Raw genomic sequence first — 121,727 nt, 5'->3', positions numbered from 1 at the left:
TCTGCCATCCAACTGGAAAATTCCCTAATCTTGATTGGACCATACACCAAGTATTATTTCTAGGGACCTCTGGGGCTTCTTAGTTGGTTTTATGGACCTTGATTTCCTCACCTTGGGGAAGCCTTAATGCTTTCTTGTTAGAAACATTAGGGGTTAAATCTTTCGTTTGGTTTCTGAATAAGAATAATTGTTTTCCTAGTTGGCCTTGCTTTGTTTTGTCTGGAAAAAAATGTCTTGAACATTATTTATATGTTCAGAGATTAAGCTTCAAGATATATTCTAACTGAACTGAATGTTCCTATTTTTCAAGTCATGAAATTTTTAGATTTCAAATTTTTCTCCTGCTTTTCCTACTGCAAGAATTTTTGAGTCCTACATGGTTTCAATGCTAAAAATGTCCCAGGTACACTCCAAAATGTCTAAACTATATGACAGAAACTGATAATTTGCATTTTTGTTCTGGTGTCCTAGAGCAGCTCTTGCCTATTTAAAAATTTCCATGGTTTCCAGTTGCAACTCCTTTTAGTAGAATTACTCAGTGAGTTCGTGTTTCTTTTGGTCATATTTCTATTTGTATTTACCTGGACATTGGTGACTTATTTCCTGCAAATTAGTTGCCCTATCCTTGTACTATTCCAAGAAGACTTATAACTTGGATCTCAGCCAAACTTTTGAGTATGTTTTTTTCCATCTTTATGGGAGAGGGTTTTTCCTTTCTTATGTCTTTGAATCCAAATCATCCAACAAATAGTTTTGAGTATGTCTTCTCATCATGACACTCTCATGGGAAATCAGTGTCCCATAGAACCTACCCTCTTCCCTTTCAGGTCAGATCATAGCAGGTGCTCTTAGGTGAACCAGTGGTGAGTTCCAAACAGTTATGGATTCCGAGTCATTGGGGCCATTGTGGGGCTTGAGTGTGATTATTTTTAGAGTGGGAATGCCTTTCAAAATGTATTTGGAATTAACATGGGTCTATGTTTTCCATGAACACATTCTTCAAATGTCCTAAAGCAGGCTAAACAATATCTTTTTCAGTACTACGAATGCTTTAATTTTTGACTAACTGGCGAAGTTCAGTGGTGTAGGTGCCTTATCATGAATGCACTTATGTTTCCTCAGACAGTTACTGGAAAATATCTGGCCCAATGTGGCAGCCTCATAAACTCTCTTCATGGCACAGGGGAGGGATTTAAGAATCAGGATGTCTTTAAAATGACAGTATGGTAGCTTCTACATTGTCTACTCAGCAGATTTCATTGTTTATGTTCAAAATAAAAGGAAGAGTATGCCGCAATCTGGCTAGGCACAATAACAGGAGCCACTTGTCAAAAGAAACAAACTTTATTTTTAGAACACACCACCAAACCACACGGCTCCTCAGGAAAACCTTCAGAGCCCAACTGCCACCACCGACTTCCCACAAGCCTCTCAACCTCCCCGACTCCTCCTGCTCTTGAGGCGATTGGCTGGGTCGCGTGGGCGGAGCCAAAAAAGTCCCCCAATGAGCAGCTCCATGGTCTGAAAGGGCGGGGAAACAGCCCAATGAGCATCACCACAGAGGAGCCAATCAGTTGGCAGCTAGAAGTTGCTGGGGCCACTGTGAGCCAATCATCAGCTGGCAGCTGGAAGTTTGCTGGGGCCCCTTCTGGTTGTGGCTCTCAACAAGAGTACACTTTCAATATGAGACCATTGTAATGGGCCAGCCTTGCTCCATGGTGACTGTGAGTAGCCAAAAGGTGGTGATCAAACATGACACACTTAGAAGAGACAGAGAGGACTAGGTGGAGCACATTATCAGTCATTGAAGAAATGTGACAGGAGACACTATATTAAAATTGTAAGTTTTTAAAATAAATGTTTGACTTATTTATATGAAGCTAGTCACCTTCCCATCTCCTGGATTGATCCTCTTCACCGTCTTTGATTAGGAATCACCCTGAACAAAAGCAATAAACTCATTATCAGTGAAAAAACAAAATGCAGTGTATCATGTAGACAATTAATTAAGATTCTAAGAGAAATTTATCTCCTACTGAAACTCTAAACCTATGCATTTATTCAACAAATATTTGGGATGGGCGCAGTCCATGTGTGCTGGGCAGTGGCCTAACCAATTGGCACATTGTGATGAATCAGTCTTGGCTTCTGCCCCTCAAAGTTAAATACTATACCTTTTATATATCACCAAAAAGAGAAACAGGTTAGCAAGGTTACAGTCATTCTGGATCAGCACTTAGGGACCTTGTACATAAATTATACAGGCAACATTTGTAAATCAAATGGAATCCACTACTTCAACAATTATATCAATTATTCCCAAGAGACTCAGTTTTATTCAGATGTAATGTGTGTAGGAACTTTTAAAATTTTAGTTTCAAATGGCAATATATTTAAAATTATTTTCTTCATCTGCTATGTATAAACCTTGAGGAACCATCAATGTCCTCAGCACTGTTTTCTTAATCAGTTCTGTTTAAATCTCATAGAAAATAAATTAGTTAATAACATTCTGTGGAGGGAGGGTCAACGAGGAGAGAAACAGGAAGAAAAGGGAAGAATAAGTGCCTACAGAGTCCTGAGATGGAGAAAGGGTGACAAACTCTAGATATAGATTGGAGTGATGGGGATATACAACTGGGATTAGACTAAGTAAACTGGAGTTATGGAAATGTACAGACTGAGTTCTGTGGGATTATACTAAGTAAACTAAAGTTATGGAAAAGTACAGTCTGAGTTCTGTAAAATTAAGGACCTTAGCATTTGTGCAGACAGTCTATAGTATTAGAAGGTAAATTGGTTTGGGGACAAATGATCTGTAAATAAGGTTAGCCTTATACAGATTAAAGGTGCAAACTTTTAAACTGTTTCCAAAGTTCAGAGACTTCAGTTATTCAGCGCTTATACATAATTTCTTAGAAAAGCAATGTAGAAAGTCTTCAGTTTCTAAGTAAAGGTTGAGGGAAACCACATGTAGGCATGCGGTCCTTTACAGATATTTTCACTTAATTTCCACAATCCATCACTAAAGTTTACACAGAGAATAGAAATGTTTTACTCAGGATCAGTTAAGTAGCTAAACAAAGGTCAAGCTGCCATTTTCTCAATGCATCTTAGATAAATCTTTCCAAAATATGAACCAAGGCTACCTACAGGAGACTTACCAGGGATAAGCAGAGCACTCAATTAGAGAATTCAATTGGAAACCTCCAACTGGATATTCAAATGCAGATTCCTGAATTCCACCTACTAAATCCCTCTGAGGGCAGAGCACCAGGAATCACCAGTTTAACAAGATCCCCAAGTGATTTTTAGGAAAGGTAAAGTTTGAGAACCATGAAAGGTGAAGCTACCAGATGTAATAAATTTTCATAAAGTCCTGATGGGCTAATATCAGCTGTTTTAAAAAGAAGATGATTATTATGACTGGAATATGAGGTGTCCCCCAATAGGTTCCTTCTGAGAAAATGTAAGAATGTTCAGAGGTAAATGATTAGATTTTGAGGGCTGTAACCTAGTCAGTGGATTAATCCATTTGATGGATGAATAATTTGAATGGATTACTGGGTGGTAACTGTAGGCAGGTGAGGTGTGGCTGGAGGAAGTAGGTTACTGGAGGTGTGCCCTTGGGGATTATATATCTTGTTCCTGGCACCCTAACCTCGCTCTCTTTCCCTGCTGCCTTGAGCTGAGCAGTTTCCCCTGCCATGCCCTTCCACCAGCAAGTTCTGCCTAAGCTTCAGGCCCAGAACCATGGGATCTGCCCACCCCGGAATTAAACCTCTGAACTGTGAACCCAAGGTAAACGTTCCCTCCTGTAAATTGTTCTTGTCAGGTATTTTGGTCACAGTGAAGCAGACAAACACAATGATGATGATGAATTGCAGGAATCTCTCTATTGCATATAATCTAAGGCCATCCAATAAACTGTATCATTAATTTGTTCCTTGCTAACATCAGCAACTTTCTGTTTGTAGAAGACTTTTTTCTTAGGCCCACTCTTCTAAGCTATTGATTTCGACTGCTTTTCTTCCATTTCAGAACCTCAAATGGTTAATCTGGGCTTGGTGTCATTGTTATTCCTTTAAGAATTCCACTAGTGAGTTCAGGGGAGCGCCAAGGCTTGCTGTGATCCTTTGTTAAAACAGAATCATTTGTTAAGTCAGGAGTTTTGGGTTCACAGCTGCCAAGATATTTGTTGTAGTCTTCAGGCAAGTCTGTGACATCTTCCCTAGAATCTTCTGGGTAAAATGCTTATTCACATCCAAAGCCACTTTGCATGTGGCCATTAACCACAAATAAATCAGGAAATATAACAAATTAGATAAAGCAGGAAGCTCTAATGTGCTCAGTTTATTGCCGTGTGTGTGTGTGTGTGTGTGTGTGTATTTAGATCTCTGCTTTCCCTAGCATCCCTCTTTAACTTTCCCCCTGTCCAGACGCCAATTATCAATTTTCTCTCTGTTTCTTTCTGTCTAGGGATTAAATATTACTGGCAAGATTGGCTTGAGCTGAGTCAGCCATGGTGAATCTAGATTCCCAGTCAATCTCCAAAAAACATAACAGACCAGGGGCATAGGCCAGAATCTAATAGTTAATGATTTGGTATTTTCCAGAGTCTGAAATTTTAAGTACTTTTCCAAATGCTGCCTGAGGGCTTCTATAGCAAATGTGCATGCCTGCCCTTCCAGACAGCCATAGTCAGCATCTTTAGGGGAAATGGGCCATTCTTGATTTCTGACCAGGCACCAGCCCTGAGGGTGGTCTCTGGATCCCTAGCTCTTCATTAATTCTACCTTTCCTTCCCTCCAAAGGCTGTCTGCTGATCTTACTGATAAAGACACTGACAATAACTATTTTTTCAGGAAGTAAAAGCATAATGGAAATTACGGTAATTATAATTTTTTTCCATAAATGATTGTAGTAAAAATGAACCTTTAAAAATACCTTGATTTAACACATTATGATACATTGGAAAAAGAGAATTAAGACCTTTTATAATGCTATGTATTACAATAATGGGATTCCAAAAAGCAAAGGCAATAGATTATCCCCATGAAAGAATATCCTTTGACCCCAGGGGCATATTAGCAATCACAGGTGCTTTTGACTCTACAGGCCTTTACTGATAAAGAAAAAAAAAAAGTTACTACCTCTGGGTTTGAGAAGGAGTGGACATCTCAATAGAACCATCATTTATATTTAGAATGTATGTTTACAGTACACACAAACCAAGAGATAGAGGTCATCTAAGGATGTGCCCAAGATAGAATCCATTCTGTTGCCAAGTTCTTGTGGCGTAGTTTCAATCTCTGGGGACAAAAAGCAAAAAGTCATTCAGTGTCATTTGGTATTGACTTAAGTTATGTGAGCTATTTCATATCTTTCTTGTCCTTTTTTTATACATTGAATACCCTAGGATAACGATATTTATTAATTAATAATTTATTATCTCATTTATAAATCTCATTTAATCACTCCTTAGGTTCTTTACTTGGTTATTTATTTCATGCTTATAGTAAACTTGTGTGGTACTTCACTTCATAAATTTTAAAAGTTGAGGTACAGAGATGTCCAGGTGATATTTATGGTATTCTGTTCATCCTTTATGGCAAAATAAATTATCTCAAAATGTAGTGGCTTACAACAATAATCACTTTCTTATTACCTCCACTGGTTCTGGGGGTTGACTGGGCTCAGGGAGGCAATTCTCACTTAGGGTCTTCCATGGACTTGAAGTTAGATGGTGGCTGTGGCTGGGACCTTAGATGGGCTGCTCATTCAGAACCCTACTTATGGTCTATGTGGCCTGAACTTCCCCACAGGATTGATGCTAGTCTCTAAAAGCCAGCATCCCAATGGGACAGGTAAAAGCTGTGTTGCCTTCCTTATTTCTTAAACTTTGAAGTATTATAGGCTAACCAGGAGTTACAAATATAGCAATGGAATTCAATGTACTCTTCACTTGGCTCCTCCCAATGATGAGATCTTCTGTTTTTATAAAATAATATCATAACTAGGAAATTAACATTTGCAAAATGACAGAACCTATTCTGTTTTGCCAGTTTGGGGTTTGTTTTTTGTCTTTTTTTTTTTCTTTTCTCTTCTTTTTTGTGTGCTGGTGGTGGTACTGGAGATTTCCCCAGTACCAAAAAGAGAGAGAGAGAGAGAGAGAGAATGGTGCCAGGCATGGTGGCATATGCCTATAATCCCAGTGGCTGGGGAGGCTGAGACAGGAGGATTGTCAATTCAAAACCAGCCTCAGCAAAAGCAAGGCACTAAGCAACTCAGCGAGACCCTGTCTCTAAATAAAAAATAGGGTTGGGGATGTGGCTCAGTGGCTGAGTGCCCCTGAGTTTAATCAATCCCCAGTACAAACAAAAAAAGAATGTCCTGCTAGTTGCTAGTATCCTAACTCTATCTCATTTTAATTCAATTTGATAATTATTATTACACATTCCATATCTATTTGAAACATACATTTGGTACTGGGACTAGTTTTAAAGGAAGATACTAACAAACCAAAAAAGATAACAGGTTTGGGTAATTTCTTTCTTTCTTATTATTTTTCCTTTTTTCTTCCTTTCTTTTTCTTTTCTTTTTTTTGTGATGGCTATTCAACAAGAACCCTCTGAATGCAGGGCACTCACTCTAGAGCTATACTCTAGCCCAGGCAAATTTTTGACAAAACAGAATAGATAAGGCTCACCTTTGGCCATGAAAGCGTGCTAGAATATTTGAAGAACTATATAGAAAAGGGAAAAAGCATTTCCACAAGGATTTACAGGCCTGCTTTCGGCATGAAATGTCAGAGCACAGGACGAAGACACAGAGGGCAAATGTACTGCCAATGGGGGAAAGAGTACCACTTGCCCACCAGTGGGACAGGCTGGATGATAATCTGTTATGCCAGATTTTACAGGCACTTAGTTGGAGTCCTGATGCTGACCCTTCATAGTCATATCCACCCCTGCCTGTCCCCATACCTGTACACTGGCAATCACTAATCTGCCCTCCATTCCTATGGTTTTGTCATTTCAAGAGTGTTGAATAAATGGAAGCATACAGTACATGACCTTTTGAGATAGGCTTTTTTTCACTAAGCCTTTGGAATCCGCCCAACTACACAAGTGTCAATAGTTCCTTTTACTGATAAATAATATCCCACATATCACCTTTTAAGTCCTAGCTTTGCAAGTCACACAATTTCACTTTCATAAAACAGACCTGTGAATTTTCAAGAGAAGGGAACACAAGCCCCTCCCCACCTTGATGACAGTAGTGTCAATGTCAGTTTGTAAGAAAAGCTGAAGGAGAACTGTTGTGATGATGATCTACCACATTATGATCTACCACAGACAGAGTCCTTATTTTTACAGTGTCAACTTGTGCAATCTTCCTATCCCAGTGGGAATAAAATCACTGAGAACTTCATTAAGAAATAAGGTATATAAACATGCTAAATGTACAGCACTAATTTTTTTTTTTTTTTTTTTTTGGTGGGAGATGATACGGAGGATTGAACTCAGGGGCATTCAATCACTGAGCCACATCCCCAGCCCTATTTGGCATTTTATTTAGAGACAGGGTCTCTCTGAGTTACTTAGAGCCTCACTTTTGCTAAGGCTGGCTTTGAACTCACAATCCTCCTGCCTCAGCCTCCCAAGCTACTGGGATTACAGATGTGCACCACCACACCAAGCAAGTACTAATTTTTTAAGTAAAGAATTTGAGGACATAAAGGCTTGGCAAGATCAAAATCCTACATGTTTATTGAGGGCAAATGATAGGAAGAAACAAGTGAGTAGCCTGGAAGTCAAAAAGACAGATACAATTCATTTTCTATTCTACAGAACTTCTGATTCCAAACTTCCTGCTTACTGGATGTACTCTGTGAATGTCGACCACCGAGGAAGTGCTCCTTACTCACTAAAATTGGAACCACACTTTTATCCTAGACAACCCAAATAGTCCTATCTTCTGCCAGATAGGTTTTCTAGAAAAATTCTGGAAGCACAACATTTCTACTAAACACAAATAGGTCACTCCTGCCAACCCCAAGGTCATCACTAGCCAATGGCACATTTGTGTGAATTAGAAAAAGACAATCTTTCTCTGGGCAGATAGAACCAGATATCATGGCCTGGCCTTGGTTATGCTCTCTAGTACTCAACCCACACAATGATTTTTGACAGCTCTGCCACTTACCACTTTCCCCCATTGATTCCATAAACATTTCAGTGCCTACCATAAGCCAAGAACTTTTCCAGGTGCTAGAAACATTCATACCCCCCCCCACCCCAGGAACTTCAAAGACTTTATGAGAAGCCATGAAGTAAGCAGAGGACACGACATAATGCCATAAATCCATGACAAAGCACGGGAGGCAAAACCTAGACTAGGGGCAGGGAAATGGCTTTTAGGAAAGGCGTCCCAAAGAATACATTTCCTGAGCTGCATTTTAAGTCCTGGAAAACGGGACTTAGCCCAGGGAATAGAGGGAGCAATGCCAACCAGTGATCCTGGGCATGGGCAGCAGTCACATAATGGAGGGCTCAGAGCCACAGCTAGCTCTGCAAAGATTTCTGTGTAATGTAGAGAAAATGTTTCCTTTTTCCCACCCCCAAAGAAAAGGAAGCTGTATTCATTTTCCAGGGCTGCTATAACAAATTACTATAAACTTGGTGGATCAAAATAAAGGAAAAATTCTGTAAGCCACCAGTCTGAAATTGAGATGTCAGCAGAACTCGTTCCTTCCGGAAGGGCTAAGGGAGAATCAACTTGCTGTTTCTCTTCTGGCTTCTGGCTTTCCAGGGCTTCGCCTCCTTCTTTACATGAAGAAATATTCAGTGTTTTTCTCTTCCCTGTCTGTACTTCTTCTTTTTTTATAAATAGACTTGTCATTGGATTAGGACCACCCTCATGAATCTAGAATGATCTCACTTAGAGGCCCTTTTCATAATTTCATCTGTAAAGATCCTTTGACTAAATAAGCCCCATTCACAGGTATCAGAAGATATAATTTGCACTTGAGTTTGGGGAGATTACAATACAACCCACTATAATCCCCTCAGCAGATGAAGCCGTTCCCTTAAACTGGGCCCAGAGCAGGGCACAATTTATACAAGCAGCACAGCAGGGAACTGAGTCTTTTTCGACAGCAAATCTAAACCATTAAGGAAGTATGTGTTCATTAAGGAAGTATATGATTGATCATATATTGATCATACTGGAAACTTTGCTCTAACAGCAGTATAGAGAACAAATTGTTTTACAAGGTGACAAAAGATTCTCTGCTTGACCAACTTTTAGTCAGCTTTCTAAATCTTCTACTAGACCCATATGTGCCCATCCTTGTAAAATGTGGCTTTAGCAAGAACCCTGATAAGTCAATTTAGCAAGAATCCCCCAACCTCAATATGTCTTCCTCCTCAATTTACCATCAGATTCCTCATCCTCCATCTTCCCCTAGGGATTGTCTGATCACACTGGCCTGCCTTCAACAAGAATCCTCTTAAGTCAGTTTAGCCACAATCCCCTTACCTCTGAGGTTTCCTTTTAAAAATTCTCCACCCACTAACCCCAGTCTTTTCTTTGGCTATAAATTCCCAGTTGCCCATGCTATATTTGGGGCTGAGCCCAATCTTCTCCAATCATTGCTAGACCTGATTGCAGTGCTCCCTGTATCTGTTGAAGTGGTCCAGGATAAAGTCTTCCTGACCATGCTTTAACAAGTATTGTTGAATTTTTTAAATTTATTTAATAAAGAGTAGGTGCAAGAGGATAAGAGATGACTGAGCCATATTAGGGTCAGTAAGTCCAATGAGGAGACTGTTGCAAAAACAGAAGGAAAGGAGGTCCAAAACTATATTAATGGCAGTGGGGGATGAAAGGAAAGAGAAAGCAAAGCTCCCGAGATTTGGAACTAGATGAGGGAGTTGAGATAGAGTTAGGAATTAAAGAAGATCCCCAAATCTCTAGGTTGAAGCAACTGAGTAAGCTGTGGTGCCACACAATGAACACACACACACACACACACACACACACACGTAATTTTAGAGGGTGATGATGATTTCAGCTTGGGCTTTGTTTAAAATGAAATGCCTGAGGAAATATCAAAGTGGAGCTTATTCTGAACCCCATGAAATGGGAGGTCCAGTGTGGAAAATAACCAAATTCCTAGGATATCATGTTACTATCCCAGGACAGACAAAAATGAAAAATTGGCAGTCTTATGCTATGCAGGAGTGAGTTTTCTGTAATCTGACACTTCTAAACCTGCACTTTCACTTGTTTCTCTAGTGTTTATTTATCTTCCATAAGCATTCTGACAGTGTTTTCTCAGAACTGAGAAATGTTAAAAGCCACAAAGAAATCTCCACATTGTCTACACAGAAGAAAAGTTTTTATGCACAAGTAACTCACCAAAACGGTGTCTTTGCAACCATATAGACAAAAGAGGGTTTGCTAGCATTTCCTTAAAACCCAGCATGTTTGATCATATCAAATGAAAACTGAAAGTAGATCCTGAAAGTTTAGGCAAGCCTAACTTCAGCTATTACCCATGATGTACAGATAAAGAACCAGGGAGACAGGCCACTTGCCTATCTGAAGGTCTCAAGGGAAACAGTGGAAACAAGGGAAATAATTGGAAACAGTGGAATCTTTTCCACTTAGGGACACTGTTGAGGGCCACAATCAAGTCAAAATGGCGCCTGGCACTTTGCCAGGAAGAGTGGTTTGTGAAGTAACGCCAGTGAGTCATTAAGATGATGAGGATTCCTTAATGACTGACTGCTGTATCTAGATGATGTTAATTAAGTTAAGCTGTGTGTAATTAGTTAAGTATATATACCTCTACTGTCCCGTAATAAAGCGGCTCCCGTTGTATCAACCTTCACAAGTTGCTTGTCACCCCACCCCCCCAGTTATTTTGCCCAGCCAGATTGCGGCAGGACACTTCTGTGCTGAATAAAGAAGTGGTTGAGCTCCCTCTGCCCACCATAGGGTGCTAAAAGGTGGGCCTAGAATAAGAATCTGTGACTGTTATTTCAGGGCTCGTGCTCCTCACTGAGCTGCATCAGTCTGTCTGAAAAAGACAAAGTACTCTTAAACTAACTGACAACTCCCTGGCCCCCTGCCCCCACCCTTTCACCAAGTTAGAACTTGGTCAAGAATGAGACTAAGCCCTGTTCAAAGATGGTTATAAAAAGACAAATTTAGGGAAGTAATGACTATCGCATTCCACCATCTTTCCTACCCCATGGCCCCTCCCTTCACTTTTCCTCTTCACCCTATCTAGGTCATCATTACCTAAATACATGTAAGAAGACAAGAACAATGTGACTCTTCTTTGTGTACAACCAGAGATATGAAAAATTGTGCTCTATATGTGTAATATGAATTGTAATACATTCTGTTATCATATATAACAAATCAAAATAAAAAAAAAGAAAAGAAAAAAGTCAAATTTAGTCAGGTGCAGTGGCACACACCTATAATCCCGCTTCCCAGCTGTTCAGAAGGCTGTGCAGGAGAATCCTAAATTCAAGACCAGACTGGGAAACTAAGTAAGACCCTCCCTGTCTCAAAACAGAAAATAAAAAGGGGATTGGGAATATAGCTCACTTTACAGCACCTTAGGTTCAATCTGTAGTGCTGCAAATAGAAACAAAAACAAAAACAAAACAATCAAGTAATAATAAGTTAGAGACTCTTTCATCAGAAACTTAAAGAATGAGAAATGATGAGAAAAAAAAAACAACTTTCACTAACTTCCTTGAATTTTCCCTCAGATTAATCTGCATAGTAGTACTATGTTATACTGGTTAAAATACTGTGTTCTTTTATTCTAGATTCTGTGATGAAGAGATTTACAGTGGAGTATTTATCATTTCTTTCTGAATGAAGTTCTTTATAGGATCCCACTCTCAAAAGGGGCCCCGTAAACGCATTGTTCAGAATGCAGTATAAATTCTAAGAGAAACTGTGGAGCCTGAATAGGCTGGGGTTGCATTTATTTTATACAAAAAGATGGATTTTAGCAGCTATCAGCACTCAAAAATTAGAGCCTGTGTTCAGAAAATGACTTAGTTCATTGACTCTAACAAACTCCATACTGAAGGATATTCATTTAATAAAATCTTTCATTTCACAGCCAAGCATAGCCATTCCTAGAAATTGTGCTTTTAAAAAACAAAATCCTAGATGTTTAAGACACAGCAATCTAGTAATGCATGGGTTCCACAATCTTTAACTGAAATCTTAGTCAGATTTCCGATGGGTGAAAGGAAAAAAATGAATCTTTTCTACATATTACAAACCCTTTCAGAAGAATCTGGAGCAGGAACATTTCCCTGTATTCAAATACATGGATATTTTCACAGTCAAAAATGAATCTTCTCACTGAATGGGACACATAAGGACTATAGCCTTGTGTCAGTGTAGATCAGGTTTTAAAGAAAAAGAAAGAATTTCTACCTTTAGAACTTTTCAGATTTTAAAACTGCTGAAGAAGAATTGTAGGCCTGATGGTACTATTTCATCTGTTCTTGGAGAAGATAATGGTCACTTAGAACTTATCCAAATATTGTAGACACAACTTCCTCCACTTCCGCTATCCCGCCTTCCTAACCCCTGGTAATGAACTAGGCAGTCTGGTCCCTGATCACCCTTGGAGAGCATCCTAAAGCCACACAAGCTGCAGTTCAATTGGAAGCAGTACCTAAGAGTCCAGACTTCCGATCCTGAATGTATTAGTCTCGTATAGATTAAAATTACTCAATCATTTTAGTGCCATTCATTTTACAATAACAAATTAGGAAATTTTTTTAGCTCAGAGTCGAAAGGAAAAAAAAATTTTTTTTAACGAATAGAAAGATATGGTAGTAGAGTACGCAAATGTGGAGCCACTTATTAAAACTGTGTCAAGTGGTCACAAATTTAAAAGTGTAATGCATTTTCAGTCAGAATGCAAATGGGATTGGTGGAGGGGGATTAGAAAAAAGTTAAAATCTGTTTCGGAAAAGAAAACCGTGCAAGAATGGTCAAGAAAATTTGGTGGAAGAAGAAGAACTAGCAGTTGCTAAATGTTCAGCAAACAATGAGGTACTGGTGTAAAACAGAAATTCATTCATTGAGAAGTTAGCATGTGTCAGGCTTTGTTCTAGGTCTCATAGAAATAGCATAGAACAAGAGCAATAGGGTCCCCTTGTTCATGGGCATATATTCCAGCAAAAGACCCAGATACTGATGACAAAAATCAGTTGGTCACAAAGATGCAGGGAAAGCCTGTGGTGGCTGTTTCAGATCAGGTGCTCAGGAGAGCCCCAAGGGGGCTCAGCAAAAAGCCAAGGGGCCACAGCAGTATATTCCAGGAGATGGCATTTGATCAGATAGAATGTCCTGCATGTTTTTTTTTAAATTTTTTGTTTTAATTAGTTATACATGACAGTAGAATGCACTTATATACTTTGACATATCATGCATAGAAGGGATATAATTTCTCATTTTTTCTGATTATACATATTGTAGAATCACATTGGTCATATAGTCACATACGCACATAAAGTAATAATGTCTGTTTCATTCTACTATCTTTCTTATCCCCACATCCCCTGCCTTCCCCTTCTTTCACTTCCCTCTACCTAATCTAAGGTAACGCTATCCTTTTTTTTTTTTTGCATTACAATTCTTACTACACATATATACCACAATTTTTGTATCTCTGTTTGTATATAAAGTATGTTGACACCCAATTCATGTCTTCATACATGTTCTTTGAATAATGATGTCCATCACATCCCTCCTTCCTTGCTAATCCCCTACCCCCTCCCTTTCCCTCCCACCCTTCTTCCCTATCTAGAATTCATCTATTCCTCCCATGCTCTTCCTCCCAATCCCACTATAGTCAACCTCCTTATATCAGAGAAAACATTCAGTATTTGTTTTTGGGGGGTTGGCTGACTTCACTTAACATTATCTTCTCTAAGGCCATCAGTTTTCCTGAAAATGCCATGGTTTTGTTCTTTTTTAACGCTGAGTAAAATTCCATTGTGTATATATATATGCCACATTTTTTAATCCATTCATCCACTGAAGGACATCTAAGTTGGCTCCACAGTTTAGCTATTGTGAATTGTGCTGCTATAAACATTGATGTGGCTGTGTCCCTGTAGTATGCTATTTTTAAGTCCTTTGGGTATAGTCCAAGAAGAGGAATAATAGGGTCTAATGGTGGTTCCATACCCAGTTTTCCAAGGAATCTCCATACTGCTTTCCAAATTAGCTGCGTGTTTTAATCAGAAAAATAATTCAAAAATGAAATAAAGTAGGTTTATGTAGAAAATTAAGCAATGTGATTGTTATGGTTTGAGTGTGATCTTAGGGACCCCCAAGGGTCCGTCATGATTCGAGTCTTGGTCCCAGGATGGCATTGTTGAAAGGAGGTAGAAACTTGGGGTGGGGTGGGTGGCTAGTGGGAGGTACTTAGATCTTTGGGGCATGTCCTCAGAGGACACTGTGGAACTCAGGTACCTCTCTCTCTCTCTCTGACTTACACACACACACACACACACACACACACCATGCTGTGCTGCTGTGCTGGGCACAGTCCTCACCAGGAAGGGGCTAAACCATTGGCTCCTCCCCACCCAATCTTGGACTTTAAACCTCCAAAACTATGAGCTAACTAAACCTCCTTTTCTTTATAATTTTTCTGTGTGGGGTGTTTGTTTGGTTACAGTGTTGCAAAACTGATTAATACGGTAATTAAAACAACAAAAAAATCTGAAGGAGTACGTTGTAGTAAGTTATTCAAATAATCACCTAGAGAAATTATGAATAACAGCATTATTTTTAATGCTGCCATTGTTGCACACATATTTAGGTAAATCATATAATTTCCTTTGGGGTCTGTTGATGGGACTGCATGGCATTTTCTTATTTATTTATCTATTTATTTTGGAGATCTTTTTTGTTTGTGCATAATGATCATACATAATAGTAGAATTGGTCGTTACGTATTTGTACCTGCACACAACGTAACAATATAATTTGGTCAGTTTCATTCCCCTGTACCTTCTCTCTCCCTCCCTGCCTCCCTCCTCGTGGTCTCCTAGTTTCATGAGGTTCCTCCACCCCACCGACACACACCTTCCTTTTTTCTCTTCAGCTTCCACGTATGAGAGAAAATATATAACCTTTGACTTTTCTGAGTTTGGCTTATTTTACTTATCATAATGAAGCATTTAATTTCAAACAACTTTTCTGGGACCTTCTCCTATCTGGGGACAGCCTTTCTCCAGCCCAGGATTTCTTTCCTCTGGCCACATTCTTTGGATTCGTCATCCTGATCACTGCGTTTGCTGTGGCTCTCCAGGAACCCCATCTGTCTTGGAGCAGTACTAAAAGCCAAAAAGGCACCTGGCAGAAGCAAAATAGGAAGATGGTGTTGGGTTTAACACCCACCCACGAAAGAGCAAAGCCAGGAAGGCTCATTGTATGTGACACTGTCCAATGGAAAATACAAGGGCAATTAGAAGGACAGGGAAAAAGAAACCTTCGGTGGCCTGGCTATTTCCTCTAGAGATGCAAGCTTCTTTAGCTATTGTTTGGCATGGCATTTTCAAAGTGATGACTGAAATCATTTGAAATTCAGTCCCATCTTTATTTCCTGAACTAGTACTTCCAAAGTATAGAGGTTTACCAGTGATGAGGTTATTACTATGCCAAGATTGTTAATTTGAGGAAAACAATTGTCTCAGGAGGGCAGTGGTCAAAGTTACATCATATGCCAATTATAACTTCTAAATTTCATTTTTCCAGATGTTGAGATTCTCCTCTATTCAAATGATAAGAGTGTTTTTTGATGAAAATTTACTCACACCATTAAAGAAAAAAGGAACCAAACTCTCCTTTTATTTAGAAGATTATTCCATCATTTACACATATTGTTTTCTTTTTTATTTGTTCTATAATATTAACTAGGTTGAGTATACAGGTATGGAAGGCATTTGGATGGTTGTTCTATGCTTCCAAACAAAGGGTTTAAAAGAGCAAAAAGTTTTCTTTGATATATCTTTTCTTTGTAATTTCTATGTTCTAATAAATATGCATTAATTCCATCACTAGAAAATAAATCTAGAAAACCCCAAATATCTTGCTATTATCAATCAATTACACAAGATTGTCAAATCATTTTTCATTTCATTTCCAGACTTCTTTATAAGCATCCCATATGCCAAAATTCATTCACCAGTTATGAATTCACCACTTGTATCATAACTCAGGAAGTATTGCGTCTACTGATTGATTTTCAGGCAGCAAAGATGTACAGACTCAAAAAACTAAAGAGGTAAACTTATTAGAGTTATTCACCTTCTCAAGACTTTTAGAACTCTTTAAGCACATCCAAAGGATGTCACTGCAGATTTTAATACCATTGACATTGCTGGCTATGTTATCACCAGCTCTGGCAGGAATACTGAAAGGAGGACAAAATGTCTTTGTGGAGCATAGCTGCATTCTTGGCACCTAGGACTTTTACTGCTGTTTTTGATATCAGCAAAAGTGACTCAGAGGATGGCACACAGGTTGCCAATATTGGCATCGTGGGATTGAAAATTTCACCATTGAAGAGGCCTCTGTGTGGTTTGCAAAAACTTTTAGTCTTCTAAGAGTCCCTGTTAGAGGATAGAATGACATTGCCTTCTGTGACAAGCTCTCACTTAGCTGGGTATCTAGAAGGAAGTAGAGAGAGACGTTACAGCTATTCTGAGCCCTTGGAGAGAGAGAGAGAGAGAGAGAGGACAGGCATGAGAAAAAGACAATGTTAAAGAACAACTTCCTGTTTCACAAGTTTTCTAAAGATTGGCCCTAAGTACTGGCTGGACACCAACTCCCTTAGTCCACTGTGCCACAGTTACAGCAACACCCTTCATTACCGCGAAGACACAGTAAGTAGATACACAGTTCCTGGGACCTCATAGGCCTTGGCTGCTCCAAGGCTAAGAGCAGCCAGAAGACAAGCTGGCCAGGTAATCACAAAGGTGTCTCTTTAATCCTGAGGTTAATGCCAAACAGAAATGGCTTCACGACTTTGACAACTGTATTATATTTTTGGACTTATATATGGGTTCATCATTTCTTATACATCCAGAGCTGCAATTTAAAGATGTCCCAGTCTTGGTGTGTCAGGACACTCAACTTGGTGTCCACGAATGTCCTCAAACTTCGTAAAGGCACCATTTCCACACGTTTCTCTGTCTTTTAGCACCTTTATCTTATGTTATAAATGCCTCAAGAGCAGGACATTATCTTTGAATCCTGCAGAGAACCAGACTGAGCTTCTCAGGTGGTCACAGGAACTGGTAGATTTGCAATCCTGAGAACAGCTCTGGATCAAATCATGATTGGGCACAACTGCTCTCCTCCACTTATCTTCTCCGCAGGATAGCTTTGGTATCTTCTAAGCTAAAAATCTGACAACTTGATCCTGACTGACATCTCTTTTGTATTACCTAAAACAGAGATTGGCAATCTTTAACTTGGGCGTTTAAATGAAAATAACAGTGGATTCAATGAGCCTTCACTAGGCCGGTTGATTTAGGGAACAGGTTTCTGAGAACAGTAACATTCTCTCTAAACACTGTTATCAAAATCTAGGGTATAGGGTTTGGGGTGAGGTCGGGGTGGGGTGCTTGCCTAATATGAATGAGGCCCTGGGTTGGATTGCCAGCATCACACACACTCAAAAAACACCCAGGGTGTAGGTGAAGATATCACCAGCTATGGGTGATGCTCACTGAGGGGAAGAGATGTAAAGGAAGCACTGAGAGAAAGAAAAGAACAATGGAGATTAAGGAGGGCGATTTCTAGTCTTTCTCCTGCCTCAAGTCTACTCTTGATTCTAATACGCTAGGGAGTCTTGGTTTGCCAGATTTAACAAACTAAAATACAGGGCATCCAGTAAAATTTGAATTTCTGAGAAATGATCAATATTTTTTTTAGTGCAATTACATACCCCTGGAATATGTGGGTTTACATGTTAAGTGTTTACATTTAACCCTTTAAAACCTGAATTTTTGTTCATGTGAAATTCAAATTTCACTGGCACAAAGTAGTCCATGGTGAGAACAGCAAAGATTTTGAAACAAGACAAACAGGTTTTATGTGTCAAAATACACTCTACTGTCTTGTAGATCTACAAAGAACGAATAAAATTTTTATTTAAAAAGACAAACAGGTTTGAAACCTTACTTACTAGTCACAAGGGTCTGGGTATGCAATACAGACTTTTTGAGTCTCACTCTCCACATCTTAAAATGAAGAAATGGTATTCCTACATAGGTTGTCATGGGGATTAGAAGTAATATATACATAAGGCATCTAACAAGAGCTCACCAAGATGATGTCCTCTAGTTAATTCTCTTAAATTGTTGGTATGTTTGCTGCTTCACCCTTGGCTTCTAAATCTAAAATATATCTAAAATTCCAAATATGTTTTTTAGCCTCCTCCTCCATCCCTGTTACCACTTGTCTTAGTCGTTTTAAGCTGTCATAACAAAATACCATGAACTGTGCAGCTAACAGACAACAGAAATTTTTTTCTTACACTTCTAGACTTGGAAGTCCAAAATCAAGGTGTCAGCAAGATGGCACCTGCTATCTGTATCCTCACATTATTGGAGGGGGGAAACACTTTCTGGGGCCTCTTTTAGAAAAAAGAGGCCTAATCATCTTCCAAAGGTTCCACCTCCTAACACCATCACATTGGTGACTAGGTTTTTACGAATGAATTTGGAGAGACAAACATTCAGATCAAGGTACGATTCAACTGTACATAATATAGAGATCAAATGTTCATTTTCATGGCTTGCTCCCACTTAAGATAGTTTATTATTATAAATTATCTAAACATGTCCTAAAGACTATGGCATTTTAATTCCCCAGTTCAAGAAAGCCATGGAGAAGAGTCCTGCAAAGTTGAGAGCTGTGGTTATACTAGTGACAAGAGAGGATAGTATAATCAGAGCCATTTAGCAGCAACAGAATATGAACTATAGATTTATTCTTTAAAAACTGAACAATAATGAAGCTATTCACTGGAGATAAGTTAAAAGTTTAAACAAGTCTCTTTCCCTATGTCATTTCCTTTGTTAAAGCCAAAGAGAATGATTTTGAGGTTTTTATAAAATGGTTTAAGTTTCTCCTTATTCTTTAATGAAGAGAAGAAAGGTTTTCCCAGTACCGTACAGGTCAAATAGTTTTAGCTGAACTACCAGCTGTAGCCACACTATAATCACACACAAACTCCTGATGAGGCTAGAAAATATGCCTTGAAAGTGTTATTAATAGCAAGTCTCAGTGGCACACACCTGTAATCCCAGCTGCTTGGGAAGCTGAGGCAGGAAGATTGCAAGATCAAGGCCAGTCTGGTCAACTTAGTAAGTCTCAAAATAAAATTTAAAAGGCTGGGATTGCAGATCTGGGGTAGATGGCTTGCATAGCATGCACAAAGCTCTGGGTTCAATCCACAGTACTGCAACAAACCAATAATTATTATTAATAATACAGAATTATGAAAGACACCCCATAGTGTAAAAGAAAATGTTTACCTCAGGAACCACAATGCACAAGGAGTGCATATCATTCTCCTTCTGGGTCAGAATCTGCAACTCAGGAATCAAAGGTCTGTTTTCAATTGCAGAAGGGTCCAGTGTATGTACTCTAAAAATAAATTAGGCTGAAACCATTCCTTGGCTGCTCATGCACATCCTGGTGAGGCCCCAGTTGCACAGGGAGAATGACTTCATAGCCTCTAACAACTGCACTGTTGGGAAAGAGATATCAATACAGCCTCTCTCACAGCTTGTACAAATATTTAAATGCATTCTTCCCTTGATTCAGCAATTCTGCTACAAGAAATCAACCTTAAGAACATCTTGGACTTCTGCACAAAGCAAATATGCATTTATGCAAAATTGTCACTGTAGAATTGTTTATTGTAGCAAACGACTATAAACAACCTTAATATCTCTTGATAAAGAAACAGTTAAAATATATTATGGTATGCTCATACTAAGAAATATTCACCAAAGTTAAAAAGAATGAGGTAGATTTATGTTACAATAAAGAGAACTTGATAAGACATATTTTTAAGGACAGGAGAACTGCACAGAACATTACTATAATCCTATTACATTAAAATAGTTGGGATGTAGTTCAGTGGTAGAGCACTTGCTTAGCATGCAGGAGGCCCTAGTTTTGACCCCCAGCACTGAAAAAAAAAAAAAAAAAAAACAACTTCCTGAGCTTTTTATATATACATGTATGTATATAAAAGTTTAGTGTCATGTTCTGAGTGATAAATATTTAATGCTAATACTACTTCTAACTAGAGCAGGATGTTTGCTGGGGAATAGAGAGACTATAATATTACTCAATACACCAAAATGTTGAGTTTTTTAAAAGCATGTATTTGGGCATTATTTGTATCGTTTTCATTAATTACTTTTAAAAATAAATGTAAAAAGGAAAAAATATAACTACTTTGAATATTCTCCTTACATCTTGTTTGCTTATCTACAAAGCCCTCCTTTATAAAACAGGAATTTCAAATTGTTGTATCTATACACAGTGGACTATTACACAGTATTAAAAGAAAATAAAATCATGCCATTTGCAGGCAAATGGATGGAGTTGGAGAATATTATCTGAAGTGAAGTAAGCCAATCAATCCCCAAACACCAAAGGCCAAATGTTTTCTCTGATATGTGGATGCTGATCCATACATAATGAGGATGGGGGGGGGGGAGAATGGGAGGAATGGAGGAGCTTTAGATAGGGCAAAGGGGAGGGAGGAAAAGAGAGGGACATGGAGATAAGAAAGATGGTGGAGGGCTGGGGATGTGGCTCAAGTGGTAGCGCGCTTACCTGGCATGCGTGCGGCCCGGGTTTGATCTTCAGCACCACATACAAAGATGTTGTGTCCGCTGAAAATGAAAAAATAAATATAAAAAAAAAAAAGAAAGATGGTGGAATGAGATAGACATCATTACCCTAAGTACCCTAAGGCACGAATGGTGTGAAAAAACCTTGTGATCAACCAGAGATAAGACAAATTGTGCTCTATATGTGTACTATGAATTAAAATGCATTCTACTGTCATGTATAACAAATTAGAGTAAATAAATAAAATTTTTTAAAAAAACAGGGATTTCAGAAAGAAACTTCAAATTGTGTCTGATGCCAATTCAGATGTGTAGCTTTTCCTAAGCATATTTGCTCAGGATTCTAGAATCTAGCTCCTTCAGGAATGGAGGAGAATCACAGAAAGAATTTACCCTGTGGGACAAGTAAAACCGCTTAAGCTTGCTTGGTTCAAGGACACTGCAGAGTCAACAAAGGAGAGGGGAGTGATTGGTGAGAACAGTGCAGTCAAGGCGTGAGAGAGAAAGAAGGCTGTTTGAAATACAAGCCAACAAACAAAACCTAAATCCTTAGAATCAGTGATTCACCAAGGGCAGCAACCACAGAGCATTATAAGCTGTACAGAGGAATGAATCTGGGTGTGTGAGAGAGGGTCCTCCACACCTAAGAGGGGTGACTGCACAAGACTGGGTCATGAGATGGGATTGATGTTAAGAAGTGGTCCCAAGAAACGGAGAGTGGCCCAAGTCCCAAGCCACACGGATTGATGGTGGTGGGGGTGGAATTCTTGGCAGTGATGGGTGCAGGGATTGGGAGCATGAGGGCAGCTGGGAGAGCAAAACTATCAAGATGGCTGGGAGGACCACATGGAACTTTCTGAGCTTCTGGGGAGGGCTTTATGGAAAACAAAGCCTTACTCAACTCTGTATTAAGAACTGGAGTGTAATACCAAAACTTAGAGTCTGCAGCAAAAGCAGTTCTAAGAGGGACATTTATAGTGATAAAACCTGCATTAAGGAAAAAGAATGATCTCAAATAAGCAACCTAATTTTATATCTCAAGAAACTACAGAGAGAAGAATAAACCCAAAGTTAACAGAAGGAAGGAAATAAGAGAAGAAATAGGAGAAATAAAGACTAAAAAAATAACAGAAAAGATCAAGGAAACTAAGAGCTGGTTTTTTGAAAAGACAAATAAAACTGACAAACTTTTAGCTAAACCAGCTAAGGAAAAAAGAAAGACTCAAATAAATAAACTTGTAGATGAAAGAAGACTTTACAACAAGCACCACAGGAATGTGAAGGATCTTAAAAGGCTACTCTGAATAGTTATATGCCAACAAATTAAATTACCTGGCAGAAATGGATAAATTCCTACAAATATACAACCTACCAAGACTGTATCATGAAGAAATAGAATATATTAACAGACCAAAAATGAATAAGGAGATTGAATCAGTAATCAAAAATCTCTCAACAAAGAAATCCCAGGATCTGATGCTTCATTTTTTAATTCTATCAAATATTTAAAGAGAAATTAATGCCAATTGTTATGGTTTTGGATATGAGGTATCCCCCAAAAGCTCACATGTAAGACAATGCAAGACAGGTCAGAGGAGAAATTACTGGGTTGTGATTGTCTTAACCCAATTGGTGAATTAATCTCCTGATAGGGATTAACTGAGTGGTAACTGAAGTGGTAGGATATGGCTAGAGGAGTTGAGAATTAGGGGTGTGGTTTTGGCATATATATTTGTATCCAGCAAGTGGAGACCTGTCTCTCTCTGCTTTCTGGTCATCAGGTGAGCTGCTTCCCTCTGCCACACTCTTGAGCCAAGCAATGTTCTGCCTCACCTTGAGCCCACAAGGAATGGAGCCAGCCTTCTATGGACTAAGAGCTCTGAAACCATGAGCCCTTAAGTAAACTTTCCTCCTCCACAATTGTTTTGGTTGGGTTCTTTAGTCATAGCTGTGAAGAAAGCTTATTAAAACATCAATTCTTTTCAAACATTTCCTAAAAATTGAGAAGGAATGAACACTTCCAAACTTCTTCTGTGAGAACAGTATCACCCTGATACCAAAACCAGACAGGGACTCTATAAGCAAGAAAATTATGGGTCAATATTCTTCATGAACATATTGTCAAAAATCCTCAACAAAATACTAGTAGACTGAATTTGACAGCACACTAAGGGAGATCATGCACCACACCATGATCCAGGAATATTAACCCCTGGGATGCAAGATGATCCAATACATGAAAATCAACCCATATAGTACACCACATTAACAGAACAAAGGATAAAAGTGTAATTCCTAATAAAATCACAATAATACATAAATACATAAATACACATAAATACAAAAATAATACTAAAATTTATATGTTATCACAAAAGACCTCCAAAATAGCCAAGCAATCTTGAGCAAAAAGAAGAAAGCTGGAATTCGCATTATCTGATTTCAAATAGGCTACAAAGCTATATTAATTTTTTAAAAAACAGTATGGTGGTAGGAAAATAAGGACAGACATGTAGTCCAATAGAACTATAAATAAAGACTAAAGAAAAAAAATAGAAAAGATCAAGGAAACTAACAGCTGGTTTTTTGAAAAGACAAATAAAACATCTAAGGAAAAAATAAAGACTCAAATAAATAAACTTGTAGATGAAAGAAGAGTTTACAACAAGCACCACGGAAATGTGAAGGATCTTAAAAGGCTACTCTGAATAGTTATATGACAACAAATACAGAACACAGAAACTCATCTACTTATTTATAGCAAAGGGGATCTTTGATATAGGCACCAAGAATACCCAGTGAAGAAAGAACCTTATCTTCAAGAAATGGTTTTGAAAACTGGATAGCTACATAAAACTAGATTTCAATCACAAAACAATAAAATTGGATGGAAACTTAACTCACACCATATTAAAAAATGTGAAACAAATCAAAATGTATTAAAGATCTGAATATAAGACCAAAATGTAAAACTTCTAGAAGAAAGCATAGGAAAAATGTTCTCAATCTTAGTCTGGGTGATGATTTTTTAGATATGATTCCAAAAGCACAGTAAATGAATGCAAAAATAGACAAATAGGATTGCATAAATACAAAAATAATACTAAAATTTATATGTTATCACAAAAGACCTCCAAAATAGCCAAGCAATCTTGAGCAAAAAGAAGAACAGCTTTTGCACAGCAAACAGTACAATCAACAGAGTGAAGAGAAAACCCAGGGAGAAAGTATTTTCAAATCAGATATCAAATAAAGTCTATATCCAAACTATATAAGGAACTCAACTCAATAGCAAGAAAACACAGAACACATTGAGAAATGGCAAAGGACTTTTCTCAAAAGAAGACCTACAAATGACCAACAGGTATATGAAAAAATGTTCAGTATCATTAATATCAAGGAAATTTTGGAATAGCAATTATCAAAAAGACAAAATATAAGTGTTGGAGAGAAAGAAGAGTAAAAGGAATCCTTGCACACTATTGGTGGGAATGTTAATTGACAGAATAATTATGGGAAACTGTGGAGTTTCCTGAAATAATTAAAAACAGAACTATCATGTGCAATTCCACTACTCGGCAATCCAAAAAATTAAAATCAGTATGTTGAAGAGATATCTATACTCCATGTTCACTGCAACATTGTTCACAGTAGCCAAGGGATGGGAAAACCTGAGTGACCGTCCATGGATGAATGGATAAAGAAAATGTGAACACACACACATATGACATATACTTATATATAATATAGATGTATATAATTTATTCAACCTTTAAAAGAAGGAAACTCTATCATTTGTAACAACATAGATGAACACAGAAGACATTATGCTAAGGAAAATAAGCCAGGCACAGAAAGACAATTACTTCATGATCTCACTTATATGTGGAATCTTGTAGAGTTGAACTCACATATGTAGAGAGTAGAAGGGTGGTTACCAGGGGCTGGGGGAAGTAGGAAAGCCTTGCTTAAAGGGCACAGAGTTTCAGTTACACAGGATGAATACATTCTGGAGAGTCAATGTACCACACAGTGACTATAGTTAATAATATGGTATTGGGCAACTGAACTTTGCTAAGAGATCTTAAATATTCTTATACACACAAAGGTATCTTTATAAGGTGATGGATATGTTAATCAGCTTGATTGTGGTCATCTCACAGTGCATATGTGTATCAGAATATATTGTATATCCCTTATATACATAAATTTTTTATTTGTTAATCATACCTCAATAGAAATGGGGGAAAATAAAACAATAAATAAAATAAAATGAAATTCCACTAGGAAAAAAAAATCTGAAACTAGGAGTTGTGTGGAGAAAAATGCTGTATGTTTTAATAATTTTAACAGTACATAAATTTTATGCTTATGTTTGTACGAGAGTATATGGAAAATATGCCAAGAATAAGTAATAGGTCAAAAGTTTTAACACCAACATAAACAATGAACTTTCTTTTTCTTTTCTTTCTCCTTCTCCTTCTCCTTCTCCTTCTTCTTCTTCTTTTTTGATAGTAGGGATTGAACCCAGGGGTGCTTAACCACTGAGCAACACCCCCAGCCTTTTGATTTTAAATTTTGAGACAGGGTCTTACTAAGTAGTTTAGGGCCTTTTCTAAAATGATGAGGTTGGTTTTGGCTTTGAACTTGCAATCCTTCTGCCTCAGCTTCCCGAGCTGCTGGGATTACAGGCTAAACAATGAACTTTCTCTATCACCCCTGTGACCTTTCTACATTAGACGAATCCAGAGGTCTCTAGAGAGTTCATACAAAGAAAACACCATTCATGATGGAAGTAACTTTATTCAAATAATTTAATAATTTGATCAAATAATTTAACAATTTTATAATACAAATGAAAAGAATCAGAATATTAATATTGCTTATTATTATTGAAACACTGCTGTAAACTCTGCCCTTAGCTTGATATGCCCATGGAAACCCAAGTTACATTTAAAAACCAAGCCCATCATAGAAGTCTTAGTGGATTTCTGAAATCTTCAAACCATTTAGCTAATACTTAAACTAGATCCTGAGCAGGAAGGGGAGAGGGAAGGGACCAACGACTGGGGAATGTAACCAAAATAAAGAAGAAAATTCAAATTCTTTTCTTTCTTAACTCCATAATTTCATTAAAAGTTTCATGGAGCTGGAGAAGGAGGTGTACCCTCTGCTTTCAGAGTTCAATATACAACTATTAATCAAATTGGTGATTTTCAACTGAAGGTAAAAGGTAAGAAAAAGTAGCAGCAGGGGGAGAGAGCTGAAGTGTGTTGTTTTACAAAGCATGTTCCATGTTATAGTGTAACTTTGCTTGGGGAATATTGTAAAAACCTTGTTTTCAGAATATGAATATTTCAGGAAGATGGGGTGGTTGAATTTACTGGAATGGGGGATGATCTAAAAATTGTGAGAACACGAAGCTCAATCTTGCTTATTTTATTGCTCAGATCTTTGGATAACCTTTGTTAATTATTGTCAAGTGCTCAAAACAGTATGCTAAAGTTGATTATAGATATTTTCTTTCAGCTGGGTCAAGCTGTTCTGTATCTGGGAAATATTCAACATTTATGAAATGACATTGGAACCATTTCCTGGTTTTAGGACTAATGAAAACTTCTCTTTTTATTTTTATCTTGTTAGCTCATCTTTGTTAATATTTGGAAGAGGTTTATTAGGTCAAATTTATTCCACATTTTTCCTAAAAATTTCAAGCTATGTGTTTAAAGAGGGGACAATGAGGGATTGGTAGACCAGTTGTAGAACTTTTATCCAGTGAAATCCGAGGGGCCACTAGTCACAAGCCCGTAGAAATGCATTTATGCATAGGGAAAGACACTCATGCTGTGTGTTTGACTGAAACAAAGGTACGAGAAGTTGCAGAATAGCATGATAATTAAATTAAAATAATATAAATCATATCCAACATTTAATGAATACTTTCTATGGGCCAGGTCCTATTTTAGGTTGTACAGGTGAATGAAACCATTTAGTTCTTTTAACAGCTTTGTGAAGTCGATATCATTAAGATTTTCTTTTCTCAGTGAGAAAATGAGGCACAGAAAGATGCAGCTCATAAACCTAATTTAAAAAAAAAAAATCCACTTTTTCCTCTCTGCCCAAATTTCAAACCATATTAGACAACATAGAAACCAGGCAGAGAAAATATCAGTTTGATCACTGATAAAACTGATATTAAAGGAATGGCTTGGATTTCCAGCCACAAGGACATGCTAATACTTCATTCTTCCTGAGGCCTACTCACCACTCAGTCACAGCATTGCTGTGTACCACAGTCCTCCCCAGTGGGGCCTGTACCTGTCATGGAGGAGCCACAGAAGGTACTAAATTTGCCAGTCAGGTAGTCTAGTGGGGGATGGGTTCTCCCAATATTCACACATAGGTATAGAAAGATGTCCATGAGAATAGGTAAGTGGATGCCTTGGATGCATACATTAAATAGATGCATTAAATTAGAGAAATCATAATTATGTTGTGCTATAATCCAAGAATAGTAATATATCTCAAGAAGATGGTTTTGAGTGGTAATCAGTTTTCGAAAGGAAAAAAAATGAGCTTAAATCAAACTGTGACTCAAACCAGATGCTTAAATAGTTCTCTGACAATTGTCATTAAGAATGGATCAGAGGACTGGGGTTGTGGCTCAGCAGTGGAGTGCTTGCTTGGCATGCATGAGGCACTGGCTTCTATCTTCAGCACCACATAAAAATAAATAAAGGTATTGTGCCCAACTATAACTAAAAAATAAATATTACAAAAAAAAAAAAAAAGAATGGATCAGTTAGGTACCTTCTGTCCCAGGTGAAGTGGACATAGGGGAATTCACTGCAGAGATTCCACAGGTCATTTATCAACCACTCTTTCTCCATTTCCTCTCATATGTCCCCCTTTTTGCAGACCTTGTAACAGCTGATAACACAAATTTTCATAACTCACAATCCAACACATTTTCGGGGGTGGGGAGGGGGGTGGCGGCAAGAACAATGGAAATTTCTTCTCTCCAACTACAATATAGAAAGTTCTCTTTCCGAGGTGGCACCAAATAAATTTTTTTAAATGAGCCATTTTATTGTTGCAGTAAAAAAAAAGTCCAGTAGAAAGTAGATTTCATGCTTCTAGATGTGACTGTAGAGATGGGGTCTATAGAACAACAGGATAATAGCTGTGGAAATATGTCACAGTAGATTGGGTAGAGTGAGGTGATGGGAGGGTAGGGGAGGGGGGGATAGGAAGGGCAGCAGAATACAATAGACACTAGTATTGCTGTATGTATATACATGGCCGTATAACCAATGTGATCCTGCAACCTGTACACATGGAAAAATGAGAATTTATACCCCATTTGAATCAAATGTATGATATGTCAAGATCATTGTATTGTCATGAGCAACTAATAAAAAAAATAGCTGTGTTTCTGAATGTTGCTCATCCCAAGCACATTACAGTGGACCCATTACTACCTCCCTTCTTTTGTGAAACTGTTCATCAGATTACAAAAGAACATATGCCATAAGCATAGACCTTTATAAACTCTAGTAACTCTTAGCTGCTGCCTGAGAGCAAGACTCTGGCAGCTCCTCTTTGTGTCCCCTTCCATTTACTACCCTGGCCACAAAGATTGGTAACCAGAACCTTGACTTCTACCAGCCTATGTCACTTTTACTTTTTTGGACCTTATATATATGAATCAGGTCCTACGTGTTCTATGTGCTGTGACTCACTCCATCCACTGTGTTAATGGGATTCATCCTGACTTAAGTATAGCTTACATAGTAGCTTTTGGGGGTATATTTGCTTTTGAAAATTTAGGAGTACAGAATGAAACGTTTCACAGGATTAACACAGACATTTCACTTCTCTTCACTTTAGAGTCACAATGCATGGCTTATCATGGTATCAGATATCCAGGACAAATGGCAAAGCTAGCTAAAATTTATTCTAAGAAGGGAGATGCATGCTTGAATAATCTGGGGCATCTGCTTCATGTTAAGCGTGTTTGTAAAAACAAAGCCTCTTGGGCCCTCAGGAGGACTGGCTTCTGGTTTTGGCTTATCAGTGGCCTTAAGGACATTTTGTTTTTATCTCCTGAGCCAGAGGAAAGTTTAACAAATAAATCCAAATTCCTTCTGATTCTTGTAGCCTATGATTCCACAATTCTAACTCAAGATACTGTGACTACTTGTCTGCCTGCAAAGCCCAAATCCTCCTCTGTCGGTGGGTTCCCCCAACAGCCAAAGCAGACAGTACAAAGAAAAGCCACAGTTTTAAGTTGTAATGATAAGATCAGTGTAGTTTTCCACGTTGTATTGACAAGATAGATAGTCGTGTTTATACCTAATAGGCAATATTTGAAGCACACAATTTCTATAACATACACTTTCGATCTTAAGTGTTTTAATAGTGTGTGTATTCAAAAAGTTAGGCCTATCTTTAATTGGAGATGGGACTGAAGGAACAGGGTGGGGTCCATTTGGCCCCACCCCACTCAGCCCACTTTGATATCACTTCTCATTCTATCTACACTTAAAGTTGAAAACAAACAAAAAATCTTCACTGGTATACTTTACATGTATATCTTATTTATAGATCATCATAGATTTGTATGTTTTTCTATTTTATTTTGAAACAGTTGCTCGGGGCCTCACTAAGTTGCTGAGGCTGGCTTTGAACTTGTGATCCTCCTGCCTCAGCCTCCTGAGCTGCTGGGATTACAGTTATGTACCACCCTACCCAGCTAGAAGTTCAAGTATTTTCAGTATTTAATTTCAACATTTAAAATAATTACAATTTTTATAAATAAATTTTGACTTTTTTTCTTTCATTTTTCTTATTATATCACGAGTCTGTAAAGGTGGAAATTCTCAGCTTCAGTCTGAGAGATGTCGACAGCATCTATTCAGTGTCCTCATAAAGGATACAGAAACCAATAAGGTGGGCTGGGGTGTAGCTCATGGTAGAGCAGTTGCTGAGCATGTGTGAGGCCTTGGGTTTGATCACCAGCCCTGCAGGAAAGAAAGAAATAAAAATCCATAAGACAAGGATTCTGCCTGTAGAAAGCACATGTTTATTTGTTTATTTCCAAGCCATGCTCTGGCTTGGTAGTGGCTTGGACTTATCTAGACTCTTATTTCCCAACAAACTTAAGAGAGACAAGTCATCCTGAAATGTTTTACTCTTGCAAATATCTTCCATAAAACAACAGCAACAAAATGACTTACAAAATAATTTACTAATCTTATTGGATGGAATGAAAGACTGAGCTTTAAAAGTTACTCTTGCTTTCTTGTCTCAGAACAAGTTTTACTATAAAAATAAAAGGAGAATTCCACTTTCAAGAACTTAGTATAAGTGTTGGGGTTGGGGACGCCCTAACTCGGTTATTTCAGACAGCCTGCTTCCCAGCACTTAGCAGAAAGATAGAGTCTTCTAAGTGCACATACCGCAAGTTTTACCTCAGAATGCTTCAGGAAGTCACAGATTTTACCTTTGTCCTCAAGATGCATGCTTTGTTCTGAGAACTCTTTCATTAGAGAAAACATGTTTCACACATGGATGCTTATTGGATTGGCTGGATCAAGACAGTTAAGAGAAGATTCTGTTGCAAACACTATGCTCATTGCCTAAGTTGATCCTCACCCTTCACATACCTGTTATTACAAACAACCTGCAGATGATTATCATAGAAATGTTTAGTGTGTTGCTTAATGCCACACAACCAGCAAATGGTAAGGCTTCAATGCAAAACAAGATCATTTATTTTGCAGTGCTAGGAACTGAACCAGGGCCTTGTTCATGCTAGGCAAGTGCTCTACCACTGAGCTGTACCCCCAGCCCAAAGGAAGCTTTTTTCCTGGTTCAGAAACCTTCCCAAGGAGTTCCTAATGATCAAACTGTAACAACGTGAGTTAAAATTTTTTAATTTAAAAATAACAATAGTATAAGATTGTAACCCATAGAAAGATCAAAATTCATGAATCCATACTGATATAAATAATCAATTAATAAACAAATAAGGGAAACAGAACAAGACAGTTCTTCCTTACAGTAGAATTCCAATTGAAAAATATAAAGGAAAAGAGGGAAATAGAGATTCACCGTTAGTTAAATACTATAGTAATGATTGCTGCTCTGGATCTGCTGATGAATATTAAAGGTACAGAGGGCAAAAGTCTGAGAAAGAACAAGATTTGCATTCTTTGAGAGTATCACTCCCAATCGATTTATTAACCACAATATTACTATGTTCTCTGAAAAATGACTTTACAGTAGAAGACAATCCCAAGAGGCACCACCTTCACCAGGTCCCGTTAACGTCACCAACAAAAGACCTAGGAACACCATGAACCCCACTGTCCGGTGCACAACATCTCAGTTATATTCTTGGCAAAATCATGGGTTTGATCCGACAAATCAAAATTGAGGCACAGTCTGCAAAATATCTGCTCTTCAAAATAGCCAGCTTGCCAAAACAAAATTGGGGGAGGAGGGCAGAGGCTTTTACAGATTAGAGTTTAAGGAGAAAAAATTAAATGCAATGTGGAATCCTGAACAGGATTCTGAAGAGAAAAATGTTATTGGTGGAAAATCCATTGAAATTGAGACACAGTCCGTAGTTGAATTGATAGTGTTGTCCCAGTGTTAATTTCCTGATTTTGATAGTTTTATTGTAGCCAGTTAAGAGGTTAAGTTGGGCTGAGGGGTAAATGGGAACTCTCTGTTGCATTTTTTCTATAACTCTAAAATCACTTCATAATAATTTTTTTTTCAAAAAATATTGATGAACTTGAATCAAAGTGTGGAATATGATATGTCAAGAAATTTGTAATGTTTTGAACAACCAACAATAAAAAATTAAAAAAAAAATATTGATGAATATATGGGGCACCAGATATGCTGCCTCTCAAGTGTTCCCTGAGTGTGACCAGATGGTCTTGAAGAGCCCGATGTTAGAGGAAAGTGTGCTGATTGTGTGCTGACTGTGGTAGTCAGTTGCTGTACCCTACTCTACCACAGGCTCTCAAGGTGAGGGGTGAAAGGAGTTGCTTCTAATCGGTGTTAAGGATAGTGGGTGGAATCTGACAGATGCTTCTTGCTGTGGCACGTATTTCCTGGGCACACTGATGAGTGCATAAGAATTAAGTAGGTGGATCAGTCCACATTCATATTTCGCAGGCTCTTATAGTGTAAGTCTCATAGCAGCTTTAGAATTCTTCAAACTCCTTTCATGTAGTTTTGGGCGTTGCTAGCAGATGTCACATTAAATTCAATCTCTAGGTTACTGAGCACAGGTCACCAGTTTTCTTTCCAGTATCAGCTTCTTGGCAGGGTGCTGTTGGGGAGTAATTACTGATTTTCCAACCAGCGCACCTTGTGTAGGAGGACCTTCCTGTTTTTCTCTACATGACTGCAGTGGGCTTCAGTATTCCCCAAAGAACATTCTGTTCCCCAGCAATTGATAGGGCCAGCCGCAAGCCCAAAGCAATCCACACAGTATCATCTGAAGAACTTTCAGAACTGGAATAGAGCCAAGGAGTGAGAAAGAGGGAGCAGCCTGTCTGTGTGTCTAGGTGGAGCATGCAAACCTGGGAGCTGTCAAGCAAACATTTTCTGGCTTGGAGGCTGGGAAAATGGAGAACTCCAACACAGAGACCAAGAGCAGGAGGGGAGTAGACTCCCGGAGATGAGCAAAGAGGAATGAGGACTTCTGGATCCACCAAATACTACACACCCAGCTTCAGTTCTCATGCCCAGCCAGCTGTGTTCCTGCCCTGGAAGTCCATGAGATTTCTTAGTCTCCTTTCAATAAACTCTCTGTGTAAGTTAGCTCAGGCGAGGTTTCTGTTACCTGCAGCCATGTGTCCGAAAATGATGTCTCTTGTTGCTCTCTGAGCCTAAAATGGTGGATCTGTCCCAAGGGAAGAGCACAGCTGGTGCCCACCAAAGAGAACCCCTCCGTAGCTCTCATGGGCACCTCTCCCAGTCTATACCCCACCTTCTGGTGATGCTGACGCCAAGCTGCTGATGTTTAAAGTTAAGGGTGCCTTCTTCTTATACTGCCATAGCTGGTGACGTTGCCTCTCATTGTGGCAAAAGCTGTGGTGCCATTTTTGCTGCCAATTTGTCCTTCAGGAGTACTGAGAGGAGAAAAGATAAGGAAAGTTAATCATTTAATAGCTTCAGGCTCAACCAACAACAGCAACCACAGCAAAACAATGCCACATACCTGGGTGTGTGTTTAAACCTTGACTTGAAAAACCACAGGCATCTGAGCCACAGGTACCGGGGCAGCAGGCTTACAGCTCCGACCAACCCCAAAGCAACAAGTCCTTCCCCATAAAGACTGTCCTCCTATCCCCACGCTTTGCTGGCTAGTGTACCTGCCCCTCTTAGCCAATGCAGGCTCAGTGCAAAAACTTCTGCCTTCCTTCCCCAAATTTTCATTATAAAAATGTTCTTGACTAACAGGTCTGGTGGACATCTTCCAACTCTTACTTAGTTTTGCTGCTGGAATTTGTGGGCACTTTTCCAGAACGTGGCCCTTTCCTCACTAGCATCTATAAGGTCTCTCAAGAGTTTTGATGTTACAATCACAGGGAAAATATACTTTGTTTTTATTCACTATTTTGTTTTATTCATGCCCTTCTACTGAGGACCCTGGCGTGAATTTCAAGGTTGGATTGGAGGAAGGTGTTACTTATGATAGCTTTGGCTAAAATTGCTGTCAATCTCCAACTAAAGTTGGCTTTAAAAATAGTTCTTTTTAAAACAAAAGAAGTTTAAACATAAAAACACATACCTGGAAATTCTTTTGAAATGGAAAAGAACCAAAGCAATGCCATTTTGTTCTGACCTGACTCCATTTTATGCTTGTTTAACATGTTTTCTTTTCAGCTTCCCGACAGCTGTATCTATGTTGAAGTACAATAGGACTTTGATCTGATTATGGCCCTGAAGTACAACAAAAAATGTGTAATTAAAACAGGTCTCTCATGTAATCAAAATATGTTTCAACAAGGTCTTTTCTAACCTACAGTTGCCTCAACTGTCCTCTGGTTTTGCCTTTATAAACTCTGTACTTCCAAAATTCAGGTTCTGGGATTTGAGGTGCTAGCCTGCTCCCAACTACTTGCCTGGCATGCTCATTACAGGACCTTTTTCCTCTTTCAGTTTGGCTCAATATATGTGGGTGGTCTGTAATAGCACTCTGTAACACTTTGACTCTGCCCTCATCCACACAGTAGCTTCATCCTCAGACTGGCACTAAGTTGGCTCTCAATTGCTGGGTGTCCTATCTAGTATAATAATGATGGGAGAAAGAGTGGTCCATCTCTTTCTTATGTCTTTATAAATAAGTGAAGAAAACTTGCTCCCAAGATAAAGATTAGAGCAACTGCAATAATGAAGCATCACCTAGGATATCCCTGATTGTCACATGCATCCCTGGTTATCAACCTTATTTGTATACCAGAGCCCATGGAGAAATTTCTTAAAGAATAGGATAGTTCAGCCTTACCTGCCACCTGCATCCAGCACAGACGGCTAACTCAGGTCACTCGGGGAAAATTCCCAAGGTATTAATAATAAAACACAGACACACAATTTACCTGTTGGCAGCAGGTCCACCCTGGCCCCTGGAGCCCTACCTCCACTAGTTTGTTCTGCATGCCAGTGTGGCCAGCTCACAAGGCCATGGCGAACTTGCGGTTTTTCTGTTCCTGCTTGTCCGTCTGAGACATATGTATCCCACGGGAATGCCTTGACCTTTTCTGGTCTGATGGACTTATTGTTAAGGGAGGTTTCGGTACCTGACAATAATAGATGTTGAAACTAAATTTCTCCCCCCTCCCTCCTGCTTTTGGGTAGTTTTCCACTTCTGCTGCTTGGGGTATAAAAAAAGGTGTGTTAGCAATAAAGATTATTGACTCCTGGATGAAGAACCTTGGTGTCCTGTGTGTCTTTTAACCTCGCCGTCCCTCGCCGGACTCGGCTCCCTTGGCCGGACGCAGCAATTGGAGGTCCCACCGAGATCCGGAAAGCAGGGGTAAGCGGACGGGGCTCACCTTCTAAGAAAGAAGGGGGAGGATTGGTTTAAAGATATTTTAAAGAGACAGGGTACGTACCATGGGTAACTCAACATCGAAGGTTCGTCTGGCCAACGAACTAAAAGAGCTGTTAAATACACAAGGAACAGGAATAAAAACTAAGACTGCAACCGAATTCATTGAAATTATTGCCCAGGCTTGTCCTTGGTTTCTGACAGGAGGATTTCTTAATAATAGTGACTGGGACCTGGTGAGGCATGACCTTCAGAAATTATTGAGGGACCGGGGCTCGGACAGTGTCCCAGTTGCCACCTTTTCCTTATGGAGGTTGGTAAAGGATGCTTTATTAACAGATAAAGTAAAGATCAAGGATCAGCTTGCTGAATGTGAACAGGCCCTTAATCAGGTACAGGAAGAGCAAATGGCAGAATCCTTAAAGGATGAGGGTCCTCTTGAGGACTCGGGCTCAGGGGGTAAGAAACGCCTCCAGATTTCTAAGCCCAAAAAGGATCCTGAGGACCTCAGTTCTCTCTCTGAGGAAGAGGAGGGATTAGAAAGGGAGATAGAGGAATTAGAACATCGCCTTAAAAGGGCAAATGTGAGGGTGCCTAGGGCCCCCTCAATTGCCGCACCTCCTCCCTATAATCCTGATTGGAATGAGGACGCCCCTACTAGACGGGCGGGGGTCCACTGGGGTTCTAGAGTGGCTCAGGTTTTTCCAATGATTGAAAACGCCGATGCTGATGGACAGCCGGCCAGAGCCCATGTCCCCCTAGCCTTCAAGGACATAAAACAGCTTAAGGAGGCGGTCATTAATTATGGACCTCATGCCCCTTTCACATTGACCCTCTTCGAGTCTTTCTCAGCCAGTCAACTAATACCCAATGATTGGCAACAACTTTGCAGGGCTGTGTTATCTGGAGGGGATTTCTTATTGTGGAAAAGTGAATATCATAAAAGGTGCCGCGAGCTGGCTCAGATTAACCTGAATGCGGGCCATCAACGGCGAAATGCTGAAATGTTGACAGGAACTGGGCAGTATGCCACCATAGGCCAACAAATTAATTACGACCCAGGTGTTTATGCTCAAATAGCCTCAGCTGCAGTCCATGCCTGGAAAGCCCTGCCCGTTTCTAAGACTGAAGCAAAAATTTCCAAGATCTCTCAAGGACCCTCTGAACCTTATTCGGACTTTATAACCCGCCTAATGCAGGCTGCAGGAAAAATATTCCCTAATCTAGAACAGGCTATGCCACTTATTAGACAACTGGCATATGAAAACGCTAACACTTACTGCCAAAATGCTATTAAGTCCTCCCGGGCCAAAAGTATAGATGACATGATTCGAGCATGCAAAGATATAGATGGGCCTCATATTACTGGTCAGGTTTTGGCTGCTGCCCTTAAGACTGAAATGCAAAAAGCTGATAACAGGGGAACCAGCTCTAAGGGGTGTTTTAAGTGTGGGAAAGAGGGACATATAAGGAGAAACTGCCCGGAAAGGAGCGAGGGTGCTGGCAGAGGGATGCCTAGAATTTGTCCTAGATGTCATAAAGGAAATCATTGGAACAGTGAGTGCAGGTCAAAATTTGACATCCAGGGTAACCCAATACCGTCGGGAAACGGGAGCAGGGGCCTGCCCCGGGCCCCGGAAGCCAAAGTGTACGGGGCAGTGCAGGGACAGAACAGTGCCCCAGGGAGTGGGCGTCTCCGCCGCCTCCCACTGACCAACCCCTTTCTATCTGGGAACTCCCCAGGGGAACACCAGGAAGCGGAGGACTGGACCTCAGTTCCACCTCCCGAGCGGTATTAACTCCCCAAATGGGACCTCAGACGCTGCCTACTGGGGTTTTTGGACCCCTGCCAGAGAGGACGGTGGGACTAGTGTTGGGACGAGGTAGCGCAACTCAGTGGGGCTTAAAGATTCTTACGGGGGTTGTTGATGCTGATTATCAGGGAAAAATAAAAATAGTAGTAAAAGCTACCCAAGGAATTGTTATTCTTCCCCCCGGGGAGCGTATAGCTCAATTGCTGCTGCTACCCTTAGCTTCCATTCCTGGGCACGCCCTCCGTGGGTCCCAGGGCGACGACAGCTTTGGCTTCACTGGAACTCCCCAGGCCTTTTGGGTAGCTCATTTGGATTCGCGTCCCAACCTGACCATTGAGATACAGGACAAGGCTTTCAAGGGAATACTAGATACGGGGGCGGATGTCTCTGTCATTTCTGAAAAACAATGGCCACCTGCGTGGCCCCTCCAGAGTCCCTCGGCCATATTACAGGGGATAGGACAGACCCGACCAAAAAGAAGTGCCTCCTTTTTAAAATGGAGAGATGGTGAAGGACATAGTGGCCATTTCCAGCCTTATGTGGTGACTGGACTCCCCACGAACCTTTGGGGGAGGGACTTGCTTCATCAAATGGGGGCTATTCTCACTACCCAGACTTTAAAAAAAAATAATAACTTTGTTAATGATTCAATGCTAGACATGGGATGGATCCCTAGAAGGGGACTAGGAAAGAGACATGAGGGCAAAATATCACCTGTGGATCCAACAGAACAGGTTACCCGGCGGGGAAGAGACCGGAGAGGACTGGGAAATTTATCCTAGGGGCCACTGAAGTGCGGCCACCTCCATTGTCCATTACTTGGTTATCAGATGACCCTGTGTGGGTAGAACAGTGGCCCCTAACTAAGGACAAATTACAGGCCGCTTCCCTATTAGTTCAAGACCAGCTTGAGTTAGGACACGTGGTGCCCTCTACCTCCCCTTGGAATACCCCTATTTTTGTTATACAAAAGGGGTCTGAGAAGTGGAGGCTTCTTCAGGACCTACGGGCTATCAATAAAACTATGCAACCCATGGGACCCTTACAACCAGGGCTACCCTTTCCTACTGCGATCCCAAAGGATTGGCATCTTATTGTCATAGATTTAAAAGATTGTTTCTTCTCTATCCCCTTAGACCCACGAGACCGAAAGCGTTTCACTTTCTCCTTGCCTTCAACAAACTTTAGGGAACCTTACCAACGGTATGAATGGACCGTCCTACCTCAAGGCATGACTAATAGTCCTACAATGTGCCAATATTTTGTAGCTGAGGTTTTGCGACCCTTTCAACAGCAGTTCCCACAGCTCTACCTCATTCATTATATGGATGACATCTTACTGGCAGGGCCCAAGAAAGAAAGGCTTCTTCAATCTTATGAAGTCCTCCAATCCCTTCTAAAAGGGACAGGGCTGGTCATAGCACCCAAAAAGGTGCAGTTTCAACAACCTTACAATTATTTGGGATATATCATTAATAACATAGAAATCTTTCCCCAGAGACCCCAGTTCCAGATAAATCAGCTCAAAACTTTACATCAGTGGCAGACATTCCTCAGAGAAATACAGTGGCTGCGCCCATCCTTTCATATTCCAACTGGAGAGCTCAAACCCCTGTATGACCTCTTGCGAGGAGATCCTTCTCCTACGTCGTGTAGAGTACCTACACCAGAAGCCTTACGAACACTGAGGCTAATAGAAGAGGCTCTGCAGGACATACAGATTACGCAGATAGATTATTCTCTGCCCTTGTCATTTATAGTTCTACCTTCTAAAATTACTCCCACAGGAGTGTTCTGACAAACGGGTCCCATTTATTGGGTCCACTTGCCGGCTTCTAACCCCCGGGTATTGACTCCCTTTTATGAGCTAGTTATTAACTTAATTTGGAAGGCTAAATATTTGGGTGATGCATTGTTTGGAAAAACCTTTGACATACTTATTCAACCTTACACTCAAGATATGATACACAAGTTACAACAAGAACATGACCTTTGGTGTCTTTTCCTGTGCATCTTCAAGGGTCAGATTGATAATCACTTCCCTAAACATAGACTTTTGGAGGGCTTTAAAAGGTGTCCCATTATCTTCCCAAAGATTATGAAAAGGGAACCTATTCCAAAGGCCCAAACTGTATATACAGATGGGGCCAAAAATGGATTTGCCATCATTTTTGATGGATCTCAAATTCTCCGACAACCTGTGTCAGGTCAGTCGGCCCAAAAGGCAAAAGTTAAAGCTTTAATCATAGCTCTCAAAGTCTATAGTTCTATTCCTCTTAATGTATATACTGACAGCTTGTATGTAGCCAATCTGGCTCTAGTCATAGAAACAACATCATATATTGGCAAGCAATCCACCATCACAGAACAACTACAGGTAGTTCAGCTTCTCATTTGGGCTAGACGAGATCCTTTATACATTGGCCACATCCGAAGCCATTCAGGGCTCCCTGGACCTTTGTCAGAGGGCAACGCAAAAGCAGACGCTGCTACTCATACTGTCGGCATTTCCTGTGTGACGACCAAATATGATAAGGCCTTACAATTCCATAACAAATTTCATTTAAATGCACAGTCTTTACGCTTCCACACAGGATGTTCACGAGACCAAGCTTTACAGATTGTCTCATTATGTCCAACCTGTGCACCATTTATTCATTCTCCTTCCCTTGGGGTTAATCCAAGAGGACTACAACCTAATGATGTCTGACAAACTGATGTTACACATTTCCCTAGCTTTGGTAAGCTCTCCTTTATACATGTTTCCACTGACACATATTCTGGCTTCATTTTTGCCACCTTACATACTGGAGAGAAGGCTAAGGATGTAATCAGTCATCTTCTAAAAGCCTTTTCCTCCATGGGCACCCCACGATGCCTCAAAACCGATAATGATCCCGCATATGTAAGCCAGGCGGTTCAACGGTTTTGCACCCAATGGGAAATTAATCATAAGACTGAAATCCCTTATAATCCACAGGGACAAGCTATCGTGGAACGAGCCCATCAACATTTAAAAACTTATTTACAAAAAACAAAAGAGGGGGAGATATACCGGAATTGTCAGGGACCACAAGCACTTCTAAGCATAACCTTATTTACTTTAAATTTTTTACTCACTGACACTGGAGGGCGCACGGCTGCACAACGCCACTTTTCCCCTCCCACTGTACAAGATGCTCAAATAAGGTGGAAAGATTTATCCACCGGAAAGTGGCAACCCCCGGCTCCACTCTTAGCTAGAGTGAGGGGAGCTGTATGTGTTTTTCCCCCAGGAACTGAGAAGCCCATTTGGATCCCGGAGCGCTGCACCAGACCGGTGAATGAAAATTCAAGACAAAATGAAGTTCCCAAGATGGCTGATCCTGCCACTGTTGTTCTCACCCCTTCAAGTGAGTGCCGAGACACACCTCATGAGCTGGACCCCGCTTGTGGCATTCCTTCTGGACAGGTTTGCTGAAGGAGGGCTTGACCCCCCACCTGGGAATATTCATGAATATCTTTTTGGAGCCCCTTGTGAGTGTAAGGGAGGGCCCCGGCACTCGGCCCCCTCTGGTTATATCCAGAGCATTGATTGTGGGACTAAAGTAGCCTACATGGCGGCTGAACTCAATGAAAACATCGGAGGATTTAAGCAACCAAAATGGGTATGTGTTAATAAGCCCGGACTTGTTGTCCCTAATCCGACCGAGACTCTTGGAAGCTGTCCCGCCACTTGTCATTACACCCCGGCAATGCACATCTCCTGTTATACATCAGCCTCAATTTGTGTTAATAATCAAGGAAAACAGTATTTTGAGGCCATCCTAACTAACACCAGTGGAGAATGGGGGACCACTTATAATTATATTCCTTTTCTTGGTGACCGGGGAGGGGAAGGCATCACGACTCGGTTAACGGAGGCGGGATGTGAGGGCGTCGTGGGTAAACCTTCCTGCTGGCCCATGCAGGCCCCCATCGGAGTCTCTGATGGAGGGGGACCCACTGATGCTATCAAACACCTTCAGGTGATTAAGCTTTTAAAGCCGGAGATCCCTAAGCCTACATACCACCCCTTGATATTGCCCAAATCCCAGCTTCCTGATTTAGATGCCAATACATTAGATATCCTAGAAACTACCTTTTCTTTACTTAACAGTTCCAACCCTACCCTTGCTGGTGATTGCTGGCTCTGCATGACGGCAGGTGCAGTCATGCCATTGGCGGTTCCCATCAATTATACCATTGATGATGACAACACATGTCAATCTGGGCTGCCCTTTAAGGTGCAGCCTCTAGATGGTTTTATGTCATGCCTTCTGGGCATGATGCAAAATAATACCTATGATGTTGATGTTGAAATCTCTTCCTTTGGAAACTACTCATTAGTAAAGAATTACTCCTCACCTACTCCGCCCATTTGTCCCCCTAATGGTACAGTCTTTATGTGTGGTGGAAATTTAGCTTTTCCCAGGCTCCCAGCAAATTGGACTGGTGGTTGCGTTCTGGCATTACTGCTTCCTGATATCACGATTATCTCAGGAGATGAACCCCTACCCATTCCTAGCCTAGACATCTTAGTTAGAAGACACAAGAGAGCTGTGCAGGCCTTACCACTCCTTGTTGGCCTTGGAATAACAGCTGCTGTGGGTACAGGCACGGCAGGATTGGGTACGGCTATACATTCTTACCGCCGCCTATCTCAACAGCTTATAGATGATGTGCAAACCCTGTCGGGAACCATTAAAGACTTACAAGACCAGATAGACTCCCTAGCAGAAGTAGTTCTTCAGAACAGGTGGGGTTTAGACTTGCTTACTGCCAATCAAGGGGGAATTTGTTTAGCCCTTGGGGAGAGGTGCTGTTTTTATGCTAACAAATCTGGCATAGTTCGCACAAAAATTAAACAACTCCAAGAAGACCTAGAAAAAAGGAGGAGGGAATTATTTGAGAACCCTCTCTGGACTGGACTTAATGGATTTTTGCCTTATCTTCTTCCCTTATTGGGACCATTGTTAGGCCTCCTTCTAGTAGTGGCAATAGGACCCTGCATTGTAAATAAGATAGTACAATTCATTAAGGATCAAATTAATATCTTAGCCTCTAAGCCAATACAGGTTCACTATCAACGCTTGAAGATGGATGATCGCCTCTCTGAGATATACTTCAGACTGATCTGATGATGAGTGTCCTCCTTAAAAGAAGAACTCCTGCCATATCTTTTCTCTATGCATACCTCTCCCTCTTGCTTTCCTGCACTAGGATCTTTGCTGTCTAATCTCTCGGTCCAATCACATCTGCCATTCGGCGGTGAAGGTCGTGGGTTCCATAGGTGGAGACGGTTAAGCGTTCACCGCAATAATGTCTTGATAGGTCATAACACCTTGAGCTGATCTTGTAGTACCCAGTGACGGGCAACTTTCACGCTTGCTGTGCGACCTAAGCCAGGGAATCGGGGCCTTCCCAGAGACGGGTAAGCATCGCAAGGGCTGTGAAGGACCTAAGACAGGGGCTACTTGATTCCCACTGGCATGCAAAAAACAAAAGAGGGGGACTTGTTGGCAGCAGGTCCACCCTGGCCCCTGGAGCCCTACCTCCACTAGTTTGTTCTGCATGCCAGTGTGGCCAGCTCACAAGGCCATGGCGAACTTGCGGTTTTTCTGTTCCTGCTTGTCCGTCTGAGACATATGTATCCCACGGGAATGCCTTGACCTTTTCTGGTCTGATGGACTTATTGTTAAGGGAGGTTTCGGTACCTGACAATAATAGATGTTGAAACTAAATTTCTCCCCCCTCCCTCCTGCTTTTGGGTAGTTTTCCACTTCTGCTGCTTGGGGTATAAAAAAAGGTGTGTTAGCAATAAAGATTATTATTGACTCCTGGATGAAGAACCTTGGTGTCCTGTGTGTCTTTTAACCTCGCCGTCCCTCGCCGGACTCGGCTCCCTTGGCCGGACGCGGCATTTACCTTTAAACCAAGCTCCGGGACAGGTGCTCTGCCCTCGACCTCAAGCTCTCCAAATGGGAGAGGGAGCACACTTTGGAGTGGACTTTTATTAGAAGGGACTCTAAATTCTTAGGAATTCCCATCCAATGAAGGTCAAGGGGGGCAGGGTTACAAGGACAGGTGAGGTAATTGGATCCCTGGGGATGTGGGAAGGCATGCCCCTGCACGAAGACACAGTCGCTTGCACCCTAGAAGACCAGGCTATCCAGATCACAGTGTGACCGAGGGATGCCACACCAGTCAGCAGGGGAGTCAGACACAGTCATGTCCTAGTTTGGCTTCCCACACTTACCCTCAGAGAGTCTTAGCTTACTGTTCTTGGGAGTTTTTAAAGTTCCTCAGGTGATTCTAAAGCACAACCAATGTTGAGAGCCACTGATACAAATATGATCCTGATAATCTCACAGCTCTGGGTCCTCCAGACTTGCCCAGGTGTGCCCAGACATGCCTAAATCCAAGGGTGAGCACAGTCTTAACCTTGTTACCCTAGAATGACTAATCTCTTGTGTTCACAGAGAAGTTTTACTAAATCACGTCTGGTTTTTTTTTAATGCTAAAAATATTATGCCCACATGGGTTACTTTACTTTACACAGTCTGTGCATGCAGCCCATCCCCTACCAAATACAAATACCCAAATTACTATCAGCTGGCTATAGGGAGGAGACTGTCTTTTCTGCACCAATCTTGGATCCATGGCTGAAGCCCTTCTAGCAAAAGGTAGAGAGAGAAAGGCATGCAGATTTTTTTAAATTCAAGTTTTACATGACATAGGAGCTTTCATAAGCATTGAGACAGCAATAGAAATAAGATCTTCACTCTGACCTTTCCTCTTTCTTCTCCCCCCACGCACAGGCCATGAGACCTAGCAGGATTTTCTAACCTTCCCCTGCAGCAGATCCTCAGACACTCATGTGAGAGGTAACCCCCCTGATGTGGAGGAAAGGAGCCCAAAACACAGAGACACAGAGAAGCATCTGAACAAACAGGCTTTTTAAGTTTCCCATTTGATTATCAGGAGATCATACCCCCTGGGTCTCACAATACACAATGATAGTCTACTAAAGATAAAAAAAAAAAGTACACAAGGTAAGTTTCTTCGGGTCTTCATTTCATTCTGCAGGCTCCCATGTCATGTAAAACTTATAATAAATAAATTTGAATGTTTCCTTTTGTTAGTCTGTGTATTGTTAGAGAGCTCTCAGTCATGAACCCAGGATGGCAGAGGAAAAGATATTTTTCCTCTCCTACGTAACCAAGAGACTTAGTCAGTGGAGAGAAGTAAAAATGAGGATTAAGCAGTATTGATATCAGACACCCAGCCCTAGGTTAGCCACAGCAGCAAGCTCAGCCTCTGTCCAGCAATGTAGAAGAGACACTTACAAGCCATGGTCAGGAATTAGGATTTTGTTCTAAAAGGAATGGGAAACGCTCTACAGACTCTATGCAAGGGGCAAGGGTTTAAGATAAAGAGGAAAGTGTGGGAATAGGGCGTCCACTCAGCAAGAGGGGAGGTGATGGCTAGACCCACATGATGGCTCCTAGGACTGTCACTGCTCTGCATCTGGAGTCACTGGCTAGAATCACCCTTCTTTGGGGGTGCTTCTTTAGGGACCTGTATTACGAAGAAGCCCATGTTTCACTGGCCTCTCCAGTAATCCTTGCTTGGTCAGACTCCTATGTCTGCAGCCAGATGCTATAAAAAACCCTGGGGGGAGTGGACTCCTCGAATCCTCTCACATTGACTTGCTTTTCTGATTAATCATTTAAATGACACATAAGCCTATTCAGGTAAAAAGATACTTGAACTTCAGGTCAGGATCACAATCCTGTCTCCAGTCTATGAGCGCCTCCCCCACTTTCAGGGTGTGGGGGGGGGAGGGGGAGGGGAGAGTTTTAAAGCCATTAGTTTCATTCAGTCATAGTTTCCTAGCAACCAGGAAAAATCATCTGTTTTCCCGATGTCTGTGGGCACCAGCCCACGCCTGCTACTGATGCTCACGTTTGCCTCCAAAGCAGAGAAAGAACAAAAGCATTGCAGTCCGCTCCAGTGGGTGAGAGATTCTTGAAGGGGACTTTGTTAAGATCCAGGCACCTGATAGAACCCAGCAGGAGAGGCGTATCACAGCTGCACAGCGGAGGGAGGGCTGGCATGTACATACATTCCTCAGCACCGGTAGCCCTACAGAATATGGGGGCTGTGACTTCTGGGGGTTTTGTGCCTATGAAAGAACGAAAGCCTGAGGCAGCTGACATCTTTCCAGTACCTCTTTTGTGTGTGTTTGCAGCCCTTGGCCTTGTTTTCTTTGAAGTTCCACAGACAAAAAAGAGGGGTGATGGGCAAAATCCAAATCTAACTGAATAATCTTTACAAATGTCCCTCTCTCAACTAGGCTTGGCTGCTAAATGCATGTAAGTTACTATATTCTATAGTTAGAAGGAAACTTCCCATCATTCAATGTTTGCAGAGGAAGAAATATGAAAAAACAGAGAGGCAAATTCATCTGTTCATGGTGACACAGCTAGTTGGTGGCCTCACAGTTTCTCCTGACCTCCAGCCTAGTGGTTTGGGAGTGGGAGATGCTCATATTTTTAATACTTAAGCCTTTTTATATTATGCCACCTTGAATAGAGGGAGGGGTTCTAACAGCAACTCAGAGATGCAAATTTTATAATTTATAAGTCTGAAATTCAAATGCTAAATCTTTTACTTTTTAAGCTTTAAAGTTAATTAAGCCCACTTCCTGTGAAGGAATTGAGATAGGACAAATAATATCCTATGAACACACACACACACACACACACACACATAAATATATACATATATTTGCTGCTGGCAGCATGCAGGGATTGACTCACCAGATGGTGGAGGCTTGGTCAGTTCACATTCACAATCTGATGGGGGAGATGAGCCTGCTGGAGACTTGGGAAGAGCTGCAGTTAGAATGCAAAGACCACCTGCTAGCAGAATTCCTTCCTGCTGAGGTGGGTGGGGTGTCAGTCTTATTCTTTTAGACTTTCAAGTCCTTCACTTAATGATTGAGATGAGGTCCACTCCCATTATGAAGGATAATGCTTTTCTCAAAGCCCACCTATTTAAATGTTAATCTCACCCTACCCCCAAAAAATAACCACTTTCACTAAAACATCTAGAATAATGTGTGATCAAATATTTGGGCAGAGTAGCCCAAACAGGTTGACACATAAAATGAACCACCACAATGTACTTCAAATCATTTTAAAAATTTTGGATTCAACTTTAGTGATAAACTTGATTCCCATTTATAATTCTCCCTTGGTACCCATTCAATAGTGATGAGTTTGTATAAACTCATTTCAATGACTTTACATCGCTTTTGACCCAATCTCCTGATCTTTCATTTCTGGTTCAGTCAGGCTGGAAATTGAAAACGCCACAATCACATGGTCTTTCAAGGACCTCCTGGCCATAGGTTATGGACAGGTTTCAAGAAAACTCCATTAGGAGCCATCCTGCTAGGGTGAGCACCCTGAAGTCATGTTGACACACACAGAAAACCTCCAACAGATTCAGATCATAAGCCATCAAGGTTTGTGTGATTCTGGCAAAATAGCCAATTACTTGCTGGCTTATTGTAAGGATAAGTACATGATAAGTGTAAGAAAAACTTGGAAGGAATGCATGTTGTCAGATAAATACGACGTACGGTGCACTTGCCTTCAGACAGCTTTCTGACCCAGCCTGCTGGACAAGAGGCACATTCTCAATCCATTCCAGAATCTAGGACTCCATGACTGGTATTTGGAGAGACAGCATCCCTAATTCAAATTCTCTCTGATTTGCTGCTGTAGTTTCTAGGCTCCGAGAGGCGGATCTTCCCAAAAGACATCAGGTGCAGTGTAAGCTGCAGGTACTCGCTCAGCTGGATAAGCCTTTAACCATGGAAAGAAGGCTTGTAAAAAAGGAAATGAAAAAGCTCCTGTAAGTATGACTGAGAATAACTTTTATGACACTTGGCATTTGGTGGGCTGTCATAGAAGGTTGGATGTTGGCAGGCGGGTAAAAAGCTAAGGAAGGCTATTCCTGCACTACAGGAGAAAGCCAGAAGATGATCTGGCCTGTCTCCTGCCAGAGAGATCTCAAATGTAGTGCAAATCGGGATGCTAAATCTCTCAGGAGGATGTTTCTGCTGGCAGCATGCAGATTGGAGGTGTCCCCATTCTACAGCCTGGGAGCAGAGCAGGGCACGGTATGCACCATCGAAAGGGGCTGGCCCTGCTGGTAAAAGATATAGGAGAGATTCCTGGAAAATGTATCCAAGGATCCAGCATTTAAACTGCAGCCTCTGCAGCATTTATTGTCAGCCTTATCGACCAAATAATTCATTTCCTTTTTCTTGACGACTGATTTTTTTAAAAAAGGGGGGGGAGGGGGGACCGAAAACATCCAGTCAGCATGAAATTTTTTTTCCTCTTCTGTAGATTTTCTTTGACTTGGTACTTAACAAATGTTGGTGGAAAATCACAGACCATGTAAGAAGCTAGGAAAAGATTACATTCTATTTCATATGTATTATAGGCACAACAATAAAAATCCCTTTTCATCAGATGTTATCTCAGACCCCATCAAATGTCCTTTCTCTGCCTACAAAGTTAACTGTCTTTTACTACGTCCTTCAGAAATGCTGGAATATGCCATATGTGAATTTGCATACATTTACTTTTATGTGTTTGGAGGCTAATACAATAATAAACAAGACACAATCAAGAATGCTGACTCTCAGGGCTGGGGTAGTGATTCAGTGGTGTAGCGCTTGCCTAGCATGTATGAAGCCCTGGGTTCAATCCTCAGAACCACATATAAATACATAAAATAAAAGTTCATCTACAACTAAAAAAAATTTAAAAAAAGGATGCTGACTCCTCTACATATGTCATCCAAATAATGGAATTTCAAAATTGACATAAATATAATTTTAGATTCAAAGAATAGATTTAGGCTTCTTGAAAGGTAACTTGGCAAAAATTCAAGAATATTATCAATCTAGAAAAGTTAAGGACTCAGAAGAAAGCTTTAAAAGCCAAAAACAAACTTACCCTCCACACAGTAACTAGTCCAAATATCCTAGTATGGTAAATAGACAACCAGAACCGACCTTATATAAAAAAGTAAGGTCTCTGGATATCAATCTTGAAGCCACCAGAGTCCTTTTCCTGAATCCAGTTCCTCTCTCCGACTTTCCCACAATAGAACCCATTTCTTTTCTTTTCCCATGGTGCTTAGTCTACCCTCCTTTTATTAAAAGTTATGGTTAGAAAAGAATCTAACGAGAATACACTAACATGGAATTACTAAAAAGTTTTCATGCATAATTCCTTCTAAGGGCATTTGAATTTCAATGCAGAAAGATTAGCATAAAAGAATACATTCTTATAGCATTTTATATATCTGGAATTTACTAGCTTTGGATGTTCTGCCTGAATTTAGCGTGAACTGAAAAGGAATCTTCACGTGAAATAGTGGGTCTCAACTCTACTTTTGCAAGAAACTTTTTCTGTGTGTGGGTATTTGGTATGCTTATGCTTTCTTGTAAATCCTGTTCCCATGAGTTTAATTTCAGATAAATGTGATTGAAGTTAATTATGGTTAGGCCTTTTAAACCTGCAGCATGGCAAGACTGCTGTGTAAATTGAAAATGAATATTAAGGCAGCTACCAGGTCATCGGCCACTTCTGCTGTATCTCAGTTTGGGAGGGAAGGTTTGGGAAGAAAGCCTCTGTCGGCAGACTGAATCCTGTGTCACCTACAATGGTTCAATGCTGCTCTCTTGCTTTTAAGGGGAGATTATATTGGCATCAGACTTCGGGAAAATGAATTTGATCCAAAAGGAAGAAGGCAACCCACCTTTCTAGATGATATGGTAAAGAAAGGCATGCTGACGTGGCTCACATTTGTGTTCTATGTGTATTAAGAGGGCAGAACCAGGATTGAGGTTATGGAGTGAATGGGGCGCACGCACGCACGCGCACACGCACACACACGTGCACATGCACACACACGTGCACACGCACGTCCTCTTCCTCATCTTTCCTCATCCTGACATTGTCCGTATGATCATTTTGACCCACTAAACTGAAAGCAAAAACAGGATGAGAAAATAAAAGTCCTATTAGGGGAGAAAAGATGAAAAAGCAAGTGAGTGCAAGGTAAAATGTTGCATTCAAGATATTAAGAAGTTCTTGACAAAATTAGCTACCAAGTAGTTCTCATTTCCTCATCATCTGCATGATAAGGGGGTGGGGGAAACAAACCAAAGCAGTGTATAATCATAAAATCCCTTGTGTTATTCAAATTGAAACCCAGATCCAGGTTAGGTTCTCAAAGTTCATGACACAGAAATTAGAAAGATTTAATCCAAATTAGAAAAAATTTAATCCAAGAGAAATTAGTAGAAAGTTCTAATCCAAGAGAAATTCATATTCCCCCAGCTTTTCCTCTGCCCACTTGCTACCTTTGCACTAAGAAGGAAGAAAGAATCTCTCTTTTCCCTGCCCCTCTTCCTCCAGCTCTGATTAAAGCAATGTTCACTGACTTTTCAAATACTCCTTGGAGCAGAGTTTAGTCTGATTCTCTCTGGACACATATTGAACAGAGAAATTACATAGATTAGAACTGTGCTTCTCAAACTTTAATGAGGTTTTATTGTTGCCATGCTGTTTTGATTTGGGACGCCTGGGCCAGTCTGAGAATTTACATCTCTAATGAGCATATAAGCAATCCAATGCTGCTGATCCAGGTTTCCCACCCTGGGTTAGGTTGCAAAACTGAGCACTATCCAATTTTCCCTCTTTATTTATTTAGATTCACATTTCAGTTTGGTTCAGTGCCTGGAAGAAATAATTCTATTGTTTGGAGAATGTTAGAACCTTAGAGCCCATCTAAAATAAACAAAATCAAAATCAACTTTCCCTTTTCTTTGGGGATGAGGAGGAGAGATAAATGGTATACTCTCTAAACAAAAAACTCTTAGAAATTACCAGGGAAAAGTCATTGTTAGAATATAAATGAGCATTCAAATTGTCCCTCAGCTTTAAGCACTATGTGTGACTCTGCATGTCACTTGATCAGGTCCACCTCCAATCCTTTGCTCACCTTGGTCCCTCCACTGGGATGTCCCTCTGGGAAACTGTCCTCATCCTTCAAGCTCTAGTTTTGAGAAAGCTCCCTCTCTGAAACCATCTACCTGCACCACCTGCCCAGGTAGACACAAGAGTCCCTGCCTCCAAGTTCCCATAGCACTTCCCCTATACCCTAGAAGCACATTTCTGATGTCACCCAGAATCAGAAGTTCTCTTTGGCCCTCTTCCCCTGCTCTTCCCTTTTTCTATTTTAAAACTTAAGGAAATTGAGGCCCAGAGAGCATCAATCACTCACTCCAAGGATAGACTATGAGTTGTTGGCAATACCCAGATTTGAACTCAGATTCCCTCATTCCTGGGTTGATATTCTTTCCACTAATCTAGTCTTTCTTTTTGGAACCACACGAATCAAATTATTGCTCTAGTGGAAGATAAATTTAATGTCAGAAGATCCTGAAGTATTTCTGGCTGAGCATCGGGTTATGAGGCTTAGCTAATAATCCTTTTGGACATGAAAAAATAGAGCAGGCTTAGCAGTGCCATCATCGCTGGGCCCAGGGAGTCCCGTGGTCAGTGTCTCAGGCTTCTCCTTTGCTGTCTGTGCTCCCTCTTCCAGGCACACTATGACTTGGCCATCAGCGTTGCTTTGCAATGGCTGGATCACTCCGAAGATTTAACTTGGCTGAAGTGGGAAGAAGTGTAAGTTGTAGTACATTTGTTGTTGTTGTTGTTGTTGTTTAACATCTGACTTGGATTAATGGTGCAGGAAGTTCCAGCTCAATCTGGCATCTTTCACTCATAGGCACTCTGATTTGAATATACTCCAGGGTAACTATCCCCCTTCAACTAGAAACCTGAAAAAAAACCATCTTTGTCAACTTAATAAAGTCAGAAATGTGTTTACATATTTTGCATTTCTACCAATTGGTTTCTATCGGATTAAAAAAAAATTTCTTGCATAACCATCCCACCTGAGAAACATGACCCGTGCTTTTTTGTGTACAAGCTGTGATTTTCAAAATGATCAATTTGGTGGGTGGAAACTGCAATCTTTTCCTAAGGACTGTCAAACCCAATCTCTGGAGAGTTTAAGCAGATAGGTACCTGAGCCAAGCTGCTTGAATCATGAAATAATTTCCTTTCCAGGATTATTAGCATTTTCTTCCACATGTAGTGTCAGACAGGCACTTAGTTGATACGAGAGGGAACTAACAAGGTCAGGATGAAGTAGTCTATTCCAGAAACCAGTTATTTTTTTCTGTCCCTAGGCCTTGGACTATACATCTGGTCCTGGATGGAATGTAGCAGCTCGATTTGGTTGTAATAATCAGAAAATTCAGTTTGAACAAACTTAAGAGGGAATAAACAAGTTGCATCTATCAGAGATCTGTAGACAAGTCTGTGCTTGGCATGGTTTCATACAAAACTCAGTTGATGTCCCTGGGACCTACCTTTTGCCCCATTTGCTCTGGGTGGACAGGGCAGGGGATATACTGACTAGCTTAGTCCACAGTGCTCCTTCCATTCTTGGATTCTAGGGGAGTGGTTGGTCTTCCTAGAGGCACATAAGCTTGCAGTGGGGTTAGGCAGTTCACCACAAGCAAATTACCACAATCAGGAAAAAAGATACTGAAGCCAGCAACATCTGCCACAGTGTCCAGTCTGCCAGTGTTTGATAACTATGAAGACATGAATAAAGAGGACAAATTCATCATCAACATTGGAAGATTAAAAATTCAAAGTGGTATTACTGATGGAGGATTAATCACATTGATTTTTTTTTATCAATAAGTGGGTAGCACACAGCCAATGCAAATTACTTATGGATTATTATCACAGACTTAGCAAGTGTCATGAGGAATACAAATAAATCTTCAGCTCTTATTTATTTATATTCCCCCTTAGGAAAATGCCTCTTCATGATCGACCCAGATATCCAAACCACAGAGAAAGAGAAGCAATGATTTTATCATCTTATGCTGGAATCTTAATGGTAAAGAAAAGAGCACTGCATGTATTAGTATCTTATATCCACTACGTGCATTTATATGTTATTGTGCATATATGTTATTTTTTGACCAATGTTTATAAATGTTTAGCATCTACTAATAGCAAATGTTTCCTTTTTAATGACATCATAAAAAAGATTTTGACTTCTATACTGTACTACAAGAACATTTATTTAAAAAACAAACAAAAAATAAGAATGAGGGACATAACTAATTGGTATCAGGAAGACTGACTTATTCATTTATTTGAAAGTTAGTTATTTAGTGCCTGTGACACCACATATAGTACTAGACAAACAAGCTCTGATAGCTTTGTTTTGTAATAAAATAAAAGCCAAGATATGACAACACCTTGATATTGCTGTTTTTATTTAACAGAACAGTATCCCAATTGAAGAAGTCTTTCAAATTTATGGGGCTGATTCTTCTGCCAATTCTGGTACTACCAAGGTAAGAGTAATTTGGGACTATCAATAGAGGGGAGATTGAGAGAGAGATTACCCAGCTTATACATTTATAATGATGTATTTTCAGGCATCAGTTATGAAATAACAGTTTTATATATAAATGCACAAAACCACATTTATTTGAATATCATGTTTGTAAAATGCTTTTAAACATAGGTTTACACAGTTATAACAAGTGTATTTTGTGTAAGACCTGGTAGGGCAGCAAGTAGTGCACCAGACCTGGACTCGAGATTCTGCTTTGTTTCTGCCTGATTTTCCCCTCTTGCCTTTTGTAACATACATCTGCCAAGCCACGTTCTCTGTGATGAACTATGTCAGCTGGAGCTAGGACTCCATCTCCAAGGCACATTCCCCAGACACAGGAGCTCACTTACTGCCACCACCTGTCCCTTTCCCACAAGACTCCTGAGATTCCTCGGAAGTCACCAATAGTGCAAGCATGACGGAAGGACAGGGACTCCAGAGACCAGGTCTGAGCTCTGACTCTACCACTACAGAGCTGAACAGGCCCCTTTCCCTCCTTGGGTCTCCATATACTGATTTTTTAAAAAAGAGAGAGTATTCTGAATGATCCTTAGGCCAGTTCCGTGTTTGCCAGTTATGGATGTGTGACTATTCAGTTTGAATTTAAGTACTGACAGCTGTTAGAGGTGACCTAGAATTGCTTTAGCTCTAGATACCTCTGGAGGAAGGAAGAGGAAATGGAAGAATGTCATTGAGGGGCCTGTAGCAGGAGGGAAGCAGGAGGGAAGGATAGGAAATGGAAAGACCGTGGAATGAATCTGACATAACTTTCTTTTGTACATTTATGAATACACCATAGTGAATCTCACCATCATGTACATCCACGAGACGGGGGTCCTAATTACAATAAAATATATTGCTTGTATAATGATATAAAAATGGATTCTGCTGTCATGTATAACTAAGAAGAACCAACTTTTTTTTTTAATTAAAAGAGTCCCATTCTTATGGATGTACATGGTGAGGGGTTTCACTGTGTTGTTTTCATATGTACTTGGGAAAATTATGTCAAATTCATTCCATTGTCTTTCCTTCACTTATCCCCCATCTCTTCCCTCCATTCTCCATTGTCTAATCTAGTGAACTTCTATTCTTCCCCTCACTACCCCACTTTACTGTGGGCAAGCTTCAATCTATCAGAGAAAACATTCGACTTTAGGTTTTTCAGAATCGGCTTACTTCACTTAGCATAATAGTTTCCAGATTCATTCATTTACTGGCAAATATCATAAAATCATTCTTCTTTCTGGCTGAGTAATACTCCATTGCATATACATACCACATTTTCTTTATCTATTCATCTATTGAAGAGCCCTTAGATTGGTTCCTTAGCTTAGCTACTGTGAATTGAGCTGCTACAAACATTGATGTGGCTGCATTACTGTAGTATGCTGATTTTAAGTCATTTGAGTATATACTAAGGAGTGGGATAGCTGGGTCAAGTGGTAGTTCTATTCTTAGTTTTTTGAGGACTCTCCATACTGATTCAGTATGATTCAGTAATCATGCTGAGTGATTGCCCCAATTTGCAGCCCCACAGCAATGTATGGATGTACCTTCCCCCCACATTCTTGCCAACATTTATTGGTACTTGTATTCTTGATAATTGCCATTCTGACTAGAGTGAGATGGAATTTCAATGTAGTTTTTTTAATTTGAATTTCTCTAATTGCTAGAGATGTTGAACTTTTTAAATATAGTTGTTGACCATTCATATTTCTTATTCTGTAATATGTCTGTTCAGTTCCTTTGCCCATTTATTTATTTGGTTGTGTTGTTGTTATTGCTATTTTTGTTTTGGTGTTAGATTTTTTGAGTTCTTTATATATCCTGGAAATCAATGCTTTATCTAAGGTGCAGGTGGCAATTATTTTCTCCCATTCTGTAGGCTCTCTATTTATGATATTGATTGTTTCCTTTACTGTGAAGAAGCTTTTTAGTTTAATGCCATCCCCTTTATTAATTATTGATTTTTCTTCTTGCACTTTAGGGGTCGTATTAAGGAATTCGGTTCCTATGCTGTTATGTTATAGTGTTGGGCCTAACTTTTCTTCTAGTATATGCAGGGTTTCTGGTTTAATTCCTAGGTCCTTGATCCACTTGGAGCTGACTTTTGTGCAGGGTTAGAGATAGAGGCTAAATTTCAGTCTACTACACATGGATTTCCAGTTTTCTTAGCAACATTTGTTGAAAAGCCTATCTTTTCTCCAATGTATGTTATTGCTTATATAATTGGTACCTTTGCCTAATATTAGGTAACTGTATTTATGTGGGTTTGTTCCTGTGTCTGCTATTCTGTTCCATTGGTCTTCATGTCTGTTTTGGTGCCAATACCATGCTGTTTTTGTTACTATAGCTCTAGAGTATAATTTTAGGTCTGGTATTATGATGCCTCCTGCTTCACTTTTCTCAATAAGGATTGCTTTGGCTATTCTGGGCCTCTTGGTTTTCCAAATGAATTTCATGACTGCTTTTCCTATTTCCATGAAGAACATCATTGGAATTTTGATGGGAATTGCATTGAATCTGTTTAGTGCTTTGGGTAGTATGGCCATTTTGATGATATTAATTCTCACTGTCCAAGAATGTGGAAGGTCTCTCCATCTTCTAAGGTTTTCCTCAATTTCTTTCTTTAATTTTTTGTAATTTTCATTGTAGAAGTCTTTCACTTGTTTTGTTACATTGATTCCCATGTATTTTATTTTTTGACACTATTGTGAATGGGATGGTTTTCCTAATTTCTCTTTCAATGAATTTGTCATTAGAGTAGAGAAACACAATTAATTTATAAGTATTAATTTTGTATCCTGCTACATTGCTGAATTCGTTGGTGAGTTCTAGAAGTTTTCTGGTGGAGTTTCTTTCTTTCTTTTTCTTTTCTTTTTTTTTTTTTTTTTTGAGTTTTCTGAATAGACTCATGCACTTGGCAAAGAGCTAGTTTTAACTCTTCTTTTCTTATTTGTATCCCTTTTATTTCATTATTTTGCCTTATTGCTCTGTCTAGAGATTCAAGGACTACATTAATATAAGTGGTGAAAGTGGATATCCCTGTCTAGTTCCTGTTTTTAGAGGAAATACTTTCAGTTTCTCCCCATTTATAATGATGGGCTTGGGCTTGTCGCATATAGCTTTTACAATGTTGAGGTATGATCCTTTTATCTCTATTTTTTCTAGTGTTTTAAGCAAGAAAGATATTTTATTTTGTCAAATGCCTTTTCTGCATCTATTGAGATAATCATGTGATTCTTATCCTTTAGTCTATTGGTGTGATGAATTACATTTATTGATTTCCATGTGTTGAACCAAACTTGTATCTCTAGAATGAACCCCACTTGATCATGGTGCACTATCTTTTTAATGTGTTTTTGTATGTGATTTGCCAGTATTTTATTGAGAATTTTTGCATGTATATTCATCAGAGATATTAGTCTGAAGTTTTCTTTCCTTGAAGTGTCTTTATCTAGTTTTGTTATCAGGGTGATACTAGCTTTATAGAATGAGTTGGGAAGGGTTCCCCCTTTTTGTGGAATAATTTGAGGAGAATTGATATTAGTCCTTCTTTAAAGGTTTGATAGAACTCAGCTGAGAATCCATCTGGCCCTGGGCTTTTCTTTGTGGTAGGCTTTTGGTGACTTCTTCAATCTCATTACTTAAAATTGACCTGTTTAAATTTTCTATATCATCCAGTTCAATTTCAGGTCATATGTCTTTAGGAATTTATTGATGTCTTAAAGATTTCCTAGCTTATTGGAGTATAGGTTTTCAAAATAACTTCCTATTATCATATTTCAATAGTGTTTGTGGTAATATTTTCACAACAGGCTTTAGTAATTTGCATTTTTCTTTGACTTTTCATTTCTGTCTTAACATTTGGAAATTTTCTGTTATGTCATTGAAAAGATTGTGCATTGCATTGGTTTGTACTTCAGAGCCTTCATCTACCCCCACGAATATTAGATTTGGCCTTTTAATGTTATCCCATTCCCACCCACGTTCCACACAGCTGGTGGAATTTGGGGTCCCTCTGTGTGAATCGGGCTGGCTGTAAAATAAAGTTAAAAAAAGAAAATAGTGAAAAAAACCACACAAGGAAAGTAATTTTAGAAAGCAAGGGCGGGACAGCTCTTCCACCTTAGGGGTTGAGCTTCCACACTGGAAAGAGAGAGAACTAGAGCCCGTGTTTGCTTTATTATATGGAAAAAACTTCAAAGGTTTTCTGTAGAATGTTCTTCCCCAAATAAAGTAGGAGGTGGGCTGTCCAGTTTCCAACAGGTTACGCCCAAATCCCTAGACAAGCAAAGACAGAGGTCAGTGCATTGTGTAATGCATAGAGTAGGAGAAGCCACAAAACAGATTGCAATGCCAAACCTAAATCTCCTTGGATCAAGGCCAAGTGAAGACGCTCAAATAGCTCAGGGGTGGCTTCCCACATCTCATATTTCTTGAAAATTCTGTTTGTGGTCTCTTAACATTTTTCTCCATGATCTTTATCTTCAAGGTTATATATTTTTTCTTCATTGCCTGAAACTCTGTCTTCCAAGTGGTCTAGACTATTGGTGATGCGTTCCATTGAACTTTTAATTTTTTTTTTATTAATTCCTTCATTTTGAAAAATTTTTATTGATTCTTCTTTCTCCCCTCATCTTCTGGGCTTAGGGAGGTCTAGGGCATGCATCAGATACATCTGACTGGTTGGTCCCAACTCACATGACTAGAGGACAAATATGCAAAGTCTCACTCTGGAGGTGATGTCACTATGTACCCTTGTCTTGGCTGGGCCATCAATCAAGGTTTGCAAATGTGAATGTTTGAGTAGTTTGGGGGACTCATGTTCATGCAGGGGGGTAGAAGAGGAAGACATGCTATCTAGAGGTGAGCCAGCCAACATTCCTCATCTGCCCCATCACTCATTCATTCATTAAAGAGCCTCTGTACAGGAATACATACTCTCCATCCTCATATCAGTGACCAACACTGAGAAGCCCAGATGTATGCATTCGCTACAAAAGAACTAGCTTAGAACAGAAGCAGACTATCTCTCCCTAGTGGGAGATTTCTTGTTTTAAGGTCAGTACTTGCTTATTGCTATGAGATAGGATCATTTATTGATTTATATGTGAAAGGCAATCGGTGCCATGTTAAACACTAGGATTCTAAATCCTCAGCTGTCTGAGTCTGAATCTCAACTAGGCCAGTTACAAGCAGAATAATCCTGGGCATGTTTTCTAACCCCTATCAGCTTCAATTTCATTTGTAGAAGCAGGAAAAAGAAGATGGGTTTGTGTGGGCACTAAGTGAGTTAGTACCAATGAAGCCCAGTGTTTGGCATATGGAAACCTTTAAATAATAGCTGTGATTAAGGTTCTGGTACTCATGGTTGGGTATCTGATCTCTCTGGTGTCCTTCTATATCAGGATTTCTTAACATTCTTCTTATTAACACAACATTATTCTCCACTGTGTGCATAGAAAGTTGGAGTTAGGGACTGTTGTAATCTAGCATTGTAGGATGTTTAACAGCATCTCTGGCCTCTAGCTACTGAATTAAAATTGATTTTCTCCAGTTTGACAATACAAAAAAAAAAAAAAAGTTTCCAGATGCCAATGTCCCCTAAGAGATGAAATTACATCTGGTTTAGAACCACCACTCTATTCAAAAAGTATAGATAATCAAGCATCTATGTGAATTATTAACACGATGTAAACTTTGCCTGTTTTGGACAACTAATTATAACAAAGGGTATGATCTGAGGAACCAATACAAGAATCTGAGGACCTATCCCTGTGAGCCCCACAAGCTCCTCTCCACATCCAAAATGCCACCTCAGGCCTTTTTCTTGTGGCTTCACATTAACTCCACTCAGGGGCATTTTTCACATCGTGAATAAGGAATTAGCAGGGCGTCTCAAAGGAAATGTAGCATTTACAAAATGAGACTGTAAGAGTGTTTTAAAACAGATCTTTGGGATTTAACATAATTTTTCTTCAATTGTTTTAACTAGGAGATAGAGTTGTTTTAAAGAAGAAAAAAAAACCTTCATATGTCTAAACGACCTTTGATTCCTTTAGATAAAACATCTCCTTAGCAACAGCTAAAAACCTTCCCAAGCTAAAGTTTAAAACCCGGTTGAATACTAATCAGATTATGTAGAATTTCCGGCAACTGAAATAAATGGGCCTCTTACTATATATACAACAGGGTACTGTGCTCAGGCTTGAGGGCTTTCTCCAGGGCTCTTTGCTGCCACCTGGTGACAGACAGGGATCACAGCCCAATACCCTTCCCTCTTCCTCAGAGGAAGCTGTGTTTTGCTGATACAAAACTTTTTTCTTTTGAGGACTCTGGACTGGGCAAAAGTTCACCTAAGGGCCTTTATGTAAGTCAGGGATTTTTACAGCTACATTCTGATAAACAGAAACTGCTTTACTCGATTTAAACTGTATGAAAAGCATAAATCTTCTTTCAAAAAACAGAGCAAGTAATAAAAATATTCTTCAGCTCCATTTGATGGAGAAGGGGCAGCAGTGAGAAAGGAAAGCAGAGAGAGTTAGAGTGAGTACATCAGAGCACGGAATAGAGACCACACCAGCACCACTGCTTTCTTCTCTTCCTGAAGCCACATCCCAATGTCTGTGTGGCCTCTGATAAATAATTATTTAACACCTCTGATCCCCAATTCATGTTCTCTCTCTCCCCCCACCCTCTCCCCAATTCATATTCTCCCCCCCCCCTCTCTTTTGGTAACAAGGATTGAACCCAGGGGTGCTTACCACTGAGCCACACCCCCAGCCTTTTTTATTTTTTGAGATAGGGTCTTACTTAGTTGCTTAAGATCTCACTAAGTTGCTGAGGCTGCCCTCAAACTTGTAATCCTCCTGCCTCAGCCTTCTGAATTGCTGGGATTACAAGTGTGCACCACCACACCTGGCCCCAATTCCCTAGTTTTAAACAGGCACACCTGAGTAGGCAGGCTGACTCCCAGCCACACCAGGTGCTCCTGAGAATTGAGACCATGATGTACATGGTGTCATGATCAATGACCAAGTACATACATGATGGTGGCATGGGGAGCTTTTCCTATCAGTACTAAGATTTCCAAGTCTGGCCCCACCCAGCATGGCCACCTCCTTCCTCTTGACGGAGGCTTGTCCTTCCTGCTGTAGGCCTGTCTGTCTTTGACCCTCTCACACTTCTTCTCATAGCTGCCAAGTGTCTTCTCCTCCTGAAGAATGCCCAGACTGAATCATGCAGAAAAGAGAAAGTGAATTTATGACAAGGAGAAGGACCTATGTTTTCAACAAAAGTTCAATATCAATAAATATTAATAAGGAATTAAAAACATACTTTCAATATTAATGTGGGTAGTATAGTCTGAAGATCGTCAATCTTAACCATGTCCAATTAATACTTACCACATATGTTTAAAGTACAAAGACCAAGCAAACAAACCAACCCACCAAGTATATGAAACAGAATAGAATCAAGAGAATTATTATTTACTTTCACATCTTTGTAGTTTTGCCTCAGATGAATCTCTAAGCAATATGTTATTTAATTTTGCACATAATTTTAATTTTATATAAGTAAAATAACGGCAAATGTGTCATTCTATGGCTTTCTTTTTTTTACCCCACATTACATTCAATAAATTTACCCATGTCATTAATGTAACTGTAGTTTATTATTACTGCATATTGCATTTTACCTTAGGAATATGTCAATGTACTTGCACATTTTTTTCAGTCTTATACATTTGGATTATTTCTTTTATATATCTCTGTTGTGTGGAAGATGTCTGTGTGGTGTATGTCTGAGAAATTGCTAAACTGTAAGGTATGAGCATCTTCAACGCTTTTCAAAAAATCAAAATGTTTTTCCAAAATGATCATGCCCATGCTATCACCAATGCTGGTTACCCACACTGATACTTTCAGACTTTTAAATCTGTTAAATACATGATGGTGTTTTGCTGTGCTCCTGATCTCTAATGGACAACTGTTTGTATGTTTCCTCTTCTGTAAAGTGCCTGTTAAAAATTTTGTCCATCTTTCTGTAGAGTTACTTGTCTTTCTCTCTCTTTTTCAATACAGTCTCAATTTTTGGAGAAACTACTATAGGATAGAATCAGCCAAGTCATAGATTTGCCAATACTTACAACATTTGAAATTTACCCTTTGTTTTCATAAGCATTAAAACATTTAGTAAGTATAATTTTGCAACACCTGAATCACATTTGCAAAACTTCTTAGAAGTATACAAGCTATCTTTGCAGATTATGAGTCCACTTTTATTTTGGCAAATATGATTGATATAAATACATGTCCAAATGCTTTGACACTGAAGGCCAGAAACTCTCTACTTTCCATCCTGGAGATGATCATAATAATGTTTTGAAAGTTACTGGTCCAGGCTGAGAGGCAGGTGATGATTACTATCTATACCCTTCATTCCTAATTATGTACCCCTCCATTGGAAAAGTTCCTATATCCCTGTAAACATTCTCATCTTCTCCTCTCAGCCTTACAGATAGAAGAAATTTCTGTTGAATGTGCTTTGGCATTCAGTCAGCACACGAATTGAGAAATAATAAGTCTTTTATACTGAGATAATGAAGATATCAGTCAACAGCTTTAGAGTTAAAAAGAGAATGTGATTAACTCTAGATTACAATCTAAATTTCATCCTAAAGTACCTAAAGCTAATTTATGGCTCACATGAGTCATGAGGTTATCAGGACTAGAAAGATTCATAGACCATTTGAGCTGGAAATGTCCTTTAAAATCCTCAGTTTCCCCTGTGGGTGGGGAAACTAGAGCATGCAAAACATCAATCTTACATCTACTTAGTGAAGAACTGCAGAAGAACAACTTACGAAAGCTGGGCATGGTGGTGCACGTCTGTCATCCCAGCTTCTGGGAGGCAGAGGCATGAGGACCATGTAGGTAGGTCTATTTGTTCAAGACCAACCTGGACAACATAGTGAGACCTTGTCTCAAAAAAATATAGTGACTTATGCTGGGCACAGTGGCGCTTGCCTGTAATCCCAGCTGCTCAGATATATATATATATCTCCACTTTCTTTTTCCTTATATCTGACACACATTATTCTATAGGGCTATAATCACAGCCATAATAGCCCTATATGGCTATATAGCCTCCTTTTTAATTATTTTCTGTGTTTTAGGGTCATCTTTTTTAATAGATTATTTGCTTCTTAAGGTTGGAGGTCATAGTTGATGCTTATGGTTAATTCTTTACAGTTCTCACTGTGAAGGAACTCCCCAAAATATTTTTGCCATATTACTTGTCAATAAAAAGTGAAGGTGAAGTTTAGCAGTGCCTCTGCTAAGGGGTGTTATAAGCTGTTTTGTCAACAAAAAAGAACACAACTTCACTTTTTTTCCTATATGATATAACAGAAACCCCAGAGTGATACTAAAATACAGAAGTTTACTTATATGAAAGGAATTGGGAAGTGGGCAACCAGTTAGTACCACAGTTTCACCAAATTGTGAGGAACACAGGTTCCTTTCAGGTCTCCATTGAGTCATTTCTACAGTGTGGCTGTCAACCTCATTATCTAATATGCTTGCTAGAGCTCCAGCCATCACATTATGTTTTAGGCAAGAGAAGATGAAGAATTGACTCCTTCTTCTTCTAAGGAAATGTACCATGAATCTCAGAGAACACTTGATCCTATGTACCATTGGTTAGCACCTAGCTGTATGGTCACACCTAGCTAGAAATGAGGATTTAGGATATAGACCTTAGCTGAAAAGAGGACATCTAACTAAGAATCAGAAAGCGAAAGATGGCTCTTGGGAGGCAGCTAGCAACCTCTGGCACATGATCTAGGCCACACCAGCCATAAGATTAAGTCAATTTGCTGTGAACAAAAATTTTGTTTTTCTGGGCTGGGGATGTGGCTCAAGCGGTAGCGCGCTGGCCTGGCATGCGTGCGGCCCCGGTTCGATCCTCAGCACCACATACAAACGAAGATGTTGTGTCCGCCAATAACTGAAAAATAAAATGTTAAAGTTCTCTCTCAAAAAAAAAAATAAAATAAAATAAAATAAAGCATGGTCCTAATCCTTAATTAAACAGAAGACCCAAACACTAGTTTGTCAAATACTTTAAAAAAATTTTTTTTTTGTTTTTCTAATTCTTCTCCCAATAGATTGAAGGGATTTCAACCCTTTAAAGTGATCCATTAGCCAGTGCCAAGAGTAGCCAGATCTTGTCTCACATGCAGGAATGTTACTATCCAAAAACCACCACATCTCAACTTGGAAGATAACAGGGGAGAAAAAAGAAATTGGTCTATCTTACGAAAACTCTTCCAGAGATTACGTTATCATGATATGAAACCAGCATAGCCTTTATTTCAGAGCCTGCTAAAAACACCAACCAACCAACCAACAAACAAACAAACAAAGAAAAATCATAGATTAATTTCTTCTGAGCATAAATGCAAAAATCTTCAACAATATATTAGCAAGTCAAATCCAGCCATTAAAGGGATTTTATTCCAAATATACCAGGGGAGGTTAACACTAAAGAATCAATCAGTGTTTTCAGAAAAAAAAAATATATATTTTTTTCAGAATATATATATATATATATATATTCTGAAAAAAAAATTTTTGACAAAATTCAGTGCCAATTCATATTTTTAAGAAAGCAACAAGTTTGAACTCCGGATGGCAGGGTGTCCATGTAGGTTCATGCTTGTAATGGACCACCAAGGAGCAGGAAGTTGATAGCAGGCAAGTTTTTTATGAATGGGGACAAGAATTTACTGTCCCTTCAGTTTTTCTGTGAACCTAAGATTGCTCTTAATAATAAAGGCTATTAATTTTTGAAAAACTTAAATGGCAAAGGTGATTAAATTTTATGTCGTGTGCATCTTATCACAATTTTAAAAACCTAGCAAACCAAGAAGACAAAAGAATTTCCTTATTTTGATAAATTATTTAAAAAAAAAACTACAGCAAATATCAGACTTAAAGATATATTCTCCCTGAGATGAGGAATAGAGCAGATACTTGCTATTGCCATTCCTCTTTCTTTTTCTTTTCTTTTTGGTACTAAGAATTGAACCCAGGGCTTTACCACTAAGCCACTTCCCGGCCTTTTTGTTCTTGATTTTGAGACAGGTCCTCACTGAGTTGCTGAGATTGGCCTCAAACTCAAGATCCTCCTGTCTCAGTCTCGGTGTGTTGCTGGGTTTACAGGTGTGCGCCACCCCTCCTGGCTATACATTGTATTCTTAAAAGCTCACACAGTGAGTACTAAGTGCTTTTACCACAAAAATGATAACTGTGAAGCAATATACATATTAATTAGCTAGTCTTAACCATCCCATAATGTATACAGCATATACTCTAAAACATCACTCTGTTCATGCCTCCCTGGGATTATAGGCATGTGCCACCACACCAGGCATTGGTCCTCTTTAATATTGCATTTAAGATCTTACCCTGTGGGGAAAATAAGAAAAAATAAACAAAATTAAAGGATAATAGAAATAAAGAAGAGTGTCTCTGAATGGGGTAGTGCACACCTGTGATTCCAGCTACTCAGGAGGCTGAGGCAGGAGGGTTGCAAGTTCAAAGATAACCTAGGCAATTAGCAAGTCCTCTTTCAAAGTAAAAAGGGTGGTGGATGTAGCTCAGTGGTAGAGGGCCCCTGGGTCCAATCACCAGTACTAGAAAAAGATTTTTAAAAAGAAAGGAGAGAAGAGGAAAGGACAGGACAGGAGGGGAGAGAAGAGAGGAGTCGTTCTTCAAACGTGACATAATGGATACTTTGAAATTCCAAAAGAATCAGTAAACTAGGGCTGGGGATATAGCTCAGTTGGTCAGGTGCTTGCCTTGCATACACAAGGCCCTGGATTCAATCCCCAACACCACACATACACACACACAAACAGAAAAAAAATCAGTAAGCTAATATATTAATAAGTGAATTTTAGTAAAGTTGCTGGATACAAGGTCAATATGAAAATTAGTTTATTTCTATATGCCAGGAGTAAAGAGAAAGCAAAATATAGAATTGATGCCATAGACTATAGTCACAAAAATACTTAGGAATAAAATTAATAAAACATGCACAAGGATTGATACATTGCAAATGTTACTGATACTAAAGAAGGCCCAAAAATGAATGAAGAGATACAGCATGTTCATGGGTTAGAAGGCGTGTTATCATTTAAATCTCAGTTACCCCTAAAATAATCCAGAGATGCAACTCAACCCCAAGCAACATCCCAGAAGCTCGATCTCATTCCCTTTTTCCTTTTTCCCTTCTTTCTTTTCTCGGACATTGAAAAGCTGATTATAAAATTCATTAGGAAACACAAAGAGCCAAAAATAACCAAAGTGATCTTGAACACGGAAAGCAAAACTAGGAGACACAGCAGGTATCAAGGCTGACTGCAAAGCCAGTTGGGGAGGGAGGGGTTAAGGAGGTAAATATTCTATGATTCCATTGAGATTAAGTACAAAAACAGAAAAAAATTAATCAAAGTTATAAGAAATAAGGATAATATTTTTCCTTAGAAGAAAGACAGTGGTGTCAAGGAATAATCACGGAGCTTTAAGGGTGCTTGTGACCGGGGTTTTGACTGCGTAGGTTGTTCTGTTAATGAAAATCCATTGAGCTATATATTTATGATATATCCATTTATTTCATCAGAATTTAATGAAAGTGCATAGCCGTTAAATCTAGCAATTCTCCATGTAGAAATTTAGTTTGTACTTAGATATGAGGTGTGGGGGGGAGATGTTTGCTGCAATGTATTTGTAATAAAACAAATTGAACAAAACCTCAAAGTGCATTGATTGAAAAACAGTCACATGCATTGTGTACTTTTGTAATGTGGAGTATATAGTGCATGCATTAAAAAACTGAGTCACATCAGCATCTAATGCCAGGAAAAAAGAGCCCTGATATTCTTTTACAAATTGCAAAATAGTATAAGAATATAGTCCCTTTCATTAAAAGAAAAAAATCCCTCCAAAAAATCTACATAAACCACACAAAGTATCTATAGCTAAAATTCTATGGAAATACAGATTTATACCTACTTTGAAGGGATACCAGTTAAATGGGTACTTGACCATTACCAAGGTGATCATTGAAAGTTTGGAGTGATCGAGTAGAAAAACCACTGGCCTGGAAAACTAAAAATGAGCATTTATTTTCTTATCATTTTCTCTTAATGTTTGCCTCAATAAAATATATAAAGGGTGTCTTATTAATAAAATGGCACATTTCCTGAGATGCATACACAAAGAGAATTGTGTAATCATCTTGTACTTCTTTGAAATAAGAGCCCTTCCTATAAATAAAAAAACCTAATCTCTATTGATGAGAAGGCAGAAATTTGCTGATTCTGCAAGAAGAGGGACTCTAAGTTCAGGCTTCCTGGCTCTGATTAGTTAAACGTCAGCAATTCACTCAACCTTTGTCTGGTAGATAAGGTAGGATCCTGTAGAGGAAATGGCAGCCCAGGAGCTGCCATGGGCTCTTGTATACAATGACCAGGCTGGGAAATGGTAATGATGTAAATAATAATTCTCATCATCATCGTCAAATCTAAAACACAGTGCTGTACTATGTGCTAGACACTTTTCTAAGCATTTTATATATGCTAACTCTAATCCTTGCCACAACGCTATAAGGCCAGTATTATTAATATCACATAAATAAGCAGGCACAGAGAAGGTAAGCCACTGCCAAGGTGCAACTTGTTTCCAAACACAGCCATCTGGGCACCAAAATCCATGGTGTTAACTACCAGTCCCTTGACTAGTATTAGTCAATGATATTTGAGGGTCCAGTATGGGGTGGGCACTTTGTAAGGCACTGGATGAGCTCAGTGGCCTGCTTTCTCCCACCCTCCAGTCTCTTCCCCACATAGGAGCCACAGAGGTCTTTGATTTAATTTTGTTTCTTTTGTGGCACGTGCTGGGCAAGTGCTCTACCACTGAGCTAGGCCTGCAGCCCCAGCGTGATCCCTGGGTTTTCTGTTTGTTTGTCATACAGGGGATGGATTCCCAAGGGCACCTTACCACTGAGCTACCTCCCCAGCCCTTTTTTATTTTATTTTTAATTTTGAGACACGGTCTCACTAAGATGAGGAAGCAGATGAGGTTCACAGATGAAGGAGCAGATCACTCAGCACTGGGGTTAGGGGGACATTGGGGCAAGTTTCTCAGTCTCTGAGGCTGGCCTCAAACTTACAATCTTGCTGCCTCAGCCTCCCAATTTGCTGGGACGACACGGGTGTGCCACTGTGCCCAGCCCAGAGTGATCTTTTTAAAATCCTAAATCAGATCTTGTCACACTACTGCTTAAAATGACTTGGCTGGCTTCCCTGCACCTGACTGACGGAGACCTACGTGATCTGGTGCTTCCTCACTCGGTTTCCCACCCCACTGTCTTCCCTGCTGTGTCTGGAAAGCTTGAGCTTATCTCAAGAATGTCCCTTTTGCTTTGCCCACAATGGCTCTCTCCAGCTCCTCCTCACCAGGCTGCTGTCCATCCTGTGAGCCTGGGCTGAAACCCCACTTCCTTCTAGAGGCTCCTCTGTCCATTCTGTTTGAAGTGGAGGCTGCCCTGTAACTCCCTGTCTCCTCATCTAAATGCACTCATTTAGTGCATTTATTGAGCTCCTCTCCAGGTGTCACTCCCCTGTTGTCCACTAGTTTATTGTTTCTCCTCACTTGCCTCACGCAGCTCCAGAAGGACAGGAGTCCTGTCTGCCTTACAAACACCACAGCTCCTACAGCACGCCTGGCCCATGGCAGGCTCCCACAGCACACATGTTGCCTGCAGGGCAAGTCCCAGCCTTGAAGACACTTCCAGTGTAGTGCAGCCCCCAAGGTCATGACCAACTTCCATCCACTGGCCTTGTTCTATGGGACTCCATGCTTTAAGTTCACAGATGAGGCAGCAGATCACTCAGCCATGGGGGTGGGGGGACTTTGGGGCAAGTTTCTCAGAAAAGGGGATTTTTCTCAAAGAAAAAGTGGGAGCCTCCAGGGAGAAAAAGAAGAAAGGGCTATTCAGGAAAAGGAAACTGTGAAGAGCGCCAGGGTGTGAGGGGCATTCTGGGCAGTGGGAACCAAGTACAGGAGCAAAGGCTGTGTGTGAAGTTCATGCTCCCTGAGTTTTGTGTGCCTCGGTGATGGATGTTATTAACATCTAAGCCCCCCGCGTTGGTGAAACAGAGTGCAGTTAAGAGCTATGACTAACCGATGTCAACCAAATGAAGCTCCTGCAGCTTGTTAAAGCAGGACTGTTTCCTTGCAGGTTCCCCGAGCTCCACTCTTCCGCCTCTCTTTGCACCCTTTTGCCATGTTAACGGCACCCAAAGCAGCAGAGTATGCCCGCAAACAGAGTAAGCCTGTTTATTTCCATCTGTTTCGAGAAATTTTAAATAAAATAGGATGTGGGCTCACAAACAAAGGTTAAAATTGACATGGTAACTCAGTTTCTAATTGAATTAAAAAGAACGGGGAACTTGAAGGACTTGATTCACACACACCCACACCCCCATCACCCAAATCACAAGGTCTTATCTGTCAGATTCTTTGGTGGTGGGAGCAGAGTGGTCCAGAAGGGGAAGATCTGAAACTGTGGGGGGCACATTTTTTTTTAAGTTTTATATACAGATGCGGTTACTCTCTGTGCCTGCAGGTGTCAAGTTAAGAAGGGGAGCAATGAATAAAAATGCCACCAGTGGCTCTACAGAGGAAGCAAATGCCAGGAAGTGGAAGTCATCAAAGTGTTTTTCCGGCACATCACCAAAGAACACAGTAGGTTTAAAAACAATGAATTGGACCAAGCTGAGACCAAGTGTTTGGGGAGAACTCTGCTTATATTGTGATTAAATTTTGAGCCTTTGGAGTCAGGTGTTCTGGATTTGAATCTAGAGCCTGCTGCTTAATAGCTGTTTGACTTCAGACAGGTACTTAACCTCTCTGTACACTAGCTTCTTCCTCTGCAAAATAGGAAGAATAATGGTACTTATCTCTTAAGGTTGTTGAGATGACTGAAGATTCTACATATTAAAAGATTAGAAGAGTGTTTGGCAGTTAACTCTAAATAAATATTAGCCATAATTATCTTTTCAGCATTTGAAAAATACTATTTGCACCAGACATAGTGGTGTACTCCTGGAATCCCAGTAACTTGTGAGGGCTGAGGCAGGAGGATTGCAAATTCAAAGCCAGCTTCAGCAACTTAGCAAGACCCTGTCTCAAAACAAAAATTAAAAAAGGGCTGGAGATGTGACTCAGTGGTTGAGCACTCCTAGGTCCAATCCTAGTGCCAAAAGAAAAGAAAAATATTATTTGCAAGTTAATTGGCCATTATTCTTAAATCAAATAAGTATATGAAAGAGGTTTATTTTATTCCTTATGAGAATTTTATTTCTTCCTGCTTGGCATCTCCCCTGCTCTTGCCCTGTCCATCTAATTTCCCATTTTTATGTTGCAGAATCAGAATGGTCAGAAGTGTACAGGGCTGGAGGGAATGAAAAAAGCAGTTCTTTTTCTTCCTGTTCTGAGTTCTCAATTATAATGTGCACAGTGAACACAAGTTCAAAAAGAAGTCAGAGAGATCAAGGTGGCCAACATAATAAAAGATAATAGGGGAGAGAATCCGAGAAGTGAGAAAGGCTGGGATATTTTAGGGTTCTAAGGTAGAAAAGAGAGAAGGAAATTTTGAAAATTGTACATTGAGATATGAATGGGTTTGTTTAAGAAGCATAAGTTTAGGGCTGGGGTCATGACTCAGTGGTAGAGCACTTGCCTAGCATGTGTGAGGCACTGGGTTCAATCCTCAGCGCTGCATATAAAAAATAAAGGTCCATCAATAACAACAATAAAAAGGTTTAAGAAAAAAAAAAGAAGCATACATTTAAACTTCAAATGCATTTTTATTTAGTTTGGTTGCTGAAATGAGAATTTCAAAAATATAATATGCACAGTGAACACAAGTTCAAAAAGTGAACTTGTTTAAAAAGAATTTTAAAATGTGACTCTCTTAATCAACTGAGCCACATGGGGCTCAGTATTTCTTTAGGTTCTGGAGGCAAACTATTGATTGATTAGATCAATTAGTTTCTCATCATAGAAACTGCTTTAGGAACTGCCTGGGCTTTAATAAACATTATTCTAAAAATAGAATAATTGCTCTATGGAAAAATCAACACCATATTGAGTTTTGTTCTAAAGGTATTTGCTAGGATGAGATTTGAGAGTCTAGGTTTTCTAGAATATATCTTTGCTTCTGAAGAATTTTTTAAAGTCAAATGAGGTCATTTTCTTACATGATTTTGGAGACAGCAAGCTGAAGAAAGCAAAACAAGGCAAGAAACAAAAATAAAAACCAGAAATAGCACACACAAACACCCTGCACACATGTACAAAGTCATAGACTGATAATCCAGACTAAGCTTATACTGTCAAGTATAACTAATTAAAACAAATAAAAAGCTTAAAAAAAAAACAGATCCCTGAAACAGGGATTCATATACTTGTTTGGATCATATATGGATCCTGTGTAATGAGAATGTAATTCTAAAGATTAATTCAGTGGTGTTTTGTTTGTTTTGGTACTGGAGATCAGACCAGCGGTGCTTAACCCCTGAGCCACATCCCCAGCCCTTTAAGGTCTCACTAAGTTGCTGAGGCTGGCCTTGAACTTGTGATCCTTCACCTCATCCTCCCTAGTCCCTGGGATTACAGACATGCACCACCATGTCAGGCTCATTTTATTTTGAAAATATAGTTTCATTCCATACATTTTCTTCTACAACTGCCACCCTAGGACTTTTCAGAGAGGGACCTTGACTAGGTATAAGCAGGGTGCTTGGCATACTTGACAGAAAAGAATTTCAGAACATGCCAGTCAGAGACAAAAGATTTGTTTAGGAAAGGAGATATGCATTCAAGGGAGAATGTGGTTATCTAAAAAGAAAGACATCTTTTGGGGTGAAGTAAGAAATACACATTCGAGGGAGAATGTGAGCCATCTTCAGAGAGATGGTCATGAATGACACCAGATAGAGAGGGAACACTTAAGTTTAAATTCAAAGCAATAGATGCAAAATTAAAAATAATATACTCCAAGCACAATACATAACTGCTAAGAAACTAAAAATGATTTGCTGTGGGTAGGGTTTGTTAAAAGAAGTACAACTTTATTTATTTATTTATACTTCGAAATAATTTCAAGCTTAGAGAAAAGTTGCAAGCATAACTCAGGGAACCCATACATACCTTTTACCCAGATTCATCAATTGTTAATACTTTATTTCATTTGCTTTGCCATTTTCTGTCTCTTACCTCTATGTGTATATAGTTACAAATGTATAATCTTTCCTTAGTCCTTAGAAGTTATACATAGCCTATCACTTTGTCCCAGAATATATCAGTTTGTATATCCTAAGACCAAAATCTATCTCTTACACATCCATGATCGATTTCAGAATATCTAACACTGATACTTTTAATCTATATAGCAATTTTGTTGACAGACCTAATAATCTTTTTTAAGCATGTTTTTCATTCTGCACAGGATCCAGTGTGAGATCACATATTGTATTTTGAGAAATGTAACTAATTTCCAAATCTATGAGAACAGTTCCCTGGAAATTCTTTTATACCTACATGCAGCTACTACATCTTTGTCAGTAAATTGGTATCTGATATTTGACCTGAACTTGCTATAGATTGGTATTATTTGTGTGCATGTTCTATTGATGTCTTGATACCAAAATCATCCTTTTATTCTGCAGGTCACTTAGAAACTTGGACTTGGACCAAGGAACTTCATAATAGAGTCTCTGGGAGCAAACAAGAAACATCATCTTAAAATTGCATCTCTTGCTGGCACATTTTTCTTTACAGTTGGCTTTTGATTCAGACAGCTCTGAAAGTTATTATTGAGGTTGAGTTTCTTCTCTTAGAAGCATATTGCACAGCAAAATTTTGGTAAAAGACAAAAATGTGTGTATCTTATGCTACTTCATTATGACTAAAAGACTTGGAGAATTCAGAGTACCTAATATTTCTATGTCAGGCTGGCTTTGTAGCACATTTTACAAATATGTAGTATTGAGTATTGCACAGTAGTACAGTAGGAGACAGTTTTCCAAAGTTTTAATGCAAAATAAAATTAATCTATCCTTAATTGATTTAGCTATGTCCTAAAATGAAAAATATTTAAAATTGCATCAATATAGTTTTTTGTTTGTCTGTTTGTTTTGGTATTGGGGATTGAACCCAGGAGCTCTTTATCTCTGAGCTGCATCTTCACCCCATTTTGATTTTTTTTTTTTAATTTTAAAACAGGGTCTCACTAACACACTTAGGGGCTGGCTAAGTTGCTGAGGCTAGCCTCAAACTTACAATCCTCCTGCCTCAGCTTCCTGAGTCACTAGGATTACAGGCATGCGCCATTACATTCAGCTTCTCATCAATAGAGTTTTAAAAGAAAAATGGATGCAAGTTTTCTCTCAGTAGAATATAAGAACTACTAGGAAAAGAAAATGTTCTGTTCTTTCAGTACTTTTTCAAAATGCCGACTAGGCACATGGTTTAGCCTGTCAAGATTTGTAATGACAGTTGGATCAAATGAATATCAGTACAGATCATACCTTTCTCAAGGTTTGGGTATGCCAACTTTCTGAAGAATAGTTTCCTTAGCATGTGCAAAAGCACCTGTGGGGTTTTTTGACTGAAAATGGTGATGTTTCCATGTGGGCTTGTGGCTGGGGCGTCCAAACCAGCCTTTGCACACTGGATCTGATTGTAGTTGTTTTTGAGATTTACCAGGAGACTTGCAACATTAGGAGGGAGAAAGGAGTGGGAATTGGCAACCTGTGGTCACTGTAGACACTGTCAGGGGACTAGCCTAGGACTTTGTACAGATTTTTTTTTTTAATCTAGCTCTGCTAGTTATGAGAAAAGATCTTTTCTTTGTGGCTATTTCTGTCTCTCCTTTTGCCATCTGCATACTGGCTGTAAGTGTTGCCTGAGGGTTTTTGCAAATAGCATTGTGAATGTGCTGCTAGCCATAGTTAGATATCTTTCTGGAGTCCCTCCATTGGTCTGAAGCACAAAGGTGTTTGATTTCATCACACCACATACACAGGGGATGGGATGACAAAGGACCATCTGAGGTTTGGAGCATCCTCAATCCCTGCATATCTGAGGAGTGCTTCCAAACATGTCAATTGGCAGCAATGGAGAAAGCTCCTCAGGCAGTCACCTGGACTCAATGAAACAGTAACACAAGCAAATCAAAACATGAATTTTAAAAACAAAAAGCAACCCTAGAAGAAGGGCCGTGGCAGAAGGGGAGTGAAAGCACATGTGGGTTTTTTTTACAGAAAATGGTGATGTTTCCATGTGGGCTTATTGTCCTGCTCTTTGAGTGTCTCAGACTCTTGGGAGATAGCTTTATTTTTAGCTTGAGAAGTGTTTACTCTCATGACAAAACATATCTATTTCCAAAAGTGCTTTTCACCATTAACTCAAATTCATACATTTAAAAACTAATGTGATTATTGTTATCACATGAAATTGCAATATATGTTTATGATAGAAACTAAGGAAATAGAAAGCAGCAAAAGAAATAAAAACATAAAACTGAGACCTGTAATCTTTCCATTCATCGATAACCATGATTGACATTTTAGTATATACACAGTTCTAATCATTTTATCCTAAACATGCTAAAGTTTTTAAAAATCAAAACCATATTATGCTGATGAAGAAATGCAATTGTCTTTTGATTAAAGGATATTTTAAGATCTTTTGTTTCCCCTTTGCACTTCAAGTCCTTCTGGAGTTCATATGATTTCCGGTGAGCTCCCTCGGATGGAACCACCAACCTCCATCTCAGCAGCCTCTATAGGCGAACTGCAAAATGCTGGGCATGTAATGTATTTCTAGAGAGCTGCATAGGATGAGAAGTGCGCCCTTTGTCTCCAAGGTCATAATGGCTCTGCTGACTTTAATTCCTTTCACTGGAGCTAATGAGGACGACTCGAAAATGCCAGAGAGAATGAGAGCCCCCTGCCCCATGATCCCAAATGAAAAAAAGAGAGAACACAGAAATCCCCTTACGCTTTACCCCCACGTCGCTTTTGTGTTGTTCTTGCCAACACAGCAGCCATCCTGATATATATATATATATATATATATATATATATATATATATATATATATATATATATATAATCAGCTGCCACACTTGTCCCCATCACACTGGACGCTGATCATTCGCTCTCCACAACTATGGGGAAGGTGAGCCAATCCAAGTGTCATACATGTCTATCAAGTGTCTACTCTGTGGGGGATGTTCCTTCAGGCTGACCATGTGCTGTCACCTTGTTCCCACTGCAGATCATATTCTACGAGGACCGGGGCTTCCAGGGCCGCTGCTAAGAGTGCAGCAGCGACTGCCCCAACCTGCAGACCTACTTCAGCCGCTGCAACTCCATCCGCGTGGACAGCGGCTGCTGGATGCTCTGTGAGCGTCCCAACTACCAGGGCAACCAGTACTTATTGAGGTGGGGGGACTACCCCTCCTACCAGCAGTGGTTGGGCTTCAATGACTCCATCCGCTCCTGCCGCGTGATTCCTTATGTGAGTCTTGCTTCCACCTGACTGATGTGAGAGGTCAGCTCCTGTCAAGTTGTTTGTTCCCAACAGTGTACTAGAGCTCACTGTAAAGACAGCAAGATCCCACCTTCAAATATTAATATATATATATATATATATATATATATATGTATGTAAAATTGATCTCCCCCCCCCAAAAAAAAATATATATATATATATATCCTGTAATCTATATTTTTCTTCCTTAAGGACCTCAACATTTCTTTGGAGAATAAGAAATTATGACCTTTAAAAATAAAAATTGGCTGAATAGAGATATAGGATACCCATCCATAAAAAGAAGGAAATTCTGTCATGTGTAAAGACGTGAATGAACCTAGAAGACCTTATGTTAAGTGAAATAAACCAGACACAGAAAAACAAATGCCTGTAATCTCACTCCGAAGTGAAATCTTAAAACGTTGATCTCATAGAAAGAAGAATGGTGGTACTAGAAGCTAGGGCAGATGGTAAGGAGGGAAGGTTTGGGGACATGTTGTTTCAAGGATGTATAATCATAATAATCACAGGTAGGAAGAATAAGTCCAGAAATCTATTGTACACTTGATGATTACAGTTAATGACTATATATTGCATTCTTTTTTTTTTCCACTAGGGATTGAACCCAGGAGCACTTTACCACTGAACTACATCCACAGCCCTTCTAATTTTTTTATTTTGAGGCCGGGATTACAGGCATGCGCCATCATGCCCAACTATATATTGTCTTCTTAAATGCTAAGACAGTGGATGTTAAGTGCTTTCACCACAAAAATGATAACCATGTGTCGATACCCATATGTATTAGCTAGCTTTAACCACTCCACAATGTATACAGTATACGCTTAAAAGCATCACGTCGTGCATGATAAATATTACAAATTTACCTGTCAATTCAAAAATAAATAAACTTTAAAAATAAATTTAAAGTTGAAAGCATCTAGGCAATCTCTAATTTTAAAAAAAAAATCATCTTGCTCAGTCAAGAAAAAAGCCCACACAGGTAATTCTTTTTTAATGATAAAAAGTTAACCACCCATGCGAGAGCAATGTAGATAGAACATCTCTGATTGTACCACTAGTTCTCTTCACTACTCTCCATGACACACTGATCCAGAACCTAGAATACTGTGTTTCGTCACCTGTGGCTTTCAAGTGATCATCATCAAATAGTTTCTTAAAATGAAAGAGACAGATAATTGATTAGGATTTCATGGGTCTTGGCTCTCACCAAAGTGCTGCTTCATGTTTCTTAGTCACATGAAACATGTTTATACTTTGTGATGTCACCAAATCATGTGGCATGGCAAAGAGATTCAAGAATAGAAAGAGGCCCTGGGTTCAATTCCCAGTGCTGCCAATAAACAAACAAACAAACAAAAGAACAAATAAATAAATAAAATTTAAGCTAGAACAATTTTCAGATGCACAAAGAGATAAAAATAAGCAGAAACCCAAATTGTACAAATCACTTGGCCAAATACCCTTTGAAGTGACGTGTGGACCAGAGTAAATAGGAATCACTGTATATCATTAGTGCAAAATGGAACCTTAAAACAAGCTGGATAGGACCCAGTTCTATGGGGCCGAAATGCAAATGGGAGTTAAAATTCTATCTGCAGACACATTGATCAGGGCTGTGGAGAGTGGCTACTTACAAGGGAAAAACACTACTATTCCCTGTGTTTCAATGCTAGTTTTTGTTTTGTTTTATTTTGTGGTGCTGGGGATTGAACCCAGGGGTTTAGTGCATGCAAGGCAAGCACTCTACCAACTGAGCTAAATCCTCAGCCCTCAACGCTAGTTTCTTCTGCAAGATCTCCAGTTCACTGGTCAGGTCAGCTTTATTTTAATACTCTTCCTAATTTGTTAGAACAATAACACAAGGAGTAGGATTAGGGAGAAACTTTTTAGAGGATTGTCGGAAAAGCTCATTTCATGAAAATAAAAGGCTGACTGTGTCAGTATTGTTTGTACCACACATATGTGCCGTTCATTTTTGTTCTTTTGTTGATTATCGCAACAGACCAGCTCGCTTAGGATAAGGCTGTATGAGAGAGGTGACTACAGAGCCCTGGTGTCTGAGCTCAGGGAAGATTGCTTCTGAATCCACAATCGCTACCCTCTCAAGGAGATTTACTCCGTCCATGTGTTGGAGGGCTGCTGGGTCCTCTACAAGATGCCCAACTACAGGGGGCAGCAGTACCTGCTCAGGCTAGGAGACTACAGGTGCTACCACGACTGGGGCACAATGGACGCCAAAGTCGGCTCTCGGAGACGGGTCATCCATTTGTATGAAGCAGTGCTTTTCTTTATGATCCACATAGAGATGCAATAAATAAACTTTTTTTCTGGCACTAAGTGGCTCTTGCTTATCATTAAGTAATAATTGAATTGTAAATATGTGGTGACTCCTAGACTACTTACCTGACCCTGAAAGGTGTTTTGAATATCCACTTAATTCCTGATGGTCAGGCATACATTTCTGTCTGGGGAGAAGGCAGGTTGTTCCCACCTTCCTACAGTCTGAAGGAGAGAGGAAAGATTAATATAATGAACAACTATTAGAACCCACAGAGAAAAGAAAATGCATAATCTACTGTGGCTGGCACACCAAACAGAGATTGCTGGAGGGCAAGGGTGGCTGATGTCTCAGACAAGACTAGTCAAGAAAAGATACATAAAGACAGGCTTTTAAGTAGAATTTTCCAAAGCAAAGAAGGGCAAGACTACTTGATTAGATCATCATAATAAGAAAAGTGCTAAACAAGAATTAAATAGCCTAGTTTCTTATGCAGTCTCTACTACTAATTAGTAGAGTGACCAACTCAGCCCAGTTTCCCTGGGACTCTCCCAGTTTAAGCTCCAAAGGTCTTTGGACCCTCAGTTTCAGGGAGATCACTGTGATTAGTTACCCTACTTTCTAGCTTACCCCTTTGAACAAGTCGCTTCTTATCTGCTTTGTGTCTAATTCACCTTATGGAAAATAACAACTGATAATAAATGCCCACCTCACTAAATCCCCAAATGGGAAAAGATTGTAAATACAATTTAAATTATCATATCAGTGCAAATGTAAGGAATCCATATGTCCTTAGTGTTCCCTCAAATTCAACAGCACCATATGGTTATCATTAGTTTGGATGCCACTGTGAATTTGTATTGAGATGCAATTATCAAAGACTCAGTTGTATAGCATAAGGTTTAAATATGTGCTATTGTGCCTGTCACTTCTTCTCACTCAGTAGAGCTGCTCTCCTGGAATATTTCCAAGTCATATATCTGATCAGATTCTAAAGTTGAGAATATATAAATTTTGCAAATTTATATAAGCAAAATTAATGCTCCATCCCTTTTGACTTCTTTGTAGAATTTGATAAGTTCTGATTCTAAAATCCATATAGAATTGTAAGTGATCCAGAATAGCCAAAACAATCTTGAGAAAGGACAAAATGAAAAAAAAAGGAAGTGTTCACATTTCCCAGTTTCAAAACTTACCACAAAACAATGGTAATAAAAGCGTGAGGTGCTAGCATAAGGACACACTATAGATAAATGGAAAGAATTGAGAGTCCAGAAGTAAACCCCGGTCCAACTGAGTTTTGCCAAAATGTGAAGACCATTCATGGAGAAGGAAGAGTCTTTTCCACAAGTGGTGCTTGGACAACTCTACGTCTCACATGCAAAAACAAATGAATCGGGATATCTTACTAAAAATGAACTCCAAAGGGAGTAAAGACTTTAAGGGTTACAACTCAAACTATAAAATTCTTAGAAGAAAACATATGCATAAATCTTTGTGACCTTTTATTAAACATTGATTTCTTAAATATGACACTAAAACAATTTGCAATGAAAGAAAAAACTTGAACTTCATCAAAATTTAAAAATTTTATGCACCAAAAGATACTATCAAGAAAGTAAATTAGGTAGAGGGAAGTGCAGGCAGGGGAGGGGACGTGGGAATAGGAAGGATAATAGAACGAAACAGACATTATTTCTGTATGTATATATGTGACTGCTTGACCAAAATGATTCTACAACATGTCCACTCAGAAAAATGAGAAATTATATCCCATTTATGTATGATATATTAAAGTGCATAAACACATTCTACTGTCATGCATAACTAATTAAAACAAATAAAAAATTTTAAAAAATAAAGAAAGAAGGTAAAAAGATAGCTCACAGAATGTGAGAAAATATTTCCAAGTCATATATCTGATCAGATTCTAAAGTTGAGAATATATAAAGAACTTTTACAACTCAACAACAAAACTAGAATGACCCAATTTAAAAAAATGGGCCAAGTATTTGAGTATACATTTTCCCAAAGAAGATATATAAATAGCCAACAAACAAATGAAAAAATGCTCAAAATCATTAGTTATTAGGGAAAAAGCTAATCAAAACTACAATGGGATACTACTTAATTTCTATCAGGGTGTCTATAATGATCTTTTTAAATCTTCAAAACAGAAAATACCTAGTGTTGGAGATAATGTGGAAAAATTGGAAACTTCATAAATCATAAATGTGGGAATGTAAAATGGTACAGTCTCCATGGAAAATGATTTGGAAGTTTCTCAAAAAGTTAAACTTACAGTTATCTTATGACCCAGCAATTCTACCCTGGTATATAACCAAAGGAATTGAAAATAGATATTCAAACAAAAATTTATGGCATAAGTCCTCATAGTGGCACAATTCACAATAACCAAAAGATGGCACCAACCCAAATATCCAAATATCAATGGATTTTTATATAAACAAAATGTGATAAATATATAAAATGAAATATTATATGGCCATAAAAAGGAATGTAGCACTAACACATGCTACAATATAAATGGACCTGGAAAACATTATGTTGAGTTTAAGAAGCAAGACCATATATTATGCATAATAATATAAGACCATAAGATAATATAAGACCATATATTATGCAATTCAATTTATAGGAAATATTCAGGGCAAGCAGATCTACAGAGATAACAGGTAGATCAATGGTTCCTGAACTCTATTTTAACAAAAAAGAAAACCTAAGTACCATGTTTCACTAAAAATAATTTGATTAACTTCAAGTTTTGTTTTAATCTGGCTGAATGAAAGATTTAGAAAACTGCATTTTATGGGCTGGGGATGTGGCTCAAGCGGTAGCGCGCTCGCCTGGCATGCGTGCGACCTGGGTTCGATCCTCAGCACCACATACAAACAAAGATGTTGGGTCTGCTGAAAACTAAAAAATAAATATTAAAAAATTCTCTCTCTTTAAAAAAAAAAAAGAAAACTGCATTTTATCTGATAAAACTCAGTAGGCCACATGTTTCCTCCTCTATAAAAGGAGGGGTTTGGACAAGATAAGCTCTAGTTTTCCTTCCAGCTCCAACACTTCAGACTCCATTCAGTTTTGAGGGGAGTTATACGAATGGTTCAAGGTGGGCTTTGAAGCCCACAAACTTGGTTTTGGGCTTGACCACCTAGAGGATGTATGGACTTGAACAAGTTATTTATCCTCCCTAGCCCCAGTTTTCCTACTTTCATCTTCCCATGAGGAATAAATGAAATACCCCTGTAAATACTAGTATGCAGTGGAGGCTTAGTATGTTGGAGTTATAACTCCATTGGTTTTGCTAAAGTTGTGCTATGTACATGGACATGCTGTATACACAGATGTTGTAAGGACAAACATCAGAGTAAATGAGTCTTTTTCCAGAATATTTCTCTACTTTAAAGGGATTTGAAATTCTCAGTGTCCTTTTGACAGTTACCTATTACTGCTGTCTTAGCAGTCTACACACAAATGGATGAACCAAGAATTACAGAGCCCTTTACAACTGGTTAAATGCTGAGATCTTACAGTGAGCCTGAAGAAATCAATCAGTTGGTCAAAATGCTGAAGTTTACTGGAACTCCTGTAAGGACCAAAGATTCTCATGATAGATAGGCTATTGGCGTGCTTGGGCTTGTGGAAACTAAAACAACAAAACAAAACATGGCATTGGACCTGATATGAGAATTGTATAATTTAAGAAGATATAAGATAGGCACAATTGAAAATATAACATCTAAAACAAGTCACTGGTATACGGAAAGACAATTAATTTAGGCCTTGGGGCACATAGGCATGAGTTCAATTCTTGCATCCTCCATTCATTATCTACGCATATTTTTATGGAGTCGTCTCTCCATGGTGATCATACTGCAGTTAGGCTTGGTCAGTCATGGCCCCTGGCCTGGACTGGGTACTTCATAGAGCTTCATTCTGGCCTCCTCCAGCTGAACTCTTACCCATAGCCATGAGCTGTGTCCACATCTCTCCTCCAAAACCATTCTCCTTATACTGGGAGCTCCAGAATTGCCTTCATTTAGACCGAACCTCACTCCCAAGACTTCAGAGGGAGTCTTCATCAGGACTCTCCTGCTGAGGACACTTGTAGCCAAGGGGCAGCTATTGGGGGTATGGGATGTGGATGGAGCTCAGATTTGTGAGGATTGGAAAGAAAAGCATAATCCACGGAGGGAGAGGAGGGTTCTGAAAATGCTATAGGAGAACGCAGATTTTAAACTAAAACATTTGCACATGAGTTGAGGAGGGAGGGAAATAAACCACTAAGGCTTCTAAAAGGCCTCAGGTAAATTTGATATGTCCTAAATGATTTTAGGTTTAGAAGAACCCAGGGTTATATCTGTTTGTTTGTTTTTGCAGTGCTGAGGATGGAACCCAGGACCTTGCCCATGCCAGACAGGTGCTCCACCTATCACTCAGCTACACTCCCAGCCATTGCAAATTTTAATTTGAGACAGGATCTTTGCTGCTTAGTCTGGCCTCAAAATTGCAGTCCTTCTGCCTCATCACTCACCTCCCTGACCAGCTGCTGGGATTATGGGCATGTGCTAGGCTACTGTACGTGGCTGAAGCCAGGGTTGTATTAGATTGATTCAAATGTTTTGATGTGCAAATTTCTTATTTTAACTATGAGTTCCTAAAGGATCTTAAATGGCTTTATTTTTTTTCTGATTTATAAAAAGGCCTATCTTTTTAAGACTGAGTTCTGTACTTATTTTTAAAGGAAACAAATTATATGTATATATCTTTAGTGTTACATTCAGTATTCAACTATTTGTGATAAAAAGGACTCAAATAATCTTCAGTCTCCTAATCTACCTCATGCTCTAGGACAGTGGGGGTGGACGTGGCTGACAATACAAAGAGTTATAACAAAGCCTGTCTTTCGCCCTTGACCCCTTCATCTTCTAAAATACAAGAAACTGATAATTTCTCTCATTTCCCTTCACAAAAATTCTACTGAACTCTTTTTGCTTCCTTTTTTTTTCCCTGTCCATTTTCACTCTCTCAGCCCATCTCTCCTGTCTATTAATTTCTGAGACCTTAACACAACAGGCCTGATTATGCTCTGTTCCATTTCAATGCCCTCCACTTCCCCAGGGAAGCCTCCACTCTGTCTACACAGCTGGCCAGTCTTCTCAGGTCCCCAATGACAGGACAGAACCAGCAGTATGGTAGTGGGCGAGTAGGAGAAAGCACGTTTTGGGACATGAGTGTAATGTCTGGTCTTTGGACACCCACATGAGTGACCTCATGTGGGGGAGTCGTTTTTTTTTCCAGAATGGGACAGCAATCATTATTGGTTTAACTGTCATTCATGTGTCTGGGGCTCCATTCACACATCCTATTAATTAGTAAGTAGTTATAGGGAATGGAGAAGTGTGGCATGGTGCTTATCCTGGGCTCATAAACCTGATGAAGAGACTGAACCTGGGAAAGGAGACACCTTACAAGAAAGACAATGCTTAAGGGCTGTTGGACGGTAATGAAATGATGGAGACATGGAATGGAAGGGAGAGAGGAGGAAGAGTCAGTTTGGGGAAGATATTTCCTAGGAAGTGGGTCCTGGACTGCTGTGAAGACTGGGAAGGAGGAGTTCAACTTCAGGGACAGTGAAGATGTTCTAGTCTTTGGGAACAACAACCTTCCATATGCCCAGATCATCACAGATGCTCTGGGGGGGGGGGGGTGTGTGGAATAAATCTCCCTTGTGAGCCCTTCTGGGCTGCCAAAATTTAAAACAAATATAGTTTTCAGGTGAATTTTGTCTATGTCCACTATTTCTCTACTTAGCCATAAACATTCAATTCAGGACATTTTTCCTGACTTGTCCTTTTCCAAATTGTTTCAAAGATCTCAAAGCATTTGGAGTGGGTTGGGTATCAGGGATTAATCAGGGGCACTTAATCCCTGAGCCATATACCTAGCCCCCCCCACACTTTTTTTTTTTTTTTTTGAGACAAGGTCTTGCTAAGTTGCTCAGGGCCTCGCTAAGTTGCAGAGGCTGGCTTTGAACTTGTGATCCTCCTGCCTCGGTTTCCTGAGCTGCTGGGATTGCAGGCATGTGCCACCATGAAGCATTTTAATAAAAGTATCACAGCTACAAGGTAATGAATAGCAAAATAGAAAAAAAAGGGAGAGGAAGAGAGTGAGAAGGAGAGAAGGAGGAGGAGGAGAAAACTGCATTAGTAGTATGAAAAAAAGGGAGAAGTTCTGCTGCTAGGCAAATCAGGTCAAATCACATGATAGACCTGATATAATCACACACACACACACACACACACACACACCAAGCACACACGTCTAAACCTCCATTACAGCTGATGAATAAAACTGGTTTCTGCACTATAGTCCACCAGCCACAGTGAGGCGATTTTAGGATAGGGCTGGCCGTGAACTCACGGTTATGTGCTCATTGGAGGATTTTCCTGACTATTGGCATGTTCCATTGCACTCACTCTTGTGAGTGCAGCAGCCACCACTCCAACCTGCAGTCCTGCAGCAATGTGGTCACACAGGTGGACTGCCAGAGCTGGATGCTCTGTATGAGGCAGGTACATTGACCACCAGGTGCAGTTAGACTTCAATGACTCCATCCTCTCTAAATGCACAGAGATGTTATACCTCCCTTTGCACCCGACTCAAGATCACACACAAACACAGAGTCATCGTTTGATAGAGATATCAAAATTACCAAACAGAAAATTAAATCAGTTAAATCAAAGTTTCTTAATACTGTGTGTGAAATTATCCCTTGATCACATTTAGTCTCCATACCACAGTCAAAAGTATAGACACTATGACACCAAAGGTCAGAAATGCAAACATATTATTAATTGATGTTCAAAGGTATGAATACTCACCTGTAGCATTTACTAAAATATTAATAAAGACTCTCTTTGACCAATATTTCAGTCAATCTTCTCTGAGTCCTCAACCTGACTAGATCTAAACTTGGACTTTCCTCTCTATCCTGGTAGAATCTGGTTTGAGCAAGAATTCTGCTAAGTTAATTTAGTGACCATCTCCCATCCCTGGTAACTGCCCACCCTGGCCTGCCTTCAGTAATAATACTGTCAAGTCAGTTTAGCCAGAAATCCAGATATTCTGATGATTTTGGACTTAGTCATATGAAGCCAACTTCTCCCCAAACTCTTGAACCAACATCTTATTTCTAGATATCCCATTTCTTAATGTTTCCTCTTAGTGATTTTCCGTCCACTGACCTCCACCGTGTTTATTTTTTTTTTTAATATTTTTATTTTTTCTTGATGAACTTTTATATATTTATTTTATAAGTGGTGCTGAGAATCGAACCCAGTGCCTCACACATGCTAGGCAAGCACTCTACCACTGAGCCATAACCCCAGACCCCCTCCACCATGTTTCTTGGTTATAAATCTCCACATGGCCACGTTGGAGATGAAACCAAAAACAATTTCTCTTCCCCACTGCAAAACCCCATTTCCATGGTCTCTATACCTATCTCCAAAGTCTGCCTTACCACCTTTGGCAAATGTTGTGAATGATTTTTTTCTTTATCAATATATCTGATTCCATCTTTTGGTCATCAGTATTATTTCACCATTTACTGTGTGATTCCAAATCCAATATTTTGTTTGATTTTTCATTGTCACTCTTATTCTATAAATGGGGAAACTGAGGCTTAAGGAAGTTAATCTTTGTCTTTCCAAAGATTATATGAGCAATAACAGAAACTGCAGAAGTGTACATGGATGTGTGTAGACATTGCCCAACTAAATGTGTGCTCAACAAATAATGCCTATTCAACAATTTCACAGTATTGTTAGTATTGCAATGAAAACAATTAAAAAGCTCTGGAGGAAGGAGTGTGAAAGCAAAGCCATGGGGCAGTCAGTCAGGGTAGGTCATTCCAGTTGGTGTCATTTGCAAGTGCTAGGTGCCCCACCAAGCCAATTATGCAGATCCCCAAAGCATCATTCACACCCCCTACTCTACCCAGCTCAAGACCCTCATGCTCCAACATAAGAAGCTGACTGCAAGACTGAGAGGACTTGAGGGTAGGCCTCTGGTTGAAGCCTGGACATTCTCACAATTTTACATTTATTTGCTGAAGCTAACGCTTGAAATTCTTGAGCCAATATTTTATTTCTAGGTATTTTTATGTGATGCTCGGTATGACTTAATTGTTTACCCCAGGGCTCCTTTAAGACTGCTACTGGATGTTCGAGAGGTTGGAGTAAATTCTACAATGTCACATGATACAGGCTAGGAATGGGCCAGAGCCAGCCTATTACCATCTCCTCCCATGCTTTTCCACCCCACAGAGAGCCAGGTCAGAATCTGGGTATGGATACTGTGGGAGTTCTGTTCTAGGGACACCTATCCTCTAGGGAGTTCACTTTTTATAATAGTCTATCATGAGTCACTGGGAAGATATACAAGCTGCTTAGTTGGGGCTTGGGAGGCAGTGGTTATCAGCTATTTACAGGGGTTCTCTAGAAATACCAGCTGCCCGGCATCTGAAAGCTATAGAGTGGATGAGATTCTTGGGGCCTATCAGGTATTAGGGTCCTTGCCCCTGCCAGGAGAGTAAACCTGGAGTCGCATGAGAAGTGGAGAAAAAGTAGCTACCTCGTTGTACACACCAAGGAGAAAGCCCAGGTTCATTACAGGCAATTGATCATAGTCTGGGATTACAATGTGCCTGAATGTGCCAGAACAAAGGCTGGCTCTCTGTTCTATGTTATCTAAGCACTAAAAAAACATTATTTTTAGTTAAGCTTTTAAAAATTTTAACAAGTCCTATAAAGCCAGGGTGACTAAAGCTTGTGTTAATTTCTTTCTTCTTCTTCTGTTTCATGTCACAGCTCACCTGCTCCCAGAGGACAAGGCTATACAGATAGCAACACAGCCCACATGTGGGAGCTCCCTGAAGACTATTTTCACATCCGGGATCGTCTCCTCTCAAGGATGTCTTCCTTCAAACTCCAGACCCACAAAAGACCCTGGGCCTTCTTAAGGTACCCATCATCCCAGGAGGCAATAGCTCCCAAAGCTCAAAAGAAAAGCACATACCAGTGGGGACAAATGCCCAAGTAGGCCCTCTATGAGTAGTTACAATTGATGCTGAGACATGTTTAATCCTTAAATTTCTTCTATTAGAATTGATCACATCCTGACCTTGTGTTCCTGATAATTTACTTTCTTTCCTAAGATTACTGGTGTCTCTGCATCAGAACCAAAGATGGAGTGTATCTATGTGACTAAAAGCACATTTCTCCAGGGTCCTAAATTATTTAAACATTATACTACAAATAAAAATCAGGGTAATTTTAAGTCAGATTAATTTTTACTCCATGATATTTCATTATCATCCTCAAATCCTCACCTATAAATGGCACTGAATATATTCAGTCTTACATAAAATGGGGTTGTGAATTTTGTCTCCTTAAGGGTTCAAACTTTCAACACAGGAAAATGACCCTGTATGTATCTTTTAGTGACTCCCTCAGCTGAACGGAGTCCTCTCTTGAGCACTGACCAGGCCTTAAGAATGGGTATGGTAGAGAGTCCAGAATGACTTCTCATTAAAAGTCTTGCTTCACCAAAACAAAACACCTTTGTGTTAAAAAGGCTAAATATAATCAGTTTTATTAATCCCTTTATTTAAAAAACTACCTAGAAGAACACAAGAGCATGCCACACTGTGTAAGTAATACAACCACACATGAGTTTTATATAGAGATAAATACCAAAAGATTCACTGTGGTTGTCTCAGACAGTGAGACCATCAACTTTCTCTTACAGAGGACACTGGTGTGCTGCCCAGACTCCCACTCAGGGTCAGTCGCTCTTTCTCCCAGATACTGATAGCTGAAAGCTGAGTTTGTCTCAAGGAATTTCCCTCCGCTGAAGGGTGCTGTCTCATCCAAGCTCAGGCCCCTCCATAGCCACAGCTCACATCAGATGACTGGGCAATGCAGGGACACAGTCCTGGTCCCCTTACCTCAGTCCTCAAGGACTCTAGCTGGAAAGTTCCCTGTGGGACTGGCTGAGGCTCTGCTATTGCCCTGCTCCCTCCCAGTTCACACTTACTACAGGCATCTTTTCGCAATCTGCAATCTGATGGAAGAGGAAAAAGGCTGGGTGAGCTTGGTTCTCTCGTGGTTGCCTTGGTGTGTGTGTGTACATCAGAACCAAAGACAGAGTGTATCTATGTGATAGATAGCCCCAAATGGAGGGCTCCTGCATGATCATGGCTCTCTCAAGGGTGGCCCCAAAAATAGCAGAGAAGGAAATGCTCCCAGGGGCAACCTTGAGGAAGTGTCCCTGCCCATCCACTTTGTGTAGAAAGAAAAGTAGATAGGTTATATAGAGAATATATAAAAGTAGATAGGATATACATAGAATACTGAGCAGTGATGAGTGACGATGGCTGGTTGGTCCAGGGCCAGGAAGGAGAAAGGTTAAGGACAAGCAGGTCTGGGGTAGAAATGTATATGCAAACATTGGAGCGGGTACAGAATATGAAGATGATTGTATCCCCATATTAATGCCTATTCAGGGCAACCACCATGGAAGGCACACTAAACAACAAAGCAGAAAGAATGATTTAGGAGCAGGCATGGTGGCACATGCTTATAATCCCAGTGTTCTGAGGCTGAGACAGGAGGATGGCAAATTCAAGGCCTGCCTCCAGAACTTAATGAGTTCCTAAGCACCCTGTCTCAAAATTTAAAAATTTTTAAAGGGAATAGGAATGTAGCTCAGTGGTAAATCACCCCTGGGTTGAAACCCAATACGCCTTCCCTCCACAAATAAAAAGAAAAAATGATATGGTCATTGGCTATCAATCATTCTCTGCCATCAGCTACCCTAGTGCTGACACAATGACCTCCTGGGCAGAGCAGAGTGTTCATGGTGGCAAAGGTGAAGGTTAGGCCTTAGCTCCCACATGGCCAAGGCGAAATCAGCTACTGTCTCTGTACAATGTCCAATCTGCCAGCAAGAAGGACCAACTGTGCCTCAGTGTGGCCCATACCTTGAAGAGACCAATCAGCCACTTGATGATGAGCTGAATACCTGGATTCCGTTTCCCCTTGGAAGGGATAATGACTCACCCTGATAGGAATCAATGCATACCCCAGGTATGGGTTTACCTTTCTTGCCCTGAAGGGTCTTAGCCAGTAAACCTACTGCATGCTACATAAATAATACATGCTTATGATTAACAACCAAAATTTTCAAAGAATAAGTAATGAAAAATGTGGCATCATTTTTACATTTTTGCAAAATCTCTTTAATTGCCATGTAGCCTCCGGAAAAACAACGCTGCCCATTCATGAAAGAATGAGAGTGAATAAAAGGTAAATGACATCTTAGTATTATTTTGAAAACTGTCTTGGTGGTATGAACAGTTTGAAATTGTCTCAGGGACCCAAAGTGTTCACCATACTGTGAGATCCACATTTTCAAGAAGCCAGACAGGCTAGCCTGGATGCTGTCCAGCATCTAAGTCCCAGGACCTGGATGGGAGATACTTCTGCAGAACTTCTTACACTACTCAAACTGCCCTTGTCAAGAAAGCAAGGGTTTTAATGATTTTTTAAGAAGAAAGATCTTAAGACATTTGAAGAAGGGGTGGAATGGCAAAGAGGAAGCAGAATTTGGGCATCCACAGCAGAAAGAAGCATTTAGGACCTTAGGGAGATGAGAGGAATGGAGGAAGATCACAATTATCTGCTTTCCTTCCAGTATTGCGGGCCCACTAAATGTGTGTGCCAAGGAGTGTGCCAAACCTCTGTTCTAGGGCTCAAGGCTAAATGAACAAGAGAGACTCCCCTGCCTCCAGGAGCCTATGAATTCCAGTCTAGTAATAATTCTATTCAAGGTGATTCCCCAAATAATAGTGATGATCATGGAATCTTGAATTTTTATGTTTTTCAAAACACTTTCACAGATTACAGATTACTTCTCTTGATTCCCTCTTCCTTAAGATTCCTTATTATTTAAATTCAAGTTTTTTAAAAAGTTAAAAAACAAAGCACCGGTCCCTGAGTGGAATGCATTGCTAAATATGATCACCTTTGAGAAGTCAATTAAGCACAGTAAACTATAAAATAAAATCATAGGGATAGAGTTTCGCCCTCCCTTTTGCTCAACTAAAAGAGTAAAGACTCTTTTCACTTTGGTGGCAACAACAGCTTTAGTGAATTAGAGCAACTCGAACCTACCAGAAAGAATGAGAGTAAACCATTCAGCCAACCCCAGTGGGGAGGGGGAGGGAGAGCGCGGAGCTTGCAAATCCCCTCACTCCCGCAATGGGCCCTTTTGTGTGATTTCCTGTGGAGGCAGCAGTCAGGGCTGCTATATATACAGCGATACAGAGATCCACAGTACCGAGAGAACATCCCTGTTTGCCCTCTCCAACATGGGAAAGGTGAGTCCTGGGTGGGGACCTAACGCTCCATCTTGGCCCTGGTGTAGCATCCTCCGTGGAGGCAAATCGCTCATGCTTCCACTCTTCCTTTGCAGATCACTTTCTACGAGGACAGGAGCTTCCAGGGCCGCTGCTACGAGTGCAGCAGCGACTGCCCCAACCTGCAGACCTACTTCAGCCGCTGCAACTCCATCCGCGTGGACAGCGGCAGCTGGATGCTCTATGAGCAGCCCAACTACCAGGGCAACCAGTACTTATTGAGGCGGGGGGAATACCCCGACTACCAGCAGTGGATGGGCCTCAGCGACTCCATCAGCTCCTGCCGCCTCATCCCCCAAGTGAGTGTGGCTCTGTCTGTGCCATTGGCTTCTGGAAATAAAAACCATGTAAAGGCATTATCTTAGGGAGGGACTGGGGGTGTAGTTCAGTGGTAGAGCACAAGCTCAGTATGCTTGAGTTTCATCTCCAGCACCAAAAACAAACAAAACCTTATCTTAAACATAATAGTTCCAACTAGAGAGCAGAAAGTGGAAATGCTTAGCGAGCACAGGCCCGTGTACACAGATACCTTAGAGGTAAAGCCTTTCTTCATGAACTCGGTGGTGGGATTTTTTTAAAAGTCATGTTCCCAGATTTTACATCTTACGTGCAATCGAAAATTAAGAAAACAAAAATCAAATCAGAAAAATTAGGCATATTGGGGAGATGGAATTTACCATTTGTTCAAGATATAATTGCCTAAAGTGTTCATTCCAAGCCATATAAAATTAGAAATCAAATGAATCAAAATTTATGAGTACAATCTGGAGCTGTTCGCTTGACTAAAAATTCTCTGATTTGTTTGGCCTTATTTTTCTCCTTGATGATTCCTCTTATCTTCTGGTTCCTATTCCAGCGTAGTGATCAGTAACTAATTATCTCACTTATAGATATAAATCAGAGGAAAAGACAATCCCAAACCAACGTTTGAGATTCAGTATTTTCTGGAAAGTGATTGCAGAGTACTTAGAAAAGGGGAGTGTGGGAGGTATGAGATATAGTGCCATCAAGTCAGAGTTCATTAAGGCTATTCTAGCTGCCCAGAGAAATGGCTAAGTTGAAGATAAGAGGCCAGGGGGGGAGCTGAGGAGTCATTTGGTTTGAGATTTGAACCCAAACTGCAGATATGAAAAACAGGGATGAGGGAAACATGTCATCTTCTCTGTCACAGGAGCTTAATAATCCTGTGCTCCAAAAAATACATGAAAATCAGTATATCAATCTTACGGAAAATAGATAAATGTTGATATTTTTCCAAGCAAATGCTGATATAATTTTAACAACAGTAATATATCAAATGATACCTTCCCTCCCAATGACTCTCACTTTTCTCCTTTGAGAAGCACTATCTCAAAAAACCAAGCACTAAAATGAAGTGGTAAATTTTATTCTAAGCATATCTTAATACCTGAGGATGGGGGCTGGTGGGTGGAGGCTGAAAAGCTGCCAAGCTGCGTCCTTGCTTTGCCCATGGATCACTAGGTTCATTAGCAGTGAGCTATAGGTAGCTCCTGAGTTCTGAATACTGCAATATGATTGTTCTGGAAGCAAACCTGGATCCAGAGCATTTCTGGACAGGTGTAACCTAGGGAGGCATGGGGCTTGGAACTTTAGTTTCTCTGTGTTGATTTGCCTTTTCTTTCCTGTCTGCCCTCCCAGCACTCTGGCACTTACAGAATGAAGATCTACGAGAGAGATAACTTTAGAGGACAAATGTCAGAGGTCACAGACGATTGTCTCTCTCTTCAGGACCGCTTCCAACTCAATGAAATCCACTCCCTCAATGTGCTGGAGGGCTGCTGGGTCCTCTATGAGATGCCCAGTTACAGGGGACGGCAGTACCTGCTACAGCCAGGGGAATATAGGAGATATCTTGACTGGGGAGCTGCAAATGCCAAAGCTGGGTCTTTAAGACGAGTCATGGATTTTTATTGAAGTATTAACATTCTCCACTTTTCTCCTTTAGAATCTAATAAAGAATGTAGCTTGTGATTCTGGCACTAATAGAGTCCTGTATTTCTTTCAGTCTATTAAGCATTCATGAGGAGTAACGGCACTAGGCCAAACATAATAGCATGTTTTCAAGATGGGAAGCAACTGCTTATAAAGGGAATAATGTGGAGAACAGTATTTCTGGCATGTTCTGATGACTAAAATATACAGGCTCAAAGAAAAGTTCCATTCAACTGGGCTAAAGCAATCTGTGGTTGTTTATAAGGATATATCTGCGGCTACAATAATAAGTAAGTAAGTACTTATTGAAACACCTCAAGTTATCCCTTCAGTTGGCCCCATTGCTATCCCTGATGAGGAGTCATTTGCAGCAGCTAGACTCTTATTTTAGCTTTGTAAATAAACAAGCTTGTCTTACCAATTGCCCTTATCCTGCTAACAGCCACCATCCCTTCTGTCCCAAATCCATTTCCCCTCTTTCCTCCATGAGTTTTGTAATCCAAATATAATTCACTGCCTCTTTACCTTATGAACTCTGTAGAAGATTTAATGGCATTTTCCAAAAACACATACCCATGAAGAAACTCAGTCTCGTATCATTTTAATAGGAAATAATGTACTATGAGTAATACATAGAAAATATTGCTGAATAGAAAATAAGCAATCTAAATTTTCTGGAGAAGCTTGTGTGACTGCATATTTGTTCCCCTTAGTTTTTCAAAGTGAATTAAAGTGGGTAGTAAAACTCATAATAATAAATTTAAAAATAAGTGGATGAGGAAATTGGGTGAGAGGAAAAACAAAAATGGAAGAGATGAGATGGAACCAAGAGTGAAATTCAAACTCAAGTTGTGAACTGGAACATGCTAAGTTAAGCATAGATGGATACAGATTTTGCTCAAGCAGCCAAGGCAGAGAAGGAAACAAGATCAGTTTCATAACTCACAGAGTTTAGAAGACAAATACATTAATCAGGACAAGCTTCATTATCCCCAGTACCAACACCTAAAAGAAAGTTTTCTTGTAAGTCCTGGTAAAGAGGATATTGAGTAAATAACATCCCTAAAAACATCCTGTGTGAATAAATAAGGTTCTTGGGGCTGTTTCTTGTGAAGTTCATCAAGGAAACAGATGACTTCAGGTCAAAATTCTTTGAAAGTATCCCATCCTTTGAGTTTCTAATGAATTGACCCAAATCCCACCTCACATGGCATATAAACAGAGTGAACATGTAATCTTTGTCTTAAACTGGGTCACTTCTGACCTATTATTAATAATCACACTGGGACAAGAAGCACAAACTAAGATTGTTCTGGGAAAACCAGGACTCATGGATAGCCTATTGTATACATATATTACATGTGAAGGTTCTTTCCCTGGAAAATAGTTTGATTTGGGGCTGGGGATATGGGTTGATGGTATAGCACTTGCTTGGCATGGATGAGGCCCTGGATTCAATCCCCAGCATTAAAAAAAGAAGAAGAAAGAAAAAAAAGTAGTTCAGTTCTCAGATTATTTTGTATTAACTATTCCTAAAGCCCAGCTTTTTAAACCTTTAAACTCCCAAAGGTAGTATTGGTTTCCTGGTAACACTAAGTCAGAGCCCTCTATTTGCTAATAGTGATATAGGGAACATGAATCAGAAAACCAAAAGTTTATTTGGTTTTATTTATTTATTTATTTATTTATTTAATAGTATTTGCTTAGAAGACATAAAATCATAGACTTTAGAAATGGAAATTATACTAAAACACCTGAACTGGAAGTACATAAAAATTAGAATTCCTGAATTTCTTTAATCAAATAATTATTCTTAAAAATTATTCTTTAAAATTGGTTGTTCCTATTCCTAGTATCTAGGCAAAGAGAAAGTTGCTCTCCCCTTAATCCCAACATGAAGGGAAAGTCACCTGGGGAATGACCTGGGGAAGAGATATGCCCAAACCCATTCCTAATTCTACCCTTTACTCCTTTCTCTCCCTCCTCTGTCTAGTGCAAATGCTGGGACCTCAGAGAGTTGAATGGGAGGAGGAACTAAAATGAACCAAGAATTTGTGACAACCCCAGTTCAACCTACATGCTGTACACTCTAGATACTGCCCCCCCCATACACACACACAGGTATTTCCAAGTCCAGACTTAAAACTTTCTCTTCTTTTTTTCCCTCTCTTTTCGCCCTTTGAATCTGCAATATCTTCTTGCCCATTTAATCTTACTAAAATGTCCACCAAACAATGAAACCAGAGTGGAAGTTACTACATAAATGAGTGCCAAACATTGCCACACTGAGTTATGTCCCCAAAGGGGTCTCATCATGAGCTTTTTCCCTAATCTTCCCACCCTGCTACTATGGGGTTAGTTCCTGACGTTAGTATGTGTTCTTTTTCTCTTCCCTTTGAAACTTGGGAGTTCAAATTTTCTTCTTTGTGAGTTTGTCAGAGCAGAAGTGACAATGACAACCACCTATTGCTTAGACAAGAAGAAATATATCGTCAATTTGTTCCAAGGGGTATCCTATAGGAGTCTAGCAAAGGCAGGTCAGTGATTACTCCTCTCTTCTTGCCACTGGTTGTATGGTCATCAGAGATAAACTGAGAAAGAGAACCAGAGGCCAGTCTCTTGTCTAGTCTCTTTGTTTGGGACACTTTGATTTACATGGTCACCACTCAAGTGATCTATGATTATTTAACCAAGCATGTATTTAATACAAACACCACATTAATTGCTAAGAAGCAGAAAGGTAGACGATAAAATCAACTACTATCTCGGCCTCAGACACCAGCAAAACTCTGAGAATTGCTGCTGCTGTTGCAACACTAATTGGTCATTTCACAAGATAAAAAAATTAAACAGTTAAAATGACTGCAGAGTCAAGGGCTTTGGAGACCACACAACATTCTTGTTTTCTTCTTTTTGCTTACTCTTCTCTACCATTATAAAAGCCCATTAGATAGATGAAGCATGGAGTGTATCATTCTACACACGGAAGGTTGCCAATGCTGAACTTAGATATGAATGATACCATATGAGCTCCTGTGAGCTGAGCATTGGAAATCAGTCCCAGGGACTATTGTAACAATGAATTTCAGACTAGAGAAAAACATTCATTCATTCCCCACCACCACCCTAAGCATTTACAGAGTAAACTTTATGTGCCAATTTGTTTTGTCAATTAGTGAGAATATTAAAACAAAGATAGTCCCTGCCCTCCTGGGGCTCCCCATATCTATTTTGAGGGCGTGATCTCTAAACAAAATAATCAAATAAGTGAAGGTTACTGTTACAGTGATATGAACACAATATTTGGGGACCAAGGGAACTATATTAAATTCAACCCAGAAGATTAGAAAAGGTTCTAGAAAATCTTTACAGTGGAATTGATGCATGAGCTGAGCTTCGAAGAAAGGGTAACATTCCTCTGGGTGAAAGGTAGAGAATTGGTGTCTCCATGAGAAAGATCATTATATTGAAAACCAAGAGCAATGTGAAAATAACATCATGTGTTTGGGAAATGACAAGTGGTTCAGTGTGATCGGACAGTGTGGCAAGAGACAGAGGAGGTCATGCCTGGTGCTAAGAAATCAGGACTTGATCATGAAGGCAACAGGAGTCAGGGAGCATTTGGAACAGATGAGCATGTAACTTGATGTGTTTCTATTCCCATCATCCCAGCATCTTAGAGAGTGCATCGTAGAGGAGGGAAGACTAGGCAGAACCGGGAGACTGATAAAAATCACCAAGATAGAATAAGGTGCCAGCGCACCCCATGTTAATTGTGGTAGTGCTGGCATATCTTTTTTTTTTTTTTTAAGTAATGCCTTTACGATTAACTAGGCTTCGAATGACGCAATCTTTCCTCCGTCATGAAGGCATTTTAACCACCTTCAATTTAACCTTTTAAAGCCTTTTGCAACTTACTTAGACATTTTACAACTTTTTACTTTATCACACAAAGATTATCTCATCTAAAAACATTTCTTTTTTCTTATAACCTTCCATATTAAAATATATTTCCATATCTTGAATCTTTTTATATCTTTTTTCTTTTTTCCACCATGAAGGTATCTCGACCACCTTCAATTTAACCTTTTAAAGCCTTTTAATTATCATCTATATTGTACTTTTAAATGTACTTTTTCACCACCTACAACTTCACTCTTTTAAACGAGGCTTAGATTCTGTTTAAATCGCTTCAGTGTTAGTTTACATGGCTGCCCTTCAACCAAAGGCTTTTTTTTTTAACTCCATTGAGAAGCTTTGTCTCAATCTGCCATGTACAAATACCTTTTTCTTCTTTCTTCCTTTCTCAAGCTTTTAAAGTAAGTCTAGTTTCCTCAAAATCTTTTTAAATGGCATTTTACAACTTTTTTTACTTTACCACACAGAGATTATCTCATCTAGAAACATTTCTTTTTCCTTTAACCTTTTATATTAAAATATATTTCCACATCTTGAATCTTTTTCTATCTCTTTTTTAACCATTAACCCTTTTTATAAATTCACATTTTGAAACAACTCTTATAAAATTTCTGATTTAGACAAATTACTCCACTTTAATAAGATGAAAGACTTTCATGTTTTTTATGATACTATAATACTATAATTGAAACCCAACTGAAAATTTTTCTATTCTTTGTATATAAATTACACCTGATAGAATCTTAACACTTAGTAACCTTGTTTCAGCAAAGACACAGACACAAAGCAATATATAACTTTTTTCCATTTACCAATTTATGAAAACACACATAATGTTTAAATACATTACCTTATGGAACTTAATAAGTAAGAGTACTTGATTTCATATTTAGTGGTTGATATTTTAACACTTTAGCTTTGTAAATTAATCAGATGTCTGTAAAAACCAAGATCTTAGACAAATGTAGTAAACAGAACTAGCCCTCTCTTTCTTGTTGAAGAAAAATCCTTCTACAGGATACCATGATGGTCCCATTGATATACTTAATAACTCGTCTTTAAAAAGCCATGGGCTACATTTTTGTATTGTATCAACATATGCCCTAATTGTTCTTGGTTTCACTGGGGTGCCTCCTTCCTCTAACAATTTATCTTGCTCGGAGGCGAATAACTTCAAACCTTGAGTCAACCATTTTCCCCAGTTTGCCTGAGAAAGTTCTAGGAACAGGCAACTTGAAATAAAAACAAAATAAATCAAAACAATAACACATTGTTTTTTGAAATGTTCACCCATTCTTTCTCTCTTCCTCAAGGGTGAGAAATTTCACTTACCTCTAAGCTTCAGAAGTTCCCTGCACGGGACGCCAAATGCCGCAGTCTGGCTGGGCACAAAATCACGAGCCACCACACAGCTTGTATTCAAACAGCAACTCTTTATTCCCGAACTCACACCAGCCGTCTACAATCACGTTCTGGGGAAATCCACGTTCTCTGCCCAAATCCACCCCCACTGGGCTTCTGTCTCCCAAAAAATACTGTCTGAATCCCGTGAGAACTCAAGGGGAACTCAGGCAGCAGGATACGCCCTATTCCCAGCAGGAATAACCTTAAACCTGGAACGCCCTAAACCCGGATTATCCTAAACCGGGAACATCCTAAACCCGGATCCGCCCTGGTCCTTGAGCAAGGTCACCTTAGATGCAATGTCACTGCAAAATGTCCTATTTCCACGAGTCCTTCCACTAAGCAACATGGGGTACGCTGGCAAGGAAATTGTCATACCTACTTGGCTAATGGCTCCCAGCATCAAGGACCCTAAATACCCTTCTTTCTTCTTCACCATTAAAACCCTTGCTCCCTTGGGGAGAGCGATTTGAGTAGGGTAGGGCATAATGCAGAACTATCCTAGCATCCCACTGTCTGTTTCCTGGACTTGAGATGCTGGACAGTATCCAAGCCAGACTGTTGGTAATGTAAATCTCATAGTGTGGTATGGGGACCTTTGGAGTTCCCAAGACATTTTCAAAGTATTCATGAATACCAATTTGTCAGGACAAATTTCAAAATGATTTTGAGATGTTATTTGCCTGTTTTACCAGGGTGTGATTTAAATGCTGGTAACCTTGCTTTGGTTCTCCAAATTTTGTAGAACAAGAAATAGTTCTACAAAGCAGAGTATGTTTCTGTCTACAGGTTTAAAGAGAATCTTAGTAGAGATGCTAATAAGGCCTTACCCGGGGATGGCTAAAACACAAGATGTCCTTCTCAAAAAATGAAGGAATAAATCGCAGAAGTGTATTTTTAAATTTGGTCCAAGAACTAATTGGTGCTGGTTAAAAATACAGGGGCCTTGTTCTGATCTAATGATGTCAAATCTTGGGACTGGTAATTTGCATTTTCTTTTCTTTGTAGTAATTTGCATTTTTAACAAGCAAGGTGATTCTTTTTGGGAGAATGGGTACTGGGGATTGAACTCAGGGCACTTTACCACTGAGTCACATCCCCAGCCCAAATTTTTGTATTTTATTTAGAAACAGGGTCTAGTTGTTTAGCACCTGGCTTTTTGCTGAGGCTGGCTTTGAACTTGCCGTCCTCCTCTCAGCCTCCCAGTAGCTAGGATTATAGGCATGCACCATGGTGCCTGGCACAAGGTGATTCTTAGGCATAACAGAGTTTTTAAAAACTAAAATCCCTTCCAAACCTAACTTTGTTTTTTAAACTCCTCACCCCCCCCCAAAAAAAAAGACTTTGTAGAGAATAATTGTCTCAGGAATCCTTGAGATTCTTTATCTTTAAGAGAGATAAGTAGGCTGAAGTTATCCTTGATGATGTCACTCACTTCATTACCAGTATCGATGTCACTAGGATTACTAAAGCTCATTTGTGCCCGGTATGTGCCATTATTATACACATAAACCCATTTACTCATGCCAAAGTCCTTTAGCTAAAAACCACCAGGAATATGCCTGTCTTTAAACAAGTTAGGCTTATGACTGGTTGTGTCCTGAGAGAACTCACATGATGGGGAAGACTGGAATGTTTTCCGTGAGAAGAGGTTGAAAGGAACCTATTCTAGGACTTGTACTTTGGTTGTGTGATTTGGGGAAGGGTCTAAAAAGTGGGGGTTCACTCTTGATTAGATATTATCATAAAGCAGGATTAACTTTATGATTGGTTATCTCTACAAATCTTGCCCATGGGAAGAGGAGGCTAGAATGAGGATAATTATACTTGACAAACAAGTAGCAGTTAATTATTTTGGCTGAGAAGGGGGTGTTTGTTATTCTGTGGGTGACACATCAACTTTATTTATGCTTGAGTTTAGACAAAATGGTGAAGTGGCCTTATTTCATCTCATTTTATCATGTCTCGGAGTAATCTTGCCAGAAGTTGGCACTTCATGGGATTGTTCATGTCTAATAGAAGAGTAAGCACGGCTTAGCTGCAGCTTCTGAATGTCAGAGGCTGCTCCTGTTTTGCTTTCTTTCTCATTCTTCATATTCTCTCTCCCAAGTAATTTGTGCTTTGAGAAGTTTGTGCTTTGCCATGGCCAGGCCATGCTGCTATTCAGTGGACTTGAGTCAGGACAGCCCTGGTCCAAAGGTCCCACTCTTGCCTGGGAAGAGCTTCCTCTGCCCTTGGAAAAGGGGAAGCCATCCATAAAGTCATGCGCTTCTCAGTCTTGGGCCCCACGACCACAGAAACCTTTGCTCTGTTTCTTATAACAAGTTAATAGACTTTACATAGGGTGCACCCACTAAACTAGGCATTAATAACTATGTTTTAAAGCATAAGGTCAACACAATCAGAAACAGTCAAGAGATCTGAATCTAGATTTGTGTCCTGCATTGAATGGCAACTTATGTAAAGAAAAATAAATAAATAAATAAAAACTAAGATAGGCCAGACTCTGTCATCTAAAAATATCAGGAAAATTCTCTCTCAGAATTCAAACCTCCCAGAATTCTGGAGATACTTCCACAAAGGCACAGATTTTTCCCAGGAGACTCACGAGGTATAATGGAATCATAGTGTGGAGACATGAATTTTAGGTCAAAAGTTCAGACTGGTGAGCTGATAAATTTAGAAAACAGTAAGAATCCAAATAAAAGCGACACAGAGCAGCACATACAGGACAGGGTTAGAATATACCAGAGAACGAGGGCAAATCTTTAATCACTGCCCCTGAATGCAGCGTGCAAAAGGGATCCATAAAATCCCCTTATCACCCTCCCCGGCCCCTTTTGTGTTTTCCTGCCAACACAGCAGGCCTCCTGCTATATAGACCTGCTATATAGACCTGTGTCAACCGGCCATGGGGAAGGTAAGCAGAACACAAGTTAAAGAAAAATAAAGAAAGAGGAAACAAAGCCTTTGTGCAAGCCTACTAGGCACAAATGATTTCATTCAAATTATTTTTCCTTTGCAGATCACTTTCTACGAGGACAGGAGCTTCCAGGGCCGCTGAGTGCAGCAGCGACTGCCCCAACCTGCAGACCTACTTCAGCCGCTGCAATTCCATCCGCGTGGACAGCGGCAGCTGGATGCTCTATGAGCAGCCCAACTACCAGGGCAACCAGTACTTATTGAGGCGGGGGGAATACCCCGACTACCAGCAGTGGATGGGCCTCAGCGACTCCATCAGCTCCTGCCGCCTCATCCCCCAAGTGAGTCCCTTAGGCAGCAGGACTCACTTGGGGGATGTTTTATTGATGTGGGTTTGAGGGAAGGAATTTTCCCTTTAAAAGTTAAGTGGGCTTTAGACACCTGCCTGGGCCTAGATGTGTACAGGCATGAAAACAAAGAAAAAAAGAATCCACTTAGAAGTGCCAGTTTTATTTTTAATTTCTGTCACCATTAGGTCAAAGTTGTTTGTGACAAATGTAATATCATAATGAGATACAAAACAAAACTTGCAGATGGAAAGCTGGCTGGACATAAGATGGCACTGTTTCTAGCAAATATATTTTTATCTAGATGAAAGGAATTTCTAATAAATGAATTAAACACATTGTACTGTAGACTAGAAAACAAAGAAAACTCAGTTTATCAAGATAGGTTATGGAAAGGTAGTATCCAAGTTTGGAAAAGTCTTTTAATTTGGAAGTGACTATTTAAACCAAAGTTTCATTGAATTACATTTTTAAAATCTTAAATCTGCTGTTAAGTTTATATGTGTATTAATTGGAAGCTATTATTCTTATTAAGAGAATACTGGTCAAAATAGACTATTTGTTTTTACCCAAAATACAGGTTTAAGCTAACACAGGGAGTTAGTAATCAAGATATTTGAGTTTGTAATCAATTCTCAGAGTCTGCACCTCTTTAAAATCCCATCTCCTAGATAAGAAAGAAAGAAAGAAAGAAAGAAAGAAACTAAGCATATGAATATTTGCTAAATGATAGCAGAAAACTTCCATGTACAGCCCTCACAGCAGTTTTGGAGTCTCAGATTCTATATTCACAACCACAACACCCCAGCCTCCAGATTCATGTAGTGTTTGGATGAATTGTGGAAGAGACTCACTTGCTTTTTCCCATTCTTCTTTTTGTAGGTGGAACAGGCAGGCTCCCACCGGATACGGCTCTATGAGAGGGAAGACCACAAGGGCCTCATGATGGAGCTAACCGAGGACTGCTCCTGCATCCAGGACCGTTTCCACCTCAGTGAGGTTCGCTCCTTCCACGTGCTGGAGGGCTGCTGGGTCCTCTATGAAATGCCCAACTACAGGGGACAGCAGTATCTACTGCGGCCCCAAGAGTACAGGCGCTACCAGGACTGGGGAGCCGTGGACGCTAAGGCAGGCTCTTTGAGAAGGGTGGTGGATTTATACTAAAATAGGTTAACATCTCCATTTTCGCATTTTGGAACCTAATAAAGTATTTTTATGTATTGTCAGCAACTGCTTGACTTCTGTTCTTCTTTAATTGTGTGCAAATCAAGCCACCTGTAAATGTGAAAGTTTAAGAGATACAGGGCACTCCTGTAATTCTAGCTATTTGGGAAGCTGAGGCAGGAGGATCTCAAGTTTGAAGTCTGGGCAACTTTGTGAGACCCTGTTCTCAAAATGTTTAAAAGAGGAAATACAGCTCAGTGATAGAGCATTTGCCCTGAGTTCAATCTCCAATATAGGAAAGGGGAAAAAAAAGAAAGAAAGAGAAAGAATGGGGAAGGGACCTATTCAAGAACTTGTGAGTTTGAACAAGTCCCATAAGTTGGAAGGGGGGGGGGGTGTCAGAGCCAGAGACATGGCAACTGGTGAATGGAGTGAATATAGGAAATGTGATATATATACAGACACACACACACACACACACATACACACATATATACCACATATATACCACAGTGGACTTTACTCAGCTAAAAAGAAGAACTAAATTGTGTCATTTGCCAGAAAGTGGATAGAACTTGAGAGCATTATGTAAACAAAATAAGCCAAACTCATAAAGTCAAGGGTCAAATGTTGTCTCTCATATGAGGAAGATAGAAAAAAGAAAAAAAGAAGAAAAAAAATACAGGTTGGGGTGGGGAAAGTGAGGTCTCATGAAAATAGAAGGGAGACCAGTAGAGAAAGGCAATTACTGGAGAAGGAATAAGGAAAGAAGAGGTATCGGGAAATGAAACTGACCAAATTATATTGTTATATTGTGTGCAAGTACAAATGTGTAATAATATTATACATAATATACTATTATGTATAATTATATGGCACCAATAAAATTTTGTAAAAAGCTAGAGACATGGGAGAGAGCAATTGCTGGGAAAAAAAAACATTCAGCTGAGGGCCTTGAAGAACAATATTCTAGAAGTTTCTTTCTGACCCAAGAAGTAGTTGGAAACCCCAAAAGACAGAACCAGACAAGTTGTGAGGGCAAATTCAACTTGGCAAAAAGCCTAACTAGACTATATAAGGAACTGTAGTTTTATTCACTTTCAAATACTATACTATGTAACTAAGGCCAGGGCTGCCAATGATCATTGTTGTGCTTTTGTACAAAGTTACAGGTCCTCCACCTTCTTCAAAAACAGTTCCCCAGCATGGTACTGGTACCAAAACAGGCGGGTGGACCAATGGTACAGAATAGAGGACACAGAAACCAATCCACAAAACTACAACTACCTTATATTTGATAAAGGGGCTAAAAGCATGCAATGGAGGAAGGATAGCATCTTCAACAAATGGTGCTGGGAAAACTGGAAATCCACATGCAACAAAATGAAACTGAATCCCTTTCTCTCGCCATGCACAAAAGTTAATTCAAAATGGATCAAGGAGCTTGATATCAAATCAGAGACACGCCGTCTGATAGAAGAAAAAGTTGGCTACGATCTACAGTCGGTGGGGTCGGGCTCCAAATTCCTCAATAGGACACCCATAGCACAAAAGTTAATAACTAGAATCAACAAATGGGATTTACTCAAACTAAAAAGTTTTTTCTCAGCAAAAGATACAATAAGAGAGGTAAATAGAGAGCCTACATCCTGGGAACAAATCTTTACTCCTCACACTTCAGATAGAGCCCTAATATCCAGAGTATACAAAGAACTCAAAAAATTAGACAATAAGAGAACAAACAACCCAATCAACAAATGGGCCAAGGACCTGAACAGACACTTCTCAGAGGAGGACATACAATCAATCAACAAGTACATGAAAAAATGCTCACCATTTCTAGCAGTCAGAGAAATGCAAATCAAAACCACCCTAAGATACCATCTCACTCCAGTTAGATTGGCAGCCATTATGAAGTCAAACAACAACAAGTGCTGGCGAGGATGTGGGGAAAAGGGTACACTTGTACATTGCTGGTGGGACTGCAAATTGGTGCAGCCAATTTGGAAAGCAGTATGGAGATTTCTTGGAAAGCTGGGAATGGAGCCACCATTTGACCCAGCTATTCCCCTTCTCGGTCTATTCCCTAAAGACCTAAAAAGAGCATGCTACAGGGACACTGCTACATCGATGTTCATAGCAGCACAATTCACAATAGCTAGACTGTGGAACCAACCTAGATGCCCTTCAATGGATGAATGGATAAAAAAAATGTGGCATTTATACACAATGGAGTATTACTCTGCATTAAAAAATGACAAAATCATAGAATTTACAGGGAAATGGATGGCATTAGAGCAGATTATGCTAAGTGAAGCTAGCCAATCCCTAAAAAACAAATGCCAAATGTCTTCTTTGATATAAGGAGAGTAACTAAGAACAGAGTAGGGTCGAAGAGCATGAGAAGAAGATTAACATTAAACAGGGATGAGAGGTGGGAGGGAAAGGGAGAGAGAAGGGAAAGTGCGTGGAAATGGAAGGAGACCCTCAGGATTATACAAAAGTACATACAACAGGAAGTGAGGGGAAAGGGAAAAATAATACAAGGGGGACAAACGAATGTCAGTAGAGGGGGCAGAGAGAGAAGAGGGGAGGGGAGGGGAGGGGAGGGGGGATAGTAGAGGATAGGAAAGGCAGCAGAATACAACAGACACTAGTATGGCAATATGTAAATCAATGGATGTGTAACTGATGTGATTCTGCAATCTGTGTATGGGGTAAAAATGGGAGCTCATAACCCACTTGAATCAAATTGTGAAATATGATATATCAAGAACTATGTAATGTTTTGAACAGCCAACAATAAAAATTAAAAAAAAAAAAAAACAGTTCCCCTGAGTGTGACTCCTGGCCAGTACTGGCCTTGGGCCACACATGCAGAAACTGAATGGACATAACATGGCACCCAGCCAATGCAAGTATATGCCACAAACAAAAAGATCTTTAACTCCAAAAAATAGGATCAATTTAAAGGCATGTTAGAGAAAGCCATAATTTCTATCAATTTCATATAATTTTTATATGAAATAAGTTATATATAAATATATAATAATTATAATTTCTCTTAATGTCATAATTTTATATGAAACTGTAATCTGCTTGATTATAAGCAAAGTATTGCAAATTAAAAAATTGAAATCTCTTTAGCATTATAAAATTAATTTGTTTTAACTTGAATTTTCCCTTCAAAGTAAAAGCTGTCTATAATCTTACTACTTTTTTTTTTTTTTACTGTCTATAATCTACTACTTTTCCATAAAGAAAGAAGTAGAAGGCTCTTTCTGATACTCTTCATTGCTAACCCCAGTTTCCACTTGGGGGCACTCTTCTAGAAATCTTCCCTTGTTTATATAGATACCTTGTGAAACATGTGCTTCTTTTCTTTATGAAAATGAAATCATGCCGTACATATTAGTCTGCAACTTACTTGTAAAGTGGAATATAATATGGACATGTACCTAGGTTAGAATCAATCTTATTCTGTTTCATGGCAGAATGACATTCCATTCCAGAGGTCCCCTAAATTATTGCACCCTTTTTCCATCGCCATAGGGATTTTCCATTGTTGCTTTTATATATAATGCTGCAAACAATATCATTGTACATGTTCTCTTATCTTGACATGGCATAATTTCAATAGAATAGAAACCTAGAAGTGACACTTCCTGCTCATTGTGCAAGTTTATTTTTTCTTTTAAAAGACCGCCTAATTATTAGATACTAGGGATCCTTACTTCTCTGAGATAGGATCTTTTTATTTGAGCATCTATTATGGACTAGGTATACATGGCACTGAGGGTGGAAATAATCACCCAAATGAACAAATGGCATTATCTTTATTGCCACAGAGTTCTGTATAGAAGAAAGTGTAAATATTAAATCTAGCTAGTAATATCTAATCGTTATTTAAGTCAAGCGCATACCAAGTGCAAAATGATACTGATTAATCACTTATTCATTGAAAACTTTCACTAAATATTTTAAGATCATTTCATGACAAATTTTTATGGAAAATTAAATGGAGTAATATTTATTTATATATTTCTCCTGTTATGTGCTTATATTTGTTAACATTTGGGTTGGGAAAATGTTTTCCTGACATGACATACATATTTAGTACTTATGCATCTTACTTTTCTACATTTCTTCTTCTTTTTCTTTCCTCTATAGAATAATATCTCCAATGGAAAAAGTTTCTAGTGAGTAGGAAACACTGTCCTCGCCATTGATAGTTGGGTAACAGCGGAAGAGTTGCATTGTAGGAACAACCACTTCCTGCCTTTGATTCTTTGGCTGGGGAACAGGAGGCCAAGAAGGAGCTTGTCCCAGGTTCTCTCCCTCTGCCACCTCCAGCTGATCTTCCTCCCATCCCACCTCCATCTCCTACCTTTATTCCCTTTCATTCACTTCTCCGGTACACAGGTCTTGGGGTACAAGCAAAGTGAATCCTCCAATACCCCCCCCATTCTATAGGAAGGGAGGAATTTCAACAAGATCCAGTGCTGCCAGCTCCTTGTGCTAAAATTATCTAAGGTCCACTTGTAAATCTTCTAAGGAACGAAAATCCTAAAAAGAATCCAAATATTTTGTAAACAACTTATTTTTTTTTTCTTTCTCTCCCACAAAATTAAGGTGAGTTTGCCACCCAACATGAAAATGTCCTCTTTTTTCTTGAGACTTTCAAAAGAGAATTACTAAGGAACCAGTTTCCCATCACTTTTATAGTCAGGTTTGTGCCTTTCTTGGTGAATCATACATCTTAGTGAAGGGTTTTGAAGAACAATAAATATTAATGATAGTTAACAATTTAGGTGGCAGATAGGGATGAAGGTGCCTGGGTAATACCACTTCATTCAACATGAAATGTCATGTGACAAAAAGAGGATGACAGCTTTATAATAGAAGCTGTTACTAAAGAACATTATCTTGAAATTTTTTAAAAATAGCTCAATCACATAGGCAGCTTCTATTCTGAACAAGAAGCCTATTATTACAATACTTATGAAGAAACAGATGTTCTGTTACACTAAATAACACACCCGGCTTCTCATAGCTAGTCAGAAGTAAGGATAAGACTGCAGCTCAATTTGTCTAATGTCCCTAAGTCCATGTTTGTTCTAATATGGGGAGTTCTATGGAGGAATCATTTTTGAAATAATTCTAGGATAGAATTTATCCTAGAATCTTCAGAATCTATAATGATTTGAAAACATTGTAACAAGAAGATCCACCACCCCAAATTCTTACCTTATTTTTCACATAATTTCAATCAAGCAGTTCTCAACATTTTAGATTTCCCAGGCCAATTTTCTTCAAATGGGTACACAATATTGCCAACTTGTATTTTGATGGGCAAAGACATTTAAAACATAAAAACAAAAGAAGAAATTAAAAACTAAGTACCATCTATTCTTACATCATTTTATAAAAGACAGTTGTAAGAGGGCATTTTAGACCCCCAAATTACAAAAGTTTCTACTAACATACACTGCAGTCCAGGAAAGAATTCTTGGAAACTTTGACACGATGTATAGATTTCCCAATTGGTAAAAAACTGGCCAAAGTTGAGCAAATTTGAAAACTCTTGTTTGGAGTTGCAAATCAATGCCTTTGGGTGCCAGGGAGATAGTGTCAATAAGTGAAACACTTCCATTAAGACAACAGGAATGCTGTGGAGTATGTTGAACCGTGAACAGTGTGAACCAATACAAAGCATTATAAAAACCATCTGCACCAGCCAAACAAAATATCTAACCATGGACACTGTAGTAATTCCCCATGCATCTTCTCTCCCCACCAGGAAATGCCGTGGCACTATGTATACACACACACACACACACAGACACACATACACACAAACACACACACACACACACACAATCTTCCTATGGAGCTTATGGATGTGAGAAAAGAAACTCTGACAATGATGAACATTAAATTTTCTTTCCATCCTAATGGAATGAGACTTAGCTTCATAAAATATTTTGAGTTCTAGAAAATAAGAAGAATGGTATTTTTATGTGCTTCATTTTATAGACTATTATTTACACTAACTATACAAATGATTGACCCTGCATACAGCAAATCCCTAACCTGAACAAGTTTCTTTCACCATCACTTTTGTTTGAAACCACCCAAAAATGTAGGCAATGTTACTGGACTAGACAGAGCTCAAGATCATAGTGCCTGTCCTTCATCATTGCTTCCCCCTCCAATGACAGTCCCCATTAGTTATCCTAGGCAAATTGTGAAGAGCTCTCTGCCATAGCTTCTGTGTCACCACTGTAAGGATTCTTGGGCCTCATGTTTACCTAGCACACTATGTACAACTAGAACTTAAGTCTTACACACATTTGTCACTCCTGGAACTTTCTGTAGAATATTTAATCAAGCTACATTTTGGCCGGAGTCATTAGCTTTTAAGCTCTATGAGAAGTCCGGGGTGCTTTCTTGTTTCTTCAATGCCAGGCTGATATACAATCTTCTCTCTTCCTGATCAAAGAAAAATCCAAGTTCAAATCCCCCTGATCAGATTTTCCATATGCATCCTATATTTCAGCTGTAATTTCATGTCAACAAGGGCAGTGGTCCCCACAAGTGTCCCCACTATGCTTTTTGAGTTTTTTTGCCTTACTTTTTTACTTCCTGAACCACACTGTGCATACTCTCTGGGACTCTGAATTCAATTTTTTATGTTTGTTTTGTTTCTTACTTAAAAAAAAGTACAAGAGATTGAACCCAGGGGTACTTAACCACTGAACCACATCCCCAGCCCTTTTTATTTATAGACAGAGTCTCCCTAAGTTGCCTAGGGACTCAATAAGTTGCTGAAGCTGGCTTTGAACTAGCCATCCTCCTGTCTCAGCCTCCAGAACTGCAGGGATTACAGGCATGCACCATCACACCTGGCTCTAGTTCTTTATCATATTTTACTGCTTGCATCCATCAACCTTCTCCCCACAGAATCCTAGACTCAGAAACAGCACTGAGAAAAACGTGGTTTCAATTTATTCTTTATTACTTTAATGTTTAATTATAAGGTTATTTTTATGTGTTATGTTCTGGCTACTTATTTTCCACTACCTAAACATAAGTAACTTTCAACATACATCTTTACATAGTGGCTAACAAGAAACCAGAAAATAAGAATCAAAAGCATATTGCACATAGTCGCCATTTATTCATAAATACCCGCTTACAAAGATTTATGACTCAAAGACTTCCATGGGTTGACAGAGGGCTGTGACTCATTCTTTGAACAAGATAAAGGCTAGACACATAGGCTATCTTCCACTCCAGTGCTCTTTCCAGTCCATCAAACTGTTTTCCAGACCAATAAATATTTTCTAAAGTCTTCCTAGAGTCCCAGCTTCTAGACATTTATTCCTTCCTCTCCCTACACCATTCCAGCCATAGCTCCTCTTTGTGTTTGTACAATTAATTTCCTCTGAGTCAAAGGGCTCTGTTTACTTTTGTTCACCAGAGAACAAAGGCCTGTCTTTGATCCTACTAGAAATGTGTTTCTTAGGAATTTGTTTTTATCTTATAATAAGCTAAGAGGTAATCTGTTTTGGTGTTTTAAATGTATTCAGTTTTCTTATTTCCTTAGACATCTTCTTTTACTTCTTCTGAGTATCTTAAAACAATTTTCCCTTTCGAATCACAGAAGCACAATTAGCTCAAAGAAAAGGTCTAATTCTCAGACTTCTTGCCCATGCCTCTGCAACAAAAGCAGAACCAACATTGAAGATCCATGTCAGCCTTGTTTTCTACCATATGGAAAATCTGAAACTCTATGAACCCGCAGGGGAACACATTCCAATTTCTTCCATCTTCTAATCCTGAAGTTCTTCCAAGGGACTAACTTGAAATTTTCAACATTCATTTGGATCCATTTCCATCCTCTTTCATAGCCAGAATTCTAGATGGGTGCACATAGACATTATGGAAGTTCTTAACAGATTAACCTATATCTATCATTTTAAGACTTTGCTTTTCTTACTCCCCCACCTAGACTTCTTTTGTTTTTTCCCAACCTGTATGAATAAAAGTGTGAACTATATATGAAATGGCTGAAGCTCTATTTCTATTATTAAATGGACAATGTCCCAAATTACTTTTTTTTTTTTTTCAAACCATCTCAATAGCATCAGCCAGTGATACCAACCCGAATCCTCCAGAGAGAATGGGACCACAATGAGTCCCGTGGACTATGACAGCAAAGAGAAAAGAGAGAGAACGTGCCCTGCTCCCCGCGGGCCCCTTTTGTGCTGTTCTGCCAACGCAGCAGCCCTCCACTATATAGACCGCCCGCCGCGGCCCCACACACTGAGCTCGCACGGTCCGCCTCCACCAGCCATGGGGAAGGTGAGCCCGGAGGGCGCCCAGGGCCCGGGGAGGGGCGCTGGCACCCGGGGACCCGACGCCGCCTCAGGCCTCTGAGCCCGTGACTGGCCTTGCCTTGCAGATCACCTTCTATGAGGACAGGGGCTTCCAGGGCCGCCACTATGAGTGCAGCAGCGACCACTCCAACCTGCAGCCCTACTTCAGCCGCTGCAACTCGGTGCGCGTGGACAGCGGCTGCTGGATGCTCTATGAGCAGCCCAACTACTTGGGCGGCCAGTACTTCCTGCGGCGCGGGGACTACCCCGACTACCAGCAGTGGATGGGCCTCAGCGACTCCATCCGCTCCTGCCGCCTCATCCCCCACGTGAGTCAGTTTCATCCCAGGACGAGGCCCTGAGGACCCTGACTGCATAGTTTCCTGCAAAGGTTAAACATTTGAAGTACAGGTGATCATTCAGAATGAAAAACAGCCTGTTTGGGAAGAAGACCACAAAAGCAGTAGTGGATTCCTTCAGTCCAGTCCCCTCACCCACCCTCCCACACACAGAGACACAAAAGCAAAGCATTACTCAGATACCCACTAATCAATCAATATTTATTACGTAGAACTGTGTTAGCAGCCCTGGGAAAGGGACGTATATGATTCAAGTCCTGACCTGGAATCATTTAGAATGGCAATGTAGAAAAATCACTAATACCTAATAGAAGAGTGATTATGTGCCTGATGGTATGGTAGTTATTGAGCATAAGTGATTTTTTTTAAAGACTCTTTCCCTTCTTTGCTCCCAATGTGAATATTTTAGTTCACCTCGAAGTACTTTTCTCAATGGAGAGCAACAAAGAATTTACCCATGTGCCACATATATTTCTGTGTGTTTTAAAACACTAAAGTTTGTGAAAAATTAGTCCTTGAACTTCCTGATTTTTCTTTCCAATTTTTCCATATTCTATTCAAAAATTGAGTATGGATTGTCTGAGACCTAAGATGTTTAGTGTTTTAAATTTTATATTTTATTTCTGTTTTAATATAAAACATTTCCTTAAAATGGGGGGGGGGAGTAATCAGCTGTTACAGGGGCAATATCTTAATGTATTGAGAAGCAGTATTTCCTTCTTGGTCATTCAGTCACACTTTATCTTGGAAAGATACTGAATCTCTGCCCTCAGTAAGGAGAAAGTCCTAAAAATTAGGAATTATTATTTTTTTTAATCTACTTCAAAATGACTCCAACCAGTTCTCTCCAAACTGGCCTGCACTAATGTGTTAACGTGATTTCTTTTTTGCTTTTCTCCCCTTCCTGTTTCTGGGCCTGCCAGGCTGGCTCCCACAGGATCAGACTGTATGAGAGGGAAGAATACAGAGGCCAGATGGTAGAGATCACTGAGGACTGCCCCTCTGTTCAGGACCGCTTCCACTTGAGTGAGATCGACTCCCTGAACGTGCTGGAGGGCAGCTGGGTCCTCTATGAGCTGCCCAACTACCGCGGACCGCAGTACCTACTGAGGCCGGGGGAGTACAGGCGTCACCTCGATTGGGGCGCTGTGAACGCCCGAGTGGGCTCTTTGCGGAGGGTCATGGATTTCTATTGAAATGTGTTCTCCTTCATCGTTTTTCAGTCTGGAAACTAATAAAATATTTTCTTTGTGTTCCTGGCATCGATTTGCTTGTGTTGTTTTCTTCTCTCCTACCTCTTAATAATAATTTTATTTACACACATCTGCGCGGGCACGCGCGCGCGCGCGCGCGCACACACACACACACACACACCAAAGTGCAAATGGCAAACCAGATGTGGGATCCACAGGTAAGAAAGGAAATTCTCACAATACAAATAGAAGTACACCTTCATATTAAGAGAACTTTACGGTTTACAAAATACTTTCATAATATCTCCTTGTACTCTAGACTTTAAACAAATTTACTGCTTCAAACAAGATTTTTAGAAATCTGTTCAGTTTTTAGTTTTCTCTGAAGACTGAGACTCTGAAAGTCAAGACACAGACAGTGTGACCTACTTTTGAGATCAGAGATTCTAAACCTGGTTACCATAAAGGATTTTGGAAGGTTCTGAATCCCCTAAAATTGTAGACGATAGTTGAGTTCATGAATCTGTCAGATTCCCTTCCTGCTGAGGTGACCATGTAACACTCTCCTGGCCATTGAAACATAATTGGAGAAATGTTAATAGGGAGATAGAAGAGATGGTTCTGGAAAAAATGTCTTTTTTTCCAAAGAGAGGGAGCAGATGTTCCTGGTGCCACAATTCCCTCATTTCTGTCAACTTACACACAAGAAGTGACAAGTGTGAGAGAAAGGTCAGGAGAATTGCAGAGATGTTGTCCTGATGCAGTGGAGGTTCTGAAGCAATGCCAAGACCCTTTTTCCTTGAGATTTCCAAGAAAGGAAGTAAAACAAACCCATGTTTGTTTAAGCTCAGTGTTAACTGGGTGTTTTGTTACCTGCAGTTCAACCCAGATTTCCAGATGAACTACAGGTGAATTTTTTTGTTTAAACCTTATTCAGAATCTCAGAGTTCCCTGTTTGAAAATGAAAAATTAAAAAGAAAAGAAAAGGGAGGGAGAAAAAAAAGAGAGGGAGGAGAAGGAGAAAGTAGACATTATGGAATAATGTAGTCAAGTTTTATATAACGTAGACCTGTGGACCAGCTAACCTAGAAAATTCATTTTATACAAGGTAAACTGAAGTCCAATTCTATTGTCACGTGGTCAGTTATAATAATGTGGCATCAGAATCCAGAATCACAGCTCAGAAAATTACTGAATTCCCATTATGGAATCAGGAAGATTTTTTGTCAAAGTAATGACAGCACTGGCTTATGGATTCTTACCAGGAAGTCTTTGCAAACAACCAATCAGAAATTGAATTAAATACTTTGGATAATCCAGAATTACATTTCTCCCTGTACAGGCATGCACACATCCACATACATGCAGTTACATATTTTCATCTAGCCTTATACATACATAGTATGTGTGTTAGTATAATATCTATAAGAACACAGGGAAATAGAACATTGTATTCACTTACATACGCTCTGTCCCCACCCCTTGCTTCTCTTTTCCTTTTTTTTTTTCCTTTGTGAACTTGAGATGGAATCCAGGGCCTTGTGCATGCTAGGCAAGTACCCTACCATTGAGCTACATTTCCCACCCTGTTCTATCTTACTTGTGCTCTCACTGCTAGAATTTTAGAAAGGAGGAATGACTAAGTGCCTAGAATCATTTTCCTGATTAAAAATCTTTAATGTTTTTCTATTGCACAGAGGAAAAAATTAAATTCCTTCAAGAACCTGGCCCCAACTTGCCCACTTCATTACCTATTACCTGGCCCCTGTAGTTCTCTGCATCCTTCTTGCTGAATCCTCCATGCACACCAAAAACAGCCACATCTCTTTGTCCTTGTTCACATCTTTTTTTTTTTTAAATACTAACTTCTTTTTTTTTTTTAGACAGAGAGAGAGAGAGAGAATTTTAATATTTATTTATTTTTTAGTTTCCCGCAGACACAACATCTTTTGTTTGTATGTGGTGCTGAGGATCGAACCTGGGCCGCATGCATGCCAGGCGAGCGCGCCAGCGCTTGAGCCACATCCCCAGCCCCCACATCTTTTCTTGACTTGGATTACTTGTCCTTACCTTCTGGTGTTCTGCTTTTCCTTCAAAGCAAGGTCAAAATTTGTCTTTAATCCCCCATCCCAAACTGCATCTGAGCCAGTTAGGATGCTTTAGAGTGAAAGTAGCAGCAACTCCATGCATATGCAATAGGTAAGCAATACAGAAACCTATTAGCTCAGATGGCAGGAAGTCCTGAGATAGCACAGGATTTAGGGATGGTTGATTTAGCAGCTCAACACTATCATCTGGGCCCCAGGTTTTTGTCTGTTTCCCACCATACTTAGCATTATCCTGAAGCTGGTATTCCTGGTAACCATGGGATAACTGTAAGTTGCAACTGAGGCAATATACAAGAAAGGTTGATGAAGGAAAATGCCAAGAGCAAAGTTGACCTATGATACAATTATGCCCAGACCACAAATTCCCAGGATTCAAGAGGATCTTTCATATTATCAGGTTCTTGAATGTATTTTTTGGTGGAATAAAGACATGGAGTGAGTAAAGGGAGATAAAGGGAGGAATTCCAGAAAGAGAAAGGTAGTAATAGAAAAAAAAATTAAGGTGTTAATTATATTATTTGTCATTATAAAGTAAGATGACCACAAAAATTTAAGATAAAGTGTTTTAGATACTTTTAATTCTCTTATAATCCCTGTAATTGATCACATCTTGGGGGGGCATTTAAATAGTACCTACTATTGAAAAACTTTTATAGTCTCTTATGCTTGTGTGATAATGAATGTCCTTAAGAGCAGCAGAGGAAGAAACAAACTTTTGACCCAGTGAGTTCAATTCTAGGAACCTGTCCTAAGATACGAATTCTAAACATGGAAAAAATGTTGTGCACAAATGAATCATTCAAGTAATAGTTACATAATAAAACAAGTGGAAATTGCCGACTTTTCCAGCAGTAAAGGAATAATCAACAGTGGCACTTATACTTAATGAATACTTCAGTGTTTTTCAAATAATTATTTATGAAGTGGTAAACTGAAAAGCCATTTGATGTAACATTCACTGAAATCGATAAACTCAAAATTACATTTGTATGTATTATATTTGTATGTTTTCCTGGTAGGTGCTACATTTTCTTGCTGAAATACAACAGAATTTTAATAGTTGCTTAAAAACAATGCACCTATTACTCTCTTTATTCTGACTTGGAAGTAAAACATTTTTGTCCCCCAAAATATTGAGACATAAGGAAAAATTATTGAAGCAATAATAAAAATTACCCCACTCTATAGAAATAAAAATAAGAACAGAATAAACACTGTTAAAATTTTTAGTTCATGCGATATTTTTTAATGTATATATTTTTCTTAACTAGTTAATAATATTTAAAATGTGACATCACCACTATCCATCTCTAGACTATTTCATCATCCTCAACTGAAACTCTATATCCATTAAATAATAACTCATGAGGTGCAGTGGTGCACTCCTATAATCCCAGCAACTTGGGAGGCTGAGGCAGGAGAATTACAAGTTCAAAGCCAGTTTCAGCAACTTAGGGAGACACTGCCTCAAAAAGGGGTTCTGGGGGGTGTAGCTCAGTGGTAGTGTCCCTGAGTTTAATTTCCAGTACCATGCACATAGGTGCGCGCACGTACACACACACACACACACACACACAACTCCTTATTGCCACCACCACCCCAGGCCATGATAACCAGGCTTCCATTTTCCCTCTTGCTCTCTTTGCATCAAAATCTTCTAGGTTCCTCAAATTAATGGGAACAGCATATTTGTCTTTCTGTGTCTGGTTTATTTCACTTAGCATAATGTCTTTTCCCCATTGAGTGATCTTGACACTCTTGTCAAAAATAATTTAGCAATGCATGAGGATCTTTTTTCTGGACTCTCTATTCTATTGGTTTATATGTCTAGGTTTATGCCAATACCACATTGTTTTGATTACTATAGTTTTATAGTAAGTTTGGAAATCAGGAAGCATGAGTCCTCCAAATTTGTTCTTTTTGAAAACTGTTTTGGCTATTTGGGTCCCTTGAGATTCCTAAAGAACTTTAGGATAAATTTTTCTGTTTCTGCATAAAATATTGGAATTTGGGCAGAAGATTGCATTGACTATGTAGCTTGTTTGGGGTAGTTCTACCAAATTAACACTATTAAATCACCCAATTAATGAACTTAAGATTTCTCTCCATTTATTTCTCTTTAATTTCTTTCAGCCATATTTTGTAGTTTCCAGTGTATCTTATATGTGGCTTTTTTGTTGTTGTTGTTTGTTTGTTTTAAGTTAACATCTGGTGAGTATTTCCATATCTTTAAATAAATTTTTGAAGGATGTGGGTTTTGGTAGCTCCATAGCATCTTATCAAATAGATGTAACATACAAAACTTATTGAATGGGCCATTTTGGACATTCTATTAGTATCTAATTTTCTATATTATGAACAGTGTTTTGATTAATTAATCTTTATAAGTATTTACTTCTGTTGGACAAATTCCTGGAGATGGCCAAAGGAGTGAAAATTAAATTTTTAATATACATCAACTGTGCTTATTATTATTCAAGACTAGGATTTAAATTTCTTCTCCTTTTTACACTTCTATAGTTTCCAAATTTTCCATCAAAGTTACAATTTTCAAAAGAAAAAGATGTGACTAGGCTTATTAAGCTTTTGCAACCCAAATGAAATTTGTAGAGGGAAAATTGTTTTTAGTGTTAGACTTAGGTAGCAAGAATCCCTACTAAGAAATGAGAGATTGGCAAGGTTATATCCATCAGAGGACTACAGTCTTCTAAACCAATGGTTCTCAAAGTAGAAGGAAGAGGACTTTGTTCTCCAGGGGACATTTGGCAATGCTAGACATAGTTTTGGTTGTCACAACTGGAGAATGGCACTACTGGTACCCAATTGGTTGAGGCCAAAATGCTGCCACATATCCTGTAATGCACAGGACAACCTCTCATAACAGAATTTTTTGACCACAAATATCAAAATAGTGCCAAGGTTGAGAAACACTCTTTGAGAGAGTGGAGCATCCAGCTATTTTGGGTACACATATGGAGACTTTTAGATCCAGAACCTGCAGTTAGAAACCAACCAGGTTTTTGCCACAGGGTGAAGAAGTTATAATGGGAGGGGGAGGAGAATAGAAGTTTATTGGAGTAGACAAGGGGAATGAAGGGAAGGGAGGGGAGACGGCAACAGGAAAGACAGTAGCATGAATTGGACATAACTTTCCTATGATCATATATGAATATGAAACTCCACATCTTGTACAATTGTAAAAATGAAATCCTAATTTGAATAAGTTATACTCCATGTATGTATATGTCAAAATACACTCCACGTTCACATATATCTGAAAATAACAAATAAAAATAAAGTTACTTTTACTTAACTGTAAAAAAAGAAGGTAGAATCTTTGCAAGATTTGGGGATTTGAAAAGTGTTACATTTGTGAGTTAAAGGTATATTCGTAGGCAGTTAGAACCAACTAAGCCGAATCCTTAATTAACAAATATACGAGTTAAACAGAAAGTTACTAGTATAACAATCACCGTGGGTCACCCCGGGAATCCCCAAATTGAAGGTTTCAATGACTGTGAAGTGGCAGGCACAGTGCTGAGGCCCAGGGAGCAGCGTTGAGGCCAGGGTTTAATCAGGTCTTCCTCCAGGGGAACCTCCTGTCACTCACCCCACCCCCCATCAGTTATCTGATCCTCTGCTTATCAGCACACAGGATCACAGCAAGCTTCACTTGGAGGAAACCCCATCCTCCTTTAAACACCTTGTGGAGAAGATAAATTCATCCTCAGATTCCACATTTTCACAAGAAGAAAACGCTCTCTAATCTAAATGCCCCCTGCTATGGCCCATTCTAACCTCAGACTCAACACTACCTTCCCTTGATCCAAAAGACACCCTAAAGTTAAAAAAATAATAATAATCAAGCATTTAATACAATGGTTAACTCATTAAGCATCTCTGCTTAATTTCAATTTCCTAAACAGGCTTCATTTAAAGGCCCAAGAGGCATCAAGTGACACTGCTAACCAGGTCATCAATTCGAAAGCTCTGGAGATTCTAAGAGAAAACATACAACACCCCCCCACACCCCCACGGTCATTCTATAGAAAAGAGAGAGACATGCCCCTGCTCCCCGCGGGCCCCTTTTGTGCTGTTCTGCCAACGCAGCAGCCCTCCACTATATAGACCGCCCGCCGCGGCCCCACACACTGAGCTCGCACGGTCCGCCTCCACCAGCCATGGGGAAGGTGAGCCCGGAGGGCGCCCGGGGCCCCGGGGAGGGGCGCTGGCACCCGGGGACCCGACGCCGCTTCAGGCCTCTGAGCCCGTGACTGGCCTTGCCTTGCAGATCACCTTCTATGAGGACAGGGGCTTCCAGGGCCGCCACTATGAGTGCAGCAGCGACCACTCCAACCTGCAGCCCTACTTCAGCCGCTGCAACTCGGTGCGCGTGGACAGCGGCTGCTGGATGCTCTATGAGCAGCCCAACTACTTGGGCGGCCAGTACTTCCTGCGGCGCGGGGACTACCCCGACTACCAGCAGTGGATGGGCCTCAGCGACTCCATCCGCTCCTGCCGCCTCATCCCCCACGTGAGTCTGGCTCCCGGGTCCCTTCCTGCCCTGTGATCCAGTGATCCAGACGTGTTGTCCACACCTTGGACTAAGGGTGGGATGGCTGTCGCCTTCTTTCTTGCCCTAACTATGGTCTCTCTTCGTTTATTAACATCTCCAAGGTTTCCTTCCACTGAAAAGTATTTGGTGCAAAGCTTTTAACTGGACAGTTTATTTTTACTTTGCTAAATCAAATTCAGCTCTGCTGGGAATGCTTAGTGCAAGGTTTAACTCAGAACGTATTGGCCACAGGGGATAAATGGGCAATGGATGGATAACTCCTTCCCTTCGTGAGGCCCAATAGAAGGCCTTGGGCTGGTTTCTCACTTTCCTTACCTTGTAAAATGGAGCTAATAAGAGGAACTCACTAACAGAGTTGTGATAAGGATAAAAGGAGGTCACCTGGCCCTTGGAGAGCTGCCCCTCCCAAAGTATTAACTATTATTATGAACATTAAGGGTCTCTGGCCTTTTGATGAGGCAAAACAAGGAACCAATAATAAGATTCCAAAAGCTCCTGCAGAGCCCTCTGTTACCCAAAGGAAGCCCACAGAATTTCAGTGCGGCTTCTCTAATATGGAAAATGAACCAGTTCTGTGAAGTTTGAACCCCTGGCGGGGTAGGGGGGTGGGGGGCAGGGTGAATACCTTGGTAAGGCCCAGAATGCAATTAGGAGCCTAAAATCCTGGGTTTTCACTTCCTAGTCCTGTTACTTCTAATTCCAGGCTGCAAGCTCTGGGCTTCATTTTCTCATAAAAGAAGGAAGGGCTTATAATGGTAGTCTCACATGGGCCAGACTGTCCTGCAGATCAAATTTGGCTGCACACATGTGAGCCCTTTGCAAGCTGTGAAACACTGATCCAAGGGAAGATACATTAGGAGCAATCGTTTATACCTCAAACTTAGTTGTTTATGAGAGTCCTTCCTCCAGAGGGTTTGATGGGGGAAGAAGAAAGTCACTGAGACATCAGGGGCCTACTGGGAAGGAACTAGCAGATGCAGAAAGAGAAGGAGCTCAACAGACCAGAGAGGATTTGCTCTGTACAGACATTCTCACCTCCATTTTTTTTTTTTTTTTTTTTTACGTTTTATACTCTTGACCCTGTTCAAGCCTTCTTTATGAGCTTGAGTTTACATTTTTGTTCATCAGAGCCGGGAACCCAAGCCCAATATCCCAATATTAAGTTGCTCTGTTTTTTTCTGAAACGGAAAGGGACAGCAGGGCTGCCTAGGCTGGGCTTTCTTCCTGAGTTGCAGCCAGTCTGTGCCTCTTGCAGGAAAAACAACCTGACTTTCTCTCTAGCTTCCCTTAATGCTACAGAGATTGAAAATAATGCCTTTTGCCAGAGGTATATTTGTCTTTTTACTCTAACATCTAATTATTTTGTATGTCATCCAAGGAAAGCCTCAGTTAGACCACCACAAATCTAAGACAGAAAGAACAAAACAAATACACAAAAATAATTACTTCAAAATGGTCCTGAGCAGGGCCACTCATATGGTTCCTGCTGCTTGTGGTACCAGAAAACGCTAAGGAGCGACCTTCGTGTCAAAGGAATGGTGGATGGCGCCCTCTTGAGTTTCACATTTGTAGAGGTGCTGGTTTGGACAGTCTCTTAATTTGGTCACCTTTGTTGTGGAAAAGTAAAGAAGTGCCCATATCCAGGGGCGGGTGCGATAGGTTGCAAAAATGCGGTCAGGTTCCTGATGTCCCCTCGTCTGCTCTTGCTGGGTCCACAGTCCAGCTCTCACAGGATCAGGATCTATGAGCGAGAGGACTACAGGGGCCAGATGGTAGAGATCACCGAGGACTGCTCCTCTCTTCAGGACCGCTTCCACTTCAGTGACATCCACTCTTTCCACGTGCTAGAGGGCTACTGGGTCCTCTATGAGCTGCCCAACTACCGGGGGCGACAGTACCTGCTGAGGCCGGGGGAGTACAGGCGCTACGTCGACTGGGGCGCCCTGAGTGCCCGAGTGGGCTCTTTGAGGAGGGTTATAGATTTCTATTGAAATGTTTTTACTCTACCTTTTTCTCCATCTGGAAGTTAATAAAGTATTTCCTGAGTGTTTCATGCAATGATGGACTTCTCTGTTCCTTCCAGCCTCCTTGGAAAGGCTCAACAAAAATGTAACCAGGAATAATGGGGATTTTCTTCTCAAAATAAATAAATAAATAAAAGGTGGTATAGAGTAGCATTAAGAGCACAGCCTCTGGAGCCAGGGTGCCTGGGTCCCACTTACTAGCTACCGGTGTAGGGCAAGTAATTTAGCATTTCTGTGCCTCAGTTTCCTAGTTTGTAAAAATGTGGGGGTAATATACTTTTCACCTCATGAGGCTTAAAGGTAGATGAAAAGAGCTACTACTAGTAATTCTCTTACAATGATGCCACAAAGTAATTACTGTACAATAAGGATTTATAACCTTGCTTATTATTATTTGGATTGTATATTAGTGTTTTTCACAAAGTATCAATAGTGGGTTAAAGATCAACTGCATCAGAATCTTCCCCCCACACACACACCCATGCTTGTTAAAGTTCAAATTTCTAGACCTCCATCCCAGGTAATTATTATGCAGATGACATTTGAGAACCACAGTTCTAAATCACATGTTTGTAATACAGAATTACATCCAAAAACATGCACACCCCCATTTACATACTGCACTTTTCACTGGGAAACAACAATGATCAGAATGGCACACCTGAGAGCTCATAATGGGAGAGCTGAAGATCCTATAGAATTTGTACAATAATTATCCCAATAACAGACTAGCAGCACCTGGGTCTAAAGAGTGGTGGGAGCATGAGGACAGGAACCCAAGACACTAGGCAGTCTTCTGAAGTGCTCCAAATGCAACCACAGCTAGGATCCACTTTGAATGTTCCCAAGACCACGCAGATCACTGCGCACAAATATCAAGGATGCGGCTCCAAAACTGATTGGTAAAATGTCTAACATTTTCCAGAAAAAGAAATTGAAACAGTCATCACGCTGACATGACAGGCAATACCATTAAGGGATTGGAACTCTAAAATGGGATTGAAATCTGAGTGGTAGGGCTTGACTCTGAACTGTACCTTGTATTACAAACAAGAATCTCAAGTGGGGTTTCCCCAGACACAGATCATGAACCAGTGACTCAGGGGGAGGTGATTTATTACTAGGGAAGTGCTTCCAGGGGAAAAGATGAGGGAATTGGGAAGCAAGACAATCTTTGGGAAGAAGCTGGCTGGGCCTGATCTTGGGAGAGCCCTGGGACAGAATCGCAAAGGTTCCAGATGCTTGAATCCCACATCAGTCTCTTCTGTCATGGGAAAGGAGGACACAGGACTCTCAGAGCCTTCTAACTCTCCTTACTAGTGAGGGGCAATCTGCAGAAGATTGCAGGGCAAGTTTAAGCAGCAAAGCCTACAGAAGCCAGTCTGAGCTCTGAGAGCTGCTAAAGAGGTCCTGTGGGGATCTGGGCAGACCAAAGCAGTAGGAATGAAGGGTCTACCTTGTAAGGTATGGGCTTAAAATGACATAATGACCATATGCACTTCTCATCAAGTGTCTGCTACTATTAGGTTCTGAAGATTTGGGTAATAAAAATGTCGTGAACTGATTTTGTCCTGTAGAACCATAGAAAGAAGGCATGACACATACCAGGGAAACACTGAGTAATTCAAATTGGCAGAGACATGAGGGAACCAGAGTAGAAAGATTAGAGAGAAAGTAGTCAGGCAATTGAGGCAACATTGATGTAGGATAGAAGTAAAACAAACAAACAACAACAAAAAAAAAAAGTTACAAAGGAGACAAAAGGAAGCACAAGGAGATATACTTTTAATTTAAATTTCTTCGTGTCTTTCCACGCCTGTCATTCTCCAAGCCAGTCTCGGTTCCAAGGCCTGCCACGAGGAAATCTGTAAATCTTAGAGTTGCCATAGGTTTACTCACTTATGATAATTACCTTGTGCACTGCTAACTAGCCTGTGCAATAAAAATATTAGGCAAATTGAGGTATAATATTTTTAAAAATCTATAATTTAGGGGGATTTCCAGTATTATCTGTTCATCAAATAATGGAGACCGTGTCAGCTTAAAGAACCCAAGAACAACCAGACTACCATAAATCAGACTGATGCCATCCCCACATACCTTCCCATGCCCACGTATCACCAAGTTTCTTTTTTTTTTTTAAAAAAAAAAAGCTGGGGACCCCAAAAGTGCATTCTCCTCTTGAGATGGCCCATATTCTCCCTTGAATGTGTATCTGCTTTTCTAAATAAATCTCAGTCTCTGACTGACGTGTGCTGAAATTTTTTCCCACCATCTGTATCAAGGACCTCAGGTGTCCTGAGTTGAGGAGCCCCTCTCCAGGAATTCCTCTTCTGGTGCCAAAATCTAGAAGGGAAGTGGCATTACTGATCAGTTTAAACTGAGACAGAATGATGTCATTAGAAGGCTAACAAGGGGTGTCTGGAACCAGAGT

At 39.9% G+C, this 121,727-nt stretch overlaps 5 protein-coding genes, 1 long non-coding RNA gene and 1 pseudogene across 10 annotated transcripts; 6 read left to right on the top strand and 1 right to left on the bottom strand.

Annotated features, from left to right (window-relative positions):
* Positions 1 to 3,680: 3,680 nt before the first annotated feature.
* CUNH2orf80 (chromosome unknown C2orf80 homolog) lies at positions 3,681 to 73,655 on the top strand. Of its 4 annotated transcripts, XM_058578204.1 has the most exons (10): positions 46,697 to 46,787; positions 46,901 to 47,055; positions 48,645 to 48,726; positions 50,562 to 50,644; positions 51,851 to 51,938; positions 52,333 to 52,404; positions 63,605 to 63,682; positions 67,767 to 67,854; positions 68,154 to 68,272; positions 71,260 to 73,655. In XM_058578204.1, the coding sequence occupies exons 2-10, from the start codon at positions 46,967 to 46,969 to the stop codon at positions 71,266 to 71,268; spliced, it is 708 nt and encodes a 235-aa protein (XP_058434187.1). In that variant the 5' UTR covers positions 46,697 to 46,787; positions 46,901 to 46,966; the 3' UTR covers positions 71,269 to 73,655. The 4 variants fall into 4 exon arrangements, with proteins under 4 accessions (XP_058434190.1, XP_058434187.1, XP_058434188.1 ...); XM_058578207.1 differs by lacking the exons at positions 46,901 to 47,055; positions 63,605 to 63,682 and adding an exon at positions 3,681 to 3,801 and having other exon boundaries at positions 46,658 to 46,787; XM_058578205.1 differs by lacking the exon at positions 48,645 to 48,726.
* LOC124105692 (uncharacterized) lies at positions 28,042 to 42,871 on the bottom strand. Its single transcript, XR_006855814.2, has 4 exons — positions 42,789 to 42,871; positions 33,769 to 33,920; positions 32,965 to 33,106; positions 28,042 to 29,974 (listed from the first exon to the last, which is right to left on the bottom strand). It is a non-coding gene; the product is annotated as an uncharacterized LOC124105692 (long non-coding RNA).
* Positions 73,656 to 73,765: 110 nt separating the features above from the next.
* LOC124105729 (gamma-crystallin A-like) lies at positions 73,766 to 76,481 on the top strand (annotated as a pseudogene).
* Positions 76,482 to 88,896: 12,415 nt separating this feature from the next.
* Positions 88,897 to 90,879, top strand: LOC124105764 (gamma-crystallin B). 2 transcript variants are annotated; one of them, XM_046463097.1, is made up of 4 exons: positions 88,897 to 88,905; positions 89,001 to 89,247; positions 90,439 to 90,448; positions 90,621 to 90,879. In XM_046463097.1, exons 1-4 carry the CDS (start codon positions 88,897 to 88,899, stop codon positions 90,877 to 90,879), a joined length of 525 nt encoding a protein of 174 aa, XP_046319053.1. The 2 variants fall into 2 exon arrangements, with proteins under 2 accessions (XP_046319053.1, XP_046319051.1); XM_046463095.1 differs by lacking the exon at positions 90,439 to 90,448 and having other exon boundaries at positions 89,001 to 89,243; positions 90,604 to 90,879.
* Positions 90,880 to 99,130: 8,251 nt separating this feature from the next.
* On the top strand, positions 99,131 to 100,652 carry LOC124105762 (gamma-crystallin C-like). Its single transcript, XM_046463093.1, is given in 4 exon segments — positions 99,131 to 99,139; positions 99,245 to 99,279; positions 99,281 to 99,482; positions 100,380 to 100,652. Coding segments are annotated over 4 exon segments (519 nt in total).
* Positions 100,653 to 109,010: 8,358 nt separating this feature from the next.
* On the top strand, positions 109,011 to 110,588 carry LOC124105765 (gamma-crystallin D). The gene is made up of 3 exons (XM_046463098.1): positions 109,011 to 109,019; positions 109,120 to 109,362; positions 110,316 to 110,588. Exons 1-3 carry the CDS (start codon positions 109,011 to 109,013, stop codon positions 110,586 to 110,588), a joined length of 525 nt encoding a protein of 174 aa, XP_046319054.1.
* A 6,286-nt stretch (positions 110,589 to 116,874) lies between these two features.
* On the top strand, positions 116,875 to 119,260 carry LOC124105763 (gamma-crystallin E). The gene is made up of 3 exons (XM_046463094.1): positions 116,875 to 116,883; positions 116,985 to 117,227; positions 118,988 to 119,260. Exons 1-3 carry the CDS (start codon positions 116,875 to 116,877, stop codon positions 119,258 to 119,260), a joined length of 525 nt encoding a protein of 174 aa, XP_046319050.1.
* Positions 119,261 to 121,727: the final 2,467 nt, after the last annotated feature.

The sequence above is a fragment of the Marmota monax genome, unplaced genomic scaffold (genome assembly GCF_021218885.2).
Source record: "Marmota monax isolate L192 unplaced genomic scaffold, Marmota_monax_Labrador192_F-V1.1 WCK01_AAM20220418_F8-fsc00095, whole genome shotgun sequence".
NCBI lineage: Eukaryota > Metazoa > Chordata > Mammalia > Rodentia > Sciuridae > Marmota > Marmota monax.
The sequence above is the reverse complement of the archived record's forward strand: the minus strand, read 5'-3'. Positions and strand labels throughout refer to the sequence as shown.

Bases quoted from the DNA above. Each gene is read 5' to 3' on its own strand.
- CUNH2orf80 (XM_058578204.1), top strand. From the start codon at position 46,967: ATGCTAAATCTCTCAGGAGGATGTTTCTGCTGGCAGCATGCAGATTGG. The intron at 48,727-50,561 runs GTAAAGAAAGGC...TCCCTCTTCCAG, and splicing joins CCACCTTTCTAGATGATATG to GCACACTATGACTTGGCCAT. The intron at 67,855-68,153 runs GTAAGCCTGTTT...CTGTGCCTGCAG, and splicing joins AGAGTATGCCCGCAAACAGA to GTGTCAAGTTAAGAAGGGGA.
- LOC124105764 (XM_046463095.1), top strand. The intron at 89,244-90,603 runs GTGAGTGTGGCT...CTGCCCTCCCAG, and splicing joins CCTGCCGCCTCATCCCCCAA to CACTCTGGCACTTACAGAAT.
- LOC124105765 (XM_046463098.1), top strand. The intron at 109,363-110,315 runs GTGAGTCAGTTT...TGGGCCTGCCAG, and splicing joins CCTGCCGCCTCATCCCCCAC to GCTGGCTCCCACAGGATCAG.
- LOC124105763 (XM_046463094.1), top strand. The intron at 117,228-118,987 runs GTGAGTCTGGCT...CTGGGTCCACAG, and splicing joins CCTGCCGCCTCATCCCCCAC to TCCAGCTCTCACAGGATCAG.